At 35.7% G+C, this 144179-nt stretch overlaps 4 protein-coding genes, 1 long non-coding RNA gene and 1 pseudogene across 6 annotated transcripts; 3 read left to right on the forward strand and 3 right to left on the reverse strand.

The window, feature by feature from the left end:
• The first annotated feature begins 2192 nt into the window (after window positions 1–2192).
• On the forward strand, window positions 2193–31334 carry LOC100374762 (FERM, ARHGEF and pleckstrin domain-containing protein 2). The gene is made up of 24 exons (XM_085497573.1): window positions 2193–2252; window positions 3732–3833; window positions 4100–4142; window positions 4740–4818; window positions 5311–5408; window positions 7004–7127; window positions 7461–7548; window positions 8068–8223; window positions 8576–8742; window positions 9481–9546; window positions 9841–10439; window positions 18304–18488; window positions 21186–21275; window positions 21554–21687; window positions 22014–22095; window positions 22432–22618; window positions 23059–23109; window positions 23481–23611; window positions 24260–24418; window positions 24610–24723; window positions 25047–25280; window positions 25387–25494; window positions 27697–27848; window positions 28093–31334. Exons 1-24 carry the CDS (start codon window positions 2193–2195, stop codon window positions 28145–28147), a joined length of 3264 nt encoding a protein of 1087 aa, XP_085353699.1. The 3' UTR covers window positions 28148–31334.
• A 1325-nt stretch (window positions 31335–32659) lies between these two features.
• LOC144360035 (importin-5-like) lies at window positions 32660–64898 on the reverse strand. Its single transcript, XM_085500739.1, has 25 exons — window positions 64810–64898; window positions 62739–62819; window positions 60334–60526; window positions 59851–59953; window positions 58916–59012; window positions 58446–58550; window positions 57747–57872; window positions 57152–57275; window positions 56367–56561; window positions 54829–54953; window positions 54074–54163; window positions 52541–52714; window positions 52068–52286; window positions 51544–51760; window positions 49144–49205; window positions 47971–48127; window positions 44546–44718; window positions 43038–43149; window positions 42307–42362; window positions 39874–39996; window positions 39683–39757; window positions 37640–37784; window positions 37084–37312; window positions 36379–36520; window positions 32660–35495 (listed from the first exon to the last, which is right to left on the reverse strand). Exons 1-25 carry the CDS (start codon window positions 64891–64893, stop codon window positions 35406–35408), a joined length of 3297 nt encoding a protein of 1098 aa, XP_085356865.1. The 5' UTR covers window positions 64894–64898; the 3' UTR covers window positions 32660–35405.
• Window positions 45610–46758, reverse strand: LOC146750835 (uncharacterized). The gene is made up of 2 exons (XR_014929779.1): window positions 46281–46758; window positions 45610–45785 (listed from the first exon to the last, which is right to left on the reverse strand). It is a non-coding gene; the product is annotated as an uncharacterized LOC146750835 (long non-coding RNA).
• Window positions 64899–65178: 280 nt separating the features above from the next.
• On the forward strand, window positions 65179–91634 carry LOC100369578 (uncharacterized). 2 transcript variants are annotated; one of them, XM_085500745.1, is made up of 16 exons: window positions 65179–65216; window positions 66656–66854; window positions 67172–67246; window positions 76135–76397; window positions 76951–78171; window positions 78534–78627; window positions 79284–79468; window positions 79963–80748; window positions 82420–82461; window positions 83383–83517; window positions 84913–85041; window positions 85437–85666; window positions 86093–86209; window positions 86724–86872; window positions 87228–87371; window positions 87887–91634. In XM_085500745.1, exons 1-16 carry the CDS (start codon window positions 65205–65207, stop codon window positions 88144–88146), a joined length of 4041 nt encoding a protein of 1346 aa, XP_085356871.1. In that variant the 5' UTR covers window positions 65179–65204; the 3' UTR covers window positions 88147–91634. The 2 variants fall into 2 exon arrangements, with proteins under 2 accessions (XP_085356871.1, XP_085356877.1); XM_085500751.1 differs by having other exon boundaries at window positions 66656–66836.
• A 39854-nt stretch (window positions 91635–131488) lies between these two features.
• Window positions 131489–134630, reverse strand: LOC146750836 (uncharacterized; annotated as a pseudogene).
• Window positions 134631–141714: 7084 nt separating this feature from the next.
• On the forward strand, window positions 141715–142776 carry LOC144356526 (galactose-3-O-sulfotransferase 2-like). The gene has a single exon (XM_085497574.1). The coding sequence runs from the start codon at window positions 141715–141717 to the stop codon at window positions 142774–142776; it is 1062 nt and encodes a 353-aa protein (XP_085353700.1).
• The last annotated feature ends 1403 nt before the right edge of the window (window positions 142777–144179 follow it).

Genomic DNA, 144179 nt, shown 5'->3' on the forward strand with positions numbered 1-144179 from the left:
ACTGAGACACACAGACTTTCTTGAAAAATTGCTCAAATTATAAATAATTAATATTATTTCCCATATTCAAGTTCATTACTTTAGTAACTATTTGTTTAGTATTGTATATATCTTGATAGATGGAACTACAACGTAAAAGACAATGAGTCATAGGAAAATAAGGATGTGAACTTAATTCAATCATTTGCTGTGAAGTATTTCCAGCTCTGACCTTTGGTTTGTTTTCCAATAAGCTCAATGTAAACACAATAAATACAACAGTAAATACAGATAAAGTATTATATACATGGGATCAAATATTTGCTTATCAATTTTCAATGATACATGTATATAAGGATACTTCAGCTGTTGTGAATCTGAATGCCCTGAGTTTGAATAGAAATCCTGGATTTGATCTTTTGATAAAACAAGGGTATCAAATGAATAATAATGATGTTTCTAGTCTGTCAACATGATATGGTTTTATGTCAATATTTTGGGAAGCTGGACCACACATGGTACAATTAATTTTTGTATGTTTTCGTAGTGTAACCACCATTAGACTTGTAAGCTGTCTGATGGCCAGACCCACATATCCCACATAGGTATAAGCATGCAAAGGCCAGACCCACATATCCCACATAGGTACAACCATCCAAAGGCCAGACCCACATATCCCACATGAGTACAACCATCCAAAGTCCAGACCCACATATCCCACCATAGGTACAACCATCCAAAGGCCAGACCCACATATCCCACATGGGTACAACCATCCAAAGTCCAGACCCACATATCCCACATGAGTACAACCATCCAAAGGCCAGACCCACATATCCCACATGAGTACAACCATCCAAAGTCTAGACCCACATATCCCACATGAGTACAACCATCCAAAGGCCAGACCCACATATCCCACATGAGTACAACCATCCAAAGTCCAGACCCACATATCCCACCATAGGTACAACCATCCAAAGGCCAGACCCACATATCCCACATGGGTACAACCATCCAAAGTCCAGACCCACATATCCCACATGAGTACAACCATCCAAAGGCCAGACCCACATATCCCACATGAGTACAACCATCCAAAGTCTAGACCCACATATCCCACATGAGTACAACCATCCAAAGGCCAGACCCACATATCCCACCATAGGTATAAGCATGCAAAGGCCAGACCCACATATCCCACATAGGTACAACCATCCAAAGTCCAGACCCACATATCCCACCATAGGTATAAGCATGCAAAGGCCAGACCCACATATCCCACATGAGTACAACCATCCAAAGGCCAGACCCACATATCCCACCATAGGTATAAGCATGCAAAGGCCAGACCCACATATCCCACATAGGTACAACCATCCAAAGGCCAGACCCACATATCCCACCATAGGTATAAGCATGCAAAGGCCAGACCCACATATCCCACATAGGTACAACCATCCAAAGGCCAGACCCACATATCCCACATCGGTACAACCATCCAAAGTCCAGACCCACATATCCCACATGGGTACAACCATCCAAAGTCCAGACCCACATATCCCACCATAGGTATAAGCATGCAAAGGCCAGACCCACATATCCCACATGAGTACAACCATCCAAAGTCCAGACCCACATATCCCACCATAGGTATAAGCATGCAAAGGCCAGACCCACATATCCCACATGAGTAAAACCATCCAAAGTCCAGACCCACATATCCCACCATAGGTATAAGCATGCAAAGGCCAGACCCACATATCCCACATGAGTACAACCATCCAAAGTCCAGACCCACATATCCCACCATAGGTATAAGCATGCAAAGGCCAGACCCACATATCCCACATGAGTACAACCATCCAAAGTCCAGACCCACATATCCCACCATAGGTATAAGCATGCAAAGGCCAGACCCACATATCCCACATAGGTACAACCATCCAAAGGCCAGACCCACATATCCCACATAGGTACAACCATCCAAAGGCCAGACCCACATATCCCACATGAGTACAACCATCCAAAGTCCAGACCCACATATCCCACCATAGGTATAAGCATGCAAAGGCCAGACCCACATATCCCACATAGGTACAACCATCCAAAGGCCAGACCCACATATCCCACATAGGTACAACCATCCAAAGGCCAGACCCACATATCCCACATGGGTACAACCATCCAAAGGCCAGACCCACATATCCCACATGGGTACAACCATCCAAAGGCCAGACCCACATATCCCACATGGGTACAACCATCCAAAGGCCAGACCCACATATCCCACATAGGTACAACCACCCAAAGGCCAAAACTACACATACTATAACTACCGGTAGTTACAGCAACAATGTTTTTCACGTTACATTTTCTAATCAAGATCAAATTAAATAATTGAAATAAATGCACTATATGATAGAGGCAAATGTGGAAACTGTTAGAATAAACTTAATTTGAGCTAGTTCAGTCTGTGTATTTATCATGTCACGCTAAGAATTCTGATTGGCTGATACAGTCGTGCATATTTAATGAGTTGTACCACAATTCCTTGTATTGGTTCTTCTCGTGTTGTCTGCCAATAAGACCATCACAACCCAACAGAGACATTACCACAAGTTGTCTGGAAGTACTTGAATATTCTGAAAACCAGCAACGTTAAATTAAAATTTTTAAAATAATGTATGTTCAGTATTTATGATATATGTAATATCATTGACCTTTGACCTCACTAAAAGTTGACCACAGTGAAATGTGTGTAAAACATTTGTTATAAAATTCTTTACTCTTATATGACTCTAGAGGGCGCTATTATTAAAGAGCAGAGATTGTTCAGTCAAAATGCTGACTACTAAAATCAGATTAAATTGATTTTGATATTCTTCGAACTATCAACCTTTAAGATAATAATTGGATTCTAAATATGATGGAAATGTAATGTAGTAACAGCAACATGCATCCAAAACTCACTTCATTTTGCTTTTTTTGTGATTTTTCCGAAATTAACCAAGAGTTGTCGCTTGTCAAATTAAATAGGTTTTCCCGCTTTTACCCAAAGGGGTACATGTGGGGTTTTGATTGCAAAGCATATTTGTGAGCTTAAAAAATGTATTTAAGCACTTTTCTGCTGTATGTATAAACATTACATAAAAGGTTGTAGGTCATTTATGCTAACAAAATGAAGTGAGATACACTTTGTGTTTCTAAATGTGATTCTGTTCATGAACTAAATGATAGACATTGTGTTCAGACAGTGTATGCTAATCATGTTGTGCCTTCATTGATCTGTCATGTAAATTAATTTGATTATGTGCAAATGATCAAAATCTCTAGGTGACGGATCTGTTTTCATCAGTCTTAATTTGTGCATTGTTTTTAAATCGACTAATGAATTGGATTATAGGAGAGCATGCTTCTTGGAAATTTCATAAAATCATTATTATTTTTTTGTTAAATAACTTTAAATTTCTTTATTTTTTGTTTGACATTAAAAATCTTGATGAGAAATCTTATTTTACCCTAAGCCTTATAATGAGCTATTTACCATATTTTCTCTATTAGAAGTGCATCTCAAAAAGAAGCTCATATTGTTTTTGTATTCCAGATGATTTTGACTGTAAACACACCTGTCATATGCATACATGTGCTACTGATAAAACAAATACTGTACATAGCATTACTATATTTAATTCAATGTTATCTAGCTTTTCACGAAATAACGTATCTTTTTTTTCCTTCATGTTTTATAGAAAGAAGGAATTGGAAGAGAACTGTTCGATGTATGCTGCCAAGCCCTAGGCCTATTTGAAGCTGATTATTTTGGTATAGAATTTACAATCAAAGGAAAAGATGTAAGTTTGAATTTCAGGGAAAAAAGTCGTTAAATGAAATTTTTCGCAGAGTTAGCAATAACATAAAAATTTACATTCAGCCTGCAACAGTTATTGGAATATGAAACAAAATATGCATTTGGGAGTGAAAAACACATGAGAATCATAATAATATGTCAGATTAATGACGTTCAGACAACATTATCCAGAATTTGTAGCATTGTTATCACAAACAACTTATACATTTCTTGTTTTAGAATAGTAACATCTGCTTGGCTTTCTTTCAGTTATGGTTAGAACTAGAAAAACCAGTACTGCGGCAAATATCATGTAAGTCTACATTTTCTTAATGTTTATTGTTGCCTATTTAAGTAACAGTGGTTATGTATGTACCACATATTTTGTGTAAACAATGTATTTTGTATGTATATATTGCATTGAACCTATATCGAACACTGCTGTTGCGATTTGAGTATTTGTATTAGCTACACTGTCATTAAAAAGGACAATGCAATGTATGGATGAATGGACAATCATCTCTATGAACAGTTCATAGAGGTGATTGTTCGATAACCTTTGACCTCATGGCTGTGCTATCAATAGGATATCAATTGAAAAATTTGGATGATAAAGCTTGGCTGGCATGTCTGAACAACCAGAACTACTTTCTTATAAGTAAGCTGTATTTTGTTTGTGGGCGTACATTAGTTGACTTGATGACCGCAATGTCTTTATCAGACAAAGGCACTCTTTCAACTATCAGTTTGTGGTAGTGTTTTCCCTCAGAAAAAAAAAAAAAAGAATTAAAAATTCTGACACACCGTTACATTCATACATGACATTGTTTGACAATCGTTCAACCCCATCTTTGAGTTAATCAGCATTTTTCTGTTGGAATAAACCTTTATTTATTCCTTTCATTCACAGCTCCAAAGAAGACCTTATTTAGATTTGTAGTGAAGTTTTACAATCCCGATCCAGGACAGTTGCAAGATGAATTTACAAAGTAAGTTGAAAGAAGAATTATTGTTGCTTGAAAATTTTCTTTTTAGGAGAAAAAATGTCAGCAGGCATTGCTTTTGTGTCAAAATATTTCATAGCGACATAATACTGGAACAATTTTTTGTCAACTATGAAAAGTTACCGAGCTGGTCGGTGTGTAGTGCAGACCCTTATGTACGAAACTATCACAAGTGTCAATTTCTTCAGATCTTGTTTATTGTCTGATCTGAATAAACTTTGAGGAAAGGATTAAAAAGTGTATTGACCTGCAGTAATTGACTTACTGAATCAGACAATACGATGGAGATAAAAAAAGATATCAAGACGAGTAATTATATCCCAGAATTCCATCGTGCAATCATGGTAAGGGTTTGTAATTACACACAGTACTGTTGATTTAAATTTCCCCCCGAGTTATTTCATTCGAGTATGAGTCTCAAAAGATACGTGCCTCTCAGATTTCTTCAGTATCTTTTATGTCTTTTCTCTCTCCCAGGTACCTGTTTGCCCTCCAAATTAAGAGGGACATGGCATGCGGTCATCTGCCGTGCTCTGATAACACAGTATCTTTACTCGCGTCTTACATTTTACAAGGTATGTAATGTAAATTCATAATCTATGTTCATTGTGATTGTTGCTTTCTTTTCAATACATCAGGATAAATTGTGAAGTTTGATGAAGTCTGACTTAGATAATGTCAGAATACTATAAACCTCCATGTCAGTAATAATAACGCACCTAGACATGTGAGCAACATGTATTGAAGTGCACCTAAACATGTGAACACCTTGTATAGTATCACATCTAAACATGTGAAAACCTTGTATAGTACCACACACAAACATGTGAACTTGTATAGTATCACACCTAAACATGTGAACACCTTGTATAGTACCACACCTAAACATGTGAACACCTTGTATAGTACCACACCTAAACATGTGATCACCTTGTATAGTACCACACCTAAACATGTGAACACCTTGTATAGTACCACACCTAAACATGTGAACACCTTGTATAGTACCACACCTAAACATGTGAACACCTTGTATAGTATCACACCTAAACATGTGAAAACCTTGTATAGTACCACACCTAAACATGTGAACACCTTGTATAGTATCACACCTAAACATGTGAAAACCTTGTATAGTACCACACCTAAACATGTGAAAACCTTGTATAGTACCACACCTAAACATGTGAACACCTTGTATAGTACCACACCTAAACATGTGAACACCTTGTATAGTACCACACCTAAACATGTGAACACCTTGTATAGTATCACACACAAACATGTGAACTTGTATAGTATCACACCTAAACATGTGAACACCTTGTATAGTACCACACCTAAACATGTGAACACCTTGTATAGTATCACACCTAAACATGTGAAAACCTTGTATTGTACCACACCTAAACATGTGAACACCTTGTATAGTACCACACCTAAACATGTGAACACCTTGTATAGTATCACACACAAACATGTGAACTTGTACAGTATCACACCTAAACATGTGAACACCTTGTATAGTACCACACCTAAACATGTGAACACCTTGTATAGTATCACACCTAAACATGTGAAAACCTTGTATAGTACCACACCTAAACATGTGAACACCTTGTATAGTACCACACCTAAACATGTGAACACCTTGTATAGTATCACACACAAACATGTGAACTTGTATAGTATCACACCTAAACATGTGAACACCTTGTATAGTACCACACCTAAACATGTGAACACCTTGTATAGTATCACACCTAAACATGTGAAAACCTTGTATAGTAACACAACTAAAAATGTAAACACCCTTTATAGTATCACACCTTAACATGTGAACACCTTGTACAGTATCACATCTAAACATGAGAACATCTTATATAGTGTCACACCTAAACATGTGAACTTGTATAGTGTCACACCTAAACATGAGAACACCTTGTATAGTACCACACCTAAACATGTGAATACCTTATATAGTGTCACACTTAAACATGTCAACATCTAGCATAGTAACACGCCTAAACTTGTTAACACCTTGCATAGTAACACAACTAAAAATTTGAACAGTCTTTAAAGTTTTACACCTAAACATTAGTCTGCTTTGTGTAGTAGCACACCTAAACATTTATAATTTATTACATTTCATTCTGTTTACTATTTTCAGCTGAAGTTGGTGATTACACACCACAAGATCATGACAATGGAAGATACATCAGTGCATTCAAGTTTGTACCCCATCAAACACGACCAATAGAAGCAAAAATACAAGAATACCATAAAAATCACATGTATGAAACATTCGTTCATTTTGATACCCCTAACATATTATTTCACCTTATTTTATATTCCACAATATTACAAATATGTATGAAATATATATGTATAATTTTGTACATGTTCCAGGACTGATTAGCATTCACATTTCGCCATTCCATATATTTTGGTGTATCGTTACAAGAATGACTTTCGTCGCAGTGTCACATTGGATTCAAGGATAATTCCGTGCTCAATGGGGCACACCATGCACGTCTCGCAATAGAATCAGCGTCATGATTGTCAGAATATGAAGTTATAGAGGAAAACATAAAATATAAAACTGTCATCATTTTCTTTTATTTCAGAGGTCAAACGCCAGCTGATGCTGATTTTAATCTTCTAGATATCGCACGTAGATTAGAGATGTACGGTGTTAAGTTACATCCTGCAAAAGTAAGTTTTAGTCCCTCAACAGAGACTTGAAGATTTTTCTCCACTCTGTCTGTCTTTTCATTCCTCTATGTCATCTCATGTTCCTAGATTTAGACATGATAGGGCAATCTGATTGAAGATGTCTTCCTGGTGGCCATTTTGTTTGTAGATATACTCATGCATAATATATACTGTAATTGTTTCATGATACAATGTAAAATGGCTGACTGGTGGCCATGTTGTATTTAGTTGTGCATACTCGTATTTCTTTTCTTTAGATGTGCAGTGGCAGATTTAATATAAACTTGGGAAAAATGATTGGTCTAAAAGTTCAAATTTTGATTTTGAGCAATATTTCAAACCCTGCTTCATGGTCATACAGTAATAGACAATATATTTTGTTTTTAAATGTGAATGCACCCAAAGCATTAAGAAATATACTGTGAATCCTTTGGAACAAAACAAAAGCTACCATATGGACAGACATATGGCTTGTTTTTTTAAATGAAGTACAGTGTATATCACCATTAATACTTGTAGGACAATGATGGGGTGAGACTTGACTTGGCAGTTGCGCACATGGGTGTTCTTGTTTTCCACAATGGAACAAAGATCAACACGTTTTCATGGGCCAAGATTCGGAAACTGAGCTTCAAGAGGAAACGCTTCCTTATAAAGCTGCACCAAGAAGGATATGTAAGTAGTGTTTGTGACCTCTGACCTCTGTTGAAGCATTGAATTGTTCAAGATAAACTGTAAACCAATTAATTTTTACTGCTTAAAATTTTCATGATTTGATGACATGGCAACAATATTTGATATAACTATTCAACTCCTAGAAGGTTTTGCGAAATTTTCAAAAACCTGTCTCACATGTGTACATGCTGGCGAATTTGAAACAGATTTGAACTTTGTGTGGTTGCAGAAATGGAATCGTATGCAACTGAAAACTGACTTACTAAATCCATATTGCTTGTAGGTTTTACTGGTGATTCATGTTTTGTTTTGTGGATTTATTTGTTATTTCTGGTGGTTTACTCTCTTACAGCAAGCCTATTATAAAGATACAGTAGAGTTCTTTCTGAGTAGTCGTAATGAGGCAAAGAGACTCTGGAAGTCATGCGTTGAGCACCATACATTTTTTAGACTCACAGAGCCAAAACTTATGAAGCAAAAACCGAAAGTCTTCAGCAGAGGGTCGACGTTTAGGTATAGGTAAGTATGTCTGTTTTCACGTCATGTCGTACAAGATGAAGTCTAATAGTGGTTAATATTATTACGAGAGATAAATGTCATAATAGTCACACTTCAAACTGTGCCTAAAAAATGTACCTCCTTCCATCTTTAGTTGTTAATTAACAGTATAGATAACTTGAATATTTTTGTTTCTGTGTACATTATACATACATTAGACCTGCTTAGATAATCACCACTAAACTTATTTATATGGTTAATCTGTATGCATAGATGACCTTCCCCACCTTATACAAAGCAAGGCATGTGTAGTTTAACTATATTTTTTTCTCTTTAGCCTTTATTTTTTTTCCTAGCCTTCATTTTTTTCTGTGGAATCATCATTATGATTTTTATTTCAGCCAGTGACAGAATATAACTAAAATGAATTTTTTGGATGACTTGTTACTTTTTTTAAAATCCAGGTTATTATGTTGACTTCTGACATCTTTATTTGGTACATTGTATCGATCTAAATTCTTTTAACACCATGCACTTTCCCTCCAAAAAGTTGATGATTTTCCAAGATCGAAACAATTTTCTTATAATATTTTCTAATTTTTGACCAGACGAACATAAGTCTTGACCAAATATTTTGAAAAAAATATGGAAAATAGAGTATGCAAGTTTAATTTGTGTATGGTATGAAAAGTTGACTTTGATGTCTGAAGGGTCAAATAATTATGATCCCAATTTGAATATTGTACTTTCTCTATATAGTGGAAAGACACAAAAGCAAGTGGTTGATTCAGTTCGACAAAGTTATAAAAAAGCAGACTTTACAAGGTGAGAAAACATTTTTCATTATTAAACGGTTATCTTGGATGTGATAAATTATGGTAACTTTGTTCAGTCAGACCATTATCTCATACAACCTTATCAGTCGCTTGTATGAATTCCAGTTTCTGTTCTACATCCCCTGCAACTGCAAATCATTTGATATGTCAACCAATTATAGTGTGCCTTACTTAGAAGAGGCTTGTATTAAACACAAATTCTGATTGGCTGATAAGAGGTAGTGTTGTCATGTTTAAGTCATGTTCAGATTATAGCCTTTATGATTCTTTCCTTTGTTTACAGCAGACATCCAAGTGCAAGAATATCATGTAGGAGCCTAGGAGCACCACGAACCACCACGCCACTACGATTTGAAACATCTGAAAATATGATTCGTGAAAGGCCCACGCTAAGTACGCCTGAACTGAACTATCTCCACAGCAGCAAGTCAGGCAATGGCCAGCTGCATAATAGTTTAACTTTAACTTCAAAACTGCAAACTCCCACCTCCGGTGCATTCTCAGCTCCTTCATCAACACCAGTTACGCCTGAAGCGAATACGCGCATCAACGTGCATCCGGCTGTCTCAAGTGGAAGCATGACGTACGAGTATACGGTCAATGATGAGGTAGTGTATGACAGTACCGATGGCAAAGAGTCAGATACGGCCATTCCAAATTATATCAACCAGAATGTGATAACAGGGAAACCAGTTTCTCACGATTACATGAATCAAAGTGCGACTCGTGATTATGTTAATCAATGTGCCACTCATGACTATTTAAATCAAAGTGCGACGCACGAATATATGAACCAGAATACGGTGCACGAGTATATCAATCAAAATGTCGTTCCGGAGAAGAGAAGTCAGATGTCGCAACAGGATCCGGAGAAAACTGAAGGCAAAGAAACTTTAATTATATATTCTTCCAAAATCAAAACTTCCCAACATGGCCATTTGTTAGGTCCTATGTCAATGACGCCAGAAATAGGTTCCACTAGTAGCAGTGAATCGACCAATGACAATAATGATAATCAAAATAGTGATATGCCGGTGGGGAGTCCGGAAAGTTTAGACATCTTGGATCAGTTTGATAACTTTGAAATCTCCCAGAATATCATGGAAGAGTTGACAAGTAGTTTGGGAAGTTTTAGTGAGAGTTTAAATAGACTTGAGGACATCACAGAAGAAGGGAGCAACCTGGAGGATAGTGAAGTCAGTTCCATTGATTTGTTTAAGTTTGGTAAAATTCAACATCCGGAAGAAAAATTCCGGTGTATGGATGATGATGATGATGATGATGAGGAGTCGGTTGACCTTGATCTTTTAGATTTGACTAAGATATATTTAAAGGAGGATATCGAGTCCCCCAGTGTAGGGAGCATCCTCTCTCATGAGTTAGATAAATACGGGGACGGGGAGTCATTTAGTAGCCCTGATGTTATTGATAGACCTTTCCCTGGACGAGTCTCCGTGACATTTCAAGATGAGTATGAGGAGATCCCTGGCGGTAACGTCTCTGATAGTAGTAGCAGCAGCAGTAGCAGCAGTAGTAGCAGCAGTAGTAGCGACGATAGTGACGGCGACTTCAGTGACTCAGAATCTAGCGCTTCTGAGCAGAGTTTTGAATGTTCCCCTAGTCTTCTCAGCCCTCAACTGGAGGAGAAGTTAAAAGATTTAAATGTTTGTAGTTCTAGTGATTCTGAGAATTCTAATTTGTCTGGAGGGGCTATGTGGGACCGGCATGCGATATCAAATGGGGATCTAATGTATAGAAACCCCATGACTGACAATCATGTTTTTTCTGATTTTCACGGGGAGGGACCACCTCAGGAGAATGCTTTACATACATCTTCCGAGTCGAATTAGCAAATGATAGAAACCATGTCTTCCACCATTTTGAAAATATTTTTAGTACGCATGTTCTTGATTGAACATTTTATTTCTAGTATCTAGAATGCGAGTGCAATTCTTTATTTCAGCATTAAATCAAATTTTAGGAAATAATTTTATTCTTTTATTTTTCTACTATAATTTTTTAGAGGGGTATACAGAAGAATTTTTTTTTTTTATTTTTTTATTGAGGAATTTCTGATTGGTTTGATTTTGGTGTGATATCTCTCTTCTTGGGGTCATGTTTTTGCTGATAAATTTGTTTTTCTATTAGTGTGCTTCCTTAAGTCATAATTGTCTGCAAATCATTCTATGACATGGTGAAGTCATTCTTTGTATTGTGTTAACTATAAAAAGTAATTCTGTAACTAAAAAAATATTGTCACGAGAAATTAGTATGGTCATAAATGTTAGTGCATGGTGATGGATTTGATGATGTCACTTTATTGGATTCGATGATGTTACTTCAGTGGATTTGATGATGTCACTCAGTAGATTTGATGATGTCACTCAGTGAATTTGTAGTCACTGGATTTGATGATGTCACTCAGTGAATTTGTAGTCACTGGATTTGATGATGTCACTCAGTGAATTTGTAGTTACTGGATTTGATGATGTCACTCGGTAGATTTGATGATGTCATTCAGTGAATATGATGATGTCACTCAGTAGATTTGATGATGTCACTCAGTGAATTTGTAGTCACTGGATTTGATGATGTCACTCAGTGAATTTGTAGTCACTGGATTTGATGATGTCACTCGGTAGATTTGATGATGTCATTCAGTGGATTTGATGATGTCACTCAGTGAATTTGTAGTCACTGGATTTGATGATGTCACTCAGTGAATTTGTAGTCACTGGATTTGATGATGTCACTCGGTAGATTTGATGATGTCATTCAGTGGATTTGATGATGTCAGTGGATTTAATGATGTCATTTGAAAAGTTTGCATAGTTGTAGATTTGATGTTACTTAGAAAGTTTGTACATTTCACTAATTCTGTCACAAAGAAAAATGAGCAACAAAATAATAATTGGTATGGTCATAAATGTTAGTTTCCATGGTGCTGGATTTGATGATGTCACTCCGTGAATTTGTAGTCAGTGGATTTGATGATGTCACTCAGTGGATTTGATGATGTCACTCAGTGGATTTGATGATGTCACTCAGTGGATTTGATGATGTCACTCGGCAGATTTGATGATGTCACTCGGCAGATTTGATGATGTCACACAGTGGATATGATGATGTCACTCGATTGATTTGATGATGTCACTCGATTGATTTGATGATGTCACTCAGAAAGTTCGTACATTTCGCAAAGATGCTCTGTTGTAATTATAATTGTGCAACATTTTTCACTTCCATTTTTAAGAAATCTTTTGTGATAAAAAACGTGGATCATCTTTTGTCATTACAGTTTATAATTAGGATTCAATTTACAGAAACCTTGGGCGGGAAAAAATCTGGATGTAAAATCATGGAATATTTTTAGGTAGCATCAAGAAAAGTATTGCAATATTTTTATTTGCTTCTAAAATATAATTTTTTTTCTGCCAATAAAACTGATTTTAAGAGAATATCTTTGACATAGACATAGTTGAAATTTGAAATATTAATGAAATAAGAGTTTTTTTTAGTCACTACTTTTTTTAGGAGGATAGCCTAAGAATAACAGACCACCTCATTGTAAAATTAGGGCCAGTTGCACATTACTTTATGTTACCCCGTAGCATTTGTTTTTATTGCATATGATATTTTTTAATTATGAAATTTGATAATTCATGGAACGATTCCTGAAATAAAAGCATGAATCATAAAGATGTGGTTACCATTTTAATATCTATAGACTTACTGTATTCAGCTTCCATATTGCTCCTATACTTTTTTATCATGATATTTTGCGCGTATTTTTACAAAAATAGCATGTACTTTTGTGGCATGATTCATAACTAAAATGAGCATATTTCATCCATTTGCATGATGGGAAACTAAAATCAAAAACTGCATGGCATGTTACATAATCAAATCAGTACTATTACCTCTGCTACCCTCTAATAACATTTAACAAAAAAAACAACAACAAAAAAAACCTATCTTTCCCCATTTTCATGTCACTGATTATCATTGTTGTCATCTGCATCTTTAAAAGTTTTGTTGTTACCCCTGACAACAATTGTCTTCTTTACAATGTAAGATCATCAAAGGCATGTATGAAGATAACAGATAGTGTAATTCAATGGAATGTAAAAAGCAAGTGTATTTTTTTTTTGCTGTCAGATTTGTATATTTCTAACCCCCTAACCCTTCCTGATGTAGTTTGCACCATTTTTATGTCATGTGACAAATGGGATCACATCGATTCTATCAGCAGAAGAAAGTATGTCTTGCACATCTCCTTTTTTTCAATTCTGTCTTTGAAACAAAACGTTTTTTTTTTCCTTTCTTCCATTTGCTAGAAATTTTTCATATTATGTACTTTACTTTAATAGAGAGGACGATATTTGTATATTTTCGTATATTAAGATGATTTTTTCCTAATTTCTATATAGCATTTATAAAAAAAATAGGTCAAAAAGAACATGAAATCTGAAATTTATATATATATATATATATATATTACATGCAATTTTTAATTTAGTTTTTCTGTTTATTCTCTATTTGTCAGTTTTAAGTGTAGACATATTGATTGCCATGACAACAGCATAAGGAGCTAAATTTGTATCAACATATCAGGCAATAGTGCATACAATTATAATTTTAAAAACAAATTTCGTTAACCAAGTAATGTTTATTTCATAATATGCACTACTTATTTGCATATGCGCAGCTGGGAAAAATTGTTTTGAGAGGTTTTAAGAAGAGCATCTTTATTCACTCAATATTATATGTGAAAAACAGTAACAATGTAACAGAATTCCTAGAAATTGTGTGAGTAGAGTACATTTGTAATGTACTAGTGGTTTCAGTAAAGAGTACATTTAGTTTGAGAGAAAACTAGTTTTTATTACATTGATCAAACAGTTTTTAATATAACATTTCATTGCAGTATGTTTGTAGAAGGAAAGTTTTACACAGTAGTTTCAGAAAATTTATGACTCATAGGTAGTTTCTGCGATCATTGATAGTTTCACAAAGGGCTAGATTCATTCCAATAATTTCAAAAAGGTCCTGATTCAATCCTTATTGGTTTCGAAGATTTCTTAGGGAATTTCGGTATTTGGAGTTCCACTTTCATTTCTGGTTAGTTTCCGAGAGAGATAAATTCATTCCAATACTTTCAAAGAAGTCTATATTTAATTCTTGGTAGTTTAGGAGATTCTAGTACATGTAGTTTCAGGGAAATCTGTAGAATCATTCCAGTAGTTTTATAGAAGTCTAGATTCTTTATGAGGTAGTTTCAGAGAAGTCCAGATTGATTCTTTGTTTGTCTAGAATCTAGAAGTCTGGATTAATTCCTATATAGTTTCAGAGATTCAATTTGACAAGAATTATAATTTTTGTACCATACCATACATTTTAGACAATTACATACAATCATACTAGTTTTAAATACAAGGACAGTTAAATTCTGTTTCCTTGACAACCGTAATACCTGAAGTAAGAACCGTTTTAAAAATTTTTGGTAAAAACTTTTGAATAATATTCAAATGAATCTTTTCTGTAAACACTTTAGAGCACTACTATTAATAAGGTGTAGGTTTGGGAGAAAACAGTATTTTCGATATGCTCGTAAAGTCAACTTATTGAAAAATGGGTTGGTGATATTTGACATACTGTTTATTCATGAGATACGAATAGTTTAACTATGCAATTATCTGTTTTTGGTACGTCAGATGTACTACATTAGACATGGTTGAAGCTGTAGGATAACCCTCTGTGGCCATTTTTACAATACTTTCACCCCCTATCCTTTCTTGTACAGATCACTAAGTTGTTTCATGTCTGGATTCATCCATTATGAAAATGGGGATGCGGCTTATTAAATGATGTGTTAACTTAAGTGGATGTAGTTGAGATGTCGTCAATTTGATGTCGCAATAAAACTATTACATGTCTCTCAAAAAAAAATGATGTGTGTTTTTTCGGCTGCATTTTCCATAGGGAAAAATCATTTATTAAATATTTAGCTGTATGTGTTCACTTGAAATGATGCGTAATCAGTCTCTTGTGGTGAGAAATAGGCATAGTTTCTCATTTGCTGTGTTTCAACAGAATCCCTTACTTCATTTAATAGGGTACTGCACAGGAGATGGCCCTGCATACTAGGAATATTTATTTAGAGAATTCCAGAAAAATTGAAATAATCAAGTGGAAAATCTAGTGGAAAATTTGATATAGTTGATTTAAAATATTTTACAACACTTGCTGAATGGAAGATAAATCGGTTAAAAATGCTAATTAGTCTTAGTTGGTTTTCGCAAAAGAAAATACTACATCCAGTTTAAGTTTCAAGACAGAAACCTGAACTGAACACCAGATTATTTGTTTTACAGATGTGTTTGATTTTTAGAATACAATCAAATTTATGTAGACAGAACTGTTCAGTTCCGATAAGTTTTATTTGTGTCACTCCTGCAATGTTTAAAGATTGGGGTTTGGTTAGGTTATACTAGATTGTTAAAGGTTACCAAGCCGCTCTCATCATCTCATCCTTGCACAGCCAATCAAACGACAGGTTGTATCAATATCTGTAATGCTCATAAAAACTGTTCCATTTTTGTTGTCTTCCATGATAGTTCAGTCCCTTTCACTCAATATCATATGCTTTACTGCAACATACCCAAATACGTATGTAACTTGAACAGCTTTGAAAATACTTTCGATAACATCATTCATTTCGTGAAGTGTTAGACGAAAATAAGGAAATTGTCACATCAAAATCGTTTTTGAAAAATTCAGCCACTGACAGTTTTCAGTATATCATGGAACTATAAACCCCAGGAAGAACAACCACTTCGTTTCCTTTGAACTATGATAGTTGCCGCGATGTCGAATGTTTATTTTGACTGTTTATTTTGTCGCATTAAAAAATAAGCCGATTTACGCAAATGAACGTTTATCTCCGACTATCGGTCATTTTCGGAGTCAATCGGACGACTCCGGGAGATCACGTGACCGAGTTGTTCCGGTTATAGCATAAAAAAATAATGGCGCCAAGACAAAAACACTGATAAATGATCGACATTCAACGGGAAAAAAAAACACATTGCCACTTCTGGCGATCGAAGGGAAACACGGAATTAGTCGGGATATCTCAACAACAAACAGCTCACCAAACCCCATGTTTCGCAAACTTTCGCAACCTTATTTTTTCGAGGGTTGAAAAAAACAAGAAGTAATCTAAAAACGACATTAAAAATTATGAAAACTCGCTAAAACTCCGACCCGTTGCATGATTTCCGGTACACTGAAGGTCACCCTGCAGACCGACTTGTTTGCGCATGCGTAGTGAACGAAATATTTTACTGCGCAGATATGAAAATTTTTTTTCAAGTTTTCCATTTCCAGCAAAGCGGTTGAAACGGGCGTATCGGCGGCAACTAACATGGAGTATGACTAATGTCGTGGAAACAAAAGCGAAAGCACTGTAAGATAAACTAAGACAAAGGTTTTTTTAATCCTCTTAGTTTCGTTGTTCTTCCTGGGGTTTATAGTTCCATGAGTATATGTACAAGCAATTGGTTACTTTTCTGACCTCTAAAGGTCACACATCCTGGTACTTGCATGGCTTTCTAAAGATCACACATCCTGGTACTGTTGTTAGTATGAAGATCAAAAATGAATTTCAAATTTTCAAACTTGGAAATTATTTGTCTTAGTTACTTGAGTAAACGAAAATACACATTCAAATTGTGTATGTTTGTGATACTGTCATACCATCAAAAGTACCAGGATGTGTGACCTTTAATGCTCATGGAAATGGCCTATTGAACTTGTACTTTACTGATATGGTAATATCATATGGTAATCAGAAATCTATGGCCATATATGAATATTGTTAGTGTATGGAATTACCTGCCTACAAATAGGCGCATTAGTACGGGTGTTATTTCGTACATTTACAAGGAGGAATCTAACTGCCTGTGGTTGCTGACATCAAGACTTATTCAAGACACATACCTTACTCTTCCTTCTCCAATTAGCTGTAAATTTAGTCTTAATTATGACCTGTTTTACATTTTTAAAATACTCTGATACGGTCTCCCTGTAAGTAATCAATATTGATAATCGATTACAGTCAGAATTAATTTTCATTCTTGAACGCTTTAGAGCGCTCACATGATGTGGTAGGTACATCTTCACAACTATCGCTTGAAAGTGGGGAATTTCAATAATTTCAATCTGAAAAATAGGCTTATACCCTACTTGACTGAGAAATATCTCATTTTGTTGAACACAGTCTCTGTACTGATGTTAATCTGATGTACTGCCACTGCAAGGCCTAATCATTAATTGCGTTCTATCCATTTTATCCTTTCTTGGTCTATCAATTTACCTAATAACATAGTTATAAGACAAATCACTTGCATTTACCACATTCATTTATTAATTAATACAACCAAAGAAATGATATGATGATAAATTGTCCATGACTAGATATCATCTACGGTAACCTCATCAGTCGTAGTGAATCACAATCAAGAAGTTTTGAGGGCAGGATTGATGGGGGAAAAAAAGGTGTCTGGATTACAAAAAAAATGATGACAAATTTTATTTAAATTTTAAAAGTGCATCACATAATTATTTGCGTTTTATGTCGATCGTCAACTAACCTAAGTACCCGAATACTGCAAATAATTGGGTTCTACCGTCTGATTTATATAACGCAGTTACTACATGTTATGTTGGGATATTCTTTCAACAGTTGTGGTACATGCGCCTGTTACATCAGAATCAAAGATGGAAACTACACCCGTGACAACATCGGTGTCTGTATCGAGTATTCGTATGTCTGCATTGGTGTCAGACGAAGGTGCTGGTAGTCAAGGCAGCCAAGAAGAAGGGGAATTAGGGACGCGGAGAAAGGTATCACCAGTTGAATTGTTGAAGGTAGTCAGAGATGTTTTGGTGCACTTCCTGTAGCGATAAATGTAGAGTTGGGGCGGTCCTGTTGGATTAATAAAGTTGGTGGAATATTCAAATATTTGCACTTACATTGAATTTTTGCATACGAATCTTTGTCAAGTGCGGATGAATCTTTTTCTACGCTATAACCTGTACGTGCCTGTGAATGCGCTTTATATTATAGCTTGGTAATGTTTATAACAAAAAAGAAAACACTCTCCTCAATTTTCTTCTGATCTGAAATGTATTCTTTGTTATTTTGGAATGTGAATATTTAAGATGTCTGCTTCTGCATTTGTTCCTTTTAATTATCCCTCCCTTCCCCCAACTTTATTAATCTAGCAGGTCCTGGTGTTGGTATAATGCATGGTTAAGGTTTGTTGCTTGCACTGCAATATATACAAATATTGTTCCAAAATTCCTTCATAGCTACATCTAACTCTTAATCCCTTGATTTGCAATTGGTATGTTTTATATTTTTTTTTTACGAAAAGGAGATTATTAACTATTATAAAATTATGACTTTATTTTTTCCAAACTTAACTTCACATCAGAATGATTATATAATGCAATGACAAATATATAATGTCAGAAAGATTCAAAATACCATATTTGATTTATTAAAAGCGTATGCATTTATGTAAAATATAGAGATTTTTCTATGGTCAAAATATCAAATATTTTATTGATTTTGTATACAGCCAATGCGATTTTTGGTTTTCATATGTTCTTCTGTTGGAAATACGCTTCTAATAGAACAAATACAGTAATGTATAAAGAAAATCACCATGTTAAATTTATAGAAACGACCCACTTTTCATATTTGGGGAATTTAGTATCAGATTACAAAACGAAAATATCTTTAGGTACATCTAGTAAAATACCATCTCTCATGAAAGCAGAACAATTATTGACATGTACGCAGAAAACTGATGAAGAAATAACTCACTACCCTTTTCCAGTTGCCGCTACAAATAGGCATGCTTTGCTAATGAGTCAATGCATTTCATTAATCAGTGCTATGTATGCATGGCAACGGCTTGAATGCATTTGACATTATCACAGTGTACAGTAACATGGAAAGGCCCCCTCCACAACCTAATCACCTCCAAAAATGCACCTCCACCCACCTTCACAACCTGATCATCTCCAAAAATGCACCTCCACAACTTCATCACCTCCAAAAAGGCTCCCTCCACAAGCATTGAGAATGATGGTAAGGTATAAGCATAGAGGGCGCTTTGGATGTGCTTGACTGGTTCCCCAGTTGGAAGCTAGTAATTGTATCAGCAGTTTGATTGACTGACTGGTCTGTCAAATTACTTTGTTCTATAGCCCTTAGTTACAAAAAATTTACCTGACGACAGTGCTTACATTCATAGTCAGTTTATATATATTGCAGGGTTTTTCTTTTACTGCGGAATACTTTATTTTTGCTGGAATTAATTTTCGCTGAAAAGGATTTTTGGGTGTTTTGTATGGAATTTATTTTCACTGATTTTTGATGAGTTGAATGTGAAATATAAGAAAAAAGTATATTCGCTGGATTTTATTTTCACGGAATCATTCCTTCAGCGAAAATAGCAAAAATAAATTCCAAGCAAAAATAAAGTATTCTACAGTAATCTAATAATTTTCACAAATATAACAATTTCCATTTGCCATCTTTTCACACAAAAATAGCAAGAAATGCTAGAACCACCTCGAGTATGAAATCAGATGCATGGGCATAATTTTATTTTAAATATTACAGTATTACAGCTGGTTTTTGTATTTAGAATATTTTCAAATTACGTCACTCAGTCGCATGCCATTGAGCCAAAATCCGAGCTCAGTGGAACAAAATATGGTTATTGTAAGATTCCTGCTTCTTGTTTCCTACTTGTTGTTTACAAGGCCAATGGGAGCCAGTGAATGTACATAGCGCCCTCTAGTGTTACTTAATATAATGTATGTTACAGTAGCAATGGCCTCCTTAGGGTGTTGGATTTTCAGAATCTCTCGTAGCATCTAGGTCACATCATCTGCTGAAAGATTGACAAAATAAATATGAAAAAAAAAACTGCATTAGCAGGTGATGTGTTGAAGGGTGGTAGTCGTAGTGCAACACGTGTTGTATAAGTTGCATGGGACTCACATCAAACACGTTGCAGCACGACAACCACTTTCTCTTCAATGTTAACAATATAAATGCGGAAACATTTGCTTCTAGGAATTTTTTTTTTAATTTGATGATATAAAATGGACAAAAATTCCCAAAATTCGCTGTGACTCCATGTCTCTAGGACCCCAGTAAAATTTTTACTGGTACAAAGTTTTTCTGACCAACAAAAGCAGTTTACATTCCACTTTGCAACAATCACTAACTACAATTGTAAAAATAGATGATTGGAATAATTATTTGCATGCGTAATTAACAAAGATACTAATTAAATTTTACTATAAATAACTGTTATACTTTGTCTGCCAGAAATTTAAAATTTCATGCGAGGAAGTAAATATTAAGAAAGTCACTGTAACACTGTCTGGACAACCTATCAAATTTGTCAATGTTACAGAATTTGCTGATTTTGTCAGACTTGGCCATTTTGTTTTTTGCAAATAGTTTACAGTATATGTTACTTACATACTCTGTCATTTCTTAAAGTAACATTTTTTCTATCATTGATGTGTTTTTGACAGAGACATCCTACTGACAAAGCCTACTTCATTGCGAAGGAAATACTCACCACTGAAAGAACATATATTAAAGATTTAGAAGTAATTGTTGTGGTAAGTTTAACTGCATACTTCTGTTAGTTAATTATAATTAACAAAGAAGTTTTAATCGACAATTATATTTTTTGACTTAGAAATGTCATCAATTTAGAATGTGCTTCCCAGTTGGGATGGTTTGGTCACCACTCTGTTCGTTGCCATGACAATTATTGCAATGCACAAACCAAAGATGTTCATAATTTTCAATTAACATGTTTATGATCATAAATAAATCATATTTTTGCAAAATCTACAATTTTTATAGGGATGAAATTTGTTTTTATCTTTCACAGTGGTTTCGTAAAGCTGTGATGAAAGAGAGTGGAATGCCGTCCGGAGTGCTTGAAATGTTGTTCAATAATCTTGACCCTATCTACGAGTTTCACTGCGGATTCGTAAAAGAAGTTGAACAAAGACTGGCCACGTGGTAAGAATTCTTTTTCAATAGTTTTATCACTTCAACAGTTTTATCTTGAGTTGTTGGGGATCTAATCCTGGAGTGTTGCATGCTGGGAGGAATATAAACTTCAATCACAGGTGGAGCTCACTCAACAATCAATTGAACAAGCAAACTCTCAAAATTGTTTTCATCTGATAAATCTAACTTATTAGTTGGGGGTGGGGGTGGGGGTGGGGGTGGGGGTGGCAGGTCAGTTGGATGTAAATCTGTGCACTGATTGCATCAACTTGTCACAGGAATATTGTTTGATAGTATCGATATTCACACAAGTCACTGTTTTATTTTGTTTCTAGGGAAGGACGGTCAAACGCACACCTGAAAGGGAACTACCAAAGGATAGGAGATATTATGGAAAAAAATATGAAAGAAATCAAGGTGTGTTTCAAACGATATCTTCATGCCATTTTGGTTTGAAAACTGCTTTGACACGAAAAGCCTGAAAAAGAAAAACCTTTGGATTTCCTTCTTGCATGGGAAACTTTTTCCACGACTGCTGGAGGTTGGATTAGAATGCACGCAGTCATTGCAGTTTCGTTGTTTTACGGTTCTCAACACCAGTTCACTCGACTGACAAATTTATTTATTTGATATATAATAAAACATTACATGTGAGCTTATTCTTTGAATTGGCAATATTTAATTAAATCTAGGAAATATTGAAAAATTAGTTATGCTATACGTCTCTCTGATTATCCTTTCATTTCTTTGTAGTTGTATACTGGGTATATGCAAAAACACGATGAAATCCTAACTGAACTTGAAATGGCAACCAGGAAATCAAAGAAATTTGAACTTGTCTATAAAGAATTTGAATTACAAAAAGTCTGTTACCTGCCATTCAATACATTCCTACTCAAACCAGTCCAGAGGCTTCTACATTATAAACTTATACTTGAAAGTAAGTAATTTGTTGTTGTTGTTGTATTCATACGAAAAACAAACAAGATACATTGTACATGATTAGATTTAGGACTGGGTCTGTCTTTCGACGTACAAAGACATATGGCTAAATGCGCCCCTGCAAGCTAGGGCACCTTGAGACACTGTATCCAGTTCAGAAAGAGTACTGTAAAATACATTATTTTCACAGGAATTAATTTTTGCTGAAATAACTTTTTAGGTGTGTTATATGGAATTTATTTTCACTGATTTTTAGCAAGTTGAATGTGAAAGATAGAAAAGAAAGGTATATTTGCTAGATTTTATTTTCACTGAATTATTCCTTCAGCGAAAATAGCGAAAATTAATTCCAAGCGAGTAAACTTTGTAACTATGTTGTAACTTTGTTGTAACTAATTACTAATTATTTCTTATTATTACTTATTGTCATATTTTCAGGATTGCTTAAACATTATCCTGCTGTACATGCTGACTACAATGACTGCCAAGGTAAGAAAACATAATAATAATAAAAAAGATAATGATACAAATTTGATATCTACCTCCAGAGACATGCAATGATGATGCTGTTCTTCTATTCACCAAGGCAGCACAGAACACAGTTGATGCTCAGAAAGGTTCACGGAGTCATGTAAAATTGTCTCTTGCAAATTTAAGGTTTGCAATTGTAATTATGTAAATATCAAGATGTTTTGGCTTTGTTTTCTCTTGTTCCTTACTCAGACTGCAAACTGTTACAATGTCGCCGCCAGCTTGACATTGATATGCGAGTTCATATGCTTAATATAATTATATGTTTAACTAAACATTAATAAACTTGTTATATAATTTTTATTAATAATTATTTTATTCATTGCCAGCTGCTTTAAAAGAGGTTACTGAAGCCACAAGTCATGTTCATGAAAGTATGAAAAAACTGGAAAACTTTCAGAAATTGACGGAACTGCAACGTGACTTGGTGGGAATCGAAAATCTTGTCCAGCCAGGAAGGGTGAGTTTTTTGATCACACAAGAATTGTGTTTCCACAACTGGTAGGCAATATACTGAGGAACTTTAAGATTTATGATGCAATAGATTTACATACCCGCCTACGTGACAGTTAATCAAAACAACGACCCAGAGTTTTAGATAGGTTCAGCAATTAGCTTGTGGGCGTTGAGTCAAACATTTATCAAACTATGTTTTATTTATTGTTGTTATCCCCACATTATTATTTCACGTATACATACATGCATACATGCTCATTCATTTAATAAAACTCTATGTTGAATGTTTCAGGAAAATAATAAACCTTGTTGATAGAATTATTTAAAAAACACCTCTAATATATAATGATGGAGTTGCCTAAAGTACCCTCGTGAGAACAGTTTATTTTTTTAATACAGTTCCCGATTTTGAACTTGTATACAATTATTGCTATTATTAAGTGTTAGACAAAAATTTCTCGTGGCCACACATCTAAGGCACAGTGTCTGTTGTAAAATCCCTTGGGAATTGCCTACTAGGTGCAAAAGTTAGGTGTAGGTAATTTGCTTGCACCTGCTGTAATGTTTCCTAGAATGTGGAAGGTGTCTTAAATTCTGACACCCTGTACACTTGTATGTATTAATGTTATTATTTGTCATTTTCCTTATTTAGGAGTTCATCCGAGAAGGATGTCTTCACAAGCTATCTAGGAAAGGCTACCAACAGCGCATGTTTTTCCTCTTTTCCGACATGCTCATTTATACAAGTAAAGGTGTGACCGCCACCAACCAGTTCAAAGTTCATGGTCAAATACCACTCAAAGGCATTGTAGTAAGTTCTCTTGACTATTCATTTACGGTGTTGCCTGGTGTTAACATAAAATAAAATTATTTTGGTTTAACTAGAGTAAGGATATCTTGTAGTTAATACTCACCTTATATTTTAACAATCCATAAACCTACTGTATTTGCTTTATCCATCTATATTCAAGATTTGTTTTATCAATAATTGTTTTTTTTCAGATTGAAGACAGTCAACAAGAGAGAGCAGCTTCACATTGTTTTACCATATATGGTGGTAACAAGACATTAGTGCTAGCAGCTAGCTCTGAGGAGGAAAAAGAAAAATGGATGGCTGTAAGTCGGTTAAATTAGTGTTATTTGCTCAGCGGAATCTCTATTAATGTCATTTCTTGCTCTTATCTTAATTTTTTACTCGCTGTAATTTTTTTGATGCATCGTTTTATATGCTTTATTGTATTTTTCTATGCAGGGTTTACCTTTTGAAAAGTACCAAAAATTGGCCTTGGCAGTCAAGGTTCAAACTTATCAACATTTTAAAATCAAATTATCATGTATTGCTTCAGTAAATTATTGTTATTATTTAAAATATTAGCAGTAAAAGTAAGCAGTAAAATCCAAAAAAAAAATAATAAAAAATAAATATTTGTTTATGGTAGGACATTAAAACTGCCATGGCAATGGCTCAGAAGCAAACAAAATCGATGGAATCCATTGGCTCATCAGAAGCATCATTTGATGCAGACAACACTCTGGAAGAATCAGAGGAAGACGTCCAATCACCCCGTGGATCACTAGAAAGACAGACCCACCACCGGGCTAATACAACCATGCATGTCTGTTGGCATAGAAACACAAGTGTCAGCATGACAGACCATGCAAGAGCAGTTGAGGTGAGTGGTTACTTCCTGTCATGTGACTTGATACTGGAATATGATTGGGTCTTTATGTATGCATCTTTCTCACCTACTTTGTGTATGCTTTATACTTTTATCCCAGAATCAGCTGAGTGGTTATTTGTTAAGGAAGTTTAAAAATAGTAATGGGTGGCAGAAGCTGTGGGTCGTCTTCACCAACTTTTGCCTCTTTTTCTACAAAACCTACCAGGTAGGTGTTTCTGTATAAAATAGGTAATTTCCCATTCACTGTGAGATCTCTTGTAATGCTTGAAAGACACGGCCGTGGTCTGCTGCAAAAATCGATTGATTTGATTTTGAACTAGAATTTCCCATTTTTACGATTCAATGTCAAAATTCCAATCTTTCAGAGGAATATGGCATTGAGATGTCTTTACTTCATCAAAATTAGTGGGCGTGGAAATACCAAAAAATTATAGTTTCATTTTTGTCAAATCGCACTTGATGTTTTGATGACACTACAATGCTATGACCTTTGTTTGTCCTGTTTAGCTCTGCTGTCGACTTTGTCGAGCGCAGCTTATCATATGAGTGATTGTCCGTCTCCGTTGTCGTCGTCCGTGTCAATGTTTTACTTTTTCGACTTCTTCTTGAAAACTACAAGCCTGAATGCTTTGATACTTGGTGTATATGTACCTTGGGTAGACCTCTTTTAGGTTTGTTCATTTCATGTTGATATCTTCAATTCTCTAATTTTGGTGAATATTTTTGTCATTTTTGGTAAAAAGTGATATTTTCGACTTCTTGTTGAAAACCGCAATTGCTTTGATATTACATATATAGGTACTACATGTGGACCTCTCTCAGATTTGTTCATTTTGTAATGATATCTTTAATTCTCTAATTTTGGTGAATATTTTTATCATTTTTGGTAAAAAGTGATATTTTCAACTTCTTGTTAAAAACCGCAAGTCCAATTGCTTTGATACTACATATATAGGTACTACATGTGAACCTCTCTCAGATTTGTTCATTTCGTGATGATATCTTCAATTCTCTAATTTTGGTGAATATTTTTGTAATTTTTGGTAAAAAGTGATATTTTCGATTTCTTGTTAAAAACCACAAGTCCGATTGCTTTGATATTACATATATAGGTACTACATGTGGACCTCTCTCAGATTTGTTCATTTTGTGATGATGTCTTCAATTCTATAATTTTGGTGAATATTTTTGTAATTTTTGGTAAAAAGTGATATTTTCGACTTCTTGTTAAAAACCAATAGTTCAATTGCTTTGATATTACATATTTAGATACTACATGTAGACCTTTCTCAGATTTGTTCATTTCGTGATGGTATCTTCGATTCTATAATTTTGGTGAATATTTTTGTCATTTTTGGTAAAAAGTGATATTTTCGACTTCTTGTAAAAAACCAATAGTCTGATTGCTTTGATATTACATATATAGGTACTACATGTGTACCTCTCTCAGATTTGTTCATTTTGTGATGGTATCTTCAATTCTCTAATTTTGGTGAATATTTTTGTAATTTTTGGTAAAAAGTGATATTTTCGACTTGTTAAAAACCAAAAGTTCAATTGCTTTGATATTACTATATAGATACTACATGTAACCCTTTCTTAGATTTGTTCATTTCGTGATATCTTCAATTCTCTAATTTTGGTGAATATTTTGGTCATTTTTGGTAGAAAGTGATATTTTCGACTTCTTGTTAAAAACTGTAAGTCCGATTGCTTTGATACTATACATATTGTTCATTTTCTAATGATGTCTTCAGTTCTTTAATTGAAATGTGCATTGCTAACAGCTCAGCTATCTCAGCCGATAGGCTGCTTGTTTTTCGTTCTATTTCACACAAGACATGGGATCTTGCAGTGAAGGGAAACTAGTCTACCGCAGCAATAAGAATATGCTGTAAACTGCTTTAATTACAAAAAATGTCCTTAAATCAGTGTAATTCCTGAACTTTTGTCGCAGTGAAAATTTCCAAATTTGTTCTTCATGCATGCAATTAAATCATCAAAGAGCAAAAATTCAACATCATCCGATTTGTTAAGTTTCAAATCAATTTCTCTATTGAAAATGAAACTCGCAAGAACTTTTATAGCAGAATGTGGAAAAAAAACACTGTATTGCTCATGGGATTTGCATAATTAATGAGTCATTCATAAAAAAAAAATGTTACCAGGTACTCGTATTGTGATAAGCAAGGATTCTACATTCGATTTCATGGTCAAACAAAATAGTAATTTGGCAATTCTTTTGATTTTAACTTCACCCAGTTATTTCAAGAACCCTTTTAATTTCAAGTCGGGTACCTTTACTCCATATTTCTACATGAAACAATCATCGTACATGAGAGTTTACATATGATGCTGGTCGTATGAATTGATTTGTGTTTTAAATGCATATCATTTCTTGTTACAGGATGACTTTCCACTCGCCAGTCTGCCATTATTGGGCTATACTGTTAGTATCCCATCTGAAGGTGATAGTATACAGAAAGACTATGTTTTCAAACTACAGTTTAAAACTCATGTATATTTCTTCAGAGCAGAAAGCGAGTACACATTTGGAAGGTGAGTTCATCTAAGTATGCAGAACTTATTTACGTTAGCTATTTGTCTCAGATGAAGATAACATACAGGGAACCAATAATGTGGCTTCTCGTGGCTTGATTTCTGTCAGATTTTCACCACTTTTTAACTTTAATCCATCTGTGAACCAGACTTATTTCACCATGGTGAGTCTCAAATGTGATATACGCTTTGAGAAGTTACATGAGTTACATTTTCTTATCTGTGATTTTGTTTTCCCTCCTAGATGGATGGAGGTTCTTGGAAGTGCAACATACAGTTCAAAGTTTACGCAAGAATGAGATTGAAATTAAGTGGAAAAAACCAACAGTATTAATCAAATAATTTGTGCATACTATGCGTTAATGGATACACACTGGTCTATCATTAACATACGAAATCCGTTCGTCGATATGTGATGCCAGAAGAATCCTACAATTGGGGTCAATTATGTTGCTGGTGATGGCTTTGACATTGGTGTTGCTGCTAAGAAAACACTGACGACGAAAAAAATGAAGAATATAGTGTCTTGGTATTTCTGGCAACTATGAACTAAAGGATACAAATGCAATTCCAGTGGTTTGTAATTATCCCAGTATATATAACAGTGGCACTTTATTCTTGCCACTTGTAAAAAAAAAAAAACTTACAAATGTGTGCTTTTGTTATATATTCTATTTTTTGTTTGTTTATTTTCTTTGAGATATTCTGTTATTGATGCAAGAACACACATCACTGACCAAAATGATGGATTACCCTTCCCCTCTCCCCTCATTATTGAGTTTTGTTTTTACTAAACTTTTTTAATTGAAATTTATTCTATTTTAAGGGGAAATAGTGTATTTTAAGCATCGTATGAGGTTTTATAGTCTGAACTGATCACAGCAACTGTCACGTAGTTATAGAGATAGTTTTGTTTTTTTGTGTGGTCTTAAAACCAATAAAGTACTATGCCCTGAAGTCCAGGTTTGTTACAAAGCAATGTTTGTATATTGTTAACTACTAAACAGTGTGTTATTTATAGCCTGTGTATTCGTCTTCTTGAAGACTGAGCGGTTCTGTATGTCCACATACTTTGTCTTAACTGTTTGCGTACCATATTACACAGTCATGCTTTACTAATGAAATTGAAAGTTAAACAAAAACATTTTTTTTTCAAAGTAGAAACAAATCAAAATTCAGTTCATAGTTACTTAGATTCAAATCAATGATAACAATTTGTGGAGCTCATTAATTAATTTACTAGAAATCGAGGACTGTTTCTTTTACTAAAAAAAAGGAAACATCTCAGAAAAAAGATGAAATGTTTAAAAAAAATGTGTATTATTTTGTACAACTAGAAATAGTACTGTGATTATCAAGATATGCTTTGAATGTAAATGAAAAATTGTATTAAAACAAAAACATATGTAAGACTTTTTTAATGGGATAGTATTAAAATAAAGTTTATCTTAAAATTTGAAGCCAGCTATGGAAGTTAACTGTCTTGGTTTTAATCACAGCTATGGATCTGTCTTTACTTTAGTAATTTCGAGTGAATTGTTTTTTTGTTTGTTTTTTTTGGGAGGGGGGATATGGGATCTTTTTGAAATATTTAACCCCCATCGTCACATTGAAATTTTTCATTTTATTGTATTTTTTTAGAGGCTTCATTTGTTGCTATTCACATTTTGGTGGCCATTTTGATTTTACATAGTATTCACTTGAAAAATCTTGTCTTGGAATAATTGATTTTGAGTCGCAGCATTTGTAGAAAGCAGGAAAATTTGTCATTGCAGCTATAATGTGTAAATACAAACTGTGTTAAACTGTCTGCTTATTTAGTGTAATATTTTAGTGGTTTGTCTGTTGCAATTTTTTTGGAAAAAAATGGCATTCAAAGAGTTGTGTGGTGGGGACTATGTGGGTGAAAAGAATGGATGAAATGGGTACTATGTGGGTGAAAGGAATAGGTGTGGTGGGTAATATGTGGGTGAAAGGAATAGGTCTGGTGGGTAATATGTGGGTGAAAGGAATAGGTGTGATGGGTACCATGTGGGTGAGAGGAATCGATGTGGTGGGTACCATGTGGGCAAAAGGGAGTGGCTATGGCGGATACCATGAAAAGGAATGGATGGGATAGGTACTTACAACCCATAGTTATGGGTTTGGTGTATACCATATTTTTGAAAGTATGGGTATGGTGAGTACCACATGGAAGTAATTAAATGAGTTTGGTGGTACATTTGGACGAGATGTAATGAGATGCGTTTGTGGGAAGAATTCAGGCGAAATGAAATGGGCTTGGAGTGAAAGACGTATGCTGGAAATGATGCAAATGAAATTTCTTTGATGGGAAAGCATGTGGGAGAATGTGCATTTAATGAAATGAATTTGATTTGTGGGAAGCTTAGTTACATAACTCTGTTAAAACATAGACCTTAAAAGACAGGTACAACGATAAAACCTGTCAACAGATTCAAATAAAATAAAAATACATACCTTAATGTGAATTGCAAAAAATGAAAAATTATAACGATAGATTAAACCAGACAATGAGAAACTCAGCAATGAAGACATTTTTAAAAATTGCTGTGGCATCTGCCAGTGTGTGTGTGTGTGTGTGACATCACTGCACTGTCACATGACAGATACTGTTTTGTGGATTGGGGATTATAACATTTGTCTTCGATGAATACCGCAGTTACGTGCGTGTCCGTCTTTTAAGGTCTATTGTTTGCACATCTGGGACTGGAGGAAATTTGTGAAATACAGATTTATTTTTATCTGAGAGCATGTCTTTTCCAAATAAGAGGTTTCTTTTTTAACTCTATTGAGAAATTGTTTTTTTCTTACCGCTAAAAAAAAAAAAAAAAATTCTGCTTAATTTCAGCCGACAAAGTTTTTTTTTAAATCCTCACCCCACCTGATTTCATATACAGGTTACCGTACCTCTATTAAAACACTATTCTCAAATTGATAGTCTTCCTTGTAACCAAAATTGTCTAAATTAGTCTTTTGTAACATTTTCGTAATTATTTACTCCCACAATGCAAAGACATTTCGCTACAACCTTCGCTATTGCATTGTTGACGCATATGCTGCAGGTCACAAGAATGCTGTGTAGACAAATCCCGCCAAGAACTTTCCATATTACGTGGATCATATCAGCCCTATGCATAAATATGCTGATGAGCATTGCAATATATTCAAATTAGCTCTTGCATAAATTAGCATCTAATTATGATTTGAAAAGAATTAATCAAGTCTTCCATTTAGTTGAGATTAAGCCCTGACCAAACTGGCATGTTTTTTAGCTAGAAAACTTAAATATGGTAGTAAGTCAAGCAAAGCTTCAACCTCGTCCAATGAAGAGAACTCTGAGAGAAAGAATTGATACATGTTGTGTACTATGTTTTCAAGAATATTATCTTGTGTGTTCTTGCTTGTAGCCATCATGGTCATTTTGTCTTTTAATAATATAGACAATAAAAATACCTTTCTGTTCAAGATACATGTGCAGTGTACTCTCTTATGATAGTGTCAACTGAAATAGTTAGGAAAGTCTGAATTAGGGAATATCAGTAGCAAAATAGTTAGGAATGATTGAATTGTGGAATAGCTGGGACTGACAGTTAGGAATACCAGTGTCAACAGGAATAGTCATTCCCAGGAGAGAGCAATCACGGCAACAGTACTTGTAGGGTGTTGCCAACAGCTTTTTTGTTGTGTGCTATGTTGCGTCACTTTTGTACAAAAGAAGCTCTCATTAGAAAGCGACACTAGTAAATCGGCTATATGCATGGCAATCTAAAGTGCATTAGAATGACCATTTCGTGATTGCGAGACCACCCAAAATTACAGTCAGAACAGTGTTATTTTATGAAATACTAAAAAGGGACATCACATTATAACATTATAGTCGTGTTAGTTCGTTCTGATATCTATTGGATTAATAACTTAAGCCCAAAAACAAACATGGCACGCAACTGACCAAAAGAAAAAACGTTTTGCCAGTCTGTCTATAGTAGTCAGAGACAGAGAGTTGACAGCCAGTAGGTGTTGTCTCGTCCAGCTCGATAATGCCCAATTAAATACCCAATGTGACGAAACAGAACTTTTACTTCAAAACTTCTGACAAAACACAATAAAATTTATTGGAGCCACCCGGACTTAGCCAAAACCGTGACTTACTGAGGCACGACTTCCTGTATTCACATGAACTAGAGATTTCAAAATTTTGTACAAGCTTTTAAAGATTCTTGATTAAATATTTTTTTCGTTTTGGCAACAAATGCAGGACCAGCAAAAATAATAAACGTAATCAGATGACCTATATAGTTCTGCATCATTCCAATGTTTCTCCATGTGTTTAAAACTAGAAAGTATACATTTTGGGCACAGAATAAACTGCACCAAGTAATGATAAAGCTATGAGCAATACCAGAGCAATCAACATAAATGTAATTGGTTGTAAGATTCAGTTACAGAAACGTAACAAAGTAATTAATTCTATTGTACACAGTGGTGCACCTGAGTGCAAGGTTCAACAGCAAGGTTATGGTATCAAACATTTATACAAACTTGTGTAACATGCGACAGGTTGATGAAATATCAGCTGACACTGTCAAGCTGAACAAATCCTAAAAATCAAAGTTCAACCTAAAGATACATCCTACTTCTGTAATTGTTTAACATCATACAAGACGTGCCGACAGGAAAGCTTTCTCGAGCTCTGCTATCAGTGCATTGACATGTGACGCAGGTGAGTTAGCCATAGAGGGCGATGTCCCATTCTTTGACCAGAAATCTTAGAATACAAATGCCACAAGGTGTAATTCAATAATAATTTTATTCTGCCGATCTTGTTATATCTACAAGGCTAATTTATTTACTAGACAATAGTCTTCCTCTGCTACACTGTAATTTTGATATCAAAAAAGGAAATCACTGAAATATTTGGGTAGTGAACAAATTCACAGAATCAAAAATGAGTTTTGTTGATCATGTACCAAATATAAATCTGTCCTGGGGGGTAACAAGACCAGTTTCCATGGAAACCAAGATATTAGTTTTTCCCCCTGATGATAGCATCATTAATGGTGAGCTTTTGAGTGGGTAATTTCATTGAGAAAATACGCAGTTGATTTTAAGCAAAATTCACCAATCACATCATCCCTCCCTTGTAGAAGTTATTCTCAAAGCAATTATGAATGTTGCAATTCAGATTTGTCAGAGCTTCTAGTGAAGAGCCATTATTTAATTATTACTGTAAATTCTACAAAGTCAATGTAATTAATTCAAAATGATTCTACAGTATTATAAGACCAAAAGCAAAATTCATAGAATAACCACTTTAGTCTGCATTAAAATAAAAAAACAAAATTGCTGCAGAAAAAAAAAATCCCGGCCAAAAATATATATTCAAAAAATAAAAAAAAACAATTTCACTAAAAGCAATGATATGTCATGTCAATCAAAAAAAAACAAAAAAACAGAACATTTAGGAGAAAGAAAAAAATATACAACAGCTTGTGTTGAAATTTCTGCAAAGAAAAATAAAATACATGTACCTCATTTGCTCAATTAGAAGCACATTAATACAAATGCACATAAACCAAAAATTGCATTTATTGTATACTAGATCATTGAAATATGGCTTGTATTGACCATAGACACACCTCAGTTAATTTATAAGAACTTTTAATAGAGCAAATATGATATTCGACTGAACATCATAGGGACCCCCATCACAAAGCAATAAACCAGTCACATGAGGCTGTTATAATGGATAAATTCAGAAACCACACTATATTTACATGTATATTACATAACTAGAGAAACAGATAGAATATACACATTCAATGTTGTAAAGGTGGTTTGGAAACCATATGGTTTAGGTACCCCCCAAAAAAATTTTAATTCATTGGAAAATTTACAAAAAAGGGTAAATTGGTGAAAATAAAATTAGGTAAATATACATTTTCATCCGACTGGCTGGGTGTCAGAAACAGAATAAACACATTCAATATTGAAAATATTGTTGGAAACCATTTGGTGCATCTCCCCCAAACATCTTACCGGTATGAATTATTTATTTTAAATCATTGGAAAATTTACAAAAGGGGTATATTGACGAAAATATAATTAGTTAAATATACATTCTAGTAGACATTCAGGGTATGTGTTGTAAAGTGCGAACACAACATTCCTAGGTTAGTTTTCAGCAGGAAATAAAAACAAAAAGTAATCTACATAAATATACTCTTCCCCAGTAACATTAGCACAAAGTATCCTATGGTTTATTTAACCCTTATCCTGCCATTTACATTAACCAGATGAGGCTTAACGTTGCTTTGACATTACTGTAAAATCCGTATTAGAAACCGCGGCTTCTATTAAAATGGTACAATGCAACAGAGGGGCTGCGGCTTCTATTAGAGCATCTACACGTATGAGAAATGATTAATTTTTGGTTCTAAACTGTTCAAAAGAAATGGGTGCGACTTATATTAGGGATGTGGCTTTTAATACAAATTTTACGGTAATTCAATTTTTCTTGAAAATCTTGAAAACTGCTGAACTAGAGCATCTGATACAAACCAAAGTGACCCTCGGGTCAATCATTGCGTGGGGAAAGTGAAGGATCTGCGCGTAACAACTGACACTACATCTGAAATAACCCTTTTCAAATTGCTTTCAACTAAAATACTGCCTCATACAGGCAATTATAATTTTGGTTGCTTTTGTAGAAAAACTATGTAAATATTTATTTGCAGAGATGCGATAGAAATAAAGTGTACATAATCAATACAAATGCCTATCTGAATTGGGAAATAGAAATAACAAGGAATTTGATTGTACACTGAAGTAGTCAGCATGTTATTTGAATTGGGAGGGGTGTGTCAAACAATTGGCAATTCATCTACTGTATTGTTGAAAGTGTCTTACAATTAGAACCCTGTCATCAATACTTGGAGTCCACAAAGCTCAAACATGTAAAATATTATATTGGTACTACGCAAATGGTTATGCATATTATTAATATCAACCAGTATGAATTATTAACACACTGATGCATTTTAATTTGCACCTCCAATGCTACAAATGTTGTTATCAAGAAAGATTACCATGATATTAAAGTTCAAAGATTAGTTTAATTGATTGTCATGAATTTTAATTTGACTGACATCTAGCTGTCACATTTTGATCATTTTTTGAAAAACTGAACACAACCCCCCCCCCCCCCAATCACACCTGTACAACCTGTAGCAGACACAAAGTTGGTAGAATACATAAACAGTGATGAGGTTAGAAATCTGTCCCCTCCGCTAAGAGCAAATTAGGTAAGACGGGACAACCTTCTCCCCATAAGCACCGATACTGTGAGATCTTTCATTCATTCATTCATACAAGGGCTTGAATATTGAAAAATTAGTAAAGACTTCAATGCAGGGCTCCTGAAAAAAATATGGGTGAATAAGTACCACTGTCAATGCATTCAGCAAGATCTATTATAAAGTTCAGAAGTTGAAGTGCAGAGCTTGAAGTGCAGAGCTTGAAGTACAAAGCTTGACAAAATCACTGAGCCATTTGGAGGGCAGTTGCTAAAGACTGTTTCTGGTCTTCAGATAACTGACTCGTACATACATTCCATAGTTCAGCATTGCTCTGTGGATTAAATAAAGAGAACATATATAATCAAGACGTTTTCTACACATCTTATACATCACCTGGTGAATGCCACCATGGATAGCCAAAATGAACGAGAAAAAAAACATGCCAGCCAGCAATGTGTTAAAGGAACTCTGTCATCAGAACTATTTTACTGTTTTACTATTGTTCTTCTATTCCCTGGTTAGTTTTTACGTCACACACCATCACAGATCATCCAAATGCAATAGAGGTTGTAAAGCGATGATCCTTTCTTGGCAAGTCACATATTCACACTTCAGATGAGTGTTGCTTTTAGGTTAGGCCAGGCTTTTTTTATTCCTTGTTTCTCGAGTTTTTTTGAGGAGGGCGGAAGACAATTTTATTACATGTATAACCTTGTTTCTCATCTGCGCGAGACTTCGATACTTTGATCATAATACTCCCACAAAAATGCAACTTGGGTTTGTTATGTGACGGGCAAAAAAAAAAAATTAAGATAAAAATAAGTTTTTTTTAGCAATGTTTTGCACTTACAAGTCGGCGGGCGCGAGAAATTACGCTGAAATAAAATTGAATTTTTATTTCATTTTCGGCTACTGTTCATTCGGCGGGTTCGCGAAACAAGGGATATTAAAAGTCTGGCCTTATTAACTCCTGCATAAACCATAAACACTCTGAAAGAAACATCACCACTCTCCTTCCCTCTCAGCAATATTTACACAGAGAAATGATGTGATATCTTCCCAAATACCACCATAAAACATTCTTTTTTTTAATACAAAAATACATGAAATGGATGTTCTTCAATATCACCAAAAACCTTTTTTTTTACCTCACTAGGAAAATTTTGAAATAAGTAGATATATTTTTAAAGATCTCAAAAAACATCATCACTTACCTGTATTTGTCTGACAATATTGATCAATCTCTGCGTCAGCTCATTGTCCTCACATGTAGCATCTTTTAAAAACACTTCTGCAATAATTGCTAAAATCCGACTAGAATTGCTATTATTTGCACCAAGAATCTGCACGTTGTTACTGGAATACAAATCAAATACAAATGAAAGACACCACCATCCATGACCAAAGAACTACAAACAGGGAACTGGAGAGAATTCTTAATAACATGATGTTAGTCACGTGTTGAAATCACCAGGTTTTCAATTCTAATTTCCGGAATACAAACACTTCGGAATTGTCTAATGCATCATGGGAAAAGTTCATTGCAGACTTTGAATCAAAAGAATTACAGCTTGCACTAGAACTAAGACATGAAAGTCTGGCACGTTTATTAGGGTTAGCAGGTAAATCTATCGTTATTATCATATTTTAATATTCTAGTATAAAATAGACTACATTTTTAAGTTTATATGCGATTCTGTTGAAGAAACGCTCCTAATTGAGCAAATATGCTAATAGTTTTTGAGTTGATAAAAAAAGCAACTTGATGCTTTACTGACTTTTCCAGCAAAATGATTTTCACAAATTTCACATTGCAGGTCACCAAATGGGTCAACCCTGGTAGTTGGAAAGTTGTGTGATCATCATCCAAAAAAGAAGCGATGTGCTGATATCACGATATTCTGAGAACCGTCATGTACCTTTCAATAAGATCACAAAAGTAACTGTAAATATGTATACACTCCTCTTTGTCTTCAACAACTGGTAACCACGACAACCAATGAGGCAGGAGTTCTTCAACATTGATGTTACCATGGTTGTGCTTCATTATTTTGGTGACAGCAGAAATGGCATTTTCTGTAGCATTGACGTTTTCTGGTTCCCTGGATTGCGGATCTTGTATGACTCGAGTAAGAAATGATATGGCCTCTGTAATAAAATTTATATAAATCAATCCATGTAGATATTATGTTTGAACAAAATCCATCCAGCTCCAAAATAAAGTTTGAATTGTTGACATCACAAATAATATTATCTTTGCCATTATATTTTCCTGAGATCAGAAATTAAAAATATTTAAACATCTTGATTGTAGGATGAAGTACACAAATTTAATTGAAGGGATATACGGGCAAGTAGTTAATCATTAATCTTTGTCTAAGTTTAAAACAGTTGACACATTCTGCCCATTTCATAAAAAACAGTTTGATTGTCAGTTGACATGCTCAATCCTCAAAGAATGAACCAATGACTTACCAAGACATGCTGGTGCATATTCAGTGCCGCCATGCATTCCCATCACACCACAACCATATGCCGCTGCCTGACGAACCTCTGCTACTTTATCGCATACATACTCTATCATCGGACGCAAGAAATACTCTTGATATTTAAATGATGACTGTTAAGAAAATAGTAAATCCATCACAATTAGACTTTTTAATTACTTTGAACATTGCTGCGGTTGGTAACTGAAGCAACCGCTACTTAAAAACATGTATAAATTAAGACATTATAGGATGAGTGTATGCACCTGATATGATGTAAAATGAAGATCGCAAATTGCAAGGTGATCTGAGAATTACAAGACAACTTGTACATTTCTGGAAATACAGATGCAAATGGGCTGTTATAACACACGGCAAAAAAAAATAGGCCAATGGTCTGTAGCTCAACTGCTATTGTACAAAAGATTAGTGCTGTATATGACAAATACCCCAAAAGGCAGTGAGTGAGACAATAAAACATAATGCAAAAAGTGGAATTTTTTACCATAATAACAGAAATATTCAATGCAATTAGAATCAAAGGGAGCTTAAAAAGAACGCTAAGCGTGTTGAGAGAATAACATAACATGATATTTGCAATTATCTGAATTCGTAATACATGTACATACCAAATTTTGTTGAAATATGTTGAATGGTTCTTGAAATAGCACCCAAATAGCTTGAATTTCACTAGCTGATATGCAATAATTTGCATAAATTTCCACCAAAAACTAAATATATCTGGAAACTGCCCCAACACATCTATGCACCAAGTTTTATTAAAACATATTAAATGGTTTTCAAGATATCACCAAAAAAGCCTAAATATTGGTATGTAAATTAGGCAATTTGCATAATTTTCCACCAAAATCAATCATGTCTATACACATTTAAATATGTTGAGTGGTTATGTTTTCATTACAATCGCAATAGACCAATCAAAGAAAACTTAGAACTCCCATGTGCTATGTGAGAATGAGAAACAGTTGACAGAACAAATGGGAAACATTACATATCTCCCTGTAAGCATATAATTTCAATATGGCATCATTGTATAATCTTCCCAAGTTTTGTCTATTTTCCGACAACTGTAGTGCATTAAGGAGAAGGTAATAAAAAAAATCATGAACTTCTGAAATTTTTGATAAATTTAGCCACTTTTAGTGACTGGATGAAGTGTCATCCAAGCTACATGTGTAACAAGTATCAAAGAATTTGGACTACTGGTTTTGAAGAACAAGTCAAAAGCACCATTTTTTTGATGAAAAATGACAAAATATTTGCTAAAAATTGAAGATGTCAACACAAAATGAACAAATCTGATAGAGGTCCACCGAACGTATATACCATGCTGGTTTGAGATCAATCGGAATGGGACTACCAGTTTTGGAGAAGATGTCGAAAATAGAATTTTTGACCAAAAATTACCATTTTAAAATATTCGCCAAAATTAGGAAATTGAAAATTTCCTTAACCAAATTAACAAAACTGATAGAGGACAACCCAAGGCACATGCATTATCAATATCAATACTGTAGACCACTTAGTGTCATAGTAGCATAGAAGGAATTTTAGAGTTTTGGGGGGCTAATTTGCATAATTGTTGGCAGACTTTTTTGACTTCTCATTAAACAAATTACCATCTACACTCATAGACGGACGACAGACGCAGGACAGAAACCCATCCCATAGGCTCAGCAGACCTATGGTCCGCTGAGCCACAAATGGGGGATAAGTATGTCATCAGTAAGCAATGTGTCAAGGATGTGGCTAATTTGCATAATAATTAGCATATAATTTATTCATAATGCTTGTACTTTTGTACAGGAGCGGATTCCCGCCCCTCTTGTTGATAAGGTTATAATCTCGGCCATTTCTGTTTTCCATGTGGCCGTATATTCTTCAATACGATTGGTTAGAAATGTTTGATGACATGCATCCATTATCTTATATAAATCCTTGACATTCAATATGTCTACCATTAAATTGTTGAAAAATATCAATGAATTATTAGACACTGAAATATACTCACTGGTCCACAGTATTCCAGAAGATCGTCAAATATGCAAATGGCCCACTGATGATCAGCCCATGGCCTATCTGCGGACTGCAAAAAAAACAACAGAAGACGACCAACTGGTTGAGATACAGAAAAGAACAGCAACATATTGAAGCGGTATAATTATTTTTACATCGTACATAAAACCAGGAATACATACTTACCAATAATCTCACAAAATGCGGCAATAACTGTTCAAAAAATGGCAGGATTGCAGCGTTATGTGTCCCAAGCAGAGCATGCATGACATCAGCAACTTTACTCAGAGTATACACATCATCCTCATCCTACAAGTAGAGAAAGTGTAGGGTATAACATTTACTATTTCATCACATTGCATCAGAATACACTGTAACCTTGTTATAATGAACTCTTTGGAGGATATACAGTGAGTTTGTTATAGTGAAGTGTTCACTATAATAAAATACATAATACATTGAGATTGTTGTGGGCGAGAGACAATGTGTTCATTACTGTAGAATACTTTATTTTAACTGGAATTAATTTTTTGCTGGAAGGACATTTCGGGTATTTTGTATGGAATTTATTTTCACTGATTTTTGACGAGTTGAATGTAAAATATAGGGGAAAAGGTATATTCACTGGATTTTATTTTCACTGAATCATTCCTTCAGCAAAAATAGCGAAAATTAATTCCAAGCAAAAATAAAGTATTTTACAAGTATATCAGAAAGTTTATTATAAAGGTTTTCATTATAACGAGGTTACAGTGTCCTATTTAATATAATATAATATAATGGCAGACTATGTTTTTTTTTGTTAATCCAAATATTGTTCATGGCAGACTTTATTTGCAAATTTCACAAAACAATTATCATTTGTAGTAAATAAAGTTATACTACATAAAATATTGGGAAGTGTATAAATAAACATATCCACAAATTAACAAGTCGCGATATGATAGAATCCCATTGGTATGCACTACTGTATTTGTAGATACAAGCATTCAGATGATATTTAGGTTACATGCTTAGTAACGTTTTTAAAATATCTGAATCGCAATGCAATTGTTAAATTGTTTTCAAGACACAAAACTTAAAATTTAATGAATCTTTATCCACAATTTCAATAGTTATTAATGTTGTTTTGAATTGAACGAGTGTTGTTTCCCATCCTGAGCATGTGAGGGCGCTGATGCCTTTCTTGAGTGTGTGAGGGCACTGTTCACCCTTCTTACAGCCGTTCGAGAATTATTCGGACAGTCAGTTAGCAATATATGTTGGAACTTTGCGAAACACTTAGGTCTTTCCCAATCTAGACTTAATGGCGCCGTTGTATTGGCACGCCCACAATTGGAATCATTCCATTATCTTGCAAGATGCCGGTAAAACCAGGGTAAAGCGCTGTTTTCAAAACCACGCGCATTGGTTACCATATATTAACAGTTTATATGTTGTATTTGCATTCAAAGTTTTATTTTAAATTGTTATACCCATCTGAGTCCACCTGACATAGCGTAATTTACAAAACAACTCCCGAGTGTTGAGTAACCCCAGGTATTAATGAACTCCTCGTTGGCGGGAAGGCTCAAAGTAAAGTTTCTTAGCGGGACGTGCTGCAGTTTCGCGACAGTTTTGGGCCAAACTAAAAGTTGTTTTTACATTACTGGTGCATTATGTATCAAATTAAGATTTTATACTGAGGTGGGAGAGTACGTCAGGGATACACAGACGGAAAACTCCATTATAGCGGTTTGATGGATTTTGTCAAATCAAAAGTGCCTTCCTTGATTGAATCACCTTTTCAACTGCAGTTTGAAAATGACGGGGTATAACAATCGTTATCATGTCTAGTCCATTTGTGTAACAGGTACAACTGACTAAAATGAGCGAGGGGTTGACATTTTTCGACAGATTTAAGCAACACCCAACTTGTGATTTTCAAAATTACTGAAAATAATTACAATTATAAAAAATAAAGAATGGTTGCTGTAAACGCACGCTAGATAATACTTGCAATTCATCAAGCCGACAACCCCTATGAAATAGTAATCCCAAACCACGCGCCCGTCACTCAAGTGGTGCCGACAAGTCTAGATTGGGCAAAGACCAAAGTGTTTTGCAAAGTTGCAAGTCATTTTGCTAACTGACTGTCCGAATAATTCTCAGAACGGCTCATCTATACTTTTAAATATACCTATTAGTAATTCATTGTAAATTTTTATATTTTTAATATTGACTTCAATAGAAGATATGTCATGTATTATTTCATTGCATTCGATAATTTAAGAGAGCTTTTCTTTTGTTGTGGCCATGTGTTATGACAGAAGCCAACTTGAAAACTTCTTTTTGCTATCTGCAATTCAATTTCATCTGCAATTTTTGTGAGCGAACCAAGCTTAATTAAAAACCATTCAATATTGTTCTGTTTTTGCTGTTGACAACTTACCATAATGTTATATTTGGAACTTGGAATAAAATAATGCATTGAACAACATACATGCATGTCTGTGTGTTTTATCTGAATGTTACAAATCATTTTGAGAAATTCAAATAGGAAATCAAAGTTTGGAGGATTGCTTTAACCATCAAGACATGTGTTGATGATTTAATTAAACATTAGTCAAGTGCAAATACCTCATCTTGTAAATTTTCTTCGACAACTTCATCATAATCTTCATCTTTTCTTTGTTCTGAATGACACAAAAAGACAATTGCCATGGAATAAAGGATTACAAGACATTAACGCTCCCATCACCACCTCTGACAACAACATGGCAACAAAATGTCCTAATTGCCTATGAGAGTCTTAAGGAATAATCCCTTCTCAAAATAAACATTTACGACAGTTATCATTAATACAAATGTCTGCAATGACATAAAGAGATGCAAGGATGCAATTCAGTGTTGATATTCTTTTGATGTCACCAGTCAACAAAAAATATTTACTAAGACTACATTATAAACAAAGAATAACTACTTGTATATAATAAACCAATCAGAGTTGCCTATTTGAACTAAATGTACATTGTGTACACTCGTCTATGTCACTGTGGTACCACAGTAAGCTGAAGTAACATCACAACTTATTGGAAAGAAGGTCAATTGTACAAATCACATGTATAAGAAGACAACCCAGGAATTACAATAAAACACAATCTTATATTTACTCTTCACCTACAAGCAAAATTACATTTGCTTTATTTCCTATTTGAATGCTAAAGTCAAATTTCATAACATAAATCCATATTTATTCAACGATATTGATAATTGTGTTCATTTGGGTTAGAACACAGAGAAATTATAGAAAAATTGAAAATGTCAATTTGGCAAACGAAAAAACATCTGAAAGTCACTTTTATATATACCTTGCCTATCTGCATGTCTTTTGAAATGTTGGTCTAAAATATCTCCCATAAGTTTGGCTAAGGTAGCAAGTTGGGTCTCGTCAAGGCAACCTTTGCCTAAAAATTCCACACACTATAAAAGAGAAGAAGACTTTAAATACGATGGATGTAACAGCAGACCACTATTGAGTTTAATAACAGTTGTCTACATGCGATCACCTGAAATAGAATTTCATATCCATGATTGGATCAGAGGAACAAAATAACAAACTAACAAACTTGCTCTGATGCTTGAATATCCACAAGTGTAAAGTTGGGGAAGGATTCATGTTGAACGACAGATCTGTCTCCACCTGTCACAATTAATTTTGGATATCACTTGTTTAAAGTATGTAACTACACAGTACCATTGATATTAATTGAGATTTCAAAAGATAAAGTAAAACACCAAACACAAAATTAAAATGCTAGAGTCATCGCACCATGTAGCGTTATATATGGGAACAATAGCAATGTATACAAAGTGTGAAAAACCATTGTTCGTTCACCCGAAATTCGAACGTGCTGCACGTGTAGCACTTTAAGTCACATCCAGATGAGCATTACACAAGCTGAAATAGAGCATCCTTGTCATTTCACACTCAGTCATGTGACTCAATTATTCCATTTGCATTAAAAACCTAAGAGTACATTGAGAGTATCACACACTGAGGACTTTTTTCCACAGCTGCAAGTATTTTGTAGTACAAGTAAATCTTGTGTTATAAAACCATTTTTTGTTATAAACAAGTGAGAATTTTTGTAGTTAATTTTATACATCTATTGTTAAGATGCACAACTGAGCCTCGCAGATGAATTTGATTGGAATCTGGAGCAAATCTGATGCGAATCTGAATCCTTTCTCAACTTCAGACTTGTTGAAAATCTCCCAGCGGAGGTCACAGACTAATTGCAGATTAAAACAGCATGCTACTTTTCAAACTGAAGGAATCACAATTGTTCTGAGGTAGCGACACAAAACGCTTTACAGCAGCCACAAATTTGTTTCCTACACCATGACAGCAATTTAGTTCGCCAGTTATCAATACAGCTAGGCTTGAAACAATGATGCTTTAGGTAGCCAGGAGATCGTTATCAGATTTTGAAGGCAACATTGCTTGCACCACAGCGATATTGTCGGCCAGCTGGCTTTGTGTATGAAACAAATTCACATCCACAAGAAACTATAATCGACCACAGCATAATTTAGTGAAATCTAAGTATCGTTTTTTTTTTTCATAGATATACACACAAATGTGCAGTTATGATGACAGTGTTGATTCTTCGCAAAAATCTACATCAAGTGTGATTAGCATCTTCATTAATATTGATGTACGTGTCTCAAATAACGACTAAACCATAGTTCATTTGAGTAGCTAATATATCATTTTGGTAATATATGCAGTACCAATGACAGGATACCATTCCAATTAAAGGGAATATTATACTGCAATGTCAACGACGAGGTAAGAAGTGTGATCCAAACTGACCTTGGCGAATGAATCCATATGTTGTACAAGAACGTCACTTTCGGGTTCTGTTTGGATGGCTTTCAGGACTTCGGGTAAGATGTAACTCCACATTTGTGCAAGGTAATCGTCCCCTTTAATTTTGGCACATTCTAATAAATATGGTAAAGATTCGGCTGCCGATAATCGCACAAGTTCAACGAAGTCAAGGATCAAACACAGAACTGACATATACCTGAGATATTGTTATCATGAGTGGAAATGGAATTCATCTTGTTGCCAAAAACAACTTTTGTCAACTTATATATATAAACAAGTCATTGTCAATGACACGTCCCCGTTCCGTTCATATTTGAGTGACATATACATTCAAAGCAGATCATGACCGAAATGCACCTGCATATGTACAACACATTGTGCTAAATCTGAACAAAATCCATCCATGCATGACTGAGATCCGGTTCTGGAATTGTGAAAATACGTGATTTTGATGCATTTTCGGCCTTAAAATGGCCATCATTCCACTATTGTTAAGCAGATCATGAAACAAATGCACATATCTATTTGTGACATGATGTACCATGTGTGTGTGAAGTTTGAACTTGATCAATCCAGACATGTCTTGGATACGGATCCAGAACTGAATTCTTTAACAAAATGGCCACCAGTCGGCCATTTCGAATTTGATGCGAAAAAAAAAAAAGACGTGCATCAAGGTCCTATTATGTTTAATGTATGTACCAAATCAATCTGATTAAAATCTGATGTAGTGTACGGGCTTTAATTATTTTGGCTATAAACTTATTTTAATTTTATTTTTTATTACTTTTGTTATTAATGCCCTTTTATTTTATTTATTTTATTATTTTACTTTGATTTTGATTTTGTGATTTTTTTTAATTCCGCCCTACCTACATCTGATCCGACGCCTATGTAAGTCCCGTTCAAATCTCGCGTAAGTAACAGCCAATCACAGCCCCCCTTTTATACAGGCTGTCGGTTGCTTACTTTTCAGTGTAGCGATACTCTACGGGCAATCTTTCTGTACATTATATTTTGCCAGCTTGAATAAACCATTAATAGAAAATTGTTAGTATATTTTTATTTGCAAAAGAAATTCCTCAGCATTTTACATTTTTTGTCATTACATTGAATATTTTTTTCACTTCCAACAAATGTGTACACTTCCAGATACATCTTCGCCAGCCAAGGTTCGTTCATTCAGTCATCGCTTCAATTTTACATCACTGAGCATAATTATCTAGAATGGAAGCAAAAAAATAAGTAAATTGTAATGATTAGAACACTGTAAACAGCTATAGTAAATAATGCAAACTGATTTTAAATTGTATAACGGTCACCGGCCCACGGCATCGACGCAGAAAATTGGAGCAAACAAATATTTCCTGATCAATTGCGATGTGTTCCAAATAAAAAATATTTTATTCCAGTCCAAATCAGCTCAATTACTTTAATAAAGAGTTATTGTATAATGTACAAAATGTTGATACAATTTGATGAATATTTACAGCTACGGCTTCAATACCGTAGACGATGTTGGCCCGATCTTCAACAAAACATCACCCGTCTCCAGGGCAGGCGACTGGAAAAAGACACTGGTGTTCGGTCGAAACGGTGGAAACAAAATCGTCACTCCCAGAATAACTATGCAAAATAACGATCTAAAGTCGAACCATTCGAGCCACAATATTAACATAAAAATGACTTTCGTTGCATTTGACAATGATAAACTTACCGTAAAGCCGTGTTATTCTCGGTCGCTAACGTCGGTATAATCCGCCATTTTATTTGAGTGTTTGCCACCCGACTCCGCCCGGTGACGTCATCATGTGCGCTATAGAAGGAGGTCTGTGATTCGTTGACTAAAATCGTCGATAGTGGGTCTCGTTGAAATCTCGTTACATAGGCATCGGCTCAGATGTAGGTAGGGCAGAATTAAAAAAAAATCACAAAATCAAAATCAAAGTAAAATAATAAAATTAAAAGGCATTAATAACAAAAGTAATAAAAAATAAAATTAAAATAAGTTTATAGCCAAAATAATTAAAGCCCGTACACTACATCAGATTTTAATCAGATTGGTACCAAATTTGAACAAAATCCGTCCATGCATAGCTGAGATCCGGGTCCGGAATGGTGAAAATGTGCGATTTTGATGCATTTTCGGCCTTAAAATGGCCGCTATTCGGCTATCGTTAATCAGATCATGAAAAAAATGCATGTGCATATGTCCCATATAATGTGTGATGTATGAGTGAAGTTTGAACTTAATCGGTCCATGCATGTTCGAGATACAGGTGATCACGGACGGACGGACGGACGCACACACACAGGGCAAAACATAAGTCCTCGTTTTCGGACTGCGTTCGAACGGGGACTAATAAGTTTTCCTGATTTTTGTAATAATAAATTGTTCAAGACTAGTAGCGCAAATATGTTCAGTATATATTAAACTAAGAAATTATAGAAAAAATACATAAAATGTGAAAAATCTTTGCAAAATGTTAAATTATAACTTAAGAGTAAATTTCTTGACAATTTGCCACTCATTTTCGAAAAATTGTTTTCACAAAATGATGGCTCAGAGAATTCTAGTGCTAAGGAAATTTTTTCTTCTTTCAACAGTGGTGTCTATGGGTTATTAAATTCACCTAACATTGGTTGCCTGGAGGAGTCACCCCAATGAATTTGTAAAACGGACCAAGTTAGATCGATCATCATAAATAAGTCAATTTCCATAGGACTTTTTTCACTTAAAATTTTGCAAATGATTAATTACTGGTATTCATTGAGACATTTGATTTAGATAAACAAATTAAAACTAAAATACCGGTAGATGTATTTATAAGTGTTGTAGTGTTGAAATTTTTTCTCAATGGCTGTTCAGGCAACAAACTTCCCTTGCGATTCACAACAAATTGATGAAAAATCATGGCAGAGTAACGCATTTGAGATTGAAAATATTCTCAATGTCTTCACATGTTGTCCGCATATAAACTACTGTAAAATACTGACCTTAATTTCGCCTGGAATTAATTTTCGCTAATTTCGCTTGAAATTAATTTTTGCTAATTTCGCTGAAGGAATGTTTCAGAGAAAATAAAATCCCGTGAATACACCTTTTTCCAATATTTTACATTCAACTCGCAAGAAATTGGTGAAAATAAATTTCAAACAAAACACCCGAATAGTCTTTTCAGCGTAAATTAATTCCAGCTAAATAAAGTATTTTACAGTATTTCATGCGTCTATTTTTAAGTAAGCTCTTCTAATCATGACAAATGCTACAACATTTACTTTGATATGTTAATTTCTAATAAGCTAGCAGTAGAATGCTTTTGATGCACAGCCTGTCACTATTGTGTGAATAATCTTCAAATAATATTCAAAAAACCTCACTATGTGCATACACTGTAAAAGGATATCATCGTGGAAATAAAATTTTAACAGTGGTACCATTAATTTAACTACTTGTTCGGTGTAATCAGCGAAGGCTTCTTTCAGTTCCCGTGCATAACACACCAACATCTGACACGCTGTGCTCTTGTCTTCAAGACCAGATGTCTTGATTCCAAAACTTTGCTGTAATGAGTAATTTAAATAAGCGTTTTAAATATGTATCTTTTTGCCACTATAAAGTGTTAAGTAGTTATGACTCTGATAAGATGGATGCTGGAAACCATGATATATGCATTAGTGCCAGGAGATAATAAGGTTCATCTCTATTAGTTATTGCGATGGTGTCATTGGCATTTGTTTATGAACAATCAACCCATTCAGTTTGTTACATTTTTTCGAGCTCTAGTTTTGCACTCAAAATACAAGCATTTTCACAACTACTAATTCACCGCAAGTTCCCTCTTTTTATCACAAATTCACAAAATAGTCCCGTTTATAGTCTACACTTTCTTTCAGAAGATTGTAGCAAAAATGGCAAAACTTCTTGAGGAAAAACTCAAATGTTGTCTGTTGGCATCAAAATTAGGGTTCATATCCAGAAAAATTAAAGAATATAAAGAAAAAAATGCAGAAACATTCAGATGAGAAAGTCTGGTGGTGAAACGGTTAAATGACAATGCCATAAACATCAGTCTTATGGGAGTTTCACAGAAACAGACTTCGGCAAACACTTAATTTTTGTAGCTAGGAATTTTCACAATGACTTTACAGCATTTTGTAAAGAAAAATTTTTGCAAAAGTTGCTGACAAACCATGTTCATAGGACCCAAGAAATAATTTTCACTGCTACAAAATTTCACACTTTTTACAGACTTACGGAAACTTGTTTTTTGTAAAATTAAAACTGTTTACAGTCTCAATTATCATGATTTGCAGTTTAATTGTCAAGAAAAAATATGTCCACAAAACTGCTTAAACAGACAAAACTATATAATATTAATTTTTTTGGTTTCCACAATCAGACTTTATCGCAATTATAGTCATGCTACAATCAAATACTATTGGTCAGAACTTGCATTGAAATTCCACACCCTTATAAGTTCATGTTCTCGTGATTTCACTAAGACCTTCACCACGAGCATACAGTTGTAAAAGTTTCCAACACAATATCTTATTTGCCTTCAGTTCCTGATATTTACCTGATCACCAAGATTCACAAACTGCCATCCATCTTCCTCACTGATTTGTTTGGCATCATCAGCTAAGTAAAAACAAATACACGCAGCTATTAATCACCAAACACAGTCAGTCAATCACCTGTCATAAGCCCCTCCCCTGTATAAAACCCCAGCCCTTATTTTTTAGATAATTAACGAGTTGCTGGCATTCTCGTATATATTCCAAGGATGCTATTTACCAGATGTCCAATAGGTTTAAATCTCAAAAATAAAGATGTTATTTATTAAATTATGCATATCATGATTGGTATGGTAGTTCTCTTTTTTTCAGTGTGTGGTATGTAAATAATATTGTAATATAAAAAAAAAAAAACTATTTTTTGTGTACATTTGTTTCTTCGTTACAAAAGTTTCATGGAAACCAATGACGATGCAACTCATTTCACAGTTTTATTTCCCCCCTAATCTATTGCATGGTGAACGACAAGGGCGTAACATAGTTACAATGTTAAACAAAACAAGCCATGCATGGCACAGTCCCTGTTAGTTATCAAATTTAGGATATAGAGTTTTGTTTATAGTAATATAGTTTGAACATAAACATGTCAGGAATATGATTATGATGATTGTTTAACATTTAAATGATTGACATTTGTATCTGATTGTCAAACAAGTATTGAGAGATATTGCTCTGGAACAGCATTAATTAAAACAAAATTAGCCATTTTGAATACATGTATAATGAATATATAAAATTCAAACATAATCAGTCAAAGCATGTCAGAGATATGGCTCTAGAATCCCATTCATTAAAACAAAATGGCCGCTAGTCAGCTATTCTAAATCTGATCTGAAAAATAAAATGACGTGCATTAGGAACCCATAATGTCAAATGTATGTAACCAAGTTTGAACAAAAGCCATCCATAAATGCCAGAAATGCTTGATATTTGATGATTTGTTAGCACAAAAATGACCACCATTCGGCCATTTTTAATAGGGTCGTCAAACCAATATATCTATGATAATCAATATTTAAAATTTGAACATAATCAGTCAAAGCAAGTAAGAGATATGGCTACCTGGGTCATGCTTTCTAAAATGGTATGGCCTGATACAGTGCGTACCTCAGAAACTAAACAACTCTGATTTTGACGAAAACGTTAACCCTTTTAATAAACCAGTTAGACTTAAACACGGCAGTACATTGGTTGAGTTACAAAATTGTACTACAAAAATTGTAGCTAAAAATATTGTTAACAACAAATTTATCTCGCCGAGATCTGAGACCTATTTTACTGTATTATTGAATATTTCACACTTGATGTCTTGGTTGCCAATCTACCAGTTACCCTTTCTCAGAGAATTTCAACTCAAAATAATCCATAATATTCTGACCACAAACAAAACATTATTCAAGATGAACCCTCCCATTGTGGAGTCTGATCTTTGTACTTTCTGTTCATCATGCTCTGAATCTCTTATCCATTTGTTTTACCAATGTCAATGCACCCAAGATTTTTGGGAAACACTGTACATGCTTGGGGGGAGGGGGTAAGCTTGGCCTGAGGGCATTCCCAAATGCACAACAAATACTTTTTGGGGATGATAACTTTACATGTTTAGTCAACTTCCTCTTTCTGGTAGCAAAAAAATATATTTACTTGTGTAGACATAAAAATCAAAAGCCAGAATTCATGGCATACAAAAGATATGTAAAATATTCCTGGAGATAGAGTACTTCATTGCTGTCGACGGAATAGGTTGACTTCTCATAACAAGAAATGGGGATATTTTATGAAAAATGTTACCCAATCCACTTCACAATATGTAGATTAATTGCAATTTGTAATGTACAAACCAGGTATGTAAGATGTTAATTTCAGTGCCAACTCCAATTAAAGTTTATAAATACAAAAAAAAGTAAGAGATATGGCTCTAGAACCACATTCATTAAAACAAAATGGCACGGACACAGAGGTTAAAACATAAGTCCCCGTTTTTGGACTGCTTTCGAACAGGGACTAACAAAATTCTCATCTTTTATGAAGTCCTCCCCCTCAGCTATACACCCAACCCCTTACTTTCTACGATTTAAATGTTGAGGCCTATAGGCTTATGACCAATTAATTACAGTACCATAATACTTAGCTGATTTTTGCTAAATAATAATTTGTTACCATCTTATAGAAATGACATTGTCTGTTTTTTCCATATATGACACTTTTACTGCGTTATAACTCACAGTAACATTTTAATTCTAAAATCCTGCTAGTATCATTGATTAAATGCAGATTAATTCAACCACTTGAAAAGTATAATTTTTCTTTTAACAATCCAATCATGCCCCCCCCCCCAAAATGATAATTCATTCATAGTTCAATTAATAAAAGGAATACAGTATGTAAAAAGTTTTACTCACTGTCTACAAGCGCTACCTCTGGTTTGATTGATGCGGTCTTCATCAAAGGACCCATAACTACAGGTAAATATGCCTGGAAATCAGTGCCCAGTAATTTACACATCCTGGCCCAAGCTGATATCATGAAAGAGATCTGTGGGTCATCGTCTTCCATTTCATTGGCATCTGTCTGCGCTTTCAACAGCAATTGCATAACATCATTGGCATCTTGACGAAACTAAAAGTGCAACAAATTGGTTCGAATTCATTTAACTGTTTTTTCACAAAAAAGGGGTCAACCTTGATGCAAGGCGAGGCGACTCAAATGTACCAAAGACTCACAAATAGTGAAAGCTTGTACCTGAATCTACAACCGGCATAACAAGAAACATGTTTTAGTACTCGAGTCAATTCAAAGCTGCTTACAAGATTGTATCGGAATGGCTCACCAATCCTAAAACCTAACAGTTGAACCAATCAGAGAGCAGCTTTCAGAGCATTTTTTCTGCCTTGCATATATGCTTTGACTCAACTGTAGTGCTTACCTTATCTGTGCCAACGGCTAATCCAATTAAACTGATACATTCAATAGTCTTGCCTCTCAGTAATCTTAGTTCCTTACTGATAGCATTTTGCATGATGTATTTCAGACTTGGCATAAACCGGTCGTAGTATACAATAAACTTCTCCTCTGCTGTATCGGCTACAGCTGCCAATGTTGTCACCATCTGCTCTAGCACTAACTTGGTACCTCTCTCTACCAACTATGATAAGGAAAAAATAATTCAAAACTGAGTTTGGAGTGCACAATACAATGTCGCACTGCGATGTCATTGGGTTACATTTATTTGTTAATCAGCATACTTGTGTTTAAAAACTAATTACAAATACAGTGATCGGAATGTCCCGGTCGCATCCCATTTATTTGAAAGTGAAAGTTCAGGTGAAGAATGGTAACTGAAAATATGGCGATAAAAATTATTATACAATAATCATGTTTGCTCAAACAAAACGGTACCTCTTGTATTTTAGAAGAAATGATGGCCTCAATCTTGCCCAAAATACCATCCAAATATGGTACTAACAGCGACTTAGGACAGTCTTCACTGAAATTAACCAGTGCTGCACCGGCATGTGCCTGGACTCTGGGATTAGCATTGTCATCCATAACCAGTAACAAACCTGGCACCACCTATAAATATATAACAATAATTATCATATCAGTAATAGAGATAACCCAGTATATCACAGCATTTATGTATCAACTTTCATTAAAATCTGCATTTTTTGGATAAATAAATGTGAAAAAGTTGGAAATTTGCAAATTGATATGTAAATTGATAATTAATATGCAAAGTTAAAACTTTAAATGAAATATATTGATGGATGTATTTTCTTGAATACTAAAGAGTAGTTATTGAGGCATCAGAAAGTTACCTAATACAGGCAGTTAGGTAAAATACCATGTAGCTGGTATTTCAAATTGTTATCAGCCAATAGGAAATAATCTTGATACAACACTAGATTGTGGACTAATTGCTTATGGTAGAAGGGTGATACACTGTACATTGTTTAATATTATACTTCATATCCTATCATCCAATCAGATTCATGCATTTGGTGGTAAATATTTTCCATATATTTCCATCATTGTTTTCTCAATGAATCACCTCTAATTTGTAAACAGTTCAAGCAACTGGAAATACGTTTTGCTTGGGCATATTTTTGGGCAGTGTTATGTTCTATATGAATACTTTGAAACAAAAGAATCATTAAACAACACAAGTATATCAAGCAGTCTGTCTACAGTTGCCACACTGTATGTGGTGAGCTCTAAAATTTGAATTCTGGATGGCATTTTAGGATTCGTTAACATTGAATAGTAATGTTTAGTGTTTTAGCATTTTATCACGGTAATTTTATGACTCCTTGTGTATCTCACATTCAGATTAAAGTGTTTATTCAACCGGAAATGTGTTGTTGAATTGTGTTTTATTCATTAGGCTCCAGTGGCCCCTGTACAGTGTGCTGTTTGTGTTCATGCAAGTAGTGTGTAAACATTGTCGGACAGTCGCAAGGAGTTGGTTTATGAATCTGACAGTAATTTTGGAATGGATTATGGAATATAAATACATACAAACCATTTGAAGTGTGATGATACTGTAAAATACTTTATTTTAGCTGAAAATAATTTTTGGATGTTTTGTATGGAATTTATTTTCATCGGGATCACTCCTTCAGCGAAAATAGTGAAAATTAATCCCAAGCTAAAATAAAGTATTTTACAGTACTTGTGAATGGAGAATATTCTGGATGTTGTCTTTAGAAACTGGGCAAGAAAAATCTTGCAATGCAGCCAATACAAAATGTTATTTTATAAAGAATACAAAAATCGGCGCGAGCCATGGACAGATGAAAGACAGATTTGTCAACCCCCAGAGAGCATTATTGGAAGAGGCAAGGCCAAGATCAACAATGCTCTGAGGGTCTACAAATCAGTATATCACCCTTGATGTGAGTCAATATTTGGATATTATTGAATCTCACTTACCTTTTCATGGAACTTCTTTTCAAACATTGGTGCAAAGTCTGTTGCCATCTGACCAAGTGCATTACATGATGCATATCTCACTCTGGGATGCTTAAAAGAGATGTAATAAACAAAACAAAAACTGTGGATATGTGTGGAAGCAATTTATCATTTTAAACCTTTTCATCAATTTTTCTGCAGTTTATTTATATGGCTGAAAACGAACCCTAATTTTGGAGCCAACAGACAAAATTTAAGTTGGTTTTCAGTTTTTACTCAAAATTTTCTGCTATTTTTGTCCTAATCTTGAGAGGGAAAGTGCAGACTATAAACAGGACTATTTTGTGAATTTGTGATAAAAAGAGGGAACTGGTGGTGAAAAAGTTAAATATTCTGCATTCGAACAATAAAATATATGAACCATATTGTGTCATCATACATCTATGAAGTAGAGACCAATTGGAGACCAACTAACCTAGCGGAATTGTCACTTTGAATGACATTGTAGTCTCCTACTACTTCCTCATTCAAGTGTTTTGTCATTTTTTCAAAATGCAGTGTCAAAAAAAATTGATTATTTCATAGCTCCAAGCGGCAAACAAAATGACAGAAAAAGAATTAGCGTGCCATGTTGAAAACGAAGAAGGTACCCGAGAAGGTACGAGAACCTTACTGTCATCAGAAAATTCATTTATACTGATCACAAACATGCAAAATTCAGTCATCTACGAACAACTAGACGCCTCAGCCAACCACAACAGAGCATTCTGTATTACCTGATCTTGTAAGAACGGCAAGACTGTCTCTACAATGTCGGGTAAAACAGATTCCATATATCTATGGCAACCTTCACCGACCGCTGATATTGCCATCAAAGCGGCATGTCTGTATCGCCAATCAGCTGGAAAATAAGAATACTGTAAATTAAATTTTCACCACAATAAATTTGAGCCCAAGTTGCGAGGACAAAACTTTGCAAAAGTCACTGCTAGGCATGAATATCTCAATGAAATTTACACTGACACAAAATGTTGCTCTGTTCCTCTCAGGAAATTTATCATCATACTTAGGATATTGTAAACAGGGTTTTCCCCAAAGATTTAGACTAGAAAACCCAACAAGCAGCCTCTCGGCTGAGATAGCTCCGCTGTTAGCAATGCACATTTCAATTAAAGAACAGAAGATATCATTAGAAAATGAACAATATGCATAGTATCAATGCAATGGGACTTGCTGTTTTCAACAAGAATTCAAAAATATAATTTTTAACCATAAATGATTGTGGTTTTTAACAAGAAAAAAATATCACTTTTTACCAAAAATGACAAAAATATTCATCAAAATTAGAGAATTGAAGATATCACCATGAAATGAACAAATTTGAGAGTGGTCCATATGTAGTATCTATATATGTAATATCAAAGCAATTGGACTTGTCGTTTTTAACAAGAAGTCGAAAATATCACTTTTTACCAAAAATGACAAAAATATTTACCAAAATTAGAGAATTAAAGATATCATTACAAAATGAACAAATCTGAGAGAGATTCACATGTAGTACCTATATATGTAATATCAAAGCAATTGGACTTGCGGTTTTTAACAAGAAGTCGAAAATATCACTTTTTACCAAAAATTACAAAAATATTCATCAAAATTAGAGAATTGAAGATATCATCACAAAATGAACAAATCTAAGAAAGGTCTACATGTAGTATCTATATATGTAATATCAAAGCAATTGAACTATTGGTTTTTAACAAGAAGTCAAAAATATCACTTTTTACCAAAAATGAAAAAAATATTCACCAAAATTAGAGAATTGAAGATATCAACATGAAATGAACAAATCTGAGAGAGGTCCACATGTAGTACCAATATATGTAATATCAAAGCAATTGCACTTGCGGTTTTTAACAAGAAGTCGAAAATATCACTTTTTACCAAAAATGACAAAAATATTCACCAAAATTAGAGAATTGAAGATATCAACATGAAATAAACAAACCTAAGAGAGGTCTACCCAAGGTACATATACACCAAGTATCAAAGCTTTCAGGTTGTAGTTTTCAAGAAGAAGTCAAAAAAGTAAAACATTGACACGGACGACGCCGGACAATCACTCATATGATAAGCTCCGCTCAACAAAGTCGACAGCGGAGCTAAAAAAAGGCTTTAGTGTAAAATATTAAATTTCCACAACAAGCAATGTTGGCAATATTAGTTTGGGTGATTCTTAAAAATTCATCAAAGTCTGTAATAAATAAACACAATTTTAATTGAATAAAATTAAATAAAGTTTTCCAATACTCACTACTTTGCAGCATCTGGGGTATGTTTGCAATGATATGTGGTAAAATAGTTTTACCACCGATACCACATGCAAATCTATCTAATGCACTTTCACCAGCGATGGCATTGTTGTCGTTGTCATCATCTTCAATATCATCGCTGATTGACCATTCATCATCATCTTCTAAATCAACCATCAATGCTAACATTTGAGGAACTGCAAGAACAGAAACGCAAAACTTTAGATTAATTTGAGATGACTGAGCAGATTCAGAACAATTTTGTGTTGGAAAAATCAGGATTTCCTTTGCCATAGAAAGGAGACATCACTTCTCCAGTCTTATTCAAGGACATAGTCAAATGTGTACCAACTTTATCATTGAAACACAAACTGTTTTACTACGATAAATTAATTTATTTTCGCTATTTACGCTGAAGAAATAAATTAGTGAAAATCCTTTTTTTTCTGTATGTTACATTTAACTTTAACCAGCAAAAAATAAACTTCATACCAAACAAAAAAAATGTCAGCTAAAATAAATTATTTTACAGTATTTACAAAATTCATGATATTTCAAATGCAAAGAAGTGCGAGCTTCATACCAAATTTTATTAAATTTGGCCTGCTTATTGCTTATTAAACACACAAATGTAATCATTCATTTCACTGGCCACTTTATCAGGCTGTAGCTGACAAAGACTAATAATGTCGCTTTCAGCAGCTGGAAACGAACTTGACCAAGGAGTTGAGGTAGTGATATCCAATCCAGTAAGTCTCAGTGCCAATCAGTGAAGAACGAAACCTACCGATGAGAGGCACATATTTTGATGCATGTTTCCTGATCATAGCAGGTGCAGTCTCTGAGATAGTGACAATTATTTCAAGTCCCAGCTGTCTCCAGGTATCAGTGAGGCTACCATCAGCAGTAATCTGCAATAGACAAAACAATGAAATATTGAAATAATGAAATCGTCACCTTGTTTCATTTTTTTGCTAACAATTTCGTATACTTTATTTTTCTATGATTTCTTTGAATTTTTAACAAATCGGACAACTTCCAATAGACTTGTTTAGGGTTCAAGAAGTTCCCTGGCTGCTTAGTAACCATGCATGTGAAAGAGTGGTCAAATCAGCATGGGTTAACTTCAGGTCAGCAGAGATGCGCAGTTTAAGGCAGTTAATTGACTGTACCAGCTTTGCACATATTAGTTCTGTATTGTATAAATCCAACAATGCCTTGAAAGTCCACAAAATGCTGTACATTCTTACACTCAAAATGAATAAGGACAAAATATAATTTCTACTTTATGATATCTGGTGTACGGTGACTTTGGCAAGAAATAAACTTTACAGATTGGCAGGATAATCTCAACCAGTAAATCTAGAAAATCATCAACAAACCTTTAAGCTGAGCATTAATATATTTTCAAGTTGCAATCTTAATAACTTGGGTTGCATTTCGGCTAGTTCTATCAGGGACTTCAATAGAGAGTCATCCTCTTGCATTGTAACACTGTCTGCTAATGCCTGAAATAAAAAAGAAATGCATTAAGTTGAATGACTTAAAGTACTTGCATGTTAACAATGCTCTTTTTATATAAATACAAACAAGTTCAGGACAGATGAAGTTTCCCAGCTTTCAGAAATTTATTTTCATCACCATATCGCTCCACAAAACTTTACAGTGAGCACAAGCAGGTGACATTTCCAGACATTGAAGATCTGCTGTCTCTCCTGACAATTTCTTGGGTGTTAATTGCAAGTGCATGTGCAAACAGAGTCTATTGAATACCACGTGTTTGGAAAGCCAAGAAGACTGTATGCTGAGTGAACAGCACACATTGTTACTGCATATATAACCCACGACTCAACAGACATCAGTATTTGTATGTATTGGTCAACAAGAGTAGAAAGATAACATGCAGATTGGCGTTTGATGATTTACTGTCTGAAAAAACTTAAAATACATGCAATTAAGTATATTTTTAAACATACAACTAGGAATTTAAAATATCTCAAGTCTGCTGTATTGAAAAAGGCTAGCAAGCTCTCCTTAACACAATAATTCAAGTGATTAGAGAAACTAAACTGTTATCATACCTGTAAAATAGCAGGAAGCAATTCCAAGAACATTTTTCCCATTGAAGAATTACTTTCTTGAGCCAATACAAATGCAATTGTAGCTTTTCCTGCAGCAATACGCACCTGATGAAATAAACAACAGTTTTGCATAGAAATTAATAACAAACATTTCACTGAAGCAGACAAATCACAGGCATTGAAGTAAAATTAGCAGGTCATTTTTAAGTGGATAACAGGACAAATCAAAGGAATCATAAGTGATGGTACGAGACACTCATAACTCAATTCTCCCAACTTAGCCACCAAACAAAAATGATTTAAAGCGAGAGGCTCGTCACCTGCGCACGGACGGGAATAGAGTCCCCCCCCGAGGATAACACATGCTAAGAATGCAAAGGCTCATGGGTTTGTAAATAATGATATGCTATGGCTGACTGATGCATACGTAGGTGACGACTTCCTCGCTTTAAAATATACTTTATTCCAACCTGAGGATTGTCTTGGTCTGCTAAGCATCGTGATAGCATTTGTTTGATGACTTCCAAATAATGTGACTGCTGATTACCAAAAATACCGGGAAAATTGCTGTGAGAAGAAAGTATACAGCATTATCAGCAAAGCAAAAACATTTCAAAGATGAATCAACATGTCGGTGACGTTTTTGAGACTACTTTGTTCCACAAGAAAGAAACATTTGTTTATAATGGTGTTATATATCACCTGATCACCATAGTGTATTGATATGTGAAAAGTAAGGCGGCTTATCTAGCTCGAAATAGTGTATGAACAATATATCGACCATGAAAGCTCTCTGATGTATTTAATCTGTTCCTGAGTCAAGACAATACAATGTAATTTTTACACTTTGATGCCAAAGTCAACTTTCACAAAATAAAAACTATATTTGTCCCAAATTTTGATCTTCACCTGTAGCCAATAAAAAAAAAATATGTGTTACCCCCTAATTCCTAATTTCGGTGAGAAAAAATAACAGAACTACAAAGTAACAATACTGAAGAATAAACAAAATATCTTAATGAAAACGGAAAAAAAGTAAGAGGTGACATTTACAGTTGTTGTGGAGTATAATAGAGTATTTCCAGATGTATTTTTACGTTTTCCAGGGAATAACACCAAATTGATGGAAATGCATTGATGACTTTTTTACCATTCGCCCAAAAGACTAGAGTTTTTAGCCATGTCATGGAAATTGTGTTCTGAAACAAAGATGACAACGTTAGAAGATGTTTTGTTTCACCATTGTGCAATAACACTATTTTTTCCCCCCTCGCCAAAAATTTAGTGCAGCGTTTTTTTGTTTTTTTTATAATTCCTTTGTTTAATTTTTGACTAATTGGAAAAAATGGAATAATTGAGACTTGTCAAAAGTGTTTACATAATTTTACCATCAATCATAACTTACTTGAAAATGTGTAGTGCTGATTCTTTGAGTGAAGATTCTGTCGATGTAGCACACTCAAAAAGAAATTTGAGCACTTCAGGCCACAGGTTGTTTGCATCATCATCTAAAAGTTACAACAGTATAAGTATTATATAACAGACGAGAAAGCAGCAAAGTAGAAGTAAAAAAAGACAGTGGATGGTATGCCATCTTGTTCGCATTATCATTTACTCTCTCTGAAATTGCTCAGTTTTGTCCATTTCTGAGAGACAGAGACAGTCTACCACTTCATTTAACTATTGAGACTACTGAAACTGGCATCTTTCAACACCTTTCTTCTAATGATGCATAAATTACACCATCTTTTCACTGCAAATTGAGTTGAAAAATATACTGCTCTGGACAGCTACCACAAGAAAGCTGCATCCCCAAAATACCAAACACAAAAATTGTTCAGTCTATTTTTTTTTAATTCCATTAAATATGATACATTTGTTTACTTACCGACTAAATTACGTGCCAACTCAGCCACAGCATCACAAATTTTTCGTCTAACCATAGGAACCGGTTCCTGTTGCACGCATAGCAGAAGTTCTTGTTTGCAAACACTTTGCAATTCAGGTGGCATGGCAGGAAAGAATTCATCGAACGATGCTCCAACAAGTCGTCTCAATAACACTGCTGCCATCTGACGAACCTACAAGACAAGAAAACCAAATCTCCTATAATTTTATAAAGTTGTTTCTTTCTGTTTATCTGCGTATGATTTCAAACTTTGAAATGAAAATGATTTCACACAGTACAGTCAAACCTCGATTATCCGAATTACGGATTATTCGAACATGTTTCCAAAGTCCCATATGAAATTTATTTACGGAACAAGACTGCATTTTTTAGCTCCATTGTTTGATTTGAAGAATGGGGTTCTTGTCACCTCTTTGTTTTGACGGACTTGCTAAGTTACGTCTTTTGTTAACCATGATGAAAGTAGTGTTACCAACATATGCTCGATCATCGCGTGTTTAGCACGTCCGTGTCGGACAGTCATTTGATCACAGTCGGTTCCTTTGCTCAGCGTGAATAAAATAATTCACAGGTAAAAATGACTGACGTGCACAATGATTTAAAACGAGAACATTTTCTGGAATATCATCATTCACTCAACGACTTTGTCACGAGTACGATCTACACTTATACCTACGCTATTCTACGCTATTTTACCATGTCATCTATGAAGAGAAAACATACACCACTAACCATCGAGCAGAAGAAGGAGATTCTACAACGACAAGATAAAAGAGAGAAAGCAGCAAAGCTGGCACAAGAATACAACATCGGACGAGCAACTGTTTCGAACATTAAAAAAGCACGACCAATGATCGACAAATTTATAAGCCACAGTGATACAGCGAGTGCACTAAAAAGAAAGTCTATGAAACCGGCAAGAGACGAACAACTCGACCAAGCTGTGTTTTCGTGGTTTTCACAACAGCGTGAGAAGGGAATTCCGATCTCTGGTCTGATGTTACAAGAAAAAGCTGCAAGTTTGCACGAGCAAATCCATGCCGATGAAACGCTACCCCCGTCAGATCACACCGTATCAAGTGGATGGTTGCAACGATTCAAAGATCGGCATGGCATTAGACAACTCAGTGTCCAAGGTGAAACGATGTCCGTAGATGACTGTGTTGTCGAAGAATAAACTGCAGGTCATAATACAAGAAGGAAATTATGAACTCGAACAATTGTACAATGCCGATGAGAGTGGTTTGTTTTGGCGTGCTTTGCCAGACAAAACATTAGCAGCACACGAAGAAAAACAGGCAGCCGGCCACAAAGTTCAAAAAGACCGCATCAACATTTTTCCATGCGTCAATGCTACCGGGACTCACAAATTGCCACTTGTTTGCATCGGGCGTTATGCTAATCCACGCTGTTTTAAAAACTGTGACAAGAATTCATTTCCAGTGAAATATAAATCTCAAAATAATAGCTTAGATGACTGATGATTTATTTTCATCGTGGTTTCTGAATGAATTTGTACCGGCGATGCGATCACACTTAGCCAGGATGGGACTCCCACAGCGCGTGATACTGCTAGTTGACAACGCCGGTTCACACAGTTTGAAGGGCAGCCAATTAGAATCACCGGATGGTAACATCAAGTGTTCTTTTTTACCGCCAAATACAACTTCAAAGCTACAACCGCTTGATCAAGGTATCATCGCAATTATGAACAAATATTATCGCCGAAACATGCTACGTGCCGTCGTCGATGAAGACAATGAAGACAAGAATTTGAAAAAAATCGTCAAAACATTTACGGTTAAGGACGCATTGTTCATGATCGCCGATTCATGGAATCGTATCAAACCATCAACTGTGGCGGGGTGTTGGTACAATGGACTTCATGTCGGCGACCATGGCAATGAGCAAGGCGTGAGTACCAACGAAAGTGAGGAGATAACCGCTGAAATCAACAAGGCCCGTGTTGATCTAGGATTAGGAGTCATTGCCGAGAACGAACTTGATGCATGGATCAACTGTGACAACGACATTGGGTCAGAGACTTTCACTGAGGACGAGATTGTAAAGATTGTAGCCGAAAATCAAAAAGACGACATTGAAAGTGACAACAACGAAAAAGAAAACATTACATGCCGCCCAACGCACAAACACCAGCAGTCCCAGTGACTGACGCAATCGACGGAATGCAACTTTTTATTGACTGGTCAAGAGCACATCGATGCAGTGAAACTTATGCAGTTACGACAAATGCTTTCATTCGCAAAATCAAAAAAACAACAGAAAGTGAAACAACAGCGCCTGGATCATTTCTTTGGGTAACATTTACGAACATTTTGCACGGACTGAAACTGAAACAATATTGACAATATTGAGTGACTTACCTCTGGCGGAGAGTTGTGATTTTTTATAGCTGGAAGAAGAAACACAACTTTATTTTGAAACTGTAACGTATCATAGGCAGCCTGGAGAAAAAAAACCCACAAGTATAAGAACAATAATTGATCAAGCACAAGAAAATGTTTTCATTAGTTTCATAAATTTGCAAGAATCTTGAAGAACATGTTAAGAAAGTGTTAATAAATATGATATAAAATATTTTAATTACACCTTGAATCAGTGCAGAGTTCTATTCACTGAATGCCACTTTACAAACGCCAGGTACAATCCTAATCTAATCTCATTTTGGTCAGTTATTGACAGTTTATATGATCTGTTAAATGATACAAACACTGAACATGAAGCAATTAAGAATGAGAAAAATAAGCCTTTGAACAGAGATTATTTTATTTCTCAAGACACTGAGTGCATGTGATGTTTTCATTCAAACATCTTATACACACAATGTATATTAACAGGACTGTACTTGGACATTCATGGAGTGCTGCATACATTTAGGCAATGAAAACACAGAAACAATGTGCTCTCCTTCTTTATTGTTTTGCTAGCAGTGTAGATAATCAATAATGTAGGTAATTGTCCCGATTCAATGAAACCATAAAAGAATGGAAGCTTTACAAGTTAATTGATTTTACTCTACATGCTAGAGAATTTCATGAAGGCATGAATTTTTTTTTATGGAAATTTATATAATATTTAAAAAAACATTTATTCCTGGAAGATGCTCATGTTTCATTCAAATCTAAAGAATATACTTTCATTTGCTACAGAAGCCATTTGGTAATACTGAGGCCATTACTCACAAGTTATGCATCTGTTAATGCATTGTGATTGCTCAAGTTGTTTTCAACAGTCATTCAAAATGTAGAAAACTTATAAAATAATTTTGCCAGTGACAGTCAGTGTTCAGCAGGGTTATGCGGTTCATGATGTACAGACTGATAAATATTTAGAAACACAGTAATTTTGAGTTGTCATCCATTAACAATATCATTATTAACAGCTTCATGAACATTTCCCAGAGTAATTAAATACCCTAATGTGCTCTTTTGAAATAGATCAAGGTCGAGGCATTGTTCGTGAGCAGACATTTACATTGATTTAGCATGCCTATGAGCAAAGAAGCAGTGATAGAGTAAGACAATCATGAATGAGCTAAAGTAATGCTATTCAGTAGGTTTCAGAGAACGATGAGTTAAAAGATGTGCAAATTACTGTAATTAGCATATACATATAATTCAATTTCCAACAGGTAAAGCTCACAACAGGTCATGCCCCAAATCAACATATTTTTTCAAAGTCTGTTTAAATAATTAAATGCATTATATTGTTTTTGTTTTTTTTACAAATGGTACTGAAGTAAAACATAGAATAATTGTACCTAATCACTAAGAATTTAGGTTGTATGATAGAAAGAAACAAATTCATGGTTATTAGCAACAAGTAGCATACTTGTACACTGGTGGGGTAGCTTTTTTTATTGATGACTAAATATTGAATAAACTTATAGTTATGGTAATGATTAAAAATGATCATCAAAAAAAAATATTTTATATTTTAGAGTTCTTGCTGGTTTCCATTTGGAGCACAGATAAATAATCACATTTTTTTGTTTAAATTTGACGCATCGATAATGTTATCGCACATCCACACAAAAGTACTAGTTATTTCGAACTTCGATAGCGTGCATGCGGAGCTGTCATCCACATGTGTTGTCTATGTCACTATAAGCCATGTGTCCGTGTTCGGCTGTCAGCCAGACATCGCAGTTCTCGTGGTCACTGTAGACCTTCAAGCTCAAGGACAATAATTCTTCCGCAAACACACGCACAAATTGTAAACCTGTATTTTATATCGTATCAACATGGATTCGAATAATCAAAGTTATTAAAATTCCCCAGAAGTAACCATCGAAAATTGTATTGTATTAGAAATCAGACGGTCCGAGTGTGCGAAATACCCTTGGCTCGGAAAATTAAAAGTTTCCACTGTATAAACATACGAGTTTTACATATGTCACAGCTCCGTTTCAGATGAGTGACTTAAGCTTCTCACCTCAGCTTGTTTCCTGACATTGTTATCAGGAGACAAGAGATTGCCCAACAAGGTTTCGAACTGCTGCTGCTCCTGTTCCGCCATGTTGAAAATGTTGCTGACTTATGCTCATGTTCGTTAACCTTTGACCTATTTAATTTGGCGCGGGATTTGCCTGCCTCGTAATTTTATTTTCACAAGCGCGTCGTTTTTATTAGTGTTGGCAATCTGAAAATCGTGCTCAAAACAGTTAGTATAAGTTATTTAAAAATCCCGTTGATGCATATCAATGTTAAGACGACAATATAAAAACACATTGTACATGCTTTCTTATTTTGTCTGGGAAAAAGGACGTATCACGCTCTCGCGGTAGACGGCGAGAAAAAGCGAGATTTCGCATTCCGACCTATTTCAACATGGCGGACCAGGTAAATTTTAGTTTTCAGTTTTGTTGTGTCTGTCTATTTGTGTCTCCTCGGCTTCACATGGTTTCACGTAAGTTGTATTCTCTTGCGACAACTGATAAAGATCACAACAGTTTCGATAAAACTACTGGTGTGATATTGGTGTTTGGTGATTTTTGACAATAATACCGACTGTGTTCAACAAACAGGGAAGCGTCGGTGATATTTTTGTTTTCAATGATGCGAAATCAACATATATTTTCAGCCCTTAGATTCGAGCTTTATTGTCCGACATGGTGGTTTACACTATTATAATATTTTGGCGATGTCGCTGTTGTAAATACCATTGAAATGACATTTTACCTAGCATCGTCGATCGCTGTTTCATTAATTCATGCTCGTGAAGAGTGCCACTATCATATTCAATAACACATTTAAAGTAATGATTTATTATTTTATTTTCAAGTACTCTTGTCAAGTCTTTTACCGAAAATAATGAATATCTCTAGTCCAAACATTCTCAGCCAAATATACCCCTAAATGCTCTCTTTTTTTGTTGTTGCAAAAAGAGTGCCTCGACATCTTTGTTGCTTTGTTTATTATTATGGAAATGAATTAACAAACTATAGACAATTGTATGTTTATTTTTTGGATTGGGCTTGTGTTACAATGTTAGATGACATGAATGCATCAATGAATGAATGGCTTCACAGTAATCATTATATCAGTTTATGTGTGCATTAACTCATAGACCTTACAGTACTGAAGGGTATATTATTAACTTCATCAATACTAGTAATTAACTAGCCATATTTTCACCATGCCATGAGACCATCAAAAATGTTGATCTAGCCCTCTTGTGTTGTCAGAGCAGCTGATATTTACAAACACTCCTGCTATTACAGACACATTATTGCAAATTGCTTACACAGTCAGTGATAATCTAACTTTGATTTTCAGCAGACAATGATTTAACCAAATTATAGAATTTAGATTTTTGCAAATAAATCAAATTTCTGGTCATTATATTAGTATTTTGGTTCATTTTTGTTTTGTCCAAAACAGTGTGCATTAATTTGCTGCACCCATCATGATACACTTGTCCATGCTCTGAATCCATCTAAAAATTGCTGGGTATAGGTGTCCAGGGTTGCAGATGACTACTAAAAAAAGATTTAACCCAAGTTTAATTTTTGCTGCTAGAGTGGACATGATTTTATGGTATTGGTGAAGACAAATCCTCACTAAAGTTATTGAGAAATTTGCTCTGCTACAAAATTTCATGATTTTTAGTGACATGCAAAATTGACAAAACTCTTATGAAAAGAATTGCTTTCCCATGATACACTGCAAAACCAATATTGTGGCTAATTCATTTCTTTCCTGTCAAAAAAAGCAGTTGTCACACAGTAAATGATGTGCCATGTCAATAACCATAGTCTATTTAATTTTTCACTTCGTAGAGTACAAGTGAAAATACTCCGGAAAGTCCAAAAGAAGGTACTACTCCTACTGACCTATGGAATTGCTGTCTCATGGGACCAGATAAGATGGATGTGGTGCCTTCGAGTGAGGATCAACAGTTATTGACTTTGTCGTCGACACAAACTTATGATGGTCAGGCTGTTGCAGGATTGGAAGCAGGTAACAGCTTAGCTCCAGGTATGAGAAGACCATTCTATCAAGTGAAATTGTTGCAAAATTACTTATCTTTAAAAAAGTGACAATTCAGGCCAAACAACAATTTCAAGTACTGTAGAATAGTTTATTTTAGCTGGAATTAATTTTCGCTGAAAAGACTTTTTGGGTGTTTTCTATGGAATTTATTTTCACTGATTTTGAATGAATGTAAAATATAGAAAAAAATGCATATTCACTGGATTTTATTCTTACTGAAAATAAAGTATTTCACAGTACTTGAATTCAGTCACTTTTTTACTTTATCTATGATCGTAATTTTTCTGTTTTATTTTTTTCAGTTTCTGATTATCCGAGTTCCATGTATGGGCCATATTTACCTGATGAAGTGGAACATTTGAGTACAGATGTGAAAGGTAATTTTCAAATATTCTTTAAAGCGGGGGTGTCGTCACCTGCGCATGCATCAGATGGCCTTAGCGAGTCATTGTTTACAAACAAAGCATCTACCCATGAGCCTTTGCGTTTTTATGAATATCACTATGAATATCACAGCAGTGATTCAATGTTGTATTTATTAAAATAAATAAGGTCGAAGTTGAAAATTTGTTGAATAAAAGTTTTAAAACATGAACTGGTAAACTGACGAGCTGCTAAGCTTGAATGTCTATTACCATGTTCACAGGTGTGCCACAGAGCCAGCTTGACCAACTTGGAAAACAATCGTTATCAGTGGTTTTAATTGGTCCTGTGTTCATACATATATAAAGACTAAATTGAGCCGGCGTTGTTATCGGCCACCATGTTTCTTTGAAATACTTGCAATGAATGAAACTCCAGAACGAGGGTGATATTGAGGGCATGCTTTTAAGACGACGTTATTGTTCACACATGCTAAAACCGTTTCTGTAAGTACAGGGTACCAGTTGAGATTTGCCATTTTAGGAGGTCTTAAACTAATGGTGCTAGCTTATCTTGTTCATATGTGTTTCAATGCTGGATTAACTTTAAAACTGGTCTCCAAAACTTGTTGGCACATGTGTAAACACAGTATACAGCCATCTGCCAACAAACGAACAACTCGCTTTTTAAAAAAATGGCTACCAGGTCACTTTGGTAAAAAGGTTAGTCATCATAATTACCATAGGATCAGGGTTCTCCCCACACTGGATGGGGCCGTCCAGCACTCAGAATTGGCGACCGGCACACAAGGATGCCGTCCGGCACTATTGTTTTTGTCCATGACTCAACTAGAGCGCTGGAAGACAAAAGAATGTTTGAGAGGGGCGATTAATCAAAGCTTGGGTTATATCACTCATTAAAAAAAACAATAGGCGTGAAACTCAACTCAACGAGTTGGCGACGTAAGAGGCCCAGTGGCAATCGACACTAGTAAGTGTGAAACCATACTTAGCATGGAGGGAACGCATTGAAGTTGCCCGGTCTGAGTGGAGACCCAACGTCACGTTTACATGAAAGAAAACAAGTGTCACCGCTTTCATTGACGTGATAAACGATCTTTTATTTTATACGTGAAGTCGATAAAATTACATACTCACAAAATACAAACAATTGAATTTTCTCGTCAATCAAGTCAAATCTATTGAAAATGAGTGGATAAAAACACAGCAATCGTGCTGAACTGCATCATTTTATGATTGTCTAGCCAGGGAGAACACCGTACTTATCTATCCAATATGCTCAAGTTCATTACGTCCAGCAAACGCAAGAAACCCAGCGAAGAGAATGAAGAAAATCACGATCCTACTCAGAAGAAAACCAGAGTAGACGTCGACAAAGATCATACAAAATCACCACAACAACAGAAACGGTCTTCAGGTTTCCGCAAGGAATGGGTCAGAGGTCGTGAGGCGTGGCTTTACTGTCGTTATGATGAAGGGATGTTTTGCCGATTGTGTCAAAAATTCAACATGCACCCATTTGATCGTGATACATGGAATGTAACATTAACATTAAACTGTAGGTACTTGGACTCAACTGGACATTTATGTGTCAAATTTTTGAAGATGATCGAGCCACTGAAACCAGACGCTGACGACATTCATACTGTAACACTAAACGCAGAAAACATCACCAGGCATGTGACAACGTATTTCCGGAAAAATGAACTCGATTACGAAAAATTGGTTGGCGTGGGAACAGACGGCGCCACTGTTATGACCGGCAAGCGATCTGGTGTTGTAAAACGATTGCAGGAAATAGCTATCGGTACTACTGCAATCGGAATTCACTGTTGTGTGCACCGATTGCAACTAGCATCATCACAAGCCGCAAATGCAGTACCGTATGTAAAGAAATTCGTGTCGATTTTACGTCAATTATATGACTATTTTGACAACAGTGCTGTTCGTTCAGTGGGGCTCAGTGCTATCCAGACTACGCTACGAGAGCAGGAACTAAAACTACTTCAACTATCATCTACACGCTGGCTCAGTGTCGATCTGTCAGTAACCAGATTGAAGAATATTTTTGCTTCCGTGCTGATGAGTCTCGACCGTGAAGGAGAGGAACGCAGTGATGCAAAAGCAGTTGAACTCCAAAATCTTATGTCGTCCTGGCGCTTCATTGCTACAATGTTGCTAATGTGCAACCTCTTGCCACACGTGAGCAGGCTTTCTAAGGCATTTCAAGTCAGCGAGTTTGAATATAGTAGTATGAAACCATTGGTCCGTTCTACAATTACTACAATAACCGACATGAAGCACAACGACGGCCAAAACCTACAACAGTTACCCGACTTGATCAACAAATTGCAACAATCTGATATCACAGTGAAAACATGTGCCGATGATGCAAGTTTTTTCAAAAACAGCGTCCACGGGAAGTACATTGATACATTGATTGCAAACATCGAACAACGATTCCCAGACAAAGATGGCGGTATCCTCGGACATTTTAGTATATTCAACCCCGATAGTTTACGCTGAGATAGCTCGACTACATATGGCAACGCCGATGTGAGAGAACTGTCTCGTCATTTTCTCCAACGCGTGGAGCAGCCTGACATTACAGCAGATGCCGTGAATGAATGGGGCAACTTCAGAAATTATTAAAAAAAACACCATTTTACACCAACCAAATCTGAAACCTGGTGCCGTCGTTGATGTCCTATGTACTACACCGTCGCTGCAATTCTATTTTTCGAAGATCGTCCAACTTGCCAAGATATACCACGTTCTGCCATGCCATACTGCCGACTCTGAGAGAACTTTTTCCCAATTAATATTGGTAAAAACAATTCCACGAAATCGCCTGGGTCAAGACAGTCTTGACAGTTTAATTAGAATTGCTGTTGACGGTCCATCTGTGGACACATACAACTACTCAAGTGCCGTGAAGAGATGGGCAGAGATGAAAAATAGACGCATATCGTTGAAGTAAGCGTGTGGATTTTAACAAACCAATTTGACCGCCTTTATAACAAAATATTTTCACACTTTAATATTTTCGTTTGGCTGAAGCATTTTTTTAAAACAAAAAATACAAACATTAACCCTTTTCCGGTCAGGGGAGTTTCACACTATCAGGTTAAGTCTGTGAAAAACGGTCATGATTCAATGCACTCCAGTAGCCAGCATCTGTGCATGCTATCCTGCCTGACATTTTTGCAAAAATAGGCCAAAGTTAACAGACTGTATCGACCACAGTTTTCACATTTTTTGCAATCTGTTCGCATACACACTTCATTACCACCATGGACAACAATTTCTCGTAAAAAAAAAATCACCGTTTTATTTCAATACACATTTTTTACTGTCGTTCAGTAACGATGTTTTGCCCTTTGTACAGTCTCAATAAACACGTGTTAAACATTGAAATAAATATTACTTAATTGAAAACACATTACAAGCAAGTACAAGGTCACTACATGAATGCAAGTTCGAAGTAAGAAGAAAAAAAAAACGCGTGAGTATGGGGATAGTTGGGACATGTACTGGGGAAAACGTGTTTGACGTACTCGACCCGTCAGCGTACATTTCAAATTGCAACGTATATTCAACGACTTGAACTACATGTGTAACATATTACAACATTATTTCATACTTTCCGTGACTTAACTGATGTTATATTCAAGCTCTAACGTATATTAACCGACTTGACTGTACGAGTAAGTCCACACTTACAACGTATATTTAACGACTCAAACTGAGACTAAAACTAATGATAACGTACATGCAACGACTTGATCGGGGTTACCTTCACACGGCAACGTATATTCACCGACATGACCCGATTAACTAACTAAACATTTCAACGTATATTTAACGACTTGAAATAAAACGAACTAGCGAGAACGTAACTGCAGGGACTTGGCGTGTATATATACTCACGCAGAGACGTATTTCCACCGACTAAACCCGATGAACTATCCTGACATTAAAACGTATAAATACAGATTGAGCATGAAACTAAATTAACGATAACGTATTTTCACCAACTCAAACTATTGTACAGTTCGTGACGCTGTAATCAGTCCCAAATTTATTTGTTGTACGCCTTTCTTAGTCGTCCACCCCGGCGGGCTGCTCCCATGCGTCTGCCTGATGTCGAGGGCTGCTCTTCCGTACTTCGTGTTTGTGTTCCCACGGTGCGTTTTCCCCTCAGTGCCATGTTGTGATGAAAAGCAGCGAAACATTCGCCCGCATGAAGGTGAACTTTACAAATTGGGCATCCTTTCGATGTTTCTGATAATCGGCCACTCGATGTTTTTCTCCCGTCCTTGCTGCACTGCTTACACGATTTTTGACGCCCGGATAGTCTGCATATTTCGTGTGAATCCATGTTTTCACTACGAATAAACGACGTGTTACTTGGAGCCAACTTCTCTTATGGACTTTTGAATTCTACTCGAGTGTCCACCAATCAGTTGTTTTCCTGTGCGGATATTGAAGAATTTGTGAGTAACTTTAGTCGTGCGATTCAATGCCTTGAAACATTCGTAAGCATTGACCAATGCAACATCTATGAGGTTAACAGGCCATGTAGATCCACCAACGATTGTTTTTTTCTGCCCGTGTGATAGTATTTTCGCCTTTGGTTCGACCGATCTACGCCACCCATGTGTTGTCTATAACATTGTAACGATACAGGCACGTGTCTCTCGTCATCTACTGCTTCTGCGGAAGTAGCCAGTGGGGGGTAAACCGTATTTAAAATTAATAACTGTGCGCTGTCATCTTGGTATGCAGTAATATTGATAGTGTCGTCCGGTCTAGTTGCTGCTTTCATTTCACCAATTTTCAATTTCAGCTTCTTGCTTTTCCCCTCAGGAATTAATTGCGGTGGCATGGTTTTTCGATTTCGCCTGCTAAAACTACCGACCATGTACACTTTCTTGTCTTGTAATTCAAGGGCTGTGTTGACCGACGTAAAAAGCGAATCACAGAAAAGAATATGGTTTTTTTCTGTGAAGGGCTGTAACAACCGGTGCACAGTCTTCTTGATTGTCCCAGTTTCTTTCTTTCTTCCTTCATTTGTAGTTTTATATTTCACTCCCAAATACGGTTCAAAGTTCGCAATGTAAGACGTTGTTGAGTCGCACACCTGCCATATTTTGAAGCCATCACGGTCGGGTTTGTGGGGCAATCTCTGCTTAAACATGGACCTTCCCTTGAATCTCACCATACCCTCGTCAATCGAAATTTCCTGTCCCATCTGATAATATTGCCGACAATTTTCGAGTATGGGTTTCAGCCACGGGTTGATTTTATACAACGGGTCGGCCTCTGATCGTTGACGACGACGTTCAATGTCAGGATCCCGCCGTGGGTCATTTACTGGATCAGCTAAATGGAAATAACGCATTAGAATTTGAAATCTGGCCCGAGTCATTACTGATGCAATTCCCATGTTCGACAGAAAGGGGTCACTTGACCAATAATCGTCGATTGCCGATTTGTGATCAACACCCATATATATCATCACACCAAAGAATGCTTGCATTTCGCTGAAATTTGTATTACGCCAGCGAGCATTTAATTTTTTTGCAATGTATTTTTGATGATATTTGGCGTATTTATTAGTCTCGGTGGAAGCTAGTTCTATCAGTTCTGGTGGGATAAATTTGTAGAAATATTCCACCTCACGAGCATAGGAAGGCAGTTCGAAAGTTGGTCCAGGTTCGTGTTCAAAAACTGGAATGGTAAATATATCGCCGTCTTCCTCCGTGGCCATTCTCCATTCACCAGTGCTGGAGGCAACATAATCGAATGTAGCGCCAATTTCTGTGTCTGATTCAATTTCAATGTCGCTATCGAGTGCTGGCGGGTAACGTTGCTCTAAAAAATCGTCATTCTCAGCACGATCTTCATCGATTTCTGAATCTGTATCGTCATTTGCAACTATGAAGTCATCTGGTATTTTGTGTCGTAGTTCACCAGTTTTTTCGTCCAATACAAGTTCATCATCACGCGTGTCCATTGGCGATGCGTGTGCATACACAACACGTTTTTTAATAGTTTGTTTTTCGGGGAAACTCGCAAGCGTTGATTGTTCTGTATCGCATACATTTTCTTGTACCATTTCTTTGGCGACATCGACGTTTTGTTGCGTACTCGCCTGGTCGATATGTTCAGGCCCCTGCTTTTCTGTGTTGGCAGTTGTGGCGGATGTGGACGGTTCGAAATCGCAAACATTGTCTTGCAAAAATTGTATCACATTTTCGACAACACGTTGTGTTTCTGCGTGACCAACTCCTGTTTCTTCGGTATTTGCTTTGTCGGCAACTGGCGATTCAACTACTTTACGGTTCGTCTTCGATTTACGTTTGCCTCCTGGTTTGCCCCTGCAGTCTTTCGAACGGCTTTCTTCTGTAATTGCATGTTCGTTGTCCGAGGAGACAGTCTCCGACTTGCGTTTGTTCTTTTTCTTTTTACGCCTTTTCTGGAGTGGACTATTATCACTGGTGTCCGTGGTACGCTCGGCTGGTAACTCACCGACATCAAAAGTTTCCTTTGCTTTGGATTTCTTTCTTTTCCCACGCTTTGCTGGTGAAAAATCTGCCATGTCAATGTCAAACTTATCACTCCCTGTGCCACTGCACGATTGACGCTTTTTTTTCAGTTTCCTTCTTGCCTTCATAAAACACTTCCTATCTGTAAAAGACGGCATTTTGACGTACGTGTCGGAAAGTAGGCACACCGCGAGTCTCGGCTTTATCTCACTTTCTTCGGCCATATTTATACTGAATGACCAGATGTCGACAAGACTGCATCTCGCCACAATTTGAATATTTATTATTATGTAAATAAATATGTTATTTTTTCGAACACGGATTGGTTACAATTTGCATACACATAGCTGGCTCAGACGGTGAAATCACGTGGACTTGAATATTTCCCAACAGCTGTCCCGGTCATTTTACGTTGGTGATTGCCGACATTCTAAGCTCAGCCGTTTGAATCCGTCATGCTATTCATTCTAAGTGCCGGGACTATTTGCCAAGCTGGTCAAAATACGTTACTACCGTTATAATCGTGAATCGTATCGTTCAAATACGGTTATAATGCTGCAGTTTGCAATGTGGTCAAGGCGTTTTTTTTACGTCGTCGCAAACGTTGCGTTGTGACGGTAAAATAGTGAAATGAGCAGACGAGAGTATAGAATTACATTCTTTATTACTTGGTTAATTTATTTGACTTGACGGAATCAAAAACAAATTATCTTCTTCCATAATTTCGCAAGTGTAAAATATCAGGTTCCGTACAACGTATTATAAACGCTTGACCGTCTGAGCAACCTAAATAGCAGGCCGTTTTTCAACGACTTAACCAGTTAGCTAGCTGGAGTGGGAAATTCTAGCATACCCATATTGACGGCGGTTTTTCACCGACTTGACCGGAAAAGGGTTAAATTTCCAGTAGCTATTGATTTTTCTCAAAACAAAAATACAGAAAATAAGTTATAGATGTACTTTTTTGAAACATTATTTTATTTTGGCTGACTTCATAAAACAACATTAATTTAAAAAAATATTTCATATTGTAACTGTAGTAATTATTTTGTGCCTTCAATTTGTTATGCATCATGTCTTCAAAGATGATTTGTTTGTGTATTATTTATCCTGTGTTGTGTTGTAATCTTCCATACTGTATAATAAATATCATTACATATGACCTGTCTTCTCACTAGTGTTTTGACTGTTGAAAGAAATATTCCCTGTGGCCATTTTGAATATTAATGAGTTCATGCATATTAATGAGCTCATGAATATTCATATCATCCAGCACTCTCTGTCTGCTGGGGAGAACCCTGCATAGGATCGTGGTCTTTTTCGGTTTAGTCGATCAACTTTAAACGATTCATTTCCAGCGGTTGACAGCTCATCAGTGACAGCAGCATTCATGCATGCAAAATTTGCAGCTCTTTCGTCGTCTTTCTCAGAATTTGGATCAGGTAACCACAGCAAAGAATGTTTGATATGTTATATAACGAAGCATGATGTGAACATCAAGATGTCTCATTCAATAATAAAACCAACCAGAAAATTGATTGTGTTTTATACAGAAAAGACAATAGTGTTTACCAAGGCTTGGAGATTTGTATACAGTAATCCGGAGCCCTTCCTGATTACACTTGATAGTTTTTCTTTGTTTTTATGGAGATGATAACTGCGCATTTGTTTTGGCACGCGACAGACAAGTACAATGTATTGTGAAAACAAGAAATCAACGTCATTTTACCACAATTTGCTAAAATTGCATGTCACTTCTTCAACATGTTTTACAATATGTTCCTGACTGGAGCGCTATACACATTGGTGCTTCATAGGATTAGTGTTATCAGCTGTGAATACAAGACAGGGGGTTATGTAAACATACAGTGTTCAAGCAATTCACAATCGCCAGGGGTGACTGAAATGGGCCTTTAATGTAATAAATTGTGTTATCATCTATCCAGTCACATTATCCCCCCTAGGTGTGACGCCACACTGTGGTGTAATGCATTTCATCATTTCCATGTCAGCGTCTGTGCTTTGTAGAAAGTACGCAATTTTGCCAATAAATAATGCCTGGACATCCTAGGTATGCCCCAAAAAATATTATGCAAGCTTACTGTTAGAATAACGGTAACCTAACAGCTACTTTTACCTACCGATACCTCAGATAAAATTGGTAAAAAGTTTACCACTGAAAGCCTATTGGGACCCAGTTTTCTTTGTGTGTTACATTTGTGTCTTCTGATGTAAAGTTTTCAGAGGTCATGCTCACCCTGCTGACAATGCATTCTAAAATGCCTATGGTTATAGGCACGATTTTAAGTCTTTTATGTCTTTGTTCCGTAGATGGAAATGCTGAAGTTGGAGTTTGTGGTTTGAAAAACCTTGGCAACACTTGCTTCATGAATTCAGGTCTACAGTGTTTGCTGAGTTGCCCAAGTCTCTGTTGTTTCTTACTTGAAGAAGAAAAGATTCCCAAAGATTCTTTGATTGAGAAATTTAGCGCTTTGGTTTGTAAGTTCTGGAGCGGAGAATACTCAGTGTTACATCCATCTGAGTTTAAAGAAACACTTGGCTTTGTGCACACACAGTTTAAAGATTACAGACAGGTAAGGGTAATTCGTAATTTTGATGTTGGCTGGTGAACATGAAGCATTTATCATTTATTTCCTAGAGTAGAAGTGACCCGCATAAATTAAATCCCAGATATAATAAGGTCTGTAGTTAGACTTGAGGTTTCTGCAACTGCAAGTTATAATCTTTCATCTGTGTTGAGTGCGATTTTTTTTAATACTGAATTTTCAGCTTAAAAGTTTGTTTTGTATTTTGTCTGGGAAATGATATTCCCATTTAACATATATGTTGTTAACACGACAGCATTTTATCGGAACAGCTCAAGTCTGCTTAAGCCAGCATAAATAACTGTGTTAACTAGCTTGAGCCTAGTATGCTGCAATAAACCGATAAGACACAGCCCATGATTGTGTAAGAGAGAACCTCGTGTCAAGCGCTATATTCCAACTAGGCTCTAAATTAAACTATTCAAACAAACAAATGTTATGATATGCCATCATTTCATGAACCCACCTAGATATTTACATTGTTTTATAGTCAATATTCTGTAGCTCATTGATAATGTATCATCTTTTATTTTGTTTGTAGCATGATGGCCAAGAGTTCTTAGCCTTACTTCTTGATAGTCTCCATGAAGAACTTAACCATGCCAAGGAATTACATAATGAGGAAGACGTCTCGGAGGTGTCTACCGATGCGGGAGAAAAAGAGACTGAAGAGAGTACATCAGATGTTTTAGAGAAGAATGAGGTTGAGGAGGAAAGCGAAGAGAGTAGATCTGAGATGAGTGTCTCTGAACAAGAAGAGAGTATGGATACATCAATTTTAGAGGACTCTTCAACCCAAGATAATGTTATAAATATCACAAAACTGCCAAGTATTGAGGAGTTTTACATGAAAGATGTTAAAACACTCAACACTAATGTTTTAAGGGAAGACAGCCCAACTCCTATGATTGCTGTGGACAGTGATAAATTCCCCAAAAATGACAAGTCTCCCACTTCAAAACAGAAGTCTCCATTGAAGAATATGGTTGAAAATATGAATGACACAAGCCCCAGGTCCCCAAGATTTAAAAAGACAAATCTACCGGTGGATAAAAAAAATAGGTTTGGGAATTTGGGTGGGGAGGAGGTGACTGGGAAAATTACACTGCAAGATATGGATGAGGAAAGGGATTTAGAATCAATAAAAAGAATGAAAATGGATGATGATGATGGCGGGACTATTCTCAAATCACTTCTCCTCCAAGGCCGGGATGTTATCAGGGAAGGACCCTACGATGTATTTAACGTGTCGCAGGACATGGAAGAAGTTCAGAAGATGAAGGACATAGTGATGTGTCGCAGGAAAGATACTAATTTGTATGCAAACACTGCGTCAAAATTTCCTATCAGTGCCAATAACGAGAGTTGCAATAATACATTCAACAGTGACGAGAAACTGGGAAAATTTGCCCTGGAACCATTTACCATAGAACGTAACCTGGATTACAAGAAGACAGAAACTTTGGACATTGTTGTTGAAAGCATCGCAGGTTGTTCGCAAGACTTCAAAGCTCTAGTGAAAGATGCGACTGTTTGCAAACACATCCCGTTTGCCAATAACCAGACCATTTTAGTTGACAAGGCAGCTCTTTCTAAAAATCCTTGTAGCAGTGCGTTAACTACTGACCGTGTGGGTGTGAATGAGCAGAGGGCAAGTAGAGAAGAGATTGAATTCTTCGAAGCTGAAAAGGAATGGCATAAGTATTTACAAAGAAACCGCTCAGTCATCATTGATACTTTTCAGGGTCAGTTCAAGAGTACGGTAAGTTTGCATTAAATATTAACTTTATTAATTATAACCCACCACTGAAAACAGCATCTCCTTATGCTTAAAGGGGGCAGCAACGGTCATAGCTATAGGTGATTTGATACTGTGTTCATGCATACACTTTGCTGTTTACTCATTATAATCTCATATTATTATGAAATGCAAGGTAAATAAACTGAGACACGAAGCCTGGATATAGACAACTTCAAAACTAACCATGCTATATCAGTTACTAGATAAGTGTATTGCGGGTTTGAAACTTGGGTGCCACACTGAATTAAACTCTGCGTTAAAGCGCCCTCACACTGCTGTTTGGAAACTAAGATTACTTCACTGATTCTTTTGTATTTACTTAGGTCATATGTTCTTCTTGTGATCATGTTTCCGTGACTTTTGAACCCTTCATGTATCTATCACTTCCGTTACCTCATGGCATGGAAAGACAAATCGGTAAGGTTTACTTAGTTTCACTACAAAATTCGTAACACCTTATCTAAATTCTATGTGTTCTATGGTGATAAAGCAATTATATGTTTTATACATCAGTTTTCTCCCAGAAATATAAACCACTGGCAGTAACAATTCGCATAATTATTCAACCAACAAAAAATGTAATGATTAACATACTCATTAAAACATGCATAATAAACAAGTAGTGTGATAATGACAGTAACTTGTAACTGGTTAGCCTGACAAGGTCACATGAGTTGCACCTTCCGAGGTGCTCCAAACCCAACACATGCCTGACAGAACAATGTAGTATTTCACTTCCGCCCATGATTTTTTGATGGTACCAATCAAATTGCAGGAACGTCAGATAGTGATAGCCATCAATGAGTAATCATTCACGCCAGAGTTTATTTATGTGATTTTAGCTGACAATGCAAACATTACTTTGATGGACAGTGTTACCATGACCACCAAAATGAATATTCATTAAACTCATTGCAAGAAGGCGTGAACTTTGCCAATTCTGTCAGGTGTTAGTGAGGTCTGATGTTGTTCAGTCAGGACGCACCACTCACTCCTACAAGTCATGCTAGTAACTGGTACACTGTCAGTTTTCTTAACAAATTTCAATTGAGATGTGATTTGATATCTTACAGCTGTGACATGGGTTCCTCTAAATCGCCTTCACTATCCAACCAGATATCTTTTCAACCTTTTGAAAATGGAGACCGTGAGACATCTCAGGTCTTCCCTAGTTAACATGGTATTTGGTGGAAATGTACCACCACCAAATGACATTATCCTTGCTGAGGTGTTCGACAACCACGTGGCTAGAATATTGGTAAGTAAATACCTCTTATCGCTATTGGATACATTTCCACTATGCTTGTTGTCGCAGTGTTCTTCCCACAAATTTAAACCACTTTGGCGGTATAAATTTACATGCTAATTTGCATATTATTTGCATAATTATTTCAAACAAAAATTTTGATATTTAACCTTTTCAATGGACAAAATTATTGATTACAAAACTGTTATTACATCAAGAGCATTACAACTACACACAAGTTTTAGGTTTTCAGCAACTTGTCAGTTTGATTTGAAAAGTCAAGAATGGTACAGTGGAAATGGCGCTGTGGTAGTCTGAATACATGTAATGACTGTGGCAGAGTCACACCAGTGTGGTGGTAAAACAAAGCACTGTGGCGGTACCACCACACTGTATTCTGGGATAGAACACAGGAACAATATTTGGCTGTATCACCTTTCTTTCTCACATTGTGTCATAAATATTTATATACATCTAAAATAATTATTATAATTTTGTAAATCTAGGAGGATGGAACACACCTGCGGTATGTAAATGATGATTATCGGATGATATATGCCTTTGAAATGTCACCCAAGCCAGAATCAGAACTAGAAAGCCAGCAAATACACCCAAATAATCTATTCAGTACATTCAGTGACTTTGCCATGGTTGAAACTGGTAATCCTGGCTGTAATTGGAACATGAAGAATGATGATGATGTCATAACTGAAGCCGGTGATGTGTGCACAACTGTTGATGATGTCATTGTTGAAGGTGATGACATCAGCAGTAGATCAGACAAGCTAGAAGACCCACATTGTGAAGCTGGAGATGTAGTGATGCAATCTTCAGAGAGTGATACAGCTCAGGGCAGTGATATATTCAGCAATATTGGATATTTTGACTCCAATCTTTATTCACATACATGTACTGATGGACCAGCTTCAAGTGAGTGTATTGGAGCAAGCGGAGATGCTGACATGACCACTGATATTAGTGCTATCGCCTCAACTAGTCAAACTAGCGACACGTCCGCACCAATTGATTCACCATGTACAGATAATAAAAACAATGAGATAAATGTGAGAACTGAGGATTTTAACACAAGTTGGGTACCAAATAATGCTGACATGAAACCATGGAGTGATGGCACTCTCACACAAAACAATACAGCTACTACCAGCACTGTGGCTTCAGGTGGAATTTCATCTGATTGGAGATCCTGCGCTATCTGCTTAGAAGAACTTCCTGATCATGAACTTCTTACGCACATGGAATGTGGCGGTGCTCTGTGCCACATCTGTTTAGAGGTGAGTCTGAATTTTTGAACGTATACATCATACCAGGATTTGAAAAGCAAGTGCAAATGTATTCGGCAAGAAATTATGAGATTTGGGTTTCCAACTTTTGGTGTTCTCCTGAAGCATGGCACTAATTTGCCTAATAATACAATCATTTGCATGTGTTTTTTTTGTAACAACTCAAATAATTATCAATATCAATAGTCTGTAATGTTTGTTGAAAGTTCAAGTGTGGTATTTCAGTAGCTAATCATGGTAAAACTGCCATGATTATAAGACCAGGGGGGAACTCTGAACTCACTTTGACAAATAAGTTCAATATGGTAAAAACAAAAGTATTTACAAATTAACTTATGAGGGCGCTAATAATCACAGCTGTAGTGAGCAGTACATGTATGATATATATACACATTCAACTATCTTGATGAATTCATGTTTTTAGTCCCTGTTCGGACGAAGTCCGAAAACGGGGACTTATAATTCGGTCTCCGTGTGTCCGTGCGTCCGTCCGGAGTCATATCTCAGAATCCCTTGGACTGATTCTGTTCATTCTTTGCATGTGCCTAGTACTTTATGTGGGACATATGCACATGCAGTGGTTTAGCGATTTGATTCAAAATGGCCGACTGGCAGCCATCTTGTTTTTGAAAATGTTGTATTTTGGACATGCTTTGTCAGTTTTCATTCAAACTTGGTACATAGATTATACATGTTAGGATACATGTCCATGATGATTTATTTCACAATTGGATCAAAGATGGCCGACTGGCAGCCATCTTATTTTTTGAAAATGTCGTATTTTGGACATGCTTTGTCAGTTTTCATTCAAATTTAGTACATAGATCATACATGTTAGGATACATGTCCCCGACCGTCCGTGAGTTCCTGAGTTTGTCTGTCCGACCGTCTGTGTGTCCGTCTGTCCGTGTGTCAGTCTATCCAACGTCATATTTCAGAATCCTGTGGACCGATTCCGTTCATTCTTTGCATGTGCCTAGTACCTTATGTGGGACATATGCACATGCAGTGGTTTAGCGATTCAATTCAAAATGGCCAACTGGCAGCCATCTTGTTTTTTGAAAATGTTGTATTTTGGACATGCTTTGTCAGTTGTCATTCAAACTTGGTACATAGATTATACATGTTAGGATACATGTCCATGACGATTTATTTTGCAATTGGATCAAAGATGGTCGACTGGCAGGCATCTTGTTTTTGTTTTTTTATGCAGTATCTTGGACGTGCTCTGTCAGTTTTCATTCAAATTTGGCACATACATGTACTTTATACATGTTAGGATGTATGTCCATGACAATTCGTTTCAAAATATCTGGTCAAGGATGGCCGATTGACAGCCATCTGACTTTTTGGACTTACTACTATATTTCCACAATTATGTACCATTTTCATTCGTATTTGGCACACACATCATACATATCAGTGTGTTTCATAATCAGATCAAAGATGGCTGAATAACGACTGTTTTTATTTTGGCCATATTACTATGACACGAAACACGTGTTTTGATGTAAATAAACAATCTGTTGTATACGCCACTTGGAACTCAAGTTTCAAGGACATGCTCGCGACAACCCCTCCGCTTTAATATGACGAGCAAAAAGAGAACTTAACGAGGACTGTGTCATTTTCAATGACTTGTTTCCTTTTCTACTCTACTAGGCAACTTCCAAACATTATGGACTTGCTGGTTTACAGTGCCCTGTAAGTATATTTTGCCAACTTTCTTTCTCTCAGTTGAATTAGAATTGTATCTTGAGAAAAGCTTCAGACGAAAACTCAAGTAGAACGAGTATAGAATGTTCAGAATCAAAGGACACTTCCCTTTTTTCACTGACAGCGCTGTCAGTGAGTTAGTTTATCATTGACTTTACTACTTCTATAGTACATTTCTCACTTCTCCACAACGCCATTGATAAGTTCATAAACTTAATGTATAAAATTTACAGCTGTATGAATATCATGACTACATGTACCAGTAATGTAAGAATAATGTTACGTTTGGAATAGACTTCATTTGAATGATAATATAAATAAATTTTTAACAAATAATAAAATATTTTTGAATTTAAAAATGTCTATTTTTGGAACGTGTATCAATATACCTTGTATATATTCTTGTAAACATTACCTTGCTGTTATGGCTTAACATTATAAAATTATTAGTCCCGCTGAAAAGATAATCACTCAAATACATACCTACTTTAGAGTGTAGGTTATAACCCGTGATGCGATCATTTGCTGAATCACATGAGATCTCACTCACATGTAGTGCTGAAAATTGTCTTCATCATGGAGAAGGCAAACAACTTGTGCCACTGGTACTTGTTTATAGTCAGATTAATTATAAAAAAACGAAGTCTGTGCTTTAGATAAGTGTGCAGCTTGCATTTAGTGATCAGATAGTATTCTAGATGTATTTTATACAATTTAATAGAAAACTATATTGAAAGCAGGATATTAGAATGATACATCTGTTTGATCATCTAGCCTTGATGAAAACATGGGATGCTTCACTTTTGAATTAAAAAGTGATGAAACATCATGAAACATATGAAACAACATTTTAATCAGCTTTGAAGGAGGACGTACATGTATTAAGTTATGATTTTTTTGTTTTCCTAGGTTTGCACAATAGAAGTGAACCCAGCTGAAGATTTTGTAGCTGCTCCTCCATCCAATGACACTAAGTCTTCAAGACGAGTATTAACCCTACCAGTGCAATTCAGATACGATTATGAGGAAGATGGCCAACTTAATGTATGTATCTCTTGTACTGTAGTCTCCTTGTTTCTTCATGTCACTGCAAACATAATACCATGATATTCTATTGTATGCTGTATCTTAATTTGACTATGACACACCTCTAAAATTTCCATAAATGTATGCGCTACTATGAAAGCAAGTATGGGGGTGTAATTGTGTTTTCACAATTATCACACATAATACTGTAAGATGATATCATATTATCAATTTGCAAAATGCTTTCTCACGATGGTCTTAACTATTTTTATCTCTTTAACTACATACATATTCTTTGTGTATATCTGGCATTTCTCTATTGACAAGTCTCTCTATTGAGTGCCCCTGTATATCCAAATTACAGCGAACATACAAACAGTAGTGTTTTATATGTGACATTTTATGCCAAACAGCCATTAACCAAACACCCAAAATTGGTATTCCCTTATTTAGAAATTAAGTCATTAATTATGAAGTGTTCCACAAACTCGTGTGTATGTGTCATTCACAGTACCGGTACGCTTTCAGCATGTATACAAGTATACTAGCTAGGTCACAAGTGATAGTTATGTATATTGATGAGGTTTTTATGTGAAAAATCTGTAATTCTTGGTTTCTCAACTTCACAAATTATGATGCATGTATCACAGAATTTTCATGTAATATTATATGATCAATCATAACCCGGTCCCTTATCTGGCCAAGTCCATGTAAAAGTACATTGCGCTGGAAGGAATGATCAGCACAAAATGCATCAGTCAGTAGCAGAGTTGTTTCTATACTTCAGTTACTGTTACTCGTCACATGTACGCCATCTAGAAGTTTCTAGTAGGATAGGCATCAGCATTGCTTTCGCAAAGTCTTGTGTGCATGCCAGCCAACATTCAGTCTTGTGGCATGGATTCAAAAATAAATTGTCTAAGGATTCTGATGACTGTAACATTGTTTATGTTAGACTTTAGTTGAAAGTCCTTTAAATGTTTGTCCTGCATTTATCAAGCTGGTCACATCGTCAGTGAAGCCAAGAAAAGAAATCAAATTTAGAAAATTTGGCTGAGTAGGTACGCTATAGACAGGCAGTATAGAAGAAATGTTTCCACTTACAAAAATATTTTGACATTCCCAACATGTGTGTTTTGAGTGAAATGCTTTCATGTGCACTGGGAATAAAGATGACACACTGCGATGAACAAAAACTGATTAGTTTTGACATCTGAGAAAGCCAGGCAAATCAATACTTGGCATGTCAGTCACAGGAGATTGTCATAATAGGTGTAATAAACATGTCCTTTTTTTCATCATAACCTGCTGTTGTCTCATACATTTGTACTATCACTAGTTATGGATAGAGATTTTTCTTTAGATCAAACGGTGTTAATCTGAATAATAAATCAAATTTTGTTTTGTTTTTAGATGAAATTATTTGGTCATCCCAGTATGATTTACATGGGTAACAAAGTACAAGGTGAAGTTCTCTTTAGTGCAATTGAAAGATTGATGCCATATCAAACGCCTTACAAAGTTGTACTCACTGATGGACAGGTATGCTACTGTGTATTGTGCCAGGGTTCATAGTATTGGGAAAATTCTTTGAAAGTCTTTGAGTTGTCTTTAAATTACAGGAAAAATTATTTGGAAATTAATTGGCGCTTGGTGCTATGAACCCTGTGTGCAAACTGTTGTGATATCCTACTGATATAGTCTTTCATATCTTTGAGTTAGCCTAGAATCAATGTGCTTTCAAAGGTTCAAAGAGACTTCTGAAATAATTTCAGTAACTCCTGGAAAAAACAATAATCAAATGAATAACAAGCTTTAATCAAACATCCATACTTGCATTGTCAGAGTGTCACAGAAACGTGCATGGATTGTAGGATAAATTTGGATGTTTTCGGATCAAAACTGAAAATTAAACAATTTACTTTGTGTATCTTTAGGGTTACCACTGTTCACGCTGTATGTATAACCTGCATTGCAATGGTTGTGAATTGGTACGCGAGGTTGAAATCACGTTACAGTCTGATGATCATCTTACAGTGGTCTGTGCAGATGTCTCTACGACCATCTTACAATATAGCCAGCAGGTGACCGACCATGAATCGATGAAGGACTTAAGGAGCACTGAACCCCTAACTTTACAAGAATGCTTTTATGCTTTTACAGAAAGGTAAATGAGTTAATTATTTGCTAGTGTATATATGTTATATTTTTAGCTCCGCTATCGTCTCAACTTTTTACAATTTCGACTTCTTCTTGAAAACTACAATTCTACAATTCTTAGTGCTTTGTATTTGTACCTTGGGCAGACCTCTCTCAGATTTTTTTCATTTCGGGATATCTTCAATTCTCTAATTTTGATGAATATTTGTTGGTAAAAAGTGATATTTTCTAATTCTTGTTACAATCCACAAGTCTGATTGCTTTGATCTTATACATGTGGGTAGCACAGATCTGTTCATTTTCTAATTGTATCTTCAGTTCTTGCTTTGAAACGTGCATCGCTAACAGTGGAGCTATCTCAACCAAGAGGCTACTTGTTCAATATTCCTGTACATCTTTTTTTTTTGTAACATCTGTGTTTGTTTCTATTTAGTGAAATATTAGATGAGCATAATCCCTGGTACTGTCCGAAATGTGAACGGAACCAATGTGCTAGAAAGACCCTGACAGTATGGAGATACCCTGATACACTAGTTGTCTACTTGAAAAGGTTGGTTACACAAACAATTTGAATCATACCTTTCTTATACCATGACTGCTATCTTTTCTGCTGAGTAGATTATATTTCTAATGTTCTTTACTCTTGTCACTTACACTTATAGTTATTTAACAATTCAATTGACACAGCAACACATGTATTTACATTCATTGGAAAGGTTAGAAACAACCACCAAAGGTATTAGTCTTAAAGAAATTGTCTTTTATAGACAGGTGGTCTTTTCGTGGAAGTAGATTAAATAATTCATGATTAAAAACTGTTTGGATATGAGGAATAAATAAAAGTATGCTTATTTGTTTTGATTTGATTGAAATGTCAACAACAACAACAAAAAGGTAAAACATGAATATATAATCATTGCCCATCATTTACAGTCACTGGTCATAATTGGCATTCATATACATGTCTATTCACATGTCTATTTACATGCCTATTTACATGTCAATTACTTTACATGTAGGATAATAGAACTGAAAATTCAATACATATTTGTAATTTTTTGCAGGTTTGTATTTCATGAATTGTGCAGTACCAAACTGGACAATAAAGTACTCTTCCCTGTAGAAAACTTGGATGTCTCTTCTTATACATCTGGACCAACCAATGGTCAGTCTTTGACCTATGACCTTCAGAGTGCTGTTTGTCATTTTGGAGGTGAGTACATTGAAAAGACAAAGTCAGTTGATAGCCAGCTTTGGCGTTATGTTAGATTTGTGGTTTCAGAAATCATGATTACCTCGACTGTGTATGTTTCTGTGATAGTTATTCACATATCATATTATGCCATATAATAATACTAGACATTAATGCAAGTTTTGTATCAATGAAGTGGAAATGTTACCTACGAGTACCCTATCTTGAATACTGTCTTGTGCATTAATGATTAAACAACCACTCCTGGTGTGTAGAAAAAGAGATATGGTGATCTGATTTCAGTATGCAAATGACACTTGGCGGTAATGCGATTTTCAAGAATATTAAGAACATGCCATGGTTTGCTTGCTTTCAGGTGTTAATGCCGGTCACTACACAGCATTTACAAAAAACCCTTTGACTAACCAGTGGTGTTACTTTAATGATGAGATGACTACAAAACAAGAACCAACTTCAGAGGATGCAGCCAGTGTCTATGTCTTGTTTTACCAAAAGAAAGGTGAGACAGAATTAAACTAACATGATGCGAGCAGTATTGCCTGGCATGCTATACAGACCTGTAATTGATTTCTCATTGGCAACAATACTAAAAATTGCCCTAATCTTAAACAATCTCAGAGCAAACCTATGATTACCGATGAACTTTTATATTCAAAGCTCAATGAATGAATCTCTTTGGCAAAATAAAAAATGGCAAGATTCAAATCAAAGAGCATAATCACATTGATGTCAGATCACAGAAAACTGCAAATTATTCTGAACACGCACCCCAAATTAGAATTAACGGCCGGTGGTCATCATGCAGCATCTTTGAATTTTGTGAAGTTGACTATGCATTTGTTGCATGGGACCCTCATCCACCACCCTTTAATTATTTCTGACCTGTATATTCCACTTACCGTAATCCCATTGGGAAAAAAAACTTGCTGATCCTGGAGGTAATGAGAAACTGGAATTTGATGAGTGGTCATTTTTATGCAACTAAAAATGGATTGTTTTCATTCTATATCACAGGCATCCAGCATGACTTTTATTCAGCTCTTAGATCAATAGTAAAACAAGAATTCCAGACTGAGAACTCAGATAGTGCGACTGCCGAGACCCGTGAGGGATGCGATTTAAACCATGATGAAATTGACCTGTTGTTACAACAGCTGCAGTCTCCCATTGGTGCCGATACCTCATGTGCTGCGGTGATACCTGGCTGCAGCAAGCAATCCTCCACTGGAGCCACTTCATGTGCAACTGTCACAGGGCTTGACATTAAATTTTAAACTCACTTACTATAATCTATTAAGGCGAGTTGACATTCAGTTGTCTGAATGGCAATTTTACTCGTCAGAGGCTATAAGACTATTCTTACTCTGTCAAGCCTTGCTGTTGCTCATGGGAATTAAGATTTCTATTCTTAGCTATTTATATTCGCTCTAGATTCTGTCCGGAATAAAGATTTTCTAGAGCCCTTCCAACCTGACCTTACAGTTTTGATTGAACAGTGAAATGCTCATTTGAATTGATGTAGTGATCTACGTGTACTGTATTTTCCCTATTAGAAGCACTAAATAGTAGTGTCAGTCAGTTGCTCTGTATCTGTTGTGACATACGACATTAATCTCTACAAAATATTGCTTCAAATAGAGAAAATATGGTGTTAAGTATTAGGGTGTAAAACTAAAAATTGCCAAAAATGTCTCTTTCTTTGTATTTACAATGAAATTCTTGTGTATACCATAAATCCTGTTTTTGAAGGTCAAGTCACTAATCTACATGTTCCAAATTATTATTTTCTATATGTTAACCAAAGATTTTTTTTTTGGCTTTTGTACAGCTTGATCTTTTTTCATGATGGGAAGAAATTTTTCATTTGTCTGCTTACATCCAAGAATCCAGATTAATGGGTAAACCAGAATTGTAATTACTAATTACCGCCTATGACATGGTGGGAGTGTGTACAAATCCTCAGCTATCGCTTGGTTGGTGTGGCTTGTTAGTTGTTGTATATATCTGGTAGTGTCACTTACACGTGGGCTTCAAATACGAACACAACGTTTAGCACCATCAATGTGGTGAAACCTCATTGACAGTGCTGAATGTTGCATTGCGTGGAACGTAAACTTCAATTGACCTCACTGTGATGACGCATGAGTTGTGGAATACGGAAAAAGAGCCTGAAGCATGCACACTGCGTACACAATGTGCTAATAACTTTTAACGAGGTAACTTAGACATATCTCATAAATATTATTTGAAAGTGAAATTATTAATAGAAAAGATTTAGTATCAAACACTGGAATCACGTATATTCGGTCTTGACCCCCACTCTGTCTATTGTGGTAATTTGAAGATTATAAACGCTTTCTATCATTCTAAACTGGTCACCAAATTTAACAACTGTTTCTGCGATTTACACATAAGCTACGGCAAGCCTCAATAGATCGTGATTGTATACAGCGCCACCAGTGGCTGTTTCCGGCTCCATGTGTCAAGAATATTTTTCTATTAGTGTATTGTGATGATGAATCACCTCAGTAAGAAATGAATACATGTTGTCGGTTGCAATCGACATTGATTGTATCTGAATCTGAAATATATGGTTTAAAACGCACGTTTTTTTTATAGCATCTTCAGTTTTGTACCAATCATGATGAGTTAGTTGTACAAAATTTTCCTAAAATATGTTTTTTTGTTTACACAAACCCAAACATAATGAGAACTTGTCTAATACATTTCATCCAAAATGAGCAGTGTATCAAATGCAGTACCTAATATTACACAAAAGGTTGAAAATATCATCTTCATTCACATGTTATTGTTGCTGGTTTATTTAATTATATTGTGCAGCATGACTTGTTTTGTGAACACTGAGTTAAACCCTGCAACTTTGCTGACTTGGTAGGTGAAAATCAATGTTGTTTGCAGCGACAACATAGTTTATTTTTGTTGATATTTAGTTAGAAATCTCCTCAGTTTTTCACGACTGGCAAATATGCATCAAAGCAATGGCCATGCTAATAATGGTCTTGCATTCATGTAAGCTACAACCTTTGTAAGGAAATTGCTGGAAAGGTGTGCTTAACAGATTCAGCACTCTTACAAAAAACACTTCATTTCCTATTCCTTTTAGGAGCATTTTTTCGGAAACTCAGATTCTGTACACAGCACGACTACTTCACTTAGTTTCCACAAAAAAATTTACAGATTGCGAAGCTCTTAAGAAATACATTTAAAACTTGCAAGGAGATTGTTTATTAATTTGCATTAATTTATTTACATTTATCGATGACTTAAATCAGTATATAGGTACAAGTACAAGGTCTGTGTAAACTATGTAGTAGTTTCGGTATTGTATTGGTACGACATAGGGAGAAATACACCCCATACATATTCAAAAGAATACCTCACAACGCATTCATAATGTTATTCATTAAAGCCACAATAGCTGTGACTTTGAACACTTTTTGCAAGTGATTTGATGTGTTTTGGTATACATTGTATATTCTTTGCTCTCAGTGTCCACATTCCGGCAATGACTGTTAAGGGTGGGTAATGAGATCCATCCAGTTTATTTGAATCTTGCATCTGCCATGCTTTTATCTACTTGTGTGACATGTATAGTATTTACATTGATTGCTGGAATTTAATTTACTTTTATAATGATTTTTGTCACTAAAAGCACATTTTAGAGTGCTGTAAACCATATAATTTTCATCACTATCACAGTAGACAGTTAAGTGGGACAACATTTTGTAATAATCGTTGACTCATTTTCTTCAAGATGCCAGTCCACTGATACAAAACTTGCAGTTATTCCTAACACATGAATTATTATCCTATGTCACTTAATGGACCTTGTATGCAAATAACTGATGTAGTTGAAATTGAGACACAATACTTGTTTTTATGTCCACAGTCCCAAATACCGTACTTACGTAGGTCAGAGGAGCAGTGGACACAATGACCACAAAAAATGGAACATAACATAACTTAAAGGACAATAAGTCCTGTGGCTCTCTCTTACTCGTAACAAAATCTTGTCGGCCATTTTCGTTGGTGGTCTATTGTCTCTTTCTTGGTGCTACTGTCATCATATCTACAAGCTTTACTGCAGGATTCTTGTCATTTATAAATATGCTATATGTGTATTCAGAATTGTCTTCTCAAATTGATGGGTAAACATGATTTGTGTACATGTGGTCAATTCTATCACCATCACTAATTTAAATATGTAGTTTTTTTTACTTATAGCTGACTTCAAATTGATATTTAATTGGAGTTGAGTGAAGATGAGCTGCTTCTCAGAAAAAGAAAAAAAAGCCAGGTGTTGGTAGATTATCAAGTATTTTTCTATAAACTACATCTCATTTGGTGCACAGTCCCTGTGTCTTGCAGCTCATCTTTTATTCATCTCCTGACTGGCATTTACTTCAATGCCTACTTTATTGTACAATTTTAATTTAATGGAGGGTCATGTGATAATTTGTGTGCTATTTTGCAATTCTAATGTCTATTTCATTTGTGGCAGTTGGACAAAAATCATGCCTTTCTGCCAATAAAAGAAAACTTAACTTTTTCGCAGTTAATATTACGCATATTGACCAACTTTTGAAATGTATTCTAGCTTCAGTGGTGCTATCTGCAGTGTACACTACATGATTTGTTATTTTTCTATAAATATGTGTGTTTTTGCCATCAAAATAGAACTTTTGATATTCTGGTATTGTGTGAATAAGAGGGAAATGAAAATAAAAGATACTGATCTTGATTGCACTTCTTATTTTTTAGTACATGTGTGTTAAGAACATGAACTGGAGGTTCTCTCTCTCTCACTATGTATGCGTTATGAAGTTTGTCCCACTATATAAAATATTATTTGATTAACATTTAGTCGAAAAATATTTCAAAATGGGAGTTTGCCCTTGATAGAGGTTATGTCTACATACTTGCATAAGGTTGATATTTAATTAGGCATATTTGCCAAATGATTCTATGGTTAATTAAAAAACCAACATTATATTTACACTGTTGCAGTGAATTATGTGGCACCTGATAAGTTTGAATTCTCTGCCCCTTCACCTCAGTATTACCTTGAGCCTCGGACCTATTCACCTACTGCTGTTTACTGCACAGGCATCCTTCAGCATCTTTCTAGACAGTCTTGTCAGACTATTAATCGGATGTCTAGAATCACTCGTGGTCTAAATCAGATCATTTGTTAATAGGGGTTTCTATGACACCACCTGCCTGACAAGCAATGGAACATCAGACAAGCCTGCAAGCACATAAATTAACTGAAATTAAATCAACTTGCATTTGGCATTTTCCTAGCATCTGTTCAGGACAGAAAGTTCCTTGTACATTATGTTGCGAAAATACGACCACAGTGGCCTACTTGTCAAATGAGGGAGGAACACTTTCCTCTCTTAGCTCTCTAGTGGTTGTGATCCTGTTCTTGAAGTACAGTTACATCAAGGGGAGTCACAACACCATTGCCAATACTTGAACATGGAGCATATTACTTTCCAGATCCGCCACCAGACTGGTCGGAATCAAGTAATGATTTTCCACCCTAGTCATGGATCCACCACGTTTTCAGAGTGGCGTTATTTACATTTGGTTGCTGACTGATCACTCAAACACAGCCATGGATCCTCAATTTATCAACTAGAGTCACAATCATAACTATGGGACACAAAAGAGGAGCCAGATACTTTGCCAGAGTGGGCAAAGCCTTAAAAAAAGTGAAGTGAGTTGTCAAATGCATGGACATGCATTAACAGACGATCTATTTCGAGATCCTGAGTTAGGAAAACTTCATGATCACGAATACCTGGTTTTATACGTGTGTTGTTGTTGTCTGTGACATTATAGATTTAGCTTTTGAATTTTCATCTAGTCACTGTGAGGGCATGTTCATTAAACGTTGTTTGGAGGCAACCGTTTGGTTAGTGACTGTCCTACTGAGGTGTGCATCTGCCTATAGTGGCAAAGCACTTTGCCACGTCTTGAGTTTGAATCTTCTGTGTACGTGTTCATATGTTAGCTTTGGCTTACAATATATAATATTCTCCTTGCAAACAAATAACTTTCAGCTTCAGAGGTCATATGTTTGGCACAAAATTTCACACAAAACGTAACAGGATCCGATACAGTAAATAGAAAGTTTTCAAGCTAATAGCGAACTCCAAAGAAACAGGTTCTTAATAGTATGGCGCCGAATCAGAAGAAGAACAACAAGGAAATATAGTTTTTAAAATGGATCACCACAAGAAGATGCTCTGCCACCAACAGATAACCCTCCATGCAAATGTCTCAGCAGTGAAGACAATGTCAGCGTGGACAAAATTATGATTGAAAGACAGATGAATACAACAAAGAAATCCAATAACCATTTAGAAGACTTAAGAGCAACAAAGCAAGATACAAACGGATGAAATCACAGAGAGGGACACAGCATTGAAAGAGGCAAAAATTGAATCATTAAAACAGAATGTAATATACAAATCGGACAAATATTCTCGCTGCAATGGTATACGTATACAAGAAAGACAATGAGGGGACCCAAATGAAAAGTTACGAGAAGTACTGACATTTTGAAGAGCAAGGGACATGGCACGCTGATTCCACCGGCCAACAAGCACAAAATCATATAATTGCTAAATTTCTTCAAAGAACAACGCTCCATAAAATACTCACGAACGAATCAAAACTGGCCAAGCAACATTTATGTTTAAAAAGACTTTCGCTAGGCAGATTACACAAAAATAATAGAAAGAGGCTACTAATGAACGAACCGAAAGGGGCATTCGATATTATAGTGTATAGGTCTTGTATACTAGTTCAGGATGAAGGCAAATGTGTGATGGTCCAATATCTAAGGAGGAAGCAGAAAGGGTACTGACATTTATGCAGGCGAATATTACCCCTGGTAATGATGAGATATCGTGTGAGTTCTGGGCAATATATATATTTAATGCTGCATATGGAAAGAAAGAACTTTCCCATCTCAGAGAAAAGGGATGATATCGCTACTCGAGAATAGAGGTCAAGACAAAACATTCATTTGTGATTAGAAACCTCTCGCTTAAATAGTTACAAAATGTCTTTCAAATAGTCTAATAATGGAAGCTGCTTTTCTTACACAAAGCACGTTCTGCATTCGTTGAGAGTAGGTTTATTGGCGATATAACACGACTTGGGTGATGAATTACATAGAAGAAAAGAACATGCCTGAGATTTGAGTAACAGTAGACATAGAAAAGATATTTGACTTCATGAAATGGTCTTAATGATTTAAAGGGGAAATACAAACCTCACAAACAAACTGGATAAATGTTTTTATAATTTATACAACAACTACAAAATAGTTTTATAAATAAAGGTACGATCACTGGGTACTTCAGACTTTCCAGAGGAGTCAAACAGGAAGATTGTATCTCCCCTTTGCTATTTGTTTTTGGAAATGTTCATAATCAATCAAACTTTAAAATATGCCATTTGGTTTGTATGTAAAGATGCAAATGATATGCGATGTGGATAAAGGGGATTAACCATACCAGACATCGGAGCAATTTATAAGGCAAATTGGTTCTGGAGGATTTGTGGATCAAACATCCCTGGAAAAGAGTGCGGGAAATTGAGTAAAAGAGTGATTATAGGAATCCGTAGCATATGGTGGCCATTCGTTTTTTCTATTGTATAAGGGCAAAGTGTCAAATTCCAAATATTGAAAACGGTGCACAGATTTTCTAAAATACCAATCTTTTGCTGTTCTATTTATTACAACAAAACAAATATTTACACTTTCAAAATTAACCCCCCCCCCCTGAGGTGCATCTGGTGGCTATTCGGTTATTTGATTTTCATCACAATAGACTTATAAGAAGTGACTGAAATAATATTATTTTATCCAAATGATGCCACCAAACTGAGAAACTTAGTACTTCTTTGTGGAAAGAAAACAAAAATTCAATTATGTTATTTTATCAATTTGTCATGTTCTGCATTTTATGGGAAACATTTGGAACGACATGGTATTCCCAATGTATACGTTATTCTAGGAGATGGACAATTTTCTGGCTTGTTTAATTGTGCAAGTCTTGTGGCGGCATATCAAGATATCACAGTTTAAACAAAAACAATTTTTTCTAGACATATAAAGAGGGGAGGCAAGGGGGGTAGCTGGTACAGTTTTACGGGAAATAAAAAGGGCTTTTCACAATTTACGAAGAAAAAAAGACGTTTTTACAGTTTACAGTGTTAACAAATGGAACATTGAATAGTCCGAAGAGCTCTTCGACTCAAATTCTCCGCCATTGCTGCGCCGTGTGAAGAGACGCATGCGCATATTACCCTCGTAATGCTCCTCATTCGGTTAGAGGGCCTTTTACGTCTTGACATTCAATTTTGTAGTGAATTGTGTCATCTAGTCGTTTTACAGTTTCTAAAATGTAATTTTCCTGGATTATTCTTTACGATTTTTTTATTTGGATGTGAATATTTGATTGATTACGTTGTACGTCCAGCCTGTGATTACAGAATTACGGCATTTATTTTTTCTATTTACGTTGTACGAACAAAAAAATATTGCAATTACGTTGAACGAAAATAACCCTTGCCCCCCCCTCTATAAACAAATCTTACAAAATTACCTATTGAAAATTGGGAAATGTTCTTACGATTATAAGATGAGAGAGTATAATTTATTACTTTGTAGCAAGGTGTTAAACCACTGTAAGGTACTAATTGCAATACGTTTCTGTTCTATAATCAAGTGCAGATCTGCACCCTATTGTATACATTCACACAGTACTGTGTGAATGTGCTCACTGTAATGTGTACGTTTTCTACTGTAAGGTACAGATCCTCTTAATAATGTATACCTTCTGTACTGTAAGGTACACGTCCTCTTAGTAATTTATCCCTTCTGTACTGTAAGGTACAGATCCTCTTAATAATGTATACCTTCTGTACTATAAGGTACAAGTCCTCATAGTAATGTATACCTTCTGTACTGTAAGGTACAGACCCTCTTAATAATGTTTACCTTCTGTACTGTAAGGTACAGATCCTCTTAATAATGTATACCTTCTGTACTGCAAAGTACAGATCCTCTTAATAATGTATACCTTCTGTACTGTAAGGTACAAGTCCTCTTAGTAATGTATACCTTCTGTACTGTAAGGTACAAGTCTTCTTAGTAATGTATACCTTCTGTACTGTAAGGTACAAGTCCTCATAGTAATGTATACCTTCTGTACTGTAAGGTACAGATCCTCTTAATAATGTATACCTTCTGTACTGTAAGGTACAAGTCCTCATAGTAATGTATACCTTCTGTACTGTAAGGTACAGATCCTCTTAATAATGTATACCTTCTGTACTGTAAGGTACAAGTCCTCATAGTAATGTATACCTTCTGTACTGTAAGGTACAAGTCCTCTTAGTAATGTATACCTTCTGTACTGCAAGGTACAGATCCTCTTAATAATGTATACCTTCTGTACTGTAAGGTACAAGTCCTCATAGTAATGTATACCTTCTGTACTGTAAGGTACAAGTCCTCTTAGTAATGTATACCTTCTGTACTGTAAGGTACAGATCCTCTTAATAATGTATACCCTCCGTACTGTAAGGTACAAGTCCTCATAGTAATGTATACCTTCTGTACTGTAAGGTACAGATCCTCTTAATAATGTATACCTTCTGTACTGTAAGGTACAAGTCCTCATATTAATGTATACCTTCTGTACTGTAAGGTACAGATCCTCTTAATAATGTATACCTTCTGTACTGTAAGGTACAAGTCCTCATAGTAATGTATACCTTCTGTACTGTAAGGTACAGATCCTCTTAATAATGTATACCTTCTGTACTGTAAGGTACAAGTCCTCTTAGTAATGTATACCTTCTGTACTGTAAGGTACAAATCCTCTTAGTAATGTATGCCTTCTGTACTGTAAGGTACAGATCCTCTTAATAATGTATACCCTCCGTACTGTAAGGTTCAGATCCTCTTAATAATGTATACCTTCTGTACTGTACTGTAAGGTACAGATCCTCTTAATAATGTTTACCTTCTGTACTGTAAGGTACAAGTCCTCTTAGTAATGTATACCTTCTGTACTGCAAGGTACAGATCCTCTTAATAATGTATACCTTCTGTACTGTAAGGTACAAGTCCTCATAGTAATGTATACCTTCTGTACTGCAAGGTACAGATCCTCTTAATAATGTATACCTTCTGTACTGTAAGGTACAAGTCCTCATAGTAATGTATACCTTCTGTACTGTAAGGTACAGATCCTCTTAATAATGTATACCTTCTGTACTGTAAGGTACAAGTCCTCATAGTAATGTATACCTTCTGTACTGTATTGTAAGGTACAGATCCTCTTAATAATGTATACCTTCTGTACTGTACTGTACGGTACAGATCCTCTTAATAATGTATACCTTCTGTACTGTAGGGTACAAGTCCTCATAGTAATGTATAGCTTCTGTACTGTAAGGTACAGATCCTCTTAATAATGTACAGCTTCTGTACTGTAAGGTACAAGTCCTCATAGTAATGTATACCTTCTGTACTGTAAGGTACAGATCCCCTTAATAATGTATACCTTCTGTAATGTAAGGTACAAGTCCTCATAGTAATGTATACCTTCTGTACTGTAAGGTACAGATCCTCTTAATAATGTATACCTTCTGTACTGTAAGGTACAAGTCCTCATAGTAATGTATACCTTCTGTACTGTAAGGTACAGATCCTCTTAATAATGTATACCTTCTGTACTGCAAGGTACAGATCCTCTTAATAATGTACAGCTTCTGTACTGTAAGGTACAAGTCCTCATAGTAATGTATACCTTCTGTACTGTAAGGTACAGATCCTCTTAATAATGTATACCTTCTGTATTGTAAGGTACAAGTCCTCATAGTAATGTATACCTTCTGTACTGTAAGGTACAGATCCTCTTAATAATGTATACCTTCTGTACTGTACTGTAAGGTACAGATCCTCTTAATAATGTATACCTTCTGTACTGTAGGGTACAAGTCCTCATAGTAATGTATAGCTTCTGTACTGTAAGGTACAGATCCTCTTAATAATGTACAGCTTCTGTACTGTAAGGTACAAGTCCTCATAGTAATGTATACCTTCTGTACTGTAAGGTACAGATCCTTTTAGTAGTGTATACCTTCTGTACTGTAAGGTACAGATCCTCTTAATAATGTATACCTTCTGTACTGTAAGGTACAGATCCTCTTAATAATGTATACCTTCTGTACTGTAAGGTACAAGTCCTCATGGTTATGTATAGCTTCTGTACTGTAAGGTACAAGTCCTCATAGTAATGTATACCTTCTGTACTGTATTGTAAGGTACAGATCCTCTTAATAATGTATACCTTCTGTACTGTACTGTAAGGTACAGATCCTCTTAATAATGTATACCTTCTGTACTGTAGGGTACAAGTCCTCATAGTAATGTATAGCTTCTGTACTGTAAGGTACAGATCCTCTTAATAATGTACAGCTTCTGTACTGTAAGGTACAAGTCCTCATAGTAATGTATACCTTCTGTACTGTAAGGTACAGATCCCCTTAATAATGTATACCTTCTGTACTGTAAGGTACAGATCCTCTTAATAATGTATACCTTCTGTACTGTAAGGTACAGATCCTCTTAATAATGTATACCTTCTGTACTGTAAGGTACAAGTCCTAATGGTTATGTATAGCTTCTGTACTGTAAGGTACAGATCCTCTTAATAATGTATAACTTCTGTACTGTAAGGTACAAGTCCTCATAGTAATGTATACCTTCTGTACTGTATTGTAAGGTACAGATCCTCTTAATAATGTATACCTTCTGTACTGTACTGTAAGGTACAGATCCTCTTAATAATGTATACCTTCTGTACTGTAGGGTACAAGTCCTCATAGTAATGTATAGCTTCTGTACTGTAAGGTACAGATCCTCTTAATAATGTACAGCTTCTGTACTGTAAGGTACAAGTCCTCATAGTAATGTATACCTTCTGTACTGTAAGGTACAGATCCTTTTAGTAGTGTATACCTTCTGTACTGTAAGGTACAGATCCTCTTAATAATGTATACCTTCTGTACTGTAAGGTACAAGTCCTCATGGTTATGTATACCTTCTGTACTGTAAGGTACAAGTCCTCATGGTTATGTATAGCTTCTGTACTGTAAGGTACAAGTCCTCATAGTAATGTATACCTTCTGTACTGTATTGTAAGGTACAGATCCTCTTAATAATGTATACCTTCTGTACTGTAAGGTACAGATCCTCTTAATAATGTATACCTTCTGTACCGTAGGGTACAAGTCCTCATAGTAATGTATAGCTTCTGTACTGTAAGGTACAGATCCTCTTAATAATGTACAGCTTCTGTACTGTAAGGTACAAGTTCTCATAGTAATGTATACCTTCTGTACTGTAAGGTACAGATCCTCTTAATAATGTATACCTTCTGTACTGTAAGGTACAGATCCTCTTACTAATGTATACCTTCTGTACTGTAAGGTACTAGTCCTCATAGTAATGTATACCTTCTGTACTGTAAGGTACAGATCCTCTTAATAATGTATACCTTCTGTACTGTAAGGTACAGATCCTCTTACTAATGTATACCTTCTGTACTGTAAGGTACTAGTCCTCATAGTAATGTATACCTTCTGTACTGTAAGGTACAGATCCTCTTAATAATGTTTACCTTCTGTACCGTAGGGTACAAGTCCTCATAGTAATGTATAGCTTCTGTACTGTAAAGTACAGATCCTCTTAATAATGTAAAGCTTCTGTACTGTAAGGTACAAATTCTCTTAGTAATGTATACCTTCTGTACTGTAAGGTACAGACCCTCTTAATAATGTATACCCTCCGTACTGTAAGGTATAAATCCTCTTAATAATGTAAAGCTTCTGTACTGTAAGGTACAGATCCTCTTAATAATGTATACCCTCCGTACTGTAAGGTACAGATCCTCTTAATAATGTATACCTTCTGTACTGTACTGTAAGGTACAAATCCTCTTACTAATGTATACCTTCTGTACTGTAGGGTACAAGTCCTCATAGTAATGTATAGCTTCTGTGCTGTAAGGTACAGATCCTCTTAATAATGTATACCTTCTGTACTGTAAGGTACAGATCCTCTTAATAATGTATACCCTCCGTACTGTAAGGTACAAGTCCTCTTAGTAATGTATACCTTCTGTACTGTAAGGTACACGTCCTCTTAGTAATGTATACCTTCTGTACTGTAAGGTACAGACCCTCTTAATAATGTATACCCTCCGTACTGTAAGATACAGATCCTCTTAATAATATAAAGCTTCTGTACTGTAGGGTACAGACCATCTTAATAATGTATACCCTCCGTACTGTAAGGTATAAATCCTCTTAATAATGTATAGCTTCTGTACTGTAAGGTACAAGTCCTCATAGTAATGTATACCTTCTGTACTGTAAGGTACAGACCCTCTTAATAATGTATACCCTCCTTACTGTAAGGTATAAATCCTCTTAATAATGTAAAGCTTCTGTACTGTAAGGTACAGATCCTCTTAATAATGTATACCCTCCGTACTGTAAGGTACAGATCCTCTTAATAATGTATACCTTCTGTACTGTACTGTAAGGTACAAATCCTCTTACTAATGTATACCTTCTGTACTGTAGGGTACAAGTCCTCATAGTAATGTATACCTTCTGTGCTGTAAGGTACAGATCCTCTTAATAATGTATACCTTCTGTACTGTAAGGTACAGATCCTCTTAATAATGTATACCCTCCGTACTGTAAGGTACAAGTCCTCTTAGTAATGTATACCTTCTGTACTGTAAGGTACAAGTCCTCTTAATAATGTATACCCTCCGTACTGTAAGGTACAGATCCTCTTAATAATATAAAGCTTCTGCACTGTAAGGTACAAATCCTCTTAGTAATGTATACCTTCTGTACTGTAAGGTACAGACCCTCTTAATAATGTATACCCTCCGTACTGTAAGATACAGATCCTCTTAATAATATAAAGCTTCTGTACTGTAGGGTACAGACCATTTTAATAATGTATACCCTCCGTACTGTAAGGTATAAATCCTCTTAATAATGTATAGCTTCTGTACTGTAAGGTACAAGTCCTCATAGTAATGTATACCTTCTGTACTGTGAGGTACAGATCCTTTTAGTAGTGTATACCTTCTGTACTGTAAGGTACAGAACCTCTTAATAATATATACCTTCTGTAATGTAAGGTACAGATCCTCTTAATAATGTATACCTTCTGTACTGTAAGGTACACGTCCTCTTAGTAATGTATACCTTCTGTACTGTAAGGTACAGACCCTCTTAATAATGTATACCCTCCGTACTGTAAGATACAGATCCTCTTAATAATATAAAGCTTCAGTACTGTAAGGTACAAATCCTCTTAATAATGTATACCCTCCGTACTGTAAGGTACAGACCCTCTTAATAATGTATACCCTCCGTACTGTAAGTTACAAATCCTCTTAATAATGTATACCTTCTGTACTGTAAGGTACAGACCCTCTTAATAATGTATACCCTCCGTACTGTAAGATACAGATCCTCTTAATAATATAAAGCTTCTGTACTGTAGGGTACAGACCATCTTAATAATGTATACCCTCCGTACTGTAAGGTATAAATCCTCTTAATAATGTATAGCTTCTGTACTGTAAGGTACAGACCCTCTTAATAATGTATACCCTCCGTACTGTAAGATACAGATCCTCTTAATAATATAAAGCTTCAGTACTGTAAGGTACAAATCCTCTTAATAATGTATACCTCCGTACTGTAAGATACAGATCCTCTTAATAATATAAAGCTTCTGTACTGTAGGGTACAGACCATCTTAATAATGTATACCCTCCGTACTGTAAGGTATAAATCCTCTTAATAATGTATAGCTTCTGTACTGTAAGGTACAGACCCTCTTAATAATGTATACCCTCCGTACTGTAAGATACAGATCCTCTTAATAATATAAAGCTTCTGTACTGTAGGGTACAGACCATCTTAATAATGTATACCCTCCGTACTGTAAGGTATAAATCCTCTTAATAATGTATAGCTTCTGTACTGTAAGGTACAGACCCTCTTAATAATGTATACCCTCCGTACTGTAAGTTACAAATCCTCTTAATAATGTATACCTTCTGTACTGTAAGGTACAGACCCTCTTAATAATGTATACCCTCCGTACTGTAAGGTATAAATCCTCTTAATAATGTATAGCTTCTGTACTGTAAGGTACAGACCCTCTTAATAATGTATACCCTCCGTACTGTAAGTTACAAATCCTCTTAATAATGTATACCTTCTGTACTGTAAGGTACAGACCCTCTTAATAATGTATACCCTCCGTACTGTAAGGTACAGACCCTCTTAATAATGTATACCCTCCGTACTGTAAGTTACAAATCCTCTTAATAATGTATACCTTCTGTACTGTAAGGTACAGACCCTCTTAATAATGTATACCCTCCGTACTGTAAGGTATAAATCCTCTTAATAATGTATAGCTTCTGTACTGTAAGGTACAGACCCTCTTAATAATGTATACCCTCCGTACTGTAAGTTACAAATCCTCTTAATAATGTATACCTTCTGTACTGTAAGGTACAGACCCTCTTAATAATGTATACCCTCCGTACTGTAAGGTACAGACCCTCTTAATAATGTATACCCTCCGTACTGTAAGTTACAAATCCTCTTAATAATGTATACCTTCTGTACTGTAAGGTACAGACCCTCTTAATAATGTATACCCTCCGTACTGTAAGGTATAAATCCTCTTAATAATGTATACCTTCTGTACTGTAAGGTACAAGTCCTCTTAGTAATGTATACCTTCTGTACTGTAAGGTACACGTCCTCTTAAAAATGTATATCTTCCGTACTGTGGGGTGCAGATCCTCTTAATAATGTATACCTTCCGTACTGTAAGGTACAGATCCTCTTAATAATGTATACATTCTGTACTGTAAGGTACAAGTCCTCTTAGTAATGTATACCTTCTGTACTGTAAGGTACATGTCCTCTTAAAAATGTATATCTTCCGTACTGTGGGGTGCAGATCCTCTTAATAATGTATACCTTCCGTACTGTAAGGTACAGACCCTCTTAATAATGTATACCCTCCGTACTGTAAGGTACAGACCCTCTTAATAATGTATACCCTCCGTACTGTAAGTTACAAATCCTCTTAATAATGTATACCTTCTGTACTGTAAGGTACAGACCCTCTTAATAATGTATACCCTCCGTACTGTAAGGTATAAATCCTCTTAATAATGTATACCTTCTGTACTGTAAGGTACAAGTCCTCTTAGTAATGTATACCTTCTGTACTGTAAGGTACACGTCCTCTTAAAAATGTATATCTTCCGTACTGTGGGGTGCAGATCCTCTTAATAATGTATACCTTCCGTACTGTAAGGTACAGATCCTCTTAATAATGTATACATTCTGTACTGTAAGGTACAAGTCCTCTTAGTAATGTATACCTTCTGTACTGTAAGGTACACGTCCTCTTAAAAATGTATATCTTCCGTACTGTGGGGTGCAGATCCTCTTAATAATGTATACCTTCCGTACTGTAAGGTACAGACCCTCTTAATAATGTATACCCTCCGTACTGTAAGGTACAGACCCTCTTAATAATGTATACCCTCCGTACTGTAAGTTACAAATCCTCTTAATAATGTATACCTTCTGTACTGTAAGGTACAGACCCTCTTAATAATGTATACCCTCCGTACTGTAAGGTATAAATCCTCTTAATAATGTATACCTTCTGTACTGTAAGGTACAAGTCCTCTTAGTAATGTATACCTTCTGTACTGTAAGGTACACGTCCTCTTAAAAATGTATATCTTCCGTACTGTGGGGTGCAGATCCTCTTAATAATGTATACCTTCCGTACTGTAAGGTACAGATCCTCTTAATAATGTATACATTCTGTACTGTAAGGTACAAGTCCTCTTAGTAATGTATACCTTCTGTACTGTAAGGTACACGTCCTCTTAAAAATGTATATCTTCCGTACTGTGGGGTGCAGATCCTCTTAATAATGTATACCTTCCGTACTGTAAGGTACAGACCCTCTTAATAATGTATACCCTCCGTACTGTAAGGTACAGACCCTCTTAATAATGTATACCCTCCGTACTGTAAGTTACAAATCCTCTTAATAATGTATACCTTCTGTACTGTAAGGTACAGACCCTCTTAATAATGTATACCCTCCGTACTGTAAGGTATAAATCCTCTTAATAATGTATACCTTCTGTACTGTAAGGTACAAGTCCTCTTAGTAATGTATACCTTCTGTACTGTAAGGTACACGTCCTCTTAATAATGTATACCTTCCGTACTGTGGGGTGCAGATCCTCTTAATAATGTATACATTCTGTTCTGTTCTGTTCTATTCGAGAAAACAACACAAACTCAACTTTAAAGTAATCCCGAACAACCAAATGTATATATGTTACACACGTAGGGCTAATTTTGTTGTATGTTCAGAGGAGTCTCAACAGTCATCCCGAAGTACCGTTTTATGCGAGTTTTGGGCCTTTGTTTTCACCGCCGCGGGTTGCCAGGCGGTGAAAATGCCCGGATGTCCGCCCCCGAGGATACCTAAATCTGGAAATCTGGGGGGGGGGGGTCACCTGATTTCTGAATTCTGATATAGGAGTCAAGTGTTTTGGTTTGAGTGATGGGAACAATTCACTGATAAACTTAAATGATTTTAATCCAAAAACAACTTTAGACAAAAAACACAGCAATATTTAAAATGGGAATGACAATACCCAGGGTTAATAAACAAACTTGAACAACATCAGAATTCACAAGCAAATGAACAATTTCGGTAAAATCAGCGGAACAATCACAACCCAGTACAACACCGTCTATTCAAGGAAAGATACATAGAGCTTCTGGAAAACATAAAGGATGACAGGTGTTTAGAGAAGAGTGAGCACCCGCCACATATCTCAACGAGATATACATCTCAAAGCCGGCTTTATAACCAGAAGTATATGAATAAACCAACAGTTTATAATATTACTCCATACTCAGGCAATTATGTTTGAACCTCAGCGATGAATTGTGATATAGGGAGAGAGTATTTATCCGTAACATCAGAGTATCTACCCTATTTTTGAATGACTGTTCTAGTTGTCAAGCAACGAATCCCTGTAATGTAAGTGCATAGAATGCGAAGACGTTGCAGAAACTGAAGAACAGTAAAGCGAGTTTAGAATCGGATAAACAGTTAATTTTGCCATGGTTTCAACGTCTACAGCAAAAGAACGTTTTTAAATATCGTAATATTTGGAAAAAAACAATATATGACGCATTGTACGTTATTTCTGAACTGTTACGTCATGAAAAAAAACGTGAAGCAACATACTGTAACGACCTAACATGATTCAGGCAATGGACACGTTTGTGCGTTTATGTGGTCTGATATATCCAATGAGTGGACTTGTTTCTTTCTTACGTACAAAGTCCTCGCGGCTCGACCGTGATCTTAGCCAGGGATTTATTTAGACAAGACTGTTTCCCGCAGATTCACCTCACCGTAAATGTCATCTCTCGTTTTATTCAAAGCATGATCAGTATGGTCTTACACTGTCCGAAAATAAGTTCTTATTCGAATATGATATAATATGAGGATAAATAATACAAGAATTAATAATATATTAGTATGCATGTGATATAATCACGTCAATATAACCATAGCATATGGCTCCGACTCCAGCAATATGTTCACCAGCGTCCATTGGTGTATAGACACAATATTGCTGAACTATATTTAAAATATACGAATAACGATCTTTTGTTCTCTAGATGTTTGAAGCAAAACATTCCCTGCCCTGGCAACATTATCAAATATCCCGCTGCTCTCATAAGATTGCCCATCATCCCCAAGACAATTTTCAACTGGCAACTGCATCGCTTGCAACTATAACACACACCTGAAACGATCGCAATCTCCTCCAGGACGTCCCTGCCCCATTCCATACAACCACAACGAAATGAGTTTTTTGATTTTTGTTGATTCCTTTTTCACGCGCTGGATACATTGTTGGTATGCGCGACGTCGCGGTTAGTCGAACATAGCAGTAACTGCCAGCGGGAACGATTTCCGTTTCCTCTTCACCATTTCTTTTGAACTACAGAACGCACAAGAGTGGATGGTTTATCAATTGATTCGAGAGAGGAAATAAGTTGCTTCCCCCAAATATTACCATGGCAACGAGTTATTTCTTAATTGTCTGCAATGCTTTCAATAACTCATGTAATTGTTATTGGATTAAACTTTTTTCTATGCCAGAAAATTGTGCAGCTTTGTCTACAATTACTTTGTCTCTGCTTCACAAATTTCGTAAATACGACATCGTGATACTATTTTTTTGTTGTAAATATCGCCTTCGGATTAAATATGTATTTTGAGAATGTAGTATATACACCGTGTTAACACTCTCATCACAGTTTTAAGAGATTTGTCGAAGCGAATTATACCTATAACTTCAAGTGATAAGGGTTTGACCATTAGAAACTCTGGGTGGGTCGATAGGAGCAAAAATGTGCCAAATATTGTTTCTCTTAATTTTGTATTATTATCCCCCAAGATGCATTTGTTGTAATGTTTCCCTCCCTTGTTTCTAAGATTTAGGCGTGCGAATTTATTTTTCTGTTATTGATCCCTGCATGATTTTTTCCCATGATTTGCTTTCAAGTTCTGTCCCCGTTCCTAAAGTTTCTAATGGTCCACTCCTAACTCAATAAAGCCAGGAAATAGTAAAGATTATTTCTTTTATCCTCTGTTCGTGCCTGCAGTTTCCCATTCTATTCCCAGATTGTGTTTACGTCATAATAGGTAACGCTCAATTCCATCAGTCTAGTCTGATGATCGTCATCCATTTGTTGGGCCCTGATGAAATAGCTAAGCAATGTATGATAATAGTGTGTATATTGTATCTTGGCTCTAGATGCTGATGTAACTGCCACTGAAACCATTCTATCCACATCATGCAGTAATGATCGACTATGGTAAAATAAATAAATAAATAAATAGTGCAATATCATCTGCATACGTGTTATTGTCAACTGAAGTAATATACGATATACATTTACATAAAGACGAAAGTTATCCTAACAGCGGCTCTTGTGATGCACACTTGACCCTCAAATTGTTCAAATCAACATGACAACGTACGGCCGAATAGACAGGAAAGATATAAACCACGCAACAACACTGACACTTGGATCAAAGCCCTTCAAATAAAATAAAATTATCGACAGTGTCAAATCCATTACGCATGTGTATGAAAACAACTTCTGTCATCATCCCTACGTTCGTACTACGTAACCGTATATGCAAATAAGTGACGTCACATCCGATGTGTAACAATGCGTTTATATAGGCCCTTGTAATGGACCGTAAAGGAGGATTGTGCATACGTCTGGCCGATTTAACACACCATAGGAAACCATGGAGAACACGTGACGCAATGATAAGTGAGCTAAAGAGCTCTGCGTGTCACGGTACAGTGCCCAACGCACACCGACACCCGCAGATGAAGTAACAGGAACATGTAAATATGTCGCAGTAACAAATAGAACTACTAGAATATTTAGTACAATTAAGGGAAACGTTTATACTCTTAAAGTTTTGACGGAAGATAATATTTTCTATATAGTTTTAAACTAAACTTCTATGGACGACAGTCAACGCATCCGTTTAGGTGTTTCCCTGTGAGAGTGAATTAAAGCCTTAAAACTATCCCAAAACATATTTCCCATCCCAGAAACATATAACCGTGCCCATTACTCTGGTAAAAGTTTTAATATTATTGAAAAATATACACAATATACTTTGGGTAGTGAATAGTTTCCATAGAAATGAGACAATCTTGTTTTTAAACACGAGTACTTTTAAAAAAAGTGTTGTTCGGTGGCATTTACATTAGGAATAAAGATATACAGTGAAAGTCAGGAAACTGTACCTGAGTTTATAAACATGTTTATAAAAATGTTATTATAATTCAAATATGTAATAATAATTGACTCGAGAGTTCCATATTGTCTACGCCCATAATATGCACTTGGCCTTCAAGTGACGTAGCAACTGCAATGGACGATGTTGAACTAACTCATCAATATTAATCAGAACTCACGATGATGTCGCCAGTTCGTTTCTTGGTTGGTCAATTTGAATTCTAATAGTTATTTCGATTTATACAAATTAACGTTTATAAAATCCCCAGTTTTATGCATTTCACTGTAGATATATACACAAAAAAAAACAAGAAATTTAATATAGAAATGTTCAGTTGATATCGCTGTATGTACATACATGAAATTGGTGTAAAAGTTGTCATTCAATATTTACGACACAAAATTAATATCACTCTCTCACTCTCTCTCTCTCTCTCTCTCTCTCTCTCTCTCTCTCTCTCTCTCTCTCTCTCTCTCTCTCTCTCTCTCTCTCTCTCTCTCTCTCTCTCTCTCTCTCTAAAGACATTTTACATTTACAGTGTATGTAATTACAATGACAGATCGTTAGTCCAGTGTTCTGTGTCTGTACTAATTAAAAAAATAATTATTATAGCCACCGAAAACAAATACTCCTTAAGGCGTATGTATTAATTTATGTTGCAAAAGCTGAAAACAGTTTCTGAAGTTATATTATACGCCATGCCACGATCAAAGTAATTATATTTCTCCACAATGGCTCGTTATGGGATTCGTCCATTTTCCCTCCGGTGTAATTAAAAACAAAAACACGTAAAACTTTTGTTTGAAAAAAACACAAAATTATTGTTTCTAATTATAAGCAGTTAAGAATTCTACCAATGCAGGCGGTACAAAACTGTTGAGTTAAGGTGCCTTCGCTGACACGCTATAAATGTTCGTTTCGTCTGACCACGTGACCATCGCCTCGGCGTGTGATAGAATAGTGTTGGGTGCATACAAACTATAACAAAACGGGTAGATGTACGTACGGTAGATTGGCAAAGGATAGCTGACGGCCACAGCGCTGTCTCGCAAGTGACACTAGGGGCATGATCTCATTTATCTTATAAGGCAATCTCGTCAATTGGAAATCGTGATCCACCTATCATTGCCGTCGCCGATAACATGGGCACCTCCAATTCACCTGCAGCAACGAACACCACATGGAAGATGCTCATTGTATTCCTGTGTGTTTTGATCCTCGGGTTGTACACACTCTTACCTCATGTGAATCTAAGCGATGAGCCGTCTGGACCGCAAACTGAAGGGTAAGGGAACAACAGTTTTACACTTGAATCTCCGCGTGTATTTATAGCATAGGACTTCCTATAGGGTCGTCTGCTTAATATATTTACAACCAATATACTCAAAAAGAAAACGCTAATGTCATGTACCATGTTATTACATTGAACAAAATACAACACACGTACATGTAAAAAGTGTTAAAAAACACGCATGTTTCACTTGGAGTAAATGTTATATAATTGTAGATGTCCGAGGGTATTGCATGTCAATTGTAAGCTTGTTACTAGGATAAATGTTCTTAAAATTACCAACGTTTTTATAAAACTCACAATAACACATAGATACCAGTATGAATGTAGATTAAAAACTACGCCAATATGAATGAGTTTATGCAAATCCACGCTTCTCGCTCAATTTAAATGTACATCGTCACTCGTATACGTAACGTAGAATGGCAAGCTTCTTGAGATAATTATTGTTTTGAACGACAAAAGCAGAGTAGAAAGAAATCAATTAATGTCACGAGCAGACAGACTGCTTACAACTCGATGTCTGCATCTTAATGCCTTGCGAGTCGATCCGCGGTCTCCAACCCCGATCACTGATTGCCAACGCATGTGGCTTATTAACAATAAAACTGTGATGCTATGATCCAGATTGCGTTGACTAGTAGAAATGGACAGCTGAGATACTTGTTGAAAATACTAGTATACACACCTTGCTTTTTGACCATCTACTATTATATTAATTTCCATATCACCACGAAATATTCAATGCGAAGTGTATTCACATGCAGCTTATATTGGGTCATATTCACCAATACACGCGTACGTATTGTATAGCATAGATGGCTGCGGCCATCCGATGTGTACATATTCCCTCCCAACTGCACGAGTACAGCCGAACACTTAAAGGGCGGCAGTCGTCGTGCCGCGTCCTGATCGATATGGTGCTCATAGCGACCTATACAACGCGTGTAAAATACAATGTTTATATACATGAAATTCGAACACGCGCTGCGCGACGACCACCGCGCTTTAAAGAACTATGGCAATACAGAGAGAATTAAAAGCACACGCTTATAGACTTCATACAACAAGAGTGTGTTGTCAGTTTTACTCAAACAATGGCTCTACGATGGATGCACCACCCGCATTGACATACTAATCAAAAAAAATCCATTTTCACAGATCCATACGTTAACGGATCCTTTCCCCCAAAGAACAATGTATATTATGAAAACTGTCACGGGGATTTTTTGTTATATTCCCCATAGGTATACATCGGTGTGACTGTCCAACTAGCTGCAATATTCTGAGCTGTGCGCTCACGATAACTGCAAACTGGCTGAATCTGAGCTCGCCCTTCCCCGTTAAAACAAGGCCCTCGACACATACGTACTCAACGTACGTACGTATTCAGCGTACGAGACAATTTAACACGAACAACCACCTTCCATTTACGGACAGTTACTTCAATTAAACGCTGGAATATTGAAATCGAGCTACTTGTTCCCACGGCTCGTAGACGTGTATTTTGCAGAAGGGGTGTTTTATATCCAAATTGTGTCAGAATTTCCCTGTCACTAGGTATATTAAACTACATATGTTCTAATCAGTCTATGTACACATACACGCACTAAAACCATCAACAACGAACACTTGAACCCCTGTCGCTTTTTATTACGTGGGATAAAAAGAACCGTAATAGAACGAAATATTTCATTTCATTTAGCCTGACATAAAACCAATTGTTCGTTCTCTCTCCCATAAGTTAGCACACTTACAACAAATAATGTCATCAGTAATAATTAGGATTCTTGATTATATCAGAAAAGTGATTATATTCAAATTTATTTATATTTTTTTTCAAATACGCTTACTGTGTGTACGTTTCTCTCTGAATGTGAATATATACAAATATACAACAAATAATGTCATCAGTAATAATTAGGATTCTTGATTATATCAGAAAAGTGATTATATTCAAATTTATTTATATTTTTTCAAATACGCTTACTGTGTGTACGTTTCTCTCTGAATGTGAATATATACAAACATAAAACAAATAATGTCATCAGTAATAATTAGGATTCTTGATTATATCATAAACCTTAGAAAAGTGATTATAGTCAAATATATTTATGTTTCTCTCCGAAATGTGAATATATTTTCAAATACGCTTACTGTGTGTACGTTTCTGCCTGAAATGTGAGTATACGCAAACATGTTTAACGTGTACGTTTCTCTCCGAAATTGGAATATCCGCAAAAAAAAAAAAAAAAAAAAAAAAACACGCTTATTGTGCGAACGTTTCTCTTTCAAATGTAAATAATATGCAAATATGTTTATTGTGCGTTCGATTCTTCCCGAAATAGATATATACAGCATGCAAACACTTTTATTGTGTGTGAGTTTGCCCTGAAATATGAATATATACACATCATGTTCAAGTAGGCCTCGGTTAAATGAGCGGAAATGCTCTAAATCTTTTGTACATTGTTTTTACTGCCAATCTGTCGTGTTATTTATACACCAATGATAATAGTATTTATCACGTTGTATTTTATTCAGCCATGAACTTGTTAGGGATCATTTATTACTTTCAACTTCCACACTATGCGCTTGACACATTCATATTCACTCACAGTTAATAATATTATATTTCATATTCACTCACAGTTAATAATATTATATTTCATATTCACTCACAGTTAATAATATTATATTTCATATTCACTCACAGTTAATAATATTATATTTCATATTCACTCACAGTTAATAATATTATATTTCATATTCACTCACAGTTAATAATATTATATTTCATATTCACTCACAGTTAATAATATTATATTTCATATTCACTCACAGTTAATAATATTATATTTCATATTCACTCACAGTTAATAATATTATATTTCATATTCACTCACAGTTAATAATATTATATTTCATATTCACTCACAGTTAATAATATTATATTTCATATTCACTCACAGTTAATAATATTATATTTCATATTCACTCACAGTTAATAATATTATATTTCATATTCACTCACAGTTAATAATATTATATTTCATATTCACTCACAGTTAATAATATTATATTTCATATTCACTCACAGTTAATAATATTATATTTCATATTCACTCACAGTTAATAATATTATATTTCTCGAACTGTGAAAGACATGCACTAATTAAAGTGTTGTTGCGCGCGATTTCAAGTTGCCGGATATATGTAAATTATATGCTTAGCAACGCCTTAGTTTCCCCTCCAAAATTGCGGTGCAACATTTTGTACAACTTCACGTGTTTTATATATTAATTTATATTATCTTTGTTAATTTCGGTCCAAATTAACGCTATTCCCCATTCGCTGCATGTCTTGACAAATATGGGGAAATGACTACACTTGACTGAGGCTTTACAGCGTTTTTAATAACAGGGTCCGAATTTCAGTAAAAGCAGTTCACTATAAGTTGATAATCAAATGGCATTTAAATCCTGAAACTACGACACACAGGAGGTACTGCCGCTGTAGGAGTGAGATACAGCTCAGAAGATTAATATCACCAACATCCGTATTACTAATCTGGGGATAAATGCATTCCATTCTGTACGTAATTCTCTTCCAGCCAAGTAACTATGTTTACGCGTTTTGTTTATTCCAGACCATATTGCAGTGCGGATCGTGTTATTAAAAACTCTATAGTAACGTAAATTAGGACATGCATGGGTGATCGATGAATACAATATAGTGCATGCTACACAGGACAATGACATAATATTGCCATCTACAATATCCAAAATTATTCACGAATTTAGTTTATAGCTTCAGTCCTGGTCATATATCGTCCGCAGCGTATATGAGATGGTGTATTTTTTAAAATGATAAATCATATTCATGCACGTATGGTTGAATTCAGGGGCGTTAACTCGAAATGTTGGTCATATCTATATGCTTGAGGGGAAGTTATTTAAAGCACGGTTACTTTTTTTTAGTAACCGTGTTTAAAGGGGTGTGGTCGTCGTGACACGAAGTGTTCAATATGGGTTACATGAAGAGTAGTGACACATGCATTGTACACGAAAATCGAGCGCTCACCACACGACGAAAACCTACCATCAATCAAACTGAAATAGGAAATATAATGCATTTCACAAATATTATTGACTCCCATAATTTTGTTAGTCGGTGGTCAGTACGCGTGAAACGTCTTGCTTCTACCATAGACCTTAGAAAGAAATCTCTTTCTAAGGTCTATGCTTCTACGCAATGCCCCCGGCAATGCCGTGAAGCGTTCACTATTCGCCGGGACGCCAATGCGTATTTATGTAGAGTAGTGGCAGTTACAGACGAGTGCACGCCGCCGACCTGTTTAATCAAACGTGACAGGCGTGCTCTGCTTTCTCTATCCCCAGTTGACCAATCGCTGTGCCGAGGGGGACGATTTCACACCTTTTGTCGCCTAAACATATTGCCTGCCAACTTTCAGTATGCGGAAAACGTCTTCTTCCGTCACTCTGTTTATAAATATCCCCAATCAATCCCCGTCTGTAATGGAATAAATATGAGTCTGAACTTTTTACTACCAGGGTTCTACAAGTCTTACTGGATCAGTGTAAAGTTTAATATTTGAAATATATATCGTAACGTTTGTATACAGCCGAGTCTTTTTGAATTTGTAAGAAAACTTCATGTCATATTATCGGAGATGGTTTGGATTATTCTGGTTATATATTGGTGATATACTCCCCATCATCAATCCTAAATTTAGTGATTATGTTTCACTGACATACTAGTAGCCAGTTGAACTTGGGAATTAGGAATACTACTTCTGTTTCGTACTTGGATCTGTTTCGTGAATTTGATTCTAAGGGTCAGCTTTCAACCAAACTACATAACAAGAGAGATGGTTTTAAATTTACTATCATCATTGTTTTCACGTAATCACTGATCTTTGTTTATACCACTCTTTCCTTTATCACAATCTTTGTTACGCGCTAATGTTATATGCAAATTTTAACGCGCGATGTAGACTCACCCTATTATAGTAAAATATAGGGATATATAGGGATATTTTACTATAATAGGGTGAGTCTACATCGCGCGTTAAAATTTGCATATAACATTAGCGCGTAACAAAGATTGTGATAAAGGAAAGAGTGGTATAAACAAAGATCAGTGATTACTTGAAATAGATACCAGGAAGGGAGGGGGGTAAAAGAAAACTGAAGTTATATAACATTTTATTATTTAATAATGTATTAAAATACATAAGTTTGTCCAACTCCCTGTGGTTGCACACGTTGTATGCGTCGATATAAGTTCCATATCGATTAGGACGCAGCGCGACGACCACCGCACTTTAATTTACACAAATACGAAGGATGTACGCTTTGTCATTCGATCGACATGACCTTTCTAATACTAGTACCCGTTTTCCCTAGAAACCACCACTAGAAAATTGGTTAGAAAATTAAAGCATGAAGTGTTAATTAATTACTGTAGAGCATAATATTTTGCATAATCCTTAAAATTTGGTAACGGTTACCAAGGCGATTGACACCCACACGCAGATAGATCCACATGCTGTTATACCAACCATTCGACAAGACGATTATGGCCAAATTGGTTTCTCCATTGTGAACAAGGCCCGCATGCGACGCGTCTATTCTTTGTATAAGCCTACAATACAACTTTTTAAAATAATAATAATAAGAGCCTGGACAATTATCTCCAATGACAAGTATTTTGATTAGAAATTGTTAAATATAATAACAGTTGTAATGTAGCACAATGATTACGTATACGTTAGTCGCCGGTGAAATATACTTACGTTATGAATACAGTTAACAACGCAGTTTCCATTCCAATTTTACAGTTTTCTGTGTTGAAATATTCAGTTGCAATCTACCAATACATCCAACTAGGCCATAGTACATAAATTGATACAACGTAATCATGTACTGTAAACGTATTACAAATGTTATTACCCAATGTGTTTTAATTTTTAATATTTTCGCTGATAAGTGAAATCATCTAAATTAAATCCACGTAGACATAAACAGTTACAATATAAGCCATTCAAAAAAATATGTTTAAAATAATGAAATACCAGCGTAAATTAATGGTTTTACAGTACTAGTATTTGTCAGTCATGTCATGGATCAAATCGATTATACTCTCATAACATATGCTCATAAACTATACCGTGTGACTAAATTAAAAAGAAAATATGAAACAGATCTCCATGAACTATAAAAATAAAGCAATTTTGTATGCATTATTACTAATGCATAACTATTTATAATAATGTGGGTACCCTGTTGTTCGTATGCTTAGTAGGCGCGAAATATTTCCTTGTCATGCAAGTGTCTGTGCGTCGTCGAATTACACAACATTTCGAATACTGGTGTTTCGTTAATTATTGAAAAAACAGTCGGTTTTTTATTTAATAATTAATATTAACTCGTCATGCAAGTGTCTGTGCGTCGTCGTAATTACCCAACATTTCGAATAGTAGTGTTTTGTTTATTATTGAAAAAACAGTCGGTTTTTTATTTAATAATTAATATTAACTCGTCATGCAAGTGTCTGTGCGTCGTCGTAATTACCCAACATTTCGAATAGTAGTGTTTTGTTTATTATTGAAAAAACAGTCGGTTTTTTATTTAATAATTAATATTAACTCGTCATGCAAGTGTCTGTGCGTCGTCGTAATTACCCAACATTTCGAATAGTAGTGTTTTGTTTATTATTGAAAAAACAGTCGGTTTTTTATTTAATAATTAATATTAACTCGTCATGCAAGTGTCTGTGCGTCGTCGTAATTACCCAACATTTCGAATAGTAGTGTTTTGTTGATTATTGAAAAAACAGTCGGTTTTTTATTTAATAATTAATATTAACTCGTCATGCAAGTGTCTGTGCGTCGTCGTAATTACCCAACATTTCGAATAGTAGTGTTTTGTTTATTATTGAAAAAACAGTCGGTTTTTTATTTAATAATTAATATTAACTCGTCATGCAAGTGTCTGTGCGTCGTCGAATTACCCAACATTTCGAATAGTGGTGTTTTGTTGATTATTGAAAAAACAGTCGGTTTTTTATTTAATAATTAATATTAACTCGTCATGCAAGTGTCTGTGCGTCGTCGAATTACCCAACATTTCGAATAGTAGTGTTTTGTTGATTATTGAAAAAACAGTCGGTTTTTTATTTAATAATTAATATTAACTCGTCATGCAAGTGTCTGTGCGTCGTCGAATTACCCAACATTTCGAATAGTAGTGTTTTGTTGATTATTGAAAAAACAGTCGGTTTTTTATTTAATAATTAGTATTAACTCGTCATGCAAGTGTCTGTGCGTCGTCGAATTACCCAACATTTCGAATAGTAGTGTTTTGTTGATTATTGAAAAAACAGTCGGTTTTTTATTTAATAATTAGTATTTCCTTGTCATGCAAGTGTCTGTGCGTCGTCGTAATTACCCAACATTTCGAATACTGTTGTTTCGTTGATTATTGAAAAAACAGTCGGTTTTTTATTTAATAATTAATATTAACTTGTCATGCAAGTGTCTGTGCGTCGTCGTAATTACCCAACATTTCGAATAATGGTGTTTTGTTGATTATTGAAAAAACAGTCGGTTTTTTATTTAATAATTAATAATAATCCCGTCCAGGGAGTGCATATATTCTCACATAAACAAAAGAGGAATGACAAAATATATTTATGTAAATTAATAGAAAATTTGCAAATCGGCCGTTGTAGATAATTAGAAAAAACATGGCATTTGTTGTACTAAACTGACTACTAGTATTCACTAAGGTACCGAGTTCTAGGGATGGAAATTCTCCGCAATTTTTATATTTTGAAGCCATTTCTTGAATAAATGGTAAATAATGTATTTGTATAATAGTCGCGATGAAGCTAGCGATGTTTGGTGTGCGTTTTTCGATTGATGACTTCTTTGTAGATTTCGTTTCGCCTGGCACATTAAAAACACCGACTTTATGAAATATTCCATAACATCGATAGAATGTGTTCATGTTGCGGCGTATGCGTCACACACAGACACAAATAATGGACAGTGTTAGATCAAAATGTGGCGTTTTCATAAAAATATTTTGGAAGTAAGTAATTTATTTGTTCAAATAACAATTTAATTGTTATTTATAGGTAACTTATATTCGACGTTTCATTTCAACCAGGCATTCTAGTTAATAACGCTGTCTGAAAGTCAGCTGGATCCCAAGGCATGAACATGCACGTACTTGGGTTTTTAAGTATCTTCGTCCCACTGAAAATCACTCAAAATGAAAGCTAGAGAGTTGCATTATCCTGCGCTACTGACACGAATCCCGGGTAAGCACCCCAATAACGTGTGCTTACTATACGCAACATCAGTTTCTAACGATTATTCTGACAACGATATTCCCGTGTTTATATTTGAATTAAATAATAAGTACAGGTAGCTGGGGGCCGGTTCCGTGGAAGTTCTAGTTCGTCGCCTGACAAACGTTTTTGAGTCAGAGTGTGAGAAAGGGTTTACTTTGACAGTCTACGAAACAGTTAACCCTTTCACTTCCAGACTTCCAGACTTTCTGGCCAAAATTGTTCTGCACTGTTTTCTTATATTCTTCAATATTTCTGGATATGTACTCTAATTTTGGAGCCAACAGGCAAAATTTGTGTCAATTTTCAATTTTGCCCAATCTTCTGAAAGAATGTGCAGACTATAAACGGGACTAATTTGTTATGAAGAGAGGGAACTGGTGGTGAAATCAGTACCAACAGTTAAAATAGGTTGTTAAAATCATCGACTCGGAGAATTATCGGTTGAATTATTTCGCATTAACAAAATTAGCAAAAAGCGTTATCCAAGAACATGTAATTTTTAACTATTGTCGTTTGATACCGTAATATTGAATACACATTGGAATGTAAACACTGTTGTTGTAGCACGCATCTGAATATTCTTTCGGGAAATAATGAAATTCTCTAATACGCATGTGCAAATGTTTTTATTTGGTTTTGGTACATGCGTAAGATTTCGATTTTACATCTACCGAACACTATGGTGTGTTAAGCAAACGCAACTTGTTTTAGTTTATGATAAACCATGGCCTCATTCGATCTACAGTATGGAGTAACAAACAAGAACAATAAAATTATGTTTTCGTCTATATTACATCTTTAAAAATCGACACTTTGGCAGTGAAACGGCTCGTAGTTTGCAAAACAAATGTCAAATGCTACCTTAGGCTGAACTTCAAAAGGGTCGACCCCCTACCCTGGGTGAGTGTGCCACAGACTCAATGGGAAGGCCAATTCCACTGGCCGAGATTCATTCACTAACGAATCTGACTTTGGGGGAACCTTGATTAAGGTCCGCAGAGGCTTGTGTTTGACCGAGCCTGGTTGACGCCAAGAAAGCGCACTAAATTGTGACCTGTCATGTAGTCGCAAACATGAATATGACTTCTGTGGCAAAATGCACTAGGTGTCAGCACTTGCAATTTGCACTTACAAAAAAAGTCAGGAGAGACAACAGTGACACTCAATGTCCGGAACTGTTGCCTGACAAACACACAACAAAAATAAGTGTGAATAGTGTTATAATTTTCTCTGACATTTTGTGAAAGGGATTTGTAGACACACCCTTGGTAATCTCCCCGAGATTTCGCCTTGCAATATTTTGACGACACTGTATTCAATAAATTGGTAATTGTTCCATGCATTGCACACAGACACTTGTCAACTCACGACTCGGAGAAACTTAAGTCCCAAGGGAGAACTCTCCACATCTCCGATGACGTCACGGCTAGAGATTATGCAGATTTTATAGACAGTTTAACTTTGAAATAGCGTCACACAACCTGGGTAACATTTATTGTAGACATACTCGAACCAATATCAAACCATGCAGTGATTTTCAAATATTAATAGGATTTTCTTGAATGCGTTTGAAAGGTTATCTTTGCATGTCAATAAAAATCTACATAAGTTTAAAATCCAGATAATCTCTAGCCGTGATGTCATCTGGGACGATGATGATCGTGTCTATGCTTGTCGGTACTTCTCCGCGTGTTGAATAGCCCCTGTGGAATTGTGTGGCATCAACATCCATCCTTGACAAGTAACTACGAAATTTACATGACTACGATGAATACGATCACACTCTCACTACTAAACTGCTCGCTAAAATACGTGCTAATCGGACGATGCGATGGTCCCAGTTGTCTGTCGACAAATGTATAAGATATCGAGGTAGCGGAAGTCAGTGTTACCTATGCAAGAACATCCTTTGAATAGCTTGCGTCTTTATTAAAATTTAAAAAAAGTCAAGAGACTTAGCTGCGCTTCTACCACAACTGATTCTTTTGAGTTGAAATAAAATTAAAAATAAATTGTCTGTTTCAGTGAGCGTCCATTTAACTTATACTTTCCGGTAGTACATTTGATACCTAAATCGATGCCGGTGAATTAGCAGTGAGAATGAGTTTACAAATGTGTTGATCCCGAAAGAGGGTCGACTGATGCATGATCATTACGGCCTTATCTTCGTTGAAGTCAGCCAGATAACGTGATTGAAATGAACAGAATGACTGTCAAACGTCACATGAGTCAGCCACTTGACAAATCACATTCTAACACTCTCATAATTGCAATAAATAAAACAAAACAACCGAACACGTCATTTATAATTCATTCTCGTCATCCTCAACATTCCTGGCAGCTTTGAAGCTATCAAAAACACCGCTACTATGACAACATGGAATGGTTTTTAATAGTTTCATTCGCCGTCCAGTCGGATAAATTCATTCCCGAAGTTCATCGAATCCTAGTAACTGCCAACCTACAGAATGCAATCTGACTAGAAAAAATATAACGAAGATTACATCAAAGGAAAAAAAGTGCAAAGAAAATTTGCACGGGTCTTCCCAATGATTAGAAAGGTATTACAAATCACAATTTCCAATCGGCTACAATGGAAATAATTCTGTGAATATTGGAAAAAGTTTACGTTGGCGTTCAAAAGATGAATATTAATATATACACACCGTAACACAAAACCGTGTTTGCGTCTTTATTGAAATAATAATAACAAGCTTACATGCGATTTCAGGTTTTGTTACGTACTATTAATGTCAGATCGCATGCGCAAAAGTCGCTGTCCTTTTACTGTTATTCTACTGTATATACTACATAAGCAACATTTGGAGTTTACGATGGTTAATAACGCGCCTAAACGAACACATACATTAAAAGTTATTCGTATTGCCTTGTGAAGTTTTGATCATGCGCAGTATCTTCTCTCGCACTTCCAATCTCTCTTGTTATCTTGATAATACCTAAGGGAAGGAGCGAGAGGTCCACGCCGTAACGGTAACCCAGAAGTGATACCAAATATGGCAGTACAAGTTATCACAGATGGCATCGCATTTACTGAACGGTGTAACAAGGGACATGTTACTGTTCTATTTACATCGTTTCTCCGACTCGAGAGAACACTTGTCAAGTATTTTGTGACAAGCCTCTCATTTCGCAAGTGATCATTTGGTCGTTTTGTTTTTGAACAAGTTTGATGCTGTGAATAGATTCCTAATCATAAATTCCTGCTTTTAACCCATATCATGTTTACAATTAATAATATATAAAAAAGAACGATATTTCAAATTAGATGTATTTAAATAAATATAGCTATAGAGTGGAGTTATATCAAGAGTATGGCAAAATATTTCGATCATGAATATTATCAAAAATTTTATAAAATCTTAGTCAATGATGGAACAGTTATGTGTAATACTTAATTTAAAACATCAAAAACGGTGATAGTAATAATCTTATCCTGTATGTATGATATTTAATAATGGATCTAAGATCAGAGAGTGTTTTAAATTCATCGATGACACTATTTGATTACAGTGCGGGTAGATAATTGCTATTCTTCTATAGGTACGTGCATTTTTTTTCTCTCACGACGGGAGAGGTTGAAATAAAATTCATACCCATTGAGGTTTATTTATCTAAAATATCTGAATCAGTGCAAATCAAAACATACGTTAACCGCTCTACCTATATACTGTTGGGAATTACATCGACTTCCGTTGGGACGTGTGTTTGACAGTCTTTGTGGTTTAACGAGTCTCCGTCGTGCTTCACTGCCAACGATTGAATAAGTTATATGTCTCATTCGTATTCTGGATTTTCATCCTTGTCCTTATTGGCATTTTGCACACGAGAAGATGACGTCATAGCTTTGCAGTAGTCGACTTTCTGTGGATTTCAGAAATGTGGATTTTTATTGAAAGACAGTTCTTTTTTGACTTATAGAAGAACTTATCAAAGGATTACACATCTGTAGCTATCGATTAAAATGTAGACAATATATGTGGACGTTTTGGGTCTGACTTTCCAATAAGATGACATTTCGTGAGTTTTCTTATTTCTGGGATTCACACATTGTCTGATCGGGAAAATCCACATTCACATGGAGATTATATTAATCAGACAGACTGTGAGACAACCGATTTACAGACTTACAAAAACTAAACCTGAGCTCGATCTCTACTTTCTGATGCTGTTCAAGTTAGTAAATCCAGTTAGAGAAATGCTGCACAGAAGGAATGGGATTATCTTAACATTTTAATCCGTTTTCACGGAACAAATACCATACACATTGTTATGGAATGATACATCTTTTTGGCTCTAATTTCATTAACGTCTTTAACCGAGGGTGACAACCATGCCAACTATACCTGCTTAAATATACGGACTCCCCGGGAGAGTTGCTTAAATCAAATAAAAATATCTAAACATCTGATGTGATTCCACGACAAATCTCTTTATATGCTCTCAATACATGTAGTAAATCGGTTGAACGCTGGCATTGAATCAATCACGCGAGACTACACAGTAGGTGATATAAGTCAACCTAAAACAATTTCTCGAACGGAAGTAATCATATTTGGTTTTATCTTTCTAGGGATTCGGTTCAAAGTAGTCAAGCGTCTTACGTCGATATACTTACTCCCCTCACGGTTAACCTTCGACTTTCAGCTGATTGTTGAAAATGGAGGCTAATATTATTGAATATGACGGTAATAATGATAAGGCATACTATACAGAATTTATTCGATTATATTCACCCTATAATCAAATTAGAAATGACGAAAAAAAAAATGATTTAATTAAACGTAAATTTGAAAGCAGTATCATGCGATATATACTCTTTTATTAAATCACATTACGTTTCGAGGTATTTCTATTGGTCCAGGAATAGAAATACAAATTAAACACAACACACAGCAGTTTGTGCCTAAACATCTACTCGTAGTAAGCTAAGTATGGGAATTACTATTTGTCCTGGATGTTCATTGACGTATTGTAGCGTTACCATTGTATACGAAATACAAATATATTGAATACATCTGCATATGATCTATGAAGTCAACATATTACACCGATTGCTATCTACGTCGGTACAAGGTCACATATTATCTAAAAATGAAGTTAAAACGAGTTTTCTACACAATTATCTGTAGCATTGGCGTAATTCCGGGCTAACATTTTGCTATGAAATATTCCTTTAAACACATTGTAATAACTATACGTTATATGGTGTGGTTTTGTTTTATATTTTATATAGTTTTATTCTCACATATTTTCAACAATTGATCTAAATGACGCGGAATGAAGATAATTTTCAAGTATCTAGGCAACAGTACTTTTTGCCGTTTACTGCATCATTTGATGGCCGTTGCTAGGACGAAACCGTATGGCCGTTCCAACGTCACAAATATACACTTCCATTTCCGGAACCGGTTGCTAGGTTACCCAGTTACTTTCATCCGTTCAGTCAGTCCACAATATTTCAAAACTTAAATTGCTGCGTGGATCCGCCAATAAAAATGTTACCCATGACAAGAGTATGTCACTTTCTTAATAGAAATTAAATTTTATCACGATGAAATTGTGTTGCTAGGAGACGCGTTGTCATTTTGCGGACTAAGGTGATAGAGTAGTACAATTGATCCGAGCATCAGTCTTTCAATGGGATGATAATGGACTCAATTTTGCTCACTGTTTCCATGGTGTACCTTACATTTACTTTCACCAAATATGGCAAGCCTCTGGTTGATCCAGCTGCCTTAGCAACGTAATTGTAAGTATTCACAACATTATTAATTGAGTTATAGACGTCAAGCCCAGAATCACACTCAATCTATTGTTGACAGTGGCGTGGTTGTAAGTGGCTGCATTCCACAATCGATCACATGACCCGAAACATGACACGACTGAACCGCTCTTTGAGAAGAAATCACCGATAGTAATGTTTTTTTCTCCTATGACGTCATAAAAACTGACCTTATCTTGACTTATCTAGATCGTCGATCTTCCCTCTCCCAGTAGGCTCACGTGATCGGATTTTAAACCAGGGCAGATAGGGTCATCATTTGTTTGAGCTACGTACTAGTAAATTGGCGTGAGCTGCTTTTTCCACCATTTTATATAATTTTTTTATGTTCATGTCATGTCAAAATAACCTTTATTTTGCCAAACGTGGTAATTTGTCATGTAACAAAGCATACTAGGATATTTATGAAAATATGTTCGTAATTAGCGTGCTGATTCGGTATAACAATGTCCATTTTGAACAATATTACATGTACTAAGAACAACATGAACAAATCGACACAAAAATATATAATATACATGATATTCGAGACATGTAAAAATCCGCCTAGTTACGGTGGCCAGTATGGCTTTAGTATTAGCAATGCAAATTTATTCCGACGTCACGTATTATATTAACTGGTTTTACCGGAGCCCCCTTTTCATTTGCCAGTCTCAATGCTGCACGCACAAAACACGTGACGTATGTACCGGTATTTCCAATGAAAAAATCAAATTTACGTCTGACCGATTCTCTGAAAGACCTTTTACATACGCATGGATTCTAGGCTACGAGTGAGGTAATGTTCCCACGTATGTTTGCCATGGTATTTTATTTCGCCACAGTCAGTTGGCGTACTGGTGATAATAAAATAAATGCAATTATTTTACCGGTATTTACTATATGGCAGCCATCTTGAATAAGGCTTGAAACTAAAGAAAGAGACAGAAACAGTGCTGTAAGCTTCGGGTACCATTTTAGAAGACAACCCTGACACTGCTGTTAGTTTTGTTTTGCTATTATTAGATAAAGCTAGTCAAACCATACGGCTGTCATCAATCAATCAACATAAATAAAGATGGGAAGTAGTCACCCGTAAATCATATAGTAAAAAAGTGCCATTATAAAGTGAAGAGAATACATCTTGTTTATTTTTGTTATTTTCAATTAGTGTTTTACATCAACGTCACCGTCACCAAAAATATTGTGGATGTGTGTGATGGGCTACAATTGAAACTGTGAAACTGAGTTGCTTGGCAGGTCTACCCACGTAAATTTTATTATGACTTCCGTCGAAAACGCGTACCACAAACGCAACATACACTGTTAAATTGGCTCACAACTGCAGGAGGTGCTATTCAGCCATTGTAGGTGCCTTTCCATTTTAAAGCAGGAAAAAGTAACTACTAATAAATATTACCATTCAATTGAAACAAGTATCGGAAACTGTATTGTGCAAATGACGAGTGGGACGCGAGTGTCACTATGGCAACTGAAAAGACGGCCGAGACTTGTTTACATGGTTTCAGTGGAAAATATAAATGATCTAAGCCAATCAAACACCGGATTGTTCGTTGCTTGTTCAACGCCAAACTGTACATGTTTGCGTTCAAAAGAGACCGTAATGCATTTTTCATATTTGCACAAAGAGTGGTAGTATTTATATCACAGCCAAAAATTCAAAATTTGCAAAAAAAATTGCGTGTAGACACCAACTATTTTCGATTGGCTGAAAACTCCCCAATTCGCGACAACCACAGGATAAAGTCTTGACCATTTAATGCTTTATATGCCACAACCTTCACGTTTTATAAATTAAACACACAACAAACAGAAGACACGACTCCAGTGCGAATCGGGTGTTTTGCGTGTGTGTGCTGCAAGCAGACGATTGCACTGTGTTAGTATAACTAGTATCTCAGGCACATGAGTGCTGCTAGCAGACGACAGTCCTCTTATGTTGGGTGCATTGTGTTAGCATCTGTAACGATGAGAACATTAGCTATACTGCCATTTTTGCAAGATATACTTTGAAAATAAAACAAATTATGAAAATACAATATCAAACAATAAATAAATGTACATGTTTTATAAATTTCAAATGACGGCTGAGAACAACTCGTTCAATCCTCAGACTAGTATTACTAGTTCAATCACAATACAATACAATACAATACAATACAATACAATACAATACAATACATGGGTGGTTAATTCGAAACGCTTCAAATAAAACTGATGTGATTTATTTTCCACGTAGAGTGGTTTTAAATCGGCTATGATTGAGAAAAGGGCGCGGAGAATCATGGGTAATGGGCGTTAACAAAGCCTGTCAATGAAAACTTCTTCTGCTGATTTGAATGTAACCCGAGGATCCGTAAAAACCGTTCATGCTTAAGTACAAACCAATATACTAATATTTGAAATATGGAGATTCATATCTAAAATATCAGATTTATTAAACGAGTACATTAATATTCGTTTCGAGCGTTTCGCGAATTCGATATGTTATCCCATATATTGGCTTCACAGCTTCAAATGCAAATAAAACACTTGAATAATAGTTTATGACAGAGTATCCAAGATATCATAGAGTGGCGCGTATCGTTTGCAACTGGGGGGGGGTATCAATACATTTGATGCACTGCTAACAGTATTACTAATTTTTTGAGAAAATTTAATGCGCTGGCTTAACACAACAAGAATATGAAGGCAATTTATTAATAGACTTTATTTGCCGAAATGGCTGTCGAGATCTCGCCGAGAGCGAGGCCAACGCGACCTGTTTCCAAATAATGTCGATTGTCGATGTTACTATAAACGCACAGCGTTCACTGTAGACGCGATGGCGTTAGATAATGTAACGCTACTGTATTTCGGGACAACAAATCTCGTGGTTCTCTCGCTCTCAACGAGATCCCGGCAGTCATTTACGAATATGATCTATTCATTTTTTTTGAAACGTTCACTGTTGCCATTTCGATTGCAAAAACGATTGGGTGATCTGTGTGTTCTGAAAAAGTCCAGAACGGCTGTCTGGTCTACGGCCGCACCAACTTTTAATAGCCAACATTCAGTATGACTACTCAGTGTAATTATTGTTGACAAAGTCAGTTACAAATAACAGTGGTACAGATTCTTTCTCTTTTTAAAATGCAAGTATAAAAGTGACTGTAACATGGCTGTATAAAAGACAATGTCTAGATGTTCATTTTTGTTTAGGAGATGCGCGGGAATTGAGTCCCAAGCAAGGATAACAACACACGGTAAAAACGCAAAGGCTCATGGGTAGACGCTTGTTTGTAAACAATGACACCGTTGTGTCGTCACCGGAAGCGCTGTCCCAGCACAAATTCAATCGGTGTAGAAGACGCCGAACTGCAGCGTCAATGCAATGACACGCTATGGTCATCTGACGCATGCGCAGGTGCTTTAATGTTCTTGAGTTCGTGAATAAACAATAATAAATAGTTCATCTGTGTGGGTTCTGGTGGGTTCCGAATCATGGTGAGCCAAGCAAACACAAAACTGGTAATTTACCAGAAAATCTCATTTTTTAAAAACGTGCTAAATGGTCGGTTAAAAGCACGCATGGATATGATTGCGGCTACTAAATTCTTGAGGCCATATCTTAATTCGAAGACAATTGAACATTTATATATGGCTAGGACCGTTTTGTTTCTGTATTTGCCATTTACTCTTAACACAACAAAGGTGTCAAGAGAAAATGTGTCACCATTCCCTTCACCCCTATATATATATTTATAAATTTCAATGGCAGTTGATTCCAATCAACGAACGTAGTGCACAATTACGTCAAATGGTTCCAATGTTATTCAATCAGCCAATAGAAACTTCTCGTTTCAGTTTGAAATGTGAAATTTATAAATATTCATAAAGATGAAAGGAATGTCTTTGATTCGTTGAGAATATATATATATACGTATGCATATTTAGCGACTGATATGTATACAAACGATACTGTAAAATATGATCTGAACAAAAAAAAAAACAATAAAAATTACCCCAGATGAAAATAACGGTGACCCAGATTTTCCGACCTATTTCATAAAAAAAATGAATGTGTTTTGGACCAAATCTTAGAATAGTTATGTTACCATGGCGATGGTCACTTCCTAAAATTTTAAGAATGATTGAGTAGACTTTCAACTCTACCGTGAATTCATGCTTATTCAGCAATTATGTATTCACGACTGTAAACTGTCATATAATGGAATTCAATTTATTGTTGAAAGCGCGCAAACTGTTTAACGTCAAAGAAAATTATTACCGTCGCTTGTCGCCCATCGAAATTGTAAACAAATTGTTAAGAGTCGAAATTGTAGAGATTATCATTGTTGACGCCACTTTCCCTTGTGTCACCATAATTTGCACACCTCATGTAATCCACCGTTGTTTATCGATAATGATATGCTTCCTGTTCATATTGACACGATATGGTAAGAGTATATTTTAATGGCACTACAAAGCACTCATTCGAACAATAACACGAGATATGAAACCATATGGCATTCGCATAGATGTTAAATGATGTATCAATATATGTACCCACCCATTGTGTTGATATTTAGTAACTGATACCGTAATTTTAATAAACAATTCATGAATTTTTTACCAAACGTGAGTACATTGTCAAATATAATAACGTTATGATACGTATGGCTGTACAATGTTTAAGTTATACTAGACGCCTGTACGGAAAAAATATAATAACGATACGATGCGTATGACTGTGCAATGTTTACTAAACGTCAGTACGTAGTCCAGTTATGGCGCAGCGTAAATATAGAATAGCGACAGTGTTAAACGGGGGAATCGTCACATGCATGTGCGTGCGTCAGAAGGCCATAGCGTATCATTGTTTTCAAAAAAGCGTCTACCCATAAGCATTTGCGTTTTTAGCGCGCGTGCGCAGGTGACGACCCTCCCGCGTTTAACGTTGGTGTAATATTAGTCTGGTTCCCTGCCCAAGTTTTCACCGCTGAGGGCTCAAAGAAAAACAAGGTCAGGTACGGGCCGACATCTTGGTCAGATTTCTGGCCAAAATGGATGACAGTCACATGATGGTCACATGGTTACTTCGCAACAAACAAAATGGCTGCCTCCACTGTGACATGTACGCCGGTCAAGATAAGTAATTCATCTCAAGCGTGTTTTGTTTGTAGTACAGTGGGGACACGAACAAAAAAAAATCCACGAAGGTACCGGGAAACATAACTTGAAGTTGTTATTGTCGAAATATGGCGAAGTAGAGGTGATTGAGGGTTTGATTTGTAGGAATTGTGAACGCCATTTGTTGACACTAGATCGTCAGGTGAATGAATTTCGAGAGAAATGCCAAACTTCGAGCAGACTAAATTCGAATGTGAAGCGATGTGCGAGATCTCCATTGGTTGCTGAAGGAAAAAGCTTTAAGAAACACTCCAATTTGTCAAGTTGTAAGATCACCGAAATCACTGACAGTGTTGAAATAAGATGTGCAGAAGAATGTCCAACTCCATGTTTGTTTACATTTACGGGGAGCGTGACATAAAACTGTCGTCTTCACGGCAACAAAACAGCAGGTGGCCTGGTTGCGTCAGATTTCTTGAACGCGCTCGTAGTTTGTTTTAAAATTGGGTCAAGTCTCAGACTAGTACGAAACCTTTACTCTAATCTCGGGAAAACGATATATTTATTCAGTTACCGGTGATACACACTTCGAATCCAGTTTTAAAACGTTGAAAAATTATTCAAACAAATCGACCACTTCGGAAACATATTTTCTATATTTATTCAATCAATTGGCCCACCCCCAAAAATATTTATTTTTACATGGCCGAATTGATTGAGTTTTTACGGTACAATGTAATTCCCAGGGGACACTTAATTATAATAACTTATTTTGGTGAATATTTGTTCATCCAAACAATTCATATTTCTCTTTTCAAAAGAATTTGATTTTATATATAATGGTCAGCACATTTTGTGTGGCAAAACCCCATCACAAATATGGGTTCCAGGTCTTCAAGCGAGTCAGATTCCAGGGTTTTAGTGGTCCTATGCTATGTTATGCCACCATAAATAGTCTTTCACCCCTATGCTTATCTGATATCACATATTTAGTGTAATGTTTATAATGGCACTAAATTTCCTCTATGATATACTCGACCTCAGAAAATAAATTTACAAGTAATTTGTGTACCATATGTGTATTTGCTACATTAGAAGCGCACCTAAACCAAAATTTGAATTGTTTGTATACTGTAGTGTTAGAGTATCAATTATTTTTGCCAGACAGACCTTGACATGTAGTTAAGAGCATGCGCTTCTAATGTAACATATACAGTACATCTAAGTATGAGTGAGTGGTCATGTTCACTGGATTTATAAATTAGAAACTGCAACATTTATGCGCATCACAGCCATAGAGTGCCATGTAAAAATCAAAATGTTATTGGCCCAAATGACACTAATGCTGTGACACTGATTTAAATGCATCAGCAATTTTACAAATGTGGGCTTCATAGTGTGACAATTTCCAGGGTTACATCTTTCCACCACTGTGAATATTACATATGCAAGTAAGACAGCACAATGTTTTTTTTAAGTTAAAGATAATCATTTATTATATACATGTTTCACTGCAAGTTTGGTACATACCACATAAAATATTTGTAAATAAACATCCCTGTCTCATCAATTTAGTAATTGTGTCATTGGTATTTTTCGACCCAAAGAAAGCTTCAAAAGGGCTCCCACATATTGTGAACAATCGTATTGGACAGACATCAAGAAATGTGTGCAGAGTTGCATGAACCTAATTGCACATTGCACGAGAGTTGTTACAAGAGTGAGGTTGACTTGATTGCATTAACAAACAAGTCATGCACAGCACAGTCCTTGTGAATTACCAACTTGTATGCTGTGTATCAGCACTTAGATATGCATATGTATAGAAATTAATTGCTGCAGGCTGGCATATCCAAATTATATATACATTTGTAAAACAAGCAGTCTATCGGTTGATACAGCTCTGCTGTATTGTGAAATGTACCAGCTTAACACATTTGAAATATAGCTGCAAGCAGCGATCAACTAGTTTCGTACCTATGGCAGCATTGGTACAGGGCTGTAATACACCAAATTTAGTTCAAGGGGTCTTGAAAAAAACTATATCACACCACCCTCTTCTCCCCCTCCAAATATAAGTCCCTTTAAAAACTTTAAAACATTCGATTGGGACCCTTACTCATCACACCAATTTTGGTTCAAATCGGTCACATGGCCTTGGAGTTAAATGAATTCATACCCCCCCAAAAAAAAAACTGCTATTAGGACACCCGCAGGGGTACTCTTTGTCATCACACCAAATTTGGTCCAAATCGGTCAAGGGGTTTTGGAGTAAAACGCAAATATATAAAAATCACACCCCCCCCCCCTCCCCTCAAAATTGACCCTCTCAGAAAAGTAACACCATTATAACATTCACTAGGAGACTCTTTGTCACAACACCAAAATTGGTCAAGGAGTCTTGGAGTAAAACGCAAACGGTTAATGAGTGAGGGCGCTTGATTTATGAAAGGGGTCTATGTGCCATGAATTTATTGCTGTGAATCCTGTGCATCCAGGATATCAATTGGTCTAGCCCTAATCTAAATTGCAGTTGAGAGCAAGCATACAAATTGATATATATATATATATATATATAGGACTTCAAGACACACAGATTCAAAACTTAGGTGAAATATATTGTCAAAGTAAGGTGTATCACTGAAAACTGAGGGGGATTATGAACACTAAGGCACAGCGCTTAATTGATGTGTGTGATAAAATGTATCATACAAACACACATTTTTTTTCATGAACTAGAAATCATTGTCAAAAAGTATTGGACATCCAGTTGAAAACAGTATTGTTTTATCAATGTATTGCATGCCATTGTTTGAGCTCCCAATCAGTATATACATTGACAATATATAGAGTATCACTACATGCTAACAATAAGTGAGTTGCCATATTAAGGATAAATTAGTCTTTGGTCACTTTATTGAATATACGTAACAGTACTCCATCAACACATCCAACAAAGTGATCAACTTTCAGAATTTATCCTTATTTTTACAGCATGAAACCCTGCTCTAACAAAATGTCTCACTATTGTTTTGAATATGCATGTCTTGAAGCACCCATATTTACATATATATTAATTTGTATGCTTTCAACTGGAAGCAAACACATGAGCAAATAACATTTCCCCTCAGTTTCCAGTGAAAATTTGAGGTACATAACTATAAAGATTCTCCTCTTTCTACACTTGCAAAATAAGAGAAATTATATTATCAACATATTGATCCTCCAAATAAAAATCAGAAATCAAAAACTTGCGATTGGAGTATCTTGTATATTTTGAAGATATCTTCTCCGCTAAAGATGGTGTCCATCCTGTGACAACTGAAGGAGAAGGTGCATTACAGATGTTATTTTCAGCTTCAAAATACTGTAATAACACATCACATATTACCTGTGCTTTGTGATCATCAAAATCACTTTCATCAGCATCTAACTGTACATCAGATTCTGCTCCTGATGGCTGCTAACAGCCATCAGTTTCAGCTGGCTGCTAACAGCCCGCAACAATAGGATCTGATGTACAGCCTGATGATAATGAAACTGAGAATCACAGATGGTACAGTCACACAATAGCTTGCAATTGTCACAGCACTGATGTTTAATGATATAGTCCTTGGGAAATTCCTGACCAAAATGTGAGGCTAGTGACACTCTACGACATTCATCTGTTGTACAGTATTTCCTCATTTCCTCAGTCATGTCTTTCACATTGTGTGCTATGTCAGATGCATTGTAGTACAAAATAGCCTCAGATTCTTCCCCATCTCTCCCACATCTGCCAACTTCCTGAATGTATGCTAATGAACAAATGAGAATTGTATTTAACATTTAAGTACTAGCTTCACTACAAGTTACAAAAATAGTGCAATATGGTACTGGACTGTATTTGCTGTATTACTAGAGCATATGCATAGGTAAATGACATGGTAATATATTTCTATACAGTACAGGAAAAGTTTAGTTTATTGTACACTTCTATTGAAGATGCACTTCTCATATTGAGCAAATGCGTATTTTCATGAGTTCTCTTGGGTGACTGACATCAATTGTTATATCCTTTCTATGATCTAACCTGTGGCATTTCATCATAAAATAACTTTCCTAGCCATCATCGTCATCCAATAACTACACTCATGACAGGATTACAGGATTATTGGGACTTCAGATTCTCTTGAACCAACCAATTGCTTGCGGTCATTAAATAATCAAAACAAATAAAACATTCAAAATGTTGGCAACACTTACAAGTAGTATAATAATAAGATCATGCACACAATAAAGGAACTTGGTTTTACACATTGTATGTCAAATATGTACAATGCGCTCTGAAAATTCATGAATTTTGTGCGTAACATTGCATTACTACATTTAGACTGAACTACATGCATTTTAACATACTTTCCATTGTTCTTGGTACACCAGCATGGATAATTCGCCTGACTTGTTTTGGATCTGCACCCATCCCATATGCCTCAGTTGCAAATAACAATCTGATACCACAATTCATGGTCTGCATGCCATCGATCACCTCTTTCTTCATCTGCTTAATGATAAAAGTATGATATATAAATTGTCAATATGCAAGTTGATATGAAATAGCCAAATGGCTCAAGTTAATTGTTGTGGCAAAGGTAATGTAACAGAATATCATATGATAGTTAAATGACAGAGGTGCATTTATAGTAAAAAAAAATGCACAAATTATTAATATACAGAACAGTATACAACAAATTTTGATGGCTTATCTGTTCTTGTATTGGAGATAAACATCTAATATAGCAAATACAGTTAAAGGGGCACAGTCGCTATATCTTTTATACAAATTTGGCTTAAGTGTAAAGTGAACTGCATTCACCAATTTGATAAAGAACACACACTTATCACGTGTCTGATCTTTCAGTGTGTCATTTGATGAGGCAACAGCCACATTGTTTACCTAAATGTTATAGACAAAGCTGCTTATAAACCCGGAACAAATGATTTATATATATAACAATTAACAAATAAATATTCACTTTATTTTTTTATTGGTAAAACCATCAGAGGACCAATTTGTTATTTACTATACAACAACAAAAATAACATACCATACCATACAGAATATGGAAAACAATCGTTAAACAGTAGAAGTCATATCCAAGTTAGTATTTATAGTTAACAAAATAACTTAAATTTACCTTGTTAGTGCATGAGGCATGGAATTGAGCCACAAGACCAGATATATCATCTATATCACTGTCAAAAGTTGGCATTAAGGACAATTCGTGAGCAAATCCACACCATTTAAGTGATGAGTAAACAATTGTTCGTGGAAAACATTCCTGTTTACTGCGCAATTCATCAATAAGTGGTTTGAAGATCTCCTTAAAAGACTCTTCAATTCTGTTGTTTGGAAGTCTTTTTGTCACATGGAACATTATGTTTGGTCTATCTATGCTGGCAGCGATAATAACAGGATTGGTAAGCAGAAGATGTGATAATATTTCTTGCTGTGTTCTTTTCGTACCGGTGGCCATAGGTCTTTCAGATTTCGATATTCCGGACGGAAATCACTTCCCCATTGTACTACACAGTGTGCTTCGTCAACAACAATATGAGATACCTTGTGTTGCCAAATGTCGCCACGAAATACGGCGAAGAGTTTCTTGGTCATTATGTGTTCTGGGTGAGACAGTATATACAAATACTCACAACTAATGAAACTGGACAAACTACAGTCAAACTCCGGATTTAACCGCACTGACCTTGCGCCGAGTCTACGAGACTGTTCTTCTATAATAGCATTCAATGGCAAGATCAAGATCACTGTCCTGGGACTGTGTGAAGCTGACATGTAGGGAAGGCACTCAAAAATCAGTGATTTTCCATAACCGGTAGGCAACAAGCCTATACAATCACTATCAGTGGATGCCTTCAAACAATCAACTTGCTTTGGTCTTAAATATGTGTAACATGAATGACTGTTTGCGTTTACATGTGCTAAAGCAATCTTTGTTTTCATAACAAACTCCATGTCCATGGAAGCCGCCATGTTGAATTGTCTCAGTGACGAATCAGATGTTCCGTACGTAACTACCAATAACCGCCTTGGATGTAATACCCCGTACCTGACCCTTTTCTAAAACCGCCCTCAGCGTTGAAATGGGGCAGGGAACCAGACTAGGTGTAATATCACTAGTTCAGCACTAATGTCGGTGACTTGTTGAATGCACCGTTACTATTTTAAATAAAGTGAGCAAGAACAGAAAATAGATTGTATAACCCGCATGTTTCTCAACTTGTTTTCGAAACTAGTTGTTATTCAATATTGGAGAAAGTATCATTTGTACTATGTAAGGTGTTTTCAGTATTTTTGTACTTGGTGTGACATTCACGAGAGTTCTTTGTATGGCGTTGACAGAATCCCGTTGTATAAACCGTTGCAGTCTAGATAAGTATACAAAACGACCGCCAGGTGTGGATTGACATGAAAGTATAAATGGCTTGAACAATATTGATCACAAGACTGGTAGTCAAATAAAACACGTTTTCTCAAAATAATGCTTTTTTTTATCAAAATTATGCTTTATTTTCTTTGTCAACGTTGCCAAAGTAGTACTCGTGCATCCTGTTATCCGTTGTCATCGGAAAGCCTTTGCCTAGTTTTATTACATCATCCGATTCGCACGTTTTTGCAGAAGCCGGCCATTCACGACCATTCATACTAACCCGCGCGTGATCCTGTTAGGAAAAGCTGTATTTGATCTTCGTTGTACGTGTGCATGAGTTTCAATGCACAAAAGATCTGCATTCATCAATCTCTGTTCTTTATTTTTTCTTCTCGACTCGCTTTCAAATTTAAACCAATAGGTGGCCTCGTGTTCCATTTACTACGGAAATGCAACAGAGCACGCGCCGTCGTTTTTGATTTCGTCGTGAATACAAATTTATAGTGTGAATTCTGCAAAGGTATATTGATGAGACGCCGCCCGAATAAGTAAACCTTGTCTAGCGAAGATGGTTTTATTAACTACAAACATAGTTAAAACACATAAAATATGTATATTATCTGAACTGCTTTCGATTTAAAAAAACGTATAACCTGCACACAGGTTTCGCCTGCAGTAACTAGTGTACGTATGATAAAAGTAAGTACCGTATGGATTATTGCCTGATCTGTGATGACAAAATCTGAGATGTTTTTTTGCTTCGTAAATTGCCGCGGACCACAGTAACTCTTACAGTGACGATTCCTGAAAGTTTTCCCACACGTTTCCTACAATTCGTGTATATTTGTACAACCAAATACGTTATATAATTGCCTAAAACACCACTAAATGTGTAAATCTAAGAACGGAATTTTAAAATCGAACAATCATTCGAATAAAAGTGCCACGTTTTTTTTTTGGAATTTTGTACACATTTGTTGCCAAATTGGGCATTAACCTAGTAATGTAAATTGCCGCGGACCACAGTAACTCTTACAGTGACGATTCCTCAAAGTTTTCCCACACGTTTCCTACAATTCGTGTATATTTGTACAATCAAATACGTCATATAATTGCCTAAAACACCACTAAATCTGTAAATCTAAGAACGGAAATTTATCGAACAATCATTTAAACAAAAGTGCCACGTTTATTTTGAATTTTGAACACATTTGTTGCCAAATTGGGCATTAACCTGGTTATGTAAACATGTCGCTCTGATACACGGCCCAGCAATTGACTGTCTGAACACACGCACGTACACGTTTTCCATTTGTTATACGAGTGTCCCAGCAGCTTAGTATCAACATTACTTTCAATTTAGCTACATTCACACTAGCCACAAATACGCCGGTGTAGGGGCGGTATTGGCGCAATGTAATCAATGATGGCGCTACCTACCTAGTCATGGTGCGGCTATGGCCCACAAAGTGCCATAGGTTTAAACAAAACACACACTCGAACAAGAATACGAAAATAGAAACAAAGAACAACCAGATGGGAGGCACACACCCATATACCCCTGGCACGTTGCCAGACGACTGTGGAGCTTAACCGTTCATTTTTATTGTATAACACAAAATATCGATGTAACCGGAAGTAGAATATCAAAAATAAAGCTAAAGTTCATTCCTATTTTCATGGTCAGTGTAAACGAGGCAAATAGAAACGCGTTTAAACATATGGCATCTTAATACGACGATTATGATACGAGCCACTGATAATAACGTGCATACATACATAACCATATGTTTCGGGGAGAAACACATTTCCGTATTTGTCGGAAAAATCTTCTATAATAATACCTTAACAATATACGTTCCAAATGTACATAATCCGGACATGATTGATTTATTATCGAAAAGCATTTCGTTGAATCGCATACTTCTTGATCGAACGTTGTATATGAAGAAGCGATTCAAGTTGGGGGTACATTCATTTTTATTCACACTTCGCTCAAGGAAATACTTACTAATCTAAAATAAATTTATTGTCATTGTGCAAACAATATTTGTTATCACAAAATAGCGAATCATAGATTTATTTTTCAAAAAGCTGGCCTTGGAGTTAATACATTACAAACTATCAAACATTGTGCACGAGGTATGAAACAAGTTTTAGGGTAGTTTAGCATAAATTCACTATCACACCCATTTACATGGGTGCACTGCGCACCATTAATGAAACTTTTCGAACATATTAGAAACATTTTCCAGTTCTATGAGTTTATAAATGTCATATCCATTTTAAGTTTTATTTTATTTACCATGAATTATGTATATATAGAGACTCCTTGTGCTCTCAATAATGTTGATAATAATTACTTCTATTATGACATATTTCTTTATTACAAAAATTCAATACATCTTTGTTTAAATACATGGTATGGCGTATAGATATTGAGACACGGCTTTTTTAGATTTGTTATTACTTTCTATCCGAGGTATTGACATAGCATAATATTGTGAATTACATCACCAATAGAAATATTTCATTGTTAAACAAATTCTCCTTTTTAAAATAAAATTGTCCTCCTTCTGTCTTTATTGATGCACTTCTTTGCCAGTAACTGGCATATGCAAACTTATCTTCTTTTTTTTTGCATTTGCTTTTACACGATGCTGAACACAACTGCAGTGTTTACATTCATAAATACACGATAACGAGTTGTTATTATCGACGGTAAAATTGAAATCAGTCTCAGCTGAAATAAACTAGCCCAAATTGTGCTTGCACAGATTCGATGCTTGTTCGATCATATGCAACAGCACATTCGTCTGTTTCATATAATTGTTTTTTCCTATGTGCTTCATTTCTTTCTGCTGAAACTGTACACAAGATGTTATGGCTTAGCTGCACTTCACATGTATAGTGGCGGGGTACTTTGTATTTGATGTCGTACATTCCTTTGCCAAATACCTTTGAAGAAGTCATTGAGTTTACCTTATTACATAATATGAGGATATCTCAAAGTTTGCACGAAGACAGTACAGCGGAAGTATCGACCGACGCACAGCGGAGGTCGATGCGACGGCGTACTTTCTGAGTGCATACTTTTAGGTATTCTCGTAATAACCTTATTATTATACATCTTTTCCTTCCAAGGATACATCATGTTGACATTTGTGTTGATAAACATTGAGCTTAGTAACATCTCATAACAATCAAAGTCGCCATCTTTGTTCATGTCACGCGTGGCGCGACGAACACCGCCCTTTAATGTCACATCTCACGTGTTGAATTACTGTGCAAGGCGTGAACCACAGGTGAAGCAGACACAACAAACAGTGTACAAGAAAATAAGGCCAATAAACAGTCACGTAAGCACATTTAGATCTCGAGCATGGCAGTCAGCACGTACACGAAACCACATGTATTATATTTAGGGAGATAATCATAACAATCTCAGGGTGGGTAAATTTGTGGAGGAAATTTTCATCTAGCTCCCTCTGCATAGTCATCCATTAAAGCGGGAGGGTCGTCACCTGCACACGCGCGGGAATTGAGTCCCAAGCGACGATAACAACACGCTAAAAACGCAAAGGCTCATGGGTAGACGCTTGTTTGTAAACAATGACACGCTATGGCCATCTGACACATGCGCAGGTGACGACTACCTCGCTTTAAGCTGTGCGGACTGCTGTGTCTGCCTGTATTTACAAAGCAAAGGGCAATAGTCGCCGTGAATTCTGTGTAAAAATAAAAGCAATGTATTTTAGACTCGTTGTATATGTCACAGGGAACCTGTATTTTACCAATACTGTCGCCCAATAAGCCAAACCAATGAATAAACTACTAATATAAACAGTTAAATGATGATAACCCTTTTGTTTACATGCCATGATTAATGTAACCGCTTTTCATGACAATTTATCGCAAGCTTTCGACAGAGATAAACAAAAAATGTGTTACTTATTTGGTAGATTGTTCCATTGTTTTTTGGTGTAGGTGATGATATGTTAAATGGTAAACCACATCTCTGGTGGTCCAGTATTCGGTTAAAATTCATTACATGGAGTCGATTAAATAAAAATCGGTTTGTCCTATAAATATAAGCAATATAGCTTTGTTTTTATTTTTCACCTTTTGAAAAAACACTACTTTTTTCTGTTAAGAACTATTTACACAGTAGAGGCAACTTGGCTTGAAGGAAAGCAATAGTTGAATTCGTTCCGCTAACATCAGTGAGGCGAAATAGATGGCATAGGACGTTAATCACAACTCGTAACCATGGTGTTTTAATTTAACACTCACAGTTATGATCTCCATGTTGTAAATGTCAACAGACTGAAATGTTTTATATGGTGCTGATCATAACTATGAGTGTTTAACTGACACACCATGGTTACGAGTTGTGATTAACTATACGTAAAACCTTCCGACTACTTACTTGTATTAGATGATTTCCGGTTGACGAACCAGAGCATGTCAGAAGTCAGATTGGTATTTACAGTTATAATGATAAATAATACCGAATTTCAAAATCGTGAAGGTTATGTCCGTTTTTAATGCACAAATACATTCAGGATGCAATCAGGTACCTAAATGAGTTGAGTGTGTATATACATTACATTAAGAACTTTCTCCAAACTCAAGATTGTTATAGGAATGATCGCAGAGTGCAATTTGCAAATTTTGTTCTGGCAGTCCTTTTTTTATTATGTTTCCAAATTGCGGTTAATCAACATTTGCTTTATGCTGTTTATCTTTTTTTTCAATACCAATTATGTTTTAAACAAATTACATGTTCTAAGTTTATTACCTTCGTTTCAATCTTTTATTGTAAGATTTTTCTAATTTCTGTTTCCATGTTACTATTAATCAGTCTATAATGATTTTTATTGAATTTAGGACTCAGAGAATGTTTTAATTGATTGTCGTTTCATGTGCGTTTTTCACTGAAATCACGAAGACCCAGAATTTGTTTGATGTTTCATTTAGTGTGCAATTTAGTCAATTTATTGAGAAGGAATGTGTGTATTTAATATTCAGTTATCTAATTAACTATTTCAATCTAATTAATGAAATTGATCAGAACTACCTTGGTTTGTACTTAGTATGAAATGATACAAATGTACATGTCCATATGTTTAGAGAAACGCCTTCTTGAATCCTCTTTCATCTCCATTTCTGACACCATCCAGTCGCAAAATGTCGTTAGGGTAACTGTAATCCAGTCACTAACCAACATTTTATCAACGTTGACGTCCTTACATACGAATGTCTATCTAAATGCAGAACCGACTGAATTTGAAACCGAGCCCGTTGTCCAACCCTCTGACAGACGAATATTATCTAGAATACGGCGTGCTAAATGTAAACAAGCCATGTGAACTATCAGGATTTCAATATTTAACCTCAAATATAAAGTGTTGTTCATACAATAGAAAGACACAAGTTCTATAAATCGCTCCCTCTAGTGCCCGAGCGCTTCTGTAACGCCAAAACTTGAATGTCGTACAAATCGAACACTGCACTCAGCTGTATAGTAAAATCTGTCAAAACATAAACTTTGTTGATGGATGTCTACAGATCAAAACAACGTCGATGATTTGTTCGGCTTCCACGTCACCTATTTATGTCAGAGAAGAGTTTTGTCACTAGAGGGCGCGGTTTATAGGAAAGATGTATTTGTGTAAACTTGTTTTTCTCAGGACCATATAATTACTATTAGAATGCAAGTGTTACCCCGAATAGACTTGACAGCTTGCACCACGATGTGATACACATCTCTTTTAAGCTAATAATATAATAAATCAATCAGCCTGATTACAATAAGATCCTAGTTTGGGATTATTGTATTTAATTATTGTTTGTTTTGTTCATTGTTTTTTTTTAATATGTATTCAATTATTTATTTTCAGATAGTTTATTTTATTTTTTTTGCTAGCAGTTTTAAAAAGTTCAGTAACCACGATAGTCAAAATATTGTGTACATGATAATAATAATAATAAGCAAAATACAAAATAATGAAAAAAAACATAGAACTAATTAAGTATAAAATTAAAACAATTTTATTTATTGGCGAACGACTAAAGATCATCTCATATGAATATTGCACTTATTATTTATTAATCAACAAAACATATGAGGGCTACTCTGTCCGATCAAGTATGTGATGTGTTTCAGGTCAATCATGATGTTCGTCATGATATCAACCATGTGGGTAAAAAACCCACCTCACCCTAGTGAACACCGTCCCAGTATCATGGATACACTATGCACAAACCCAAGTCGTCTGCAAGTGATTTGGCGCCACTTTCACATCAAAACTCGTGTTTTGAAAATCCAAAAATATACAAACTTTATACCGCTTTAATTTCGCAATTTGAGTTTTTGTCAGTTACATAATTTATGTTTTGTCGTTTGTTTTATTGTGAAAATTCTTATGCAATATGATACCGTGTGGGAGTAAACAATTCTCTGATTGGTTGAGTAATTTACTGTGAAGCGATCTTGCTACGCGTTGACCAGGTGTAGGTGGCCAACTATCCCCTCTACATCACACGCACGTCCATTCACAACTCTATGCTCGTGGTAACTTTAAAGACCTTATTGCTTATGTACTTATATATACAGGAGCCATTCACGGCTAATACCAGGCCAACGGTATACAACTTTGGAAAAAAATATCAATACTGCTTTTCGTATTTCCACAGGCTATGTACAATACGACAATGTTATTGCGTATACTAATACAGTTTCTAATTTATTTCAGCCATGCAATGCAGAAAATTAAGACAACATTCTTCTGTGAAGGCGTATCGTCTATTCTGCCCAGTGGCACCCCTCAGTGCACGGAACCTGTCACCAAAGTAGTCTTCATCAAAACACACAAGACAGCCAGTACCACGCTAGCATCTATCATTGAACGATTCGGGTACACTCGAAATCTATCTTTCGCGCTAGGAAACACTGACCACGTCCTGGCAGACCAGGATCTATTTACGCGGAGTCTAATGAAACAATCTCCACCCCCATTGGACGGATCGCCCAGGGTGTATGATTTACTGACGAATCATGCCCGATATAACAGGCCTGAAATGGACGCAGTTGTGCCCGGTGCCAAGTATATCACTATACTTAGAGAACCAAGCAGCCAATTAGAATCAGCCTTTGCTTATTTCAAAATGGCTGACAGCCTCAACTTGAGCAACCACAGAAATGCCTTACAAATCTTTATGAAAAACCCAACGAAATATTTAGATAAGAAGTTCTTTTTCTGGTGGCAGGCCAGAAATGGGCAAATATTCGACCTGGGTCTGGAACATCGGCATAGTGACGACGAATTTACAGTAAATTATAAAATTCGACAACTTGATCACGAAATGGACATGGTACTCATCACTGAGCATATCGACGAATCGCTATTGTTGTTACGTAAACACTTATGCTGGGATTTGGATGACATACTGTACATTTCAAACAACATACGTAGCAAACATTCACGTTATAAAATAAATACTTCTTTACAAATAAAAATGCGTCAGTGGAATTCCGCCGACGCTAAACTTTATCAGCATTTTAATCGCACTCTATGGAAAAAAGTCGCCGATTACGGGCCAAGTTTTCAGACGGACTTGGAAGCTTTTCGCAAAAGACAGCGGGACGTTCTTCGAGAATGTGTTGAGAGAGATACAACCTTCGAGCAAAACGAAATGGAAGAGAGATTCAAATTAAAAGCAAATTCGTCGAGTTTATGCACTAATTTATGGAGAGGGGACAAAACATTTACCACTCTCCTTCGAAAGAAACAAACAAAAGGACGAGTGTTATCACTATCATAACGTTGGTGGCGTATCTCGTTCATCATCATCATCACTTGTGTGACTTGAGAGTATTTGAATTTTAATGAGCAATTTATGTAAACAGTTCAACATTCTGGTTGAGATGGCGGGTTCGCTCTATCAATGCAATTTCCATCTCCCGAACCACGTCATTTCAAGGCTTATTTAAATAATTAATGTAATACCCATTAAGCTAAGTGTTAAAAATGTGCCTTCAGCTCGTCAAGATGTAAAGTAATTTAAATAAATTATTGCTGCTACAAATTATCTCTTTCATTTAAACATATGTTAATTTAATTTAATTTACATATTCAATGTCATATATTTCATGTTGTAAAAGGCATTTCGACACTGGGACATTAAACGCCCAGTTAAAGGGCGGTGGTTGTCGCGCCGCGCATGTGCGACATTTGTGTTGATAAAAATTGATTCTCCCCAATTCAATGCGCGTTTCTAATCAAAATCACGAGTATGTGTTTCGATCAAGGCGCAAAACACACCAATTACCACTGGTAACTCCTTCGATAACTTCCAATCACCAAACAAATTACCCAATTAAAGCTTGGTAAACTTTCAGTTTGTACTGCGCAACAGTCAAAGTCGCCATCTTTGTTCATATGAGCCCCATTTCTCGCGCATGCATGAAGCGACGACCACCGCCCTTTAAAATTACCTGGTTTACAACTTGACCAATATCGTTTGCATTCTACTTATATCCAACTAACGTGTAATTTAGATGTACCCCCTAGGTATATCCCAAAAATACCGTATAGTGTCATTTGTTGTATGCGTGTTATGGGGCAAAATTGGACACTTTCGCATATGATAAAAAAAAACACAAAAAAAACAAACAGTTAAGACAGACTGAGAACAATTCAACTTTCAAATAAGTCGTGCCTATGCAAAATATAATTAGCAAACCTCTGTATTATCATGGAAGGTACTAACGGAAGGAGCCACGACGCCAATCAAGTGGCCACTTAAGCCTCTTAACTGGCTTATTTCCTTTTGTTTCAACCCAAATTAATCCTGATAAGGCCATTGTCTAGCTCATCTTTGATGTCCATGATAGTTTGCGATTGTTTACACAAGTAACGAGTTAGCGGAGTATGATACAACCCCGCCATTTTTTTAATGTGACTATAAAATATATGCGCATTATGAAACTACGGTCATCACACATGCACACTGGGTTTGTTTAGGTGTAAAAGGTCAAAATACGTATTTCACAACCGGAAATTCAACTGATGAACGTTTGACTTCACAAATTTCCCATGTTTTAAATATTCAAGTTAGCAACTGTAACTAGAACAAGATTTCGAATGCATACAACAACAATTCCTAAGGACTCCTAAGAAATATTATCACAGAGAATGTGTCGAGGCATGCTCTTCTTTCGATAC

The sequence above is a fragment of the Saccoglossus kowalevskii genome, chromosome 1 (assembly GCF_978046115.1).
Source record: "Saccoglossus kowalevskii chromosome 1, keSacKowa6.1, whole genome shotgun sequence".
Taxonomy (NCBI): domain Eukaryota; kingdom Metazoa; phylum Hemichordata; class Enteropneusta; family Harrimaniidae; genus Saccoglossus; species Saccoglossus kowalevskii.

Bases quoted from the DNA above. Each gene is read 5' to 3' on its own strand.
- LOC100369578 (XM_085500745.1), top strand. The intron at 76,398-76,950 runs GTAAGGGTAATT...TTTTGTTTGTAG, and splicing joins AGTTTAAAGATTACAGACAG to CATGATGGCCAAGAGTTCTT. The intron at 80,749-82,419 runs GTGAGTCTGAAT...CTACTCTACTAG, and splicing joins TGTGCCACATCTGTTTAGAG to GCAACTTCCAAACATTATGG.
- LOC144360035 (XM_085500739.1), bottom strand. From the start codon at position 64,893: ATGGCGGAACAGGAGCAGCAGCAGTTCGAAACCTTGTTGGGCAATCTC. The intron at 62,820-64,809 runs GTGAGAAGCTTA...TTTTTTCTCCAG, and splicing joins ATGTCAGGAAACAAGCTGAG to GCTGCCTATGATACGTTACA. The intron at 52,715-54,073 runs GTAAGTGAGATT...ATATATTTATAG, and splicing joins AAAAGAAGTTCCATGAAAAG to GTGGTGCCAGGTTTGTTACT.
- LOC144356526 (XM_085497574.1), top strand. From the start codon at position 141,715: ATGCAGAAAATTAAGACAACATTCTTCTGTGAAGGCGTATCGTCTATT.
- LOC100374762 (XM_085497573.1), top strand. From the start codon at position 2,193: ATGGGTACAACCATCCAAAGGCCAGACCCACATATCCCACATGGGTAC. The intron at 7,549-8,067 runs GTAAGTTTTAGT...TAATACTTGTAG, and splicing joins TTAAGTTACATCCTGCAAAA to GACAATGATGGGGTGAGACT. The intron at 24,724-25,046 runs GTAAGTCGGTTA...TGTTTATGGTAG, and splicing joins AAAAAGAAAAATGGATGGCT to GACATTAAAACTGCCATGGC.